Below are 126,685 nucleotides of genomic sequence, written 5' to 3' on the forward strand. Positions count from 1 at the left end.
ATATATATATATATGTGAATGCACGTATATATGTACGACGTATATATTTGAAGAAAAGAAAAAGGGGAAAGAAAGAAAAGATACATTTGTTCTGATAAAAATTTCTCACCATTCCAACGATACCGAGCATGTTTCCACATAGTTTTACTTATTTGCGAACGATTAAAAATACGTTGATGATATTTTCGTTTTTAATTTTAACGCCCGAGGGTAAACATATATACGTGGTTGAGATTTTGTTCGAATTTTCTTTTTTTTTTTTTGAATAGGTTTTACAATAAAAAAAAAAAGAAAAAAATATAATATATCATGTATTATACATAGCGTACACATTTGTCTGAAAAAAAAAAAAATCTCAAACGGTATATCTCACGAGAATACTTTGATCGTTTGTTAAATCGATTTATCGATGAGATATACGTGTTATTCTTTTGTACTTTAAATACCCTTTTTTTTTATTTGTATATTTGCTGTTTTGTTTTGGTAGTGAATGAGTGAAGAAGTGTGGAGGGGCGGCTTAGGACGGTGGCTTTTTTTTGTTTTTCTTTTTTTTTTTTTAGTTTATTTTTTTTTCTATTACCTTTATTTTTATAACACATACACGGTACAACTGATTCAAAAACTCTGCGATCCTTATCGAATAAACGCGTACCACTTTAAACGAAACTGGAAATATTTTTTTTTTCACTTCTCTTTCTCTCTTTCAATGATATAAAAGAGAATAAAAGTAGTTCGAGTTAAACGGTTCGTCGGATCATTTATGTGTGTTCATATATATAAAATGAAAAAAAAAAACAGAGAAAATAACGAAATACCCGATATCATTCCTACCTACCGTTCATAAAATAAAAGAAAGTAAATAAAAAAATTAGTATTAACCGGTCAAGTTTTTCAACGATTTTCCAACCCAAAAATACACTTGACATTTTATTCCATGATAATATCCGTAGGTTCAATTATTCGGTATATCAAATATCCGATAATTTTAACATATATTCCCAATATGTGGTTTTTCAATACTTATTGAATTAGTTTCTTTCAAGATTAAAATTAAAAGAAATAAATACAAAAATTATATTTAAAAAGAAGAAATTATTGAAAATGTTCTAACACAAATTGACTATCCGATAATTCAGATCAGTTATTCTCAAAATAATTTTCAACTTAATCGAACGAGATTAGAATTTGTAGAAATTTGTGATTTGGAAAATGGAAAGATGGTTCAGGTTCAGTTCTCTCTAACACCTTCCAATATAATTTTCAAGTTGGTGGCATTAAAACGATTGGATGCAATTTTACACTCGTGTTACAACTTTGTAGGTAAAACTGAAAAGGAAAGCGATAGACGAAATCCTCTACCCTTCGTTCGATCCTACCACTTCTCCCAAACTCACCACCCCCTTTTCCCACGCACACGTAGACACACGTATAAAGGAAACGTAAGTGAAGAGAGAAAGAGAGAGAGGATGCCATGCCAAAGTGAGTTCGTGTGTAAACCCAAGGGACTCTGAAAGAGGCACTCAAAGTGTCCAAGCCCCACTAATGCGTCATGACAGCAAGAAATAAGGTTGGCCTGGCACATTAGTCACGCTCTGACAATCGATTTTATATACAGACCGACGATCGAAAACGCGATTAAGGTGATCCATCAGACACAACCGTGATTCGTTTCGTTGTCCCTCTCGTCATCGTCATCGTTCTCGTCATGGTTGTCATCTTCTTCGCGAAGCAATGAAAGCCAAACTTTTATGTCTTCCTTTTTATGCCAAATGACAAATGTTTTTTACTCTGATGTTTTACTCTAAAGTTTTCACCCAACTTTATCTTTCTTTCTTTCCATATATTTTTTTTTTTCATTTATTTATTTAGTTTTCATTTGTGATTTTTACGATTTTTATTTTTGTTTTCTTTTATGATATTTTTATGGTTCTTCCTGTTCTTAAGAGTTCACCAGTCAAAACGATTTAGTAAAGCAACGGGTTATTATGTTTCAATTATTTTGGTAAAAGAATTTTTTGCATTTTACTGAAGAAAACCCTCTCTCCTATCATTCCTACCGTATCTTTCCTCTTATGAGATTCTGAAGAATGATAAAATAGAGAAGAGAAAGAAAAAAAGAGAGAGGAAGAGAAAGAATTCTTTTCTTATCGCATTTCTCGTTCACATCGTCGTTATAGTAGCAGCACAACGTAGGATACTTGAAGAATACTCTCTCTCTCTCTCTCTTTCTCTCTTTTTTTCTTTCTTCCTCTTACGATCGATGCAAATCTGTCTCTAAGAATATAGAATGGGAATGAAATTATTTCCTATCAAGATGTTCCATCTTCTCGAGAATATGTGTATATGCGTGTACACCTACATTAAAAAACCCGCGTGTACCACGTATATAACGTAAGAAGTACACGGGAATGATAAAGAAAGAAAAAAATAGAAAAAAAAATAAACAACCGCGTCACATCTCAACTTCCACCATCTCCTCTTTTTCTTCCTCCTTCCTTTAAACCTCCCCCAACCCCCATTCCACCCTTCTTCCATGAAGTTCTTTCGACGTTGAAGCATATTGCTAACGTGCCGATGGAGGACGAAGAAAGCATGGATAAAATAATTTAAAAAGGTACAAAAGTAGCGCTCGCACACGCCTATGGGGGTATCTATACTACTAGCCGGTAAATATGAATGATTTTAATATTCCGTAAGCACGATGGCGCCACTTTTTAAAGTTCATGCATATCCCAAACGTGAGTGGGAAATATTACTACGTGGTGTCATGCGAGAAGCCCTGGGAATGAGTAGGAAAAAAGAAGAAAAAAAAAGAAAAAGAAACGAATGATGGGGTTGGTGGGAGGGAGTGAAGGAAAGGAAGAAGAGACAGGACGAAAAAGAAAAGAGAAGAAAGGATCCTACGTGTAATACGAGTTGAAAAAAGAAATGAAGGAATAAAAAAAATAAAAAGGAAAGAAAGGAAAGAAGGTAGGGAACTCGCGATGGGAGGGGGTGATAGAAAGAAAAAATGAAAGAAAATGAGAAAGAAGAAGAAAGAGAGAGAGAGAAAAGTATGCATTGAAAAGAACCCCTCATCCTTTCTTTCCGGTACAACCCATTCTCGTTGCACGTCATTACCAATCGTAATTGACAAGACGATTCGCGAAGGTTCAATTACATCGAATAGAGGATCGGTATATCAATTCGAACGAAATGGAGAGGGAAAGGGAGAGAAAAGAAAGTAGGTAGAGAATAATTCAAACCCGTTTTAAAAATACCGATGGAAATCGGTATCGAGAATCGCATGAAGAGATGATCCATCTTTTAAACAAAAAGAAAGAAAAAATATTTTTAAAAAAAGGAAAATGAAAAAGAGGAAAAAAAGAAAAATGTTTCGTTAAAAAGCAGAACATCAATTTTTATCTCGACAAAATTTTTTTTACTACGACATGAAAAAAAAATCGTTGGCAATTTACCTATATTTCATACGTATTTCTGTATTTATTTTTATTATATATGTGTGTGCATAATATACTTATACATATCTCTATGATCATTTAAAAGATGTATTGAAGACGACCAATGAGAAAAAAGATGAAAATGGATAGATAAATAAATATATACATAGATAGATAGATAGATAGATAAAGAAAGAAAGAAAGAGATAGAGAAAGAGAGAAAGATTGCAAAGAAATATAAAGGGAAAGGTGAATTAAATGAATTACCCACTTCCAAATTCTGTGACTGATTAAAGCTTTAAAAAGGTAGCGCGAAAACGTATCCGCCAGGCAGAAACTCCCATGCATTCTCATTTGCACCTCTATGCAAATCCGTTCCACTATTATGCACTCTCTCTTTCTCTCTTTCTTTTTCTATTTCCCTTTATCTACCTATTTATCTCCTCCTTTTCTCTCACTCACTATCACTCCCACAATTCATTTTCTACTCACATATGTACGATCAATGAATACTTCAACACAACAAAGAGTTTTTCATTATATTCTGATCGAGTTACCTACCTATAACGAGCTTAAAATTAGATTCCATAATTAGATGAACGTGAGGTTTATAAGGGTAACGAGCAGTTATCCATTGGTTGAAGAATAATTGCTAGTTATTTTCTTTTTTTTTCTTTTCTTTTCTTTTCTCTTCTTTCATCCTCGTATTCTCTTAAAATAAAGAATTTTGCCTATTATTATTATTATTATTATTTATTAAATACTTCACATCATTTTAATTAATATTAATTTATTCTAAACCCATTATAGAATGTTTGAAAATTTCAATTAAGTCCCATAGAATTTATTGATTTATTTTAATATGTATTTAAAAGAAGTGATTTTTGTTTTTTAATTTTTTAATCGATGACTCGTACCTTTAACATCCTATAACTATTAAAAAGAAATAAATTAGTTTAGATGATCATTCATTCGAGAATCTTATACGATTCAACAACCATTTAAATATTAGATTGATGGTGAATGAATTCGCGAAAAAGAAAAAAGAAAAACATGAAATAAAAGTAATTAATTGGAGTAGAATTTTCGTACTAATATTCGCGTACCGATACACATTAATACACGCATATAAACGTAATATACAATACGTAAGTAAATATTGTTCGTTCATAGCTATTCGTAAATGTGTATACGCAAAAGTTTCGATAGGAATGAAAGCGTTGCTATGCGACAAATCAAATTGTTCGACGTGCATGGAGCACGACCGCTATCCATACATTACTTTTTAATATCGCGTGAATGATGACCATCGAGAATCGACGTATGTAAAGGTGAAACATGTGCGAATTGAACGAGCAAACGAGCCGTATACCATGTAATGTCGTCTACGATGCTATAAATGCATATATATATATGTATGTGTATATGTGTTACATCCCCATTTTATCGATAGAGAAACGAACGTTGAAATTTCGAAACTAATAACTCAAAATCGTCGAAGAATAGAAAAGGAAATCTGAAATGCAATGTAAAACGTATAAAACATTGAAATGATTATTTTTGCCATGATAACCTAGCTAATCGTCAGAAACGAAACTGATTTTTTTTTCTCTCTTTCCTGATTGGCATTTCATTATTCACAAAAAACAGTGATATATCTCTCCTCATCGTAAATACCATCTCGTATCTGTTGTTTTTTCATTTACATTCTCAGTATACTTTTTTTTATCGATCTATACGTTTAGTGAATTAAAAAAAGATACGCGTGTCCTTGATTTAGTCAACAATTTTTTAAATAATACAAGAATAGGTATTAATAATTTTTAAAGAAAATACATTCAATAAAATTCAACGGTCAATTAAAAAAAAAAAAAAAAAAAAGAAAAAGACAAAACACAATTCATACTTGTAAAATTAAATTTCATTTGGTGGTAAGTGATGAATGATAATACCGAATGTCTCACACAGATATTTTTTTTAAGTTGAAAACCAACGATATATTCTCAGGAAGAATAATTAATCGAGATGCATTAAGTAAGGATGCATATATTGCCCAAAGCAAGCAAACACGAACTACTTACTTACTTACTTACTTGACTTACTTACACACGCACCCGAGAACCAAGCACGTATTATTTAAAGCATACGAGAAAGTGTTGTGTTATCTATAAAAGTAAAATAAAAAGAAAAATTTAAATATCCATTACTCATCCATCTTATAGCATCGCTTTCAATTTACAAGTTAATTTTTCACTAACATAAAATACATGTATAATCGATAAGACGTTTCGTATATATACACTGTTTGCATAGTTATTACATGAAATAATAATTTTTCATATCCGGTATAATACGAAACTCATGATACAATTTTTATACGATGAAATAAAATAAATAAAAGAAAGAAAGAGAGAGAGAGAGAGAGAAAAAAAGAGAGATGAATATAGAAAGACTCGATGAAATTCGTATTTTGTGACACGAAGAACAATTTGTTCGTTTAATAAATCGGCCGATTATCGCGTGTTAACCGAGCAAGCTGGACAGCAGGGATCGAAGAATGAAATGAAGGGTAAAAGGGGTTGGAGAAATACCAACTAGGACGATTAGCCGAACGGTCCAGTTTGCTCGTTTGCTCGCTCTGGTGAGAAGGGAACACTTTTTCATTTAATTAAAACCACCCCCTCTTCTCTCTCTCTCTCTCTCTCTCTCTCTCTCTCTTTGTCTCTTACTTTTACATACAATATACACACTCACAATCTCTTTCTCAATTGTATATGCTGTGTGGAAAAACGTTGGTATACGTATAATCTATGTATTTATATATTTAATAGTAGCCGTGACCGTTCCTCCCTCTGTGCCTTAATTTAAACTAATTTACATTTCACATGTTCACACCCCGTGGGTGCCCGATGAGGAAGGCTACCGCATGCGAGTATGAGAATGAGAAAGAGTATGAGAATGAGAGAGAATGAGAGAGAATGAGAAAGAGAGAGAGTAGTAGTAGATGCTCTGGCTTAGCGGCGCCATTTATCTTGGTTGAATTTAATTTCACCTCGCCTAGAGAGAGAGTAAAGTGCCACTTATTCTTACGAACGCCACCAACGAACGGTCGAGTACCTTCCACGAAGCGTGGCTTTGCGTTTCAGCTGTGTTGTCGCACGCGTTTCTTCCTTCCTTCCTTCCTTCCCTTTCTACCTTCCTTCCTTCCTTCCTTCCTTCCTTCCTTTTTCGTTCCTTTATACTTACATATACTCCTTTAAATCCTCTCCCCACCACTTTCTCTTCTTATTCCTCCATTTTCCTAGCCACCACTTAAAACGTGCTGGTGGTGTTATGTTTTGTGACTTCTAAAACTGTGACTAAAGCCAGAATCCTTTTTCCGGTTTCGTTTTCAGACGGCACATTGTTTCTCCTTTTTTCTTTCATTATTTATTTCTTGGCTTTTTCTATTTTGTCTTTTTATTTATTTGCGTTGACGCTAAAGGTGAAAAAAAATTCATGGCAAGGAACGTATTTTTTAAGAAAATAAAGATATATCTTTTTGTTCTTTCTCTTTCCTCCTTTTGCTTTTTAATTTTCTTGATTTTCGTATGGAAAATAGAATAAATAAAAAAAAAATTACAAGATATACATATTTTAATGAAATACACATTTCTTTTTTTTTAATGTATCGAACGATAAAACGCCCCTAACTTCGAAACACTATTTGATTATCATTTTAAATCTTGGCAAAACTTTAGAATATTCTTGGTTACAATTTGAGGTTACAAATTTTGATTAAAAACTTTCTTTGAAACAATTTGCATGAATAATTCTCATATTTACTTCTGAGAAAAGAGTAGAATCATGCTTAAGGTAACACCACCAGTCAGTCCTTCGATTTAATTTAATTTATACAATGGTTACATTGTTTATGCAATACACCGAAACTTTAGAAAAACATATCTTTAACAAATGAAAAAAAAAACAAATTATTCAAATATATAATTAAACCAAATTATTCCAAACTTTATGCACCACCAGGTAACTCAACAATTCATCTAATTCGAGTCTAACTACACTACGTGTATATCTGAATAATATTAATTTATATATAAATAAGAGAGATATTGAATAAAAATAGAAGGTGAAATGGATGATGGGGGTGGGGAGAATTGATTGTAACGAGAAAAAAAAATAAAAAAAAAATAAGAACATAAAAGAAAGAAACTATTAACCGGATATATATATAAATTTTCGTCGAAATCGAGAGAATATAATAACAAAAGTATATATATATATATAACTACTGTGATTCGTGCAGCCGTCAGTGGCAGCTGTTTTACATAGCTGCCTTGCTAGCTCCATTACCTATTTTATTTTCCCACAAAACTGCCCCATTTTCCTAACTACCACGCCAACTTCGCCACATACTACCCCTTTCCCTCTTCACCCCTTCATCAACCCAACCATCCCTTCTTCCCCGTCCATACTTCTCTGTGTACAATCTCTGCAATTCGCCACATTTTCCTGTTTATAGTTTACATCGGTGGTTCAGGTTTTATAGAGTGCTCCCCAACTACTACTACTCCCCCTTTCCCACCCCCAACCCCACCCTCCAACCTCATCTCTCTCTCTTTCTCTCGATTAAAACGTACGTCGTTTACAAATTGGAAATGTGTGTAATGAACGGAAACATAAACATTTGCTGTCTTTTACTTGTACTCTTTGACATATCAAATTGAAGTTCTTGGTATTAAAAAGTTATAACAGTAATAATAATAGTAATAGTAATAGGAATAATATTGTAAAACGAGTTAAATTGCAAGAGTTTTGGAAAGATTTATTTGATGTTTTAGTTCGATTTTCATTTTATTTTCTTTTTTTTTTTTTTTTTTTAATATTTACGACAACCGGTTGACAGGTGAATGATCCAAATTGTCGAAGAGCATCGGAATGCCATCATTTTAACTAATATTTTTTTACAAATATTCGTTCATCGGGGAAAAAAAAGAAAAAGAAAAAAGAGAGATAGAGAGAAAAAGGAAATAAATAAAAAGAATTTATAAATCGATAATAATTTTGTATATATTTTTTACAGAAGATAAATTATTTCGTTGAATTTGAAAAATATTAATAATAATAGTAATAATAAAAGATATACATTTATAAGTCATTTTTTATTTTTTATTTATATTAAAAGTAATATTTATTTGCCTAACACTTCCGGCTCTTTATCACTGATATTTTTTGTGTTTTTTTTTTTTTTTGTAGACGAAATATATAAATAATTAAAAACATTTTTTTTTTCTTTAGAAAGAAAATTTGAAAACAGAAAAGTCATTTAAAAAAATCAAAATAAACATATTGTTAATATTAAAAATGTTATCACAGGAATGATAAAAGTAACATTTGGACATTAAGATAAAAATTGTTTGATTAGAGGTCATTCTTTATTGTTTTGAGTACAATTACGTAAAAAAAAAAATTGGATAAGATAATTGATGTAATTATTTTTTATATCAGTATCTTAATGTTTTTTTTTTTTTTTTTTTTTAAAGAGACTATTTCTCTCCTTTTTTCTTTTTGTTTCCTCCTGTATGTGTATGTATAATTGAAAGTCAGCACGTGCAAGAAACGATAAGCTCGTGCAACGCACGTGGAATCCGCACCTGCGGTTACGAGGGATTCGATCTACCGATTTCAATAATAGCATAAAATTTACATCTACGGTTGGAAAAGCATGAAAAATGAATTACACGAATTCGAAGAGAATTTTCAAGTAAAAGTTGGATGCAATGAGGTTATATCGAAATCAGTTGTTCAGAGAATATTTCATTTATATTCGAACATGCATATATATACACAATACATGCGTTATTTTATCGTATTTTCGACAAATTTTGATAGAATTCAAAACTTACTAACTTTTCTGTTGTCCTATGTATATAATGAAATTCATACAAAATCTAATTTATCAACAAAATTTGATTACTATTACTATTTTTGATTACTATTGGTACAAAAAATAAAATATGAAATAACAAGAAATAAAGAAAATTGACGTAAAAGAAATGAATATATTTATTTGAAAAAAAAAAAAAAAACAATAAATGAAAGAAAGTACTTAAGTGAAGTGCACTTTTTGCCTCGTAATACATTAACTTTATTTGTCTTTCCTTGAAAAAGTTGAATAATTACATGATAATAATAATTACTGATATGATATAGATGATTATCATACATAGCATGACCAGAATTTATTTGCCATTTGAAATACAAATATCAGTATATGGTATCAATAATTCACATGTAAAAATACAGGAAATTTGTATATCACCAAAAAATATATATACATATGTGTATATATATGCATATGTGAAAATTGAATATGTCACTTTTCAAAATCTTTACTTTTATCTTTTATTCTCATTCATTTTGTCTAAGGCGATATATTGTCGACGAGTTTGGTTCTTGTAAAGGGTAAAAGCAAGAATATAAAAAAAAGGAAAGAGAAAATTGTGCATTTCGTAGAACAGCTAAAGAAATATGTCCTACTTTGAGTATGAATATTCTTGATGTACACACACAGATACACGCACGGACTTTGATCGTTATGAAAATTCTACTCACAACGTGTCAACAAATACATACGGAAAATATATTTCTCTTTTTAGAATCGAAATATTTCTTCGTCTCTTTTTTTTTGTTTTTTTTTTTTAATTTGATTAAAATTAATTAATTTTCTTTTCTATTAAAAATACAATTATTATTGTTGTTATTATTATTATTATTATTATTATTATTTTTATTATTATTATTGTTATTATTATTATGTTTTTGTTTTGAGATCACGACTTTTTAGCTGGTGTATTTTACCATTGGAGAAGCAATTTATTATTATTATTAAATAACCAAACGAGAGAGAGAGAGAGAGAGAGAGAGAGAGAGAGAAAGAAAATTCGAGATTATTATAATCATTATAAATGAATAATACATCAAATAATTGTTACGAATTATATGATTATTTTATTTATTTTTCTTAATGGAATAATGATTCATACGAATTTGTATTGTTTTACAAACAGAACAATTAAAATTTATCGTAAGCAAAAATATATAATTAACATAATATAGTTGAACCTTGGATTGCGAGAAACTGGTTTAAGGTTGTTACGCAAAAAAAAAAAATAAACAGAAAATTTTTGATGATTATAGCAAACATACGACTCATTCGTAATAAATAAAATGCGGAATAATTGGTTTCATTTTTTACTTATGTTAATATTTTTGTATTTTATATCATTTTCATATCATTTTCATATGTATTAATAACTGTGGAACAAATTATATCTTTTTCATAATAAATATTTTTTAGTAACAAGACTTATAGTCGTAGCAAGAAGAAAAAGAAAATATATTAATTAAAAGGTAATTTATTTTAACATACAATTGCTTTTAAGGAACAAATTATACTCGCAAATCGAGGTTCCAATGTATTCATATTTTTACGACATATAATAATACATAATTATTATACATTCTCTTGAAAACATAACAAGTCTTTCACGTGTATCAGTGACACTTAAAACCAAATAATTGAAAACAATTATATTTCGATAACATTAATCGTTAGTTTACAATATTTAATACGTCTGTTTAAAAAAATTATACATGTATAAATACGCATGTAAAAGAAAAGAAGAAAAACAGAAATAAAGATAATCCAAAAATATTCTATATTAATTATATCGAGATAAGTAAATAAAAAGGTAAATATTAAATATCTAATCATCAAACTTTGTTTTGTTCTTTTTTTTTATTTTTTATTTTTTTATTTTTTTCTTATATATGTAAGATTCGTGAATAAAAACTGGACCGCTGGACTGATTGGACCGGGACTCGAACCACGGATCTTTCGCTTTCCGGGCGACTGCTCTTTAACCAATTGAGCTATCCAGGGCCCACCGACCAGTTCCCTTCCACGAATGCTTATCAAGTTTGGCATGGAGGCGTTCGTCCCACATATATTATATTAGATAAGATTACAATGTAAAACGAAATAGAAGATTCTGTTCTTACAATTAGAGAGTGATTGTGAGAAGAGTGCGTCGTTAAAGTTAAAGACGACCAAGGTGTGTGCATGCGCACAAACATCCTATCATGTTTTACTACGTCATATTATACGTAATGTTATATTAAAGTAGGGTCCGCAGTATTCGTTCATAGCAATGCATCTAGTTTTACCGTGCCGTTGGGTCTCGTTCACTGGTTTCGAATTCGTTGACTTCTCTACCTGACGCATCCCATCTCAACTAGGATTGTACAGTGAGAGAGAAAGAGAAAGAAAATGAGAAAGAGGTAAAACATAATGACAAATATGATCGATCGGTACAATTCCCCTATTTAGTATCATATACAAGAAATGAATAATTAATATTAATTTCTAACGAATTAATATACAACATTAGTTGAATAGATTCATCAATTATTATTATTCTCTTGTTAAATGTTACTACGATTAATTATTAATATTTATTATAGATAGTTATTTTTAATAATAGTTAGATATTTGTTGTTTTTGTTTATATTTGATCTTGCTTAATACTTGTAATTTTTGAAATTTAAGTAATTGTTCTTTTTTCTTTTTACTTTTGATTGTTATAATATTATTTTTTCTTATTCGTATTTCTTTCGATATGATATGTATCAAGGTACAGTTTTTGTTATAATAATGATCTTTATGTAAATGTGTTTTTTTTTTTTTTTTTTTTAGTATTTTTTTTATCTAAAATATGTAATTTTGTATAAAGAAAAATTTGAAAAGAAATCAATTTTTAAGTTGTGCATTTTAATAAATATCTTTTATAAAATCGTTAATAAATATTAGTATTTTTTTTTTCGTATATTAAATGAAAACAGTCGTATTATAAAATTTAGTGATAAATTGTATTTGAGGACGTATATGTAAAATATCTTTATTATATTTTTTAAAATAATTGTATATTATTTTTATTGATTCTTTATCAGCTACTATTATTGTTATATATATAAAACAAGGTTTAAATGGAAAAATTGAAATAATTCATCTAGGACACTAATCCTTCGCAGTCGTATTAAAAAGTATCATGCCGATTGGAATTAATTTTTATTTAACGAACAATAAAACATATTATGTTATAAGATTATAAGGAAAAAAACAAAATTTAGTAATTCTTTTTTAAACTTTAAATATATATGGTTACGCAATAATATTTTTTAATGTAATGTATTTATGTAAAAATTGTAATTTTTAATCTTTCTTTAGAATAGTTTCCAACATAAAGCCGTGGTTATTTAAAATAATTATCATAAAAATAATTAGTTTAGTGTTTTAGTGCCTTACAATTAGATATTTTTCTGTTTCAATATAAAGAGAATAATTTTTACTATTTTACATCTTCACACACAATATCGCAATATATGTATCATTATTTTCATTTTGATTATTTTCTTCTGCTTCATTGTCATTGAAAATTTCTAATCTCATCAGTCGTTGCTTTGATGGGAATATGTCAATATTAAAATCACTATTAACTGTTATCATTTTCTATATCAAATCCAAAGTTCACAAAATCAAAATTGAAAGTCCTAGCGTACTTTCAATTTCATGATAAAACTTTCCTCGATAATTTTATTTGTACTACTTATCGCATAACAAGATTTAAATTTAAGTACATTTTTTATTTAACAACGATTAACAAATAATTATATATACAATATTTTTCTCTTTTATTTTATAGATCGTTATACGACTACTCTATTTACAAAAAGAGTCTTCTTTTTGTCGTATTTTTCATTTGGCAAGGTAAAACTTTGATCGTAAAATTATTCGTCATATAAATCTTATTCTATATATATTTCTGCTTAAATTTATTTTATTTTAGCCAGTGCAAATGATTGCATATCACGTAAATTCGATTACGATAGTATCGTGTGCGTTTGTAATTCAACTTACTGCGATTCGACACCGGATATCGGGGAACCGGAAAAGGAAGCTACCATGTATATATTTCCAGTTTAGATGGTCATAGATTGAGTTATTCCAAAGGAAATTTGCAACAATCTATTAATATGTCATATTACGACTGGAAAAATAACTTAAATGTTATGAAATATAGTATAGATATTAATAGAGATAAGAAATTTCAGACAATAAAAGGTTTTGGCGGAGCATTGACTGATGTTGTAGGATATCATTGGAAAAAATTGAGCGAACAAACTCAGGAGATACTGCTGCAGTGAGTAATCAATAAATATTCTTTTATTTTTATTTTAACAAATTATATAAAAAAATATGTTCTCTCTTATTTGACTGTAAAAGGAAAATGATTTGAAAAAAAATTATACAATTGATTATAAAAATAATATTAATAATGCAAATACGGGTATCTCTGTTTAGATCATATTTCGGTCGTAATGGCAGCAGATATAGTTTTATTCGTGTACCAATCGGTGGTACCGATTTTTCTTTAAGAAAATATTCGTTGGACGATACAACAGAACCGGATAAAAATCTCGAGCATTTTAAATTAGCCGAAGAAGATATTGATTTAAAAATACCATTTATCAAAAGAGCTGTCAAAATATCCCCTAATCTAAAATTAACTGCAGCTGTTTGGAGTCCACCGACTTGGATGAAAACTAATCACAAATTTAGTGGCCTAAGTAAATATTATAATTATTTATTATGGCAATGATTTTGTTTTTGTTCCTTTCAAGGAATTCTTTCGATAACGTCATCACGTAATTGCAGGTGTACTTATAAAAAAATATTATCAAACGTATGCCAATTATTTATTGAAATTTTTACAATCATATAAAAGTCATGGCATTGACATATGGTCTATTTCAACGGGAAATGAACCTACCAGTTCGTTCATACCTAATTTTCAACTAAATGATATGGGATGGACACCATTTAGTTTAGGAGAATGGATAGCTGATTATCTAGGACCAACTTTAGCTCGTTCGGAATTCAATCAAACGGCCATCTTAGCTTTAGATGATCAAAGATATACTTTAATACATTTTTTCGATTTACTTGCATCTAATGAAAAGGCACTGGATTATATTAGTGGCATTGCTTTACACTGGTATTGGGACGAATACTTTTCCCCAACATTATTAGACGCGACTCATTACAAGTATCCAAATAAATATATGCTTATAACTGAAGCATGCAATGGTAAGTTGTGTTTTTTTTTTTTTTTTTTGAATAGATTTAAAATAAATTAAATTTCCTTGAAATCTTTTTATCATCTTATTCTTTTATATTTTAATTCTATTATTAGGTTTTAAAACGAACGATAATCCAAAAGTACAACTTGGATCTTGGAAAAGAGCAGAGAGATATATTCTAGACATAATTCAGGTATTGTTTGAATTTTCTTTTTTTTTTTATAGATTTAACTAATAGGAAATTTTGTTAAATAGTTTTTTATATATATATTTATTTCTTTACTTCCAATCAATTGTTTAGAATTTAAGACATTGGGTAGAAGGATGGATTGATTGGAATCTCGTCTTGAATGAACATGGTGGTCCAAATAATATTTTCAATTTTGTTGATGCATCTATCATAGTAAATACTACAAATGATGAATTTTACAAACAACCGATGTACTATGCGATCAAACATTTCAGTAGATTTGTAGAACCATATTCTGTAAGGATTGATAGCACGATAACTAAAAATATCCAAACTATCGCTTTCGAAACTCCCTCGAAAAGTATCGTAGTTGTTTTATACAATAGGTATTGTACATCTTCATATTTTCTATCAAAATTGCATATCTTTTGCAATCCTTAATTTGATTATATTTTTTCTTTTTTCTTTTAGGAGCTCCGAAGATAAGAATACCACAATTATAGATTCTAAGAGCGGTATCATTACAATTACAGTAAATGCGTATTCAATTTATACTATAATATATAAATAAGTAAATATATATTTCGTTGATCTCATATAAGGATTACTAAATATATATGAAGGGAACAGGATTATATAAATGATATTTTATTGGAATATTTAGAAATTTATATTTGTACTGCATGAAATAAAACTATTAAATATTAAAAGTTGTACTATATTATGAAATATTTATATGAACACAAATCTTAAAGTGAAATATTATTTACATCTTAAGGTAAAAGAAAAAGACAACACGTTATTTCAACTTTATGGGTAATAGGTGTGTTCGTAATTACCAAACTTCTTGGTTGGAATTGGTCTAAAACGTCTTGGTATCCATTTTTTAGCATGATCATCCAATCTACGCCGTGTAACAGCAATTCCAAATTGAAACGGATGTCTCTTTTTCATCAGAGGACACATTTTATTATCAATAAGATAAATTTTTTGCCAATCGTATATCTCTGGTGCATGTCTGTGAAGAAAAGAAAAGATATGATTAAATTTGATTGTGTAATATCGTTTTTAATGTCTAAACCTTCGACTTATACGTTAAAAAAAAAAAAAAGATTAAAATAAATGATTACGTTGTATTATTAAATTGTAACTTTACCTATGACGTGGTCTATTCGTTACAAGATGTTTATAATATCTTTCCAACCAATCTCTTCGTATGTCAGATTTAATGTCAGCTATTTTTTGAACATATTGTCCCAAATATGGTTTCATGTTAATATTTCTTTTCATCGGAGTGTTAGCATAAAATTTAATTAAAGATTTAAGAACATCAGTGTTCAAGCCATGAACTTTTTCACCTTCAACTTTATCAAATAATTTAACAGAATCTTTAGCCCAACATATATTACGTCTTGGATTTTCATCGGAATTCTCTGAATGCAGTAGAGTAGTATTAAGTTGATAAACATACAATGACCAGTATTGGCCATTCGTTATAGCCATTTGATTGACTAATGGATATGTAAGATCATGAAATGTTGAAAAACCTATGAAATGAATAGAATTAAAATCAAGAGATAATTTAATAATAAACAATAAAATATTTTTAATAATTTACCTTGATAACAAGCTTGTGATAATAACCAACTATATGAAGCAAAGATAGCTTGTGTAAGAAGAGTATCATCTTTATCGTCAAATTTTCTTTCAGCTAAATATGCACAATTATGGTAAGATAAAAGACCAAATTCACATGGATCACCAGGCCAAAATCCTGGTATATTTGTAGCATGCTTATACTTAAAAACGTATCCTAGTGACCTAGGATCTAACTTGTATTGTGGAACAGTGAAAGAAGAATCTTCGCATTCTTTCAAAGACATAATTTCATTCAGAGGAAAATCATGTCGCAAGTGAAGAACAGATTTACCATAATACTGTACAGTATTATGTACTGGATCATTGACAGTATGTTTAAACCAACCTCTTCTTCTTGAACTCATTGTTAATCCTGATGGTTCTATTCCACCAACAAACCAAAATGCTTCAACGCGAGGATCAAAATCTGTTTGAGCTTCCAACAAATGCGGTCTAATAGTAACAATATTTGATTGTAATATTCTATTTATTTGATATACCACAGAGTTTGCTACAACTTCTTCCATCTTTACTTTACTGTCTAATTCTTCTTCCTTTAATTCGTGTTTCCTTCTGAAATGCGATAACAATTTTTATTAAAGTTAACTTACAATCTAATCGCATATAAATTATATTACAAGATATATGATACACGCGCGATAAGTATTATTATTAAAAATTAAATTAAATTATTACATGTTATTATCATAAATGAATTTAAAATCTTACTTTTAATACTTACTTTCTACTAGAGTATTCAAATGCAATAGTGTCTTCGATAGTACTTTTAATATTATTCAAAATAGATTCAAGTTCTTCATTAGTTATGACATTATTATAAAAATCTGGTAATCCTCGTTCTGGAATAACATAAGTTCTTGTAATATATTGAGCGTGATCCAAAGAATTATACGGTATGAAATGTTCATCCAAAAGTAATGATTTCCAGCCATAATAACGTGGCATATTGATTTTAAAGAGTTTTTCCTCAACAGTCGGTAGTCTTTTAATTTCATCATACCATTTTTGCCACCCTCTCCTTTTTCTACCTTCTCTAGACATATCCAATATTTCTGGATAATGCACAGTTTGTGCAATTTGACTTTCATTGGATACAGTTGTCAAATACTTCTTCGAACCATGTTTTAAAACAGACACGGTATTTTTGAACAGTCGTAAATGTAAATGAACAAACATTTTATCCTTTTAAATAAATTTATCAACAATAAATTTGAAAATTATATCAAATGTATATGCATATACAAAATTATAACCTCACTTTTCTTTTCATTATTAGTAATCAATTTACCTAAACAATTAAATATTATTTTTCATAAATATAATGTTATCTTAAATTGACAACAAACACTATATGTTATTGTTAAAGATAAAATAAATTGAATATGTTTATCATTCAATTTTAGATGAAAATAGATTAAGGTTAAATCACGGCATAGGAAACGTGATTCTGTGATAGGTTAAATACCTAGAAACAAAATTTCAGATGCATCAGAATTACATGTAAATTAAAAATAAAAATAGAACATATTTTGAATATATTGAAATTATTTATAATACATATTTATCAAATATATTCATATATACTGTAAATAAATTTAATATCTTATTGTTTTTTGTTTTAATTTTAAACAAATCAAATTTAGAAATAGATTTGGACAAATATGAATTAGAATTTGTACTGTTGGCGACTCTGTCATTGGAATATTATGGATTCTTGGCAAGTACAGCTGGCTGTCAAAAGTTTTGAAAAATAGCGTGTTACTTGAAAAAAGAAAACTACAAAACATTTCATTTAATAAATTATATCAATACGATCAATCGGAAGATCGAGTCATCATGTTAACTGCTGCAGCAAATACTTTATCAAACAATGGTGGATCATACAGTAGTGATAGGCCATCAAGTGCAGGAGATCCGGAGCTTGCAGCTGATCCTGCATCTGGTGGATTTTTCCATTCAGATTATAAAAAGTAATTTAAATTAATTAATCTAATCGAATACTATATAATCATTATTTTATAATATTATGTATATTTATATTTTGTACGCGTATGCATTTATATATGTATAAAAATTAGTATGAATAATATTTTCAGACATGAAGATTTGAAGCAAATGTTAGATAGTAACAAAGATGGTTTAAAGTTAGAAGCTATGAAACGTATAATAGGGGTAATTAAATGATGTCTCACAATTGATTATTAAACTTTATCATAAACAAAAAAAAAACTGATAAAATCATCAAGATGTATAAATAATTTGTAGATGGTGGCTAAAGGAAGAGATGCATCAGAACTTTTTCCAGCTGTAGTAAAAAATGTTGTATCGAAGAACATTGAAGTTAAAAAATTGGTATATGTATATTTAGTACGTTACGCAGAAGACCAACAAGATCTTGCACTGTTGTCGATATCAACATTCCAAAGAGCTTTGAAAGATCCCAATCAATTGATAAGAGCCAGTGCATTAAGAGTTTTGTCTAGCATCAGAGTTTCTATGATTGTACCAATTGTGATGCTTGCCATTAAAGATTCTGCTAGTGATATGTCACCATATGTACGTAAAACAGCAGCACATGCTATTCCTAAACTGTATTCTTTAGATCCTGAACAAAAAGAGGAATTGATTGGAGTTTTAGAAAAACTTTTGTCAGACAAGACAACTCTTGTTGTTGGTTCTGCAGTAATGGCTTTTGAAGAAGTCTGTCCAGAGAGAATAGATTTGATTCATAAAAATTATAGAAAATTATGTAATCTATTAGTCGATGTTGACGAGTGGGGTCAAGTAGTCATAGTTAACATGCTCACAAGATATGCCAGAGCGCAGTTTATTAATCCTAATATAGATGTAAGTATACTGCGTAAGACACTTGATGTCAAATTGATTGATTTCTTATTACAAATGATTCTGAGAAATATAATTATTTTTAGAGCTTGGAAGAAGATGACAATCGTCCATTTTACGATTCAGATTCGGATTCTTCTAATACAAAAAAACCTAAATTTTCTATAGATCCTGATCATCGTTTGTTATTACGAAATACAAAACCGCTTTTACAAAGTCGTAATGCTTCGGTTGTAATGGCGGTATCACAATTGTATCATCATACAGCAGCACGTAGTGAAGTTATAATCGCGGCTAAAGCATTAATAAGATTATTAAGAGGTCATAGAGAAGTTCAAAGCATTGTACTACATTGCATTGCGAGCATGTCAATTACAAGAAAGGTAATGTAAGTATAATGTTAAAGTATACTGTACATTATTTGTAATATCTTATTTAAACTATTTAATTACGTATATATATATATATAATCTAATCAATTATTATATAATATAGAATAGATTATTAATTTTAGTATTATTTTTATACAGGGCATGTTTGAACCCTTCTTAAAATCATTTTTTGTAAGGACTTCAGATCCCACGCATATAAAACTATTAAAATTAGATATATTAACAAATTTAGCTACTGAAACTAGCATTGGGGTAATACTGAGAGAATTCCAAACATATATTTCAAGTAGCGATAAAGAATTTGTTGGAGCTAGCATTCAAGCTATCGGTAGATGCGCCAGTAATATAAAAGAAGTTACAGATACATGTTTAAATGGTTTAGTTTCTTTGCTAAGTAACAGGGATGGTAAGAATTTTCATTGGTTTAAAATCATTAACTTTTAATATTTTTCTACACCTGTATTATTTCCTTTGTTTCTTTAGAAGCTGTTGTGGCAGAAAGTGTTGTTGTGATAAAAAAATTATTACAAACCCAACCAAATGAACACAAAGATATAATCGCTCACATGGCTAAATTAATGGATTTTATAACAATACCACAAGCAAGAGCGTCTATTTTATGGTTGTTAGGCGAATACTCAGATCGCGTACCAAAAATTGCACCTGATGTTTTAAGAAAAATGGCTAAAAATTTTATCAACGAACAAGACATCGTTAAATTACAAACTCTCAATTTAGCTGTGAAATTGTATTTGAACAATCCGATACAAACTAAACCATTTTGTCAATACGTCTTCCAACTTGCAAAATATGATCAAAATTATGACATCAGGGACCGTGCACGTTTCTTGAAACATTTTATTTTTTCGGAAGATAACGAAGCAAAAAAGAAACTTCCTGAATTTGCTAAAAGAATTTTCTTAGCTCCAAAACCAGCACCTACATTAACTTCAAGGTTCAAAGATTCCGAATTTCAATTAGGTACTTTGTCTCATTATCTAAATATGCCATGTGCAGGATATCGTCCATTGCCACCTTTCCCTGAAGTAGCACCAGATCCATCTGTTAGAAATGTAGAACCGATTAATGTGCAAGATACAAAAGAACAATATAAATATACTCGTAAGGAAAGAAAAGAAAAGAAACAAAAAGCTAAAGAGAAGCCTTTTTATAGCGATGAAGAAAGTACTGCTGATGAGGGTAAGTTGTTGTTAATATTGTAAATGAATAATTTTTAAAAGTCAAACGTGTTAAATCTTGTTAACAGCAGAGGAAAATGAATCTTCTGAAACATCAACAAGCGAGAGTTCTGGTGAAGGAAGTGATTCCTCTGAATACTCAGATGAAACAGATAAGTCTGAAAATAATGACAAAAAGAAAATAATAAAACAATCAGAAGAATCTGATAGTATGACAGATAGTGAGGAAGAGTCAGATTCAGAAGAAGACAGCGATTCTCAAGATAGCGAAGAAGAGGAAGAAGAAGAGGAAGAAACTATTAAACCAGAACAAAAAGAGAAACCAAAAAGCAACTTAGATTTACTTTTAGATTTAGATGATGGTAAAATTATATACATATATAAAAAAAAAAACATTACTCATGCATGAAGCTAAAACATAGAAACTAAATAAACTTTGTATTTTATAGTTGTACCAATGACACCAATAATGACGCCAAGTTTAGGTGGATTTTTAACGCCTATCAATCCAATTGCCTCAGATGGCATCAGAGAAGTGTCTACCTCTTTTATACCTATTAAAAAATATGAAATGTTGAATAGTATTACAGGTCATGGTTTGAAAGTGGAATACAGATTTACAAGATCACAACATTTAGTTAGCCCACATTTGATTAGCATTGAATTAACATTTACAAACGAAGGAAATAAACAAATCAAAGATATACAAATTGGAAATAAGGTGAAATATTTTGTTTGAATTAAGCATGAATATGTTAATTTTAAATAATCATAGTAGGATGTGATATATATATATATATTATTTTATTATATATTTATTTTTCAGAATCTTCAAAAAGGAATGCAAATTCACGACTTTATGAAAATATCATTGCTAGAAATAAACTCGACTTTATCTTCTACGTTAGGTGTTAATTTTAATGACTCTATGCAACCGGCAAATTTTAATATTGATTTTACAATCGACGAAGAAAAATATTCCTGTCCTGTGATTATCAAAGCTCCTATCGGAGAATTAATTAGATCTGTGTTGCTACCAGAAACAATGTTTAACAACGAAAAAGCTAAATTAAAAGGTATGAACGAAAACTCAGCAAAAATAACATTTTCGGGTAATAGGAAACGTCTGTCTGAAAAAATTTTCGAAACTGCAAACGTCGCGATGATATCAAGCGAAAATGAAATAATCAGGTAAATTATTTTAAAAAGATATTCACATTTAAAAAAAAAAAAAAAAGTATATTCTATAAATTGTATAATTTATTTTTGAAATTTCCAGATATGCTGCTCATACTTTAGCATCTAAATCATTGGTATTAATAACAATCAAAATCATTGACACAGAACATTTGGAAATTTGTGTAAATTGTGAAAAAATGGTCATAGGTTCAATCTTATTAAATGAATTAAAGAGTAACTTAAAATGAATGAAACATTTCTTATATTCACACGTGATAGGAAGATTTATCGATAAAACAAAATATATCATATATTAATCAAATATTATAATCATTCAATTTATGTTACCATAAAATTATTAAACATATATATTATATAATATATAATATTATAGAGGTAATGTATATTATATAATATACATAGTAATTATTATGTTCAATTTATTTTATTTCAGATCTATGTACAATAACAACATATATTTTCCTTTAGAAAATATATTCATATTTTATTATAATACTCAAAAGAGCTTTGCATTTTGAATAAAATCAAAATATTCTTCGTTAAGGTAATTTATCTTTTACGCCAAACCATATCAATTTTTGTGAATCATAAATATCCCAATCAGCTATTTCCCAAAATCGTAATCTATATTCCTTGTAATTTCTTAAAAATTTTTTTAATACTGTAAAAAAAAAATAATCACAGTTTACATTTTTTTACTTCTTACATTACATGAAAATCAATAGAACATAGAAATATTATTTTTTGTTTTGTTTACCTTTCAACATATTATTAGAAATAGGTTTAGAAAATCCAATATCCTCGTTTGGAAAACGTTTGATCATATCAAATAAAATTTCAGTACCAAATCCTTTATTTCTGTATTTAGATCGAATATATGCCGTATCTAATACTGGCATCGGATATATTTCATTTGTTGAATAAACTTCAGTTCCTAAAAATATAATTTATTTATAAATGTAAAAAAAATTTTTAATTTAAATTGAAAAAAATTCAAATTGTTAATTACCTTTAGGTTTAACTGTATAAAAACCAATAGGTATACCATTTTCCCATCTAATCAAAACAATATCAAAATTATCAGCATAATCAAATGGGGTCTCCAATTTTTCCGCTTTAGGAGTATCAAATTCAAGGTAAATAATTTGACATAGTATATAATAAATTAATCTCTCTTGATTGGTCTTTACCTAAAAAAAAAAAAAAAAAAAAAAAAAAATCGTACTTCATACAGTAACCACATTAATCAAATCACATGTATTATCGTACTACGTTAATCAAAAAAAATCATTTTATAAACGTTACCTCGCACCAATTATTTTCGTATTTATCTTGAAAACTATTATTTATATCTAAAATATCATCGTTCACTTTTACAGCTATAAATTTATTACATTTTTTACAATCGAGTCTATGTATTGTTCCTTGTATATTGTATTGTTTTAAATCCAATTGAGTTTGAATTACCCTCGGTAATTCTGTTTTCTGCTCGTAATTAGTACACCTGAATAATAATGCATTCATTATTTATAAATATATTCATTTTGTTGAAGTAAACAACAAACAAATTCATTATTAATATTACAGTTAATAAAAATGTACATTATAGATAATTAACAAGCAATTATTGAACGATATTACCTCGTACATATCATTTTGTACAAAAATTTAAACAAAGTGGTTACAATAAGACTAACGTAATGGCCATCATACGGATGATTTGGTAAAAAAAAAAATCAATCTATCGATCGATCGAAAAAAAATATCGATCAAAATAAACTTGTATGAACATAAGCGATATAATCTTATTCGATAATAACTTTAGTAACCGATAAATATGATAACCAATAAAATCACGATTCCATTTTATAGATAAATCTAAACTAACTATCTAATGTTGGCAATTTAAAAATCTTTAAAAAAAAATTCTTTAAATGGCGGCCTTTTTATTGCATTTTAATTAACTTGTATTCTACAAGTTCAAAAATAAAATGACTAATATAAACAAAAACAAAAACAAAAAAAAATACAATTAAATATTTTACGAGATAAAATGAACAATAATGAAATAGAATATGTTTAAATGATTAATTCAATTTTCTTAGAAGAAACTCATTATGGTTTATTAATGTATCGTGAAAGTACTTACACTGTACGCATACTAATTCGATTGAAAAGCTAATACTAATTAGAATGGTAAGTACTAACGATAAATAGAAAACTCGAATAATTTATGACGTTAGATCAAAAATATTTCAATTAAAAATAATCTAGAAATATGTATTCCTTTTAGTTATCCTTAGAAAAGAAGAGTTTACGTACAAAAAGTGATAATTGCATCACATTGATAAAAAAAATTAACAAATCATTGATGAGTCGGTATATTTGTTACCGAATTGAAATGTTTGTTTGATATCATAAGCAGTTATTATATAAAATGAAAAGAATTCTAATAAATGAGGAGAAATTTCTCCCCACCTATTGTTTGTTATCTCAACAAACTCTTATAGAAGTTTCTCCACGTCATGATAATTTGTTTCTATGTATGTATACGCATACATATTTACAGTTCTACGTAATATGCTATATATTTATATATATATATATATATATATATGTTATGTAGTTGTATGGAATATGCGCAGAAGTCTTTACACACGAAGATACCAAGCCGGCGTTTGTGAATATACATATACACAAGTTACACCTCATTTTAAATATTAGTAGTATGAACGATCGTGAAAGCATCGACTTCTTAGTATAGTCTAATATCAGCCAACAGTTCAGAGCTTATCAAGAATTAATAATTAAATATTTGAAAAATGATGATTAAAGAATCATTACCGGTAGTAATTAGCGTGGTACATCCAAATATCGGTGGATGGCTAGGTAGTTATTATGTACGAAAAAATCTAAATCCATGGTATGCGGTAAGTTGAAGAATTTTTTTTCTTTCTTCTCTTTTTTTTCTACTCTTATCGATCATTCTTCTTTAGTCACGCAATAGACGCTAAGCGATTGACAAAGAAAATTGAAAAAATAAAAAAGAAATAGAAAAAAAAACAAGGACAAAAATTTGGACTATGAGCATTATGTCATTCCGGAAGGAAATGCATATTATAATAGATTTTGTAATTTAAAAATTAATGGCGGGAAATATTGATAAAAGACCCGCCTAGTTTTTGAACTCATTTGTTAACATTACTGTACTGTCACATGTTACTCAAATGATTAGAATTATTTTTGTTTTTTTGTACAGATTTATGTAGATGTATGCTTAAGTTAAATTTCTCGATAAATGAGGATAATTTTTTGTTTAAGCATAATTTTTATTATATATAATGCGAATTTATATTTAAAATAATCTTTTTTAACATCTATTATCTTAGTCTTTGAAGAAACCATCGTGGACACCACCAAATTGGGTATTTGGGCCAGTATGGACAACTCTTTACAGTTCAATAGGTTACTCTTCGTACTTAGTATGGCGAGATGGTGGAGGATATAAAGAAGCAGCCTTACCACTTTCAATATATGGTGCTAATTTAGCTTTGAATTGGGCTTGGACGCCTATCTTTTTTGGAGGACACAAAATTAAATTGGTAATTTAGTTGTCATCAAGTAATATAATTCAATAATTTGGAATAATATTATTTGTCATCAGATAGATTTTATTTTGTTTTGAAATATTCATTTTTTAGGCTTTGTATGATATTCTACTAGTATGGGGAACATCAGCAGCAATGGCAGTAACCTTTTATAAAGTTAATCCATTAGCTGGATTATTAATTATTCCCTACTTTGCATGGTGTACCCTTGCGTCGACATTAAATTATGTAATATATAGGGATAATCCACAAAAAGCAATAGAAGATAAGAAGGAATAAGAAAAACAATAAAGAACTTATTGAATTAAAAAATAACAATGAAAAGAAAAAAAGACAAGAATGTAGTAATATTGGTTTAAAGGACGCCGCATATAGCATTCTATTTTTTTACAGTTGTTATAATATCACTGCTTTTTAGTAAATAATATGTGCCTTGCATTAAAACGCACAAATAATTGTTGTTAGTATACACATGTTTATTAATTGATATGAAATAAAGATTAGTTAATCAACCATACGTACATTATACAGTATATAGACATAATTCATTATTGGTATTGGTTGATAAATTATATATAAACTAATTTAAGAGGAATCACTTTCATAAATCTTGATTCGTTCAAGTCTACTCTATTCTGCATAAGTTTCTAACAATTCGTACTATGTTTGAAAACTAAATCGCATATTTATATATTTATCTTTTCTAAACAATCTCAAAAGTAAATTAATGTATTATTTTATACAGAATAGAGTAAACGATCTTACACAACAGAGGTATCAAATGTAGTATTGGCCTGAGTGCAAAATAGCACACAGTTGATGATTTTCACGAACGTTACGTAGGATCAGTTGCATAGATATAACCTTGCTGCTGAAGTACGTATAATCTTTTTTCAACTGCATCTTTGTCTAAAGGAAAGAAAAGAAAGAATCAAAATATAAAGGTAAGACATTAAAAATGATATATAAATATAATATATTATTTAATAATTGTGATTATTTGAAACTTTTAATAAATACCAAAAAGAACACTTACATTTAATAAGTAATGCTTTGTCTTGACTGTGACTGATGTGTTGTGATAATGAATGTAACAATATTTGCGCCGTATGGTAACGTTGAAAACACTCAGCAGGATTTCCAAATAATTCATCGAGTGCTGCAGACTGACACTAAAAGGAAAAAAATAAAAATTGATAATTATTACAATGATGAGATGTTATTATAAAATAATTGAATGTGTGTATTAACTTTTTTATTACCATTTGTATTGCATGATTATACAAAATTTTATCTGCCGTAGCTCCTGGTTGTCGAAGTAATCCTACACTGTTAAGTTGTTTACATTCTGTCAGGCAAGATTTAAACTTTTCATTCATTGTACTGACAACTACAAAATTAAAAAAGAAAAATATATTTATTAATAATATCTTATATTTATCCATTAACTCGTTAACTTATTTTTTAGTTTTTTTTTAATGAAATTTAGTACCTTCTTTTACACTTGCGGTAGGTTGCAATCTACCAGCTTTGAGTTGCTGAGTTGCAAGATTTAGCCCAGAACTCAACCATTGAAGAGCTCTCACTAATAAAATAACTTGTTCTGCTCTTCTTCTTGTGGCTGCATTGTTGGCTTGTTCCATACCACCCAAAGGTGCACCTAATGGTCCAGCTCTATTTCTAGCAACTTCGCATACACATTCACATAATGCCACAACGAAGTTTAATTTTGCTAAGATCTCTGAATGTTCTCGTTCCAAAAGCGTTTCTTCTGGGAGTTCTGGGGCTATAAATGTCAATGAATGATCTTCTGTTGAAGTTGGATTATCCGGAAAAAGATTTTGAAAACTACCCGCTTCTGTAAATAGAAAAAAAGTTATAAGAGAATAATAATAATAATAATGAAATAGTAATAATTAATTAAAAATAATAATAAACCTGATATTTCTGGAAGAGTAACAGCTCTTGTACCAAAGGGAATAACAGGCGAATGCCTAAGTGTGTTATTATTATCTTGAAAAGCTTTTAAAGTAGGGGACCCTAAAACTGCCAATGGGCCTGAAAGCAACGGTGAAGATGCACTATTGTTTCCCGTTGATCTGCGTAATGGCGATGTTCCACTGTGTGAATGTCGTGCCACTGGACTAACTTGCCAAGTACTAGGAGGTGGTGGTGTTTCACTCAATCTAGAAATAATTCTACGAATATGGAAGATATAGTGATATTTATAAATTAATATTAAGAATATTATTCCCATACCTTCTACCAGGTGGTGTACCTATTGCATATTGCACACTAGGTGGACTAAGAGAGCCAATATCAATAACATGACTTCTGTGAGAGTCTACACTTCGCTTCATACTGATCGGCTGAGAACGAGGAACGACGCTACTTCCAGATCTTACATTACCAGAAGGTGATGATGGATGTGCTGTGCTTCTTTGCGTGGGAACTGGGATTGGTTCAGATATGGGTAAAAAGCTTGGACGTGGTGGACTAATTGCCTCTCTGGTAGTAACTTTCGTGAACCTGTAACGTTGATTACAACACCTATAACTAAATAGAGATATTTATCAAATGTGCGTATTTGTTAAACAAAAATTATTTACTTGAATTGCGTGTTAGTATTATTGTCTGTATCACTATTAAGATCACTTGGCACAACAAGCACAAAGTCATCATCTGGACTGGAACATGGACTACTTGGTTCCGGTTCAGATCTTACAGCAATTCCTGCTTCCGGAACAGCTAAACATGTTGCAGGTGAAGCTGGTAATTCTGCAGGAACTGGACTGGGACTTTCCCTAGCTCCTTGAAGAAAAGGGTGACCAAAAAATTCATCGAAGGCCATTCGATCTCTCGCATTGCGTCTCAACAAGCCCAATAACAAATTAGTTAATGCTGGTGAAGTTCCAGGAGGAATACTATAATAATAATAATATAGAAACCCATTATAGTTTTGTTTAATGTATATACTTTATCTTTTCATTTTGAAGGTAAATTTGTCTAATCTTATATACACAAAGTAGATCCATAAAATTTTAAAAATGATTTTAAAAGACATACATTGGACCGAGATTAGCGTTTTTCTCATAATACGTTTTAAGGGCATGTGGAGTAGAAGCATGAAATGGAGCCTTTCCAGTAAGACATTGAAACACTATTGTTCCAAGAGACCACAAATCTGCTTTCGCATCGTATTGAAGTGACATGATTACTTCAGGTGCCATATACATTGGTGAACCACACAACGTAGCAGCCATTACTCCATCTTGTAAAAAGCGTGCGAAACCAAAGTCCGCTGTAATATAGAATTGTTATTTTATTAAATAATATTTAATATAATTTTATTCGTATGCATCTTACCTATTTTTAACGTTATTTGATGTGGTTGTGGACATGCTTTGCCACAGTTATGACTGAGTAAAATATTTTGCGGTTTAAGATCTCTATGAACAATACCTTTGGCATGTAACGCTCTCATTGCACCTGCTAATTGCTTGAGAAATACTCTAATAGTATCCTCTGACAAAGTTCCTTTCGCTATCGAACAAAATGAAAAAAATATAAATGATATTACTTCTTAATAGAATGATAAATATAATAATATATACCTCCTAAGTAATCAGCTAAATCTCCACCATTACAATACTCCATAACCAGGAAGACATTAAGACTAGATTCCTGAAATGATGAAATAACATTGTTAACTCTAAGAAGAAAAGCTTGTTTGACTATATAACTTAATTAAAAATATCCCTACCTTACAATCTAGCAAAGCAACTACATTCTCATGATGTAGTTCCGTTAACTCCTACAAGATAAAACAAATAATAAATAAATGCTAAATTTTCTTTCATTCTTTATATAAACCAATATAACAACAACATACCTTCAAAATCTTAATCTCCTTGCCAAGAAGGTTCTGCGATTTGGCTAAACTCTTCTTTGTTATACTTTTGATGGCCACTACGTAATTAGGTTCCTACAAACGTAACAAGTGTATCACTATAATGCATTAGGTTTAGCTAAATGTCAAATATACGTCACGACAATTGGTTACCACGTGTGACAAGGTAAGCAAAATAAGAAAAAAACAAACTAGAAGAAAAATAATTACATCACGTAATCTGCCTCGGTAAACCACAGCAAATGCACCGTGACCTATCAGGTCCTTGGTGTTATACTCGTAATCACCGATGACCTCCATTCCAAAGAAATAATTATCTCCAGTTTCGTATCGGTGACATATAAGAAGGAAAAGGTACAAATAAATGGGGGGATAAGGGATGGAGGTGGATTAGTGATTCACCGATCTTTTGCGGACAAGGTCAGTAGTTTACAAACACATTCAGATTGACAAATGAAAAGATGCATCGCCCGTGGTAATGGGATCGATATGAGCGTGAAGAATCTTCCGCCTTGTTGTATCGTTCACAAATTTTCATATCCTTGTTTTTCCCCTCATTAACGTATTAACGTACCACCATGATATCGTAATCGTATCCAATTATTATTATTATTTGGCATTAGGAACTCGAAAGTTCATTGCCGGAAATATCAAATCCCGCCAGTGTTTCCGTCCCTGAGTGCAACTCCTCCATTCGCTGTCTTCGTAGCCTATTTCTTTAAGATCTCGAAATAATATTGTCCTCCCATCTATATCTCGATCTACCTAGTGATCTTTTTCCGTTCGGTATACCGATGAGTATTTTATGCGCCGTAATCGTATCCAATTAATTTTACAAATCGTCAACAGAAAACATTACACACTGTTCACTGTTACACTGCCAGAGGTGAGGGGGCACGTTCGAAAACACCAAACAATGCGAATCATGAACAGAGTGATATCCGTGGAAAATGTCAGATACCCAGAACTTATTCATTTAGCGATTTTACTACATTTACTACAGAGGTCACTACGTAACGCTTTCAGTGTGGAGAACCAGAATAGTAGATAAAGGCTATCTGAAGAGTTTATTTTTTTTTTCTGAATTTACCAACGAGAAAATATAAAATTTATTATTATTAATAACAAGTACACTCTTGAACATCATATATAAAGCCATATCTCTCGAACGTTACATTATACTAGAATTTAATTGACGTGGTTCCCGTATAGGGAGAAGTGGCACTAGTGTACCACGTCGGTACACTAGACGCGTACATTCAGGGACGTATCACGCTTGACCATTCCTTTTTTCTTCTTTCTTATTTTTATTTCTTTGTTAAATAAATTTTTTTATGTACTTATATTTTTTTTTCTACAAATTTCATTAAGAAATTTAATTTGGAACGTTCTTGCGTCAATTATTTATGATCTTTGATTTTTAGGTTTGAAATTTTTCAATAGTATGTGAATTATTTATTTATTTATAATGAAATGTTTTTCTTTTATTAATATTTATTTATTAAATTTAATGATAACTTAAAAAATTATTTTGTATTTTTTATATAGTAATATATGGTCAATCTACGAAGGAAAAAATTTCATATTTTTGTTATATATTTGTAAACATTGATTTCGATCAGCTGTTAACCATAGAGATCATTTTCAGTTCATGTTGTATACACATTGTGAGAAAGTAGTTCCACCGTAAATTTGCACGCGTTTCATTGAGAAAACATTTTAATTGTGTTATTAATAAATATTTATCCTTTTATAAAAAGTAAACATATTCTAATGAAAAAATAAATTAGTAAAAATCATAACCTATAATAATAATTCATCAACTAACCTTTTTTCTTTGTAGTACAAGTACCTGTGATTTATCCTTTATTATAGTTCTGATTGATATTGTTACAAATTATTATTAAAGAATTTATATTTTTATAAATTTTGTTGTTTTTTTTCAGTCAAGATATCATAAACAAAAAACACGAATTACCATTCATATATAATTTATTATTTTACAAAAGACAAATTATTTTTCTTATAAGATGGAAGTGTAAGTAGTAACATTGTTATTAACATTATATTTATATGTATATGTGTATTGCGAGGATAAAAAAAATGAAATTATTAATGATTATTTACAGATTAAACTCTTGTTCAGCCCTTTTAAGTAATTATGAAGTTTTGGATATGCTTCAAAGTATGAAATCGAATAAAAAACAAAAAATGACTCAAAATCAATTAGCAACTATTACTTATCAAACAATAAGATATTTGGAAGATACCCCTTGTAAAAAGCAGACTCCTGAGAAAATCAGAAAGTATTTAGAAGCTATGAAATCTTTCAATCTAACTAAATCAGAGAAGTTAACATTGTTAAACATTTGTCCTAAAACAGCTCTCGAAATCCAATTGGTATTAATTTTTTCATTTTTTTTATGATTTACAATATGATAAACAAATAAATAACAAAATAATCAATATTATAATTCTGTAGATTATAGAAGACAGCGAAGAACGTTTAAGCAATGAAGAAGTAGAATCGTTATTGGAAATCATTCAAAATTGTTTCGAAGAACCATTAGAGGAACAAGAAGAAGAAGAGGGATGCTAGAGAGCTGTGAGATTTTTAAGAATAGTAAATAAAATTTTTGTTTGTCGCTAATAATCCCTGTTGATTGATGCAACATTAAATAAAGCTACATAAACAAAAAATGTTATTATTTATATACATTTTATTTATAATAAACATCCATGTAAATAGCATATTAAATATGTATTTGTGCGAGTCACAAATTTAATCAATAGATTACCTCTTCTGGTCACCTAAATCATCTATAGAGTCTTCATCAATCTAAAATTAAATAAAAAAACATATATATAGATATAAAGTTGATTTTATAAAAATCTATATAATATATACCTGAGGCCATTTTTCTGGAATCACTTCAAATAAATCATCTTTGACATCACCCTGTATAACAATTTCATCGTCTCCTGTTACACTAGATCCGCAAGCAAATTTGCTACCAAAGAATTTAGCAGCAACTTTCAAATCTATATCTGTAAAATGATAATGTATTGATAAAGAGATAATTACAAATTAATATCTATCATACGATAAGGGTTAAACATGACTGAACGAATGAATTAACTAAAATATATCTTCTTCCACAAGCTAAGTTTATTATAGAAATATCAAATACATTTATAGAAAAGTTAATAATACAAATTATAATAAGTAATTAGTTTATAGAAATAGAACAAAATAAATTCCATATATGATACTTACCAAATGTACTAAGGCCAGAGACAACCGTTACAGATTTTTTCTTTCCTCTTGGAGCTCTTGATACGGTAACTAATTTAGGAACGTCTTCCTTTTTCTTTGTTTTCAGCATACCTTTACCACCACGTTTCTGCCTTTTCTTTTCATCTTCTCCTCCACCAGTTTCCGTACTTCCATCTTCTACTATTCGCATGCAAATTGCAAAGGTATTATACGCAATATACTACTGAATAAATATGTTTCATATAAATAGATTGTTACTGTATGAATTGTATACGATAATTTTATTAATCATTCGTTGAATAATTTACCTAGTTTAACCTTTTCAAATTCAGTTGGCAAATTTCTTTCTAACCAGAGTTTACACTTTTCATATTCCGGGTAATATTCACAATACTGTTAAAAAGAAAAACATTATTTTAGCAAGGGAGTACAGGATAATTATTAAATATAAAAGACATCTGAGAAAAAAGGAATTTATCTAACATTGACAGTTTATTGACAGTTCATCATCTTACCTCAATAGGAAGAGTACAATTTCCGCAATATTGTACTTGAATCGGATAATTAACGTTAGGATTAGGTCCTAATCGTAAATCTGGTAGTTCAGTTGCCGACATATTTCTACGAATTAAATAGTAAATATCACGAATAAAATCTACTACGTAAGTTCACTGAGAAAAATCGTTAAAATTTATGAAATATCAAAAATCTTGTATTGACGTTAACAAAAAAAAAGTAGATTAATATAGATAATGATTAGATTTGAAATTTGTGTCAGAAAATAATTACAAATCGCCGCAAGGTTAGGACGTTGGTCTTATGCGGATGATCGTAAATTCTTTTCTTCGATATGTAATACAAATGTTCACACGCGCCTTTGCCGACCAATTAGATGGGAGTATTCGAAGTTGATCCAATGAAAAAACAAAGTCGGGTGGGGCGTAACCGTATCAATAAGCCAATAAGGAAGTAGTTGAAGTTCGACGTATCAGTGATCGTGCGAGTTGCATTCGAGCGATCGAAGTGTCGCGTGCGTAAGGTTTGGTTCGATCAATTTGGTTGGTTAGACTTTGTACTCCGTTCGAAACACACGTGCGGGTAGAGAAAAGCGGCTCGGTACAGCACGGAGCCGAGTAGTGTGCCGCCCCGTGAAAAAGTTGCTTCGTCTATCGTGTCTATCCGTGCTCTCTTTTCTCTCTCTTTCTCTCTTTCTCTATTTATCTATCTTTCTGTCTGTCTATCTATCTATCTATCTATCTATCAATCATCAATCAATCTATTTAATCTGTCTTTATTGTAACATTTCGAAAATTAACAAAAAGAAAGAAAGAAAGAAAGAAAAAAAGAAATAAAGAAAAAAAAAAGTAAGTGGCGCGATCTCAGACAATCGAGTGGATTTATCCGTTAAAATTTAACAGTCGAGATTGGTGTTAATTTTGAAATATCGGTTTAAAAATTTAAATTAACTTTAACGTTAATTTGTCATCGACGAGGAATGGCACTGGGCGCTCAGATCGAGGCATCCGGGGAAAACGGGAGCGTGAAAATACCATTGCTGAACGGCACCGAGGATCAGAACGAAACCGGTTAGTGAAACTAGGAATTATATTTCATCGAGATAAGAGATAGACATGTGCCCGCCGGTAATATCTTAATACTTTAACTCTATTTAATTTTTATTTCGAGGTTAAACCTGTAATCATAGTGTGTCTCTTCTATAAAGGGCCTTGTTACGTAATATAACACGAATAGGACGATCATTTGGAATCGTTCGATTTATTATCACGAGTTTTCTGTCGACCTTTCGTAATATGTTTTTTAACTAAGCCGCATCTTCTTTCTCTTTCTTTCTTTCTTTCTGTCTCTTTCTCTCTCTTTCTTCTTCATTCTATCCTTCTTGCCGGGTCCTAGAGTTAAGTTATATAATCTCTCAAATTGCGCGAATCTCGCTCGTTCTGGAGTCATGTGAGCACCATGTAGAAAGAAAGAGAAGGAGAATAAGAGAATGAAAGAGAGAGAGAGAGAGAGAAAGAAAAAGAGAGAGAAGGAATCTAGCAGAAGACGCACCGAAACGCTACCTAGCAGACGAATTTACGCTTACTTAGTTTTTTTTTTCTATTTCTATTCTTTTCTTTTCTTTTCTTTAATTTTCCTTTTAGTCTATCATTATATTTTGGAACGTTAAAAAACACTTTCTTATTCATATTTACTATTTTTGTCTTACTGTTATTTACGTATAGATATATATATGTATATATATGCGTGTCTATAAATATATATGTAGAATATCCATCATAGTTGAAAACGATCTAATTTTCAACGTACGACGAATTCTCTTCTATGCGCCGCATTTATGCATCAGTTTGCAAATCTTTTAGAATCGATGCATCCATAATAAAGATATTTAATTATTTTACTTGAGATAATAATTAAATTTTCAATGAAAATATTTGAATATAACATTTAATGTTCTATATGATAATACTGACATGTTTTATTAACAACGATCATATATTAATATTATTATGCATTTTTTGTACAGTACAGAAGATTTAATTATTTTTCAGATTATTGTTAAAATATACATTTCTTTATTTATATATATATATAAATATAAATAATAAAATAAAAAATAATAATAATAATAATAATTAAATGATAATTATTTCTGTTATTTTATTCGTCCATTTTTATTATCCCCGCGAAAAATTGTTTAACCGCGCATTCGTTTAAAATTTCAAACGCACGATTAACGATACGATAAATAAAATATCGATAGTCTGTTTTTGATAGTTTGATGGAATTCGATTTGTTGTAGCAGCGATTCATCGAACGAGGGGATTCTTTTATGCTGACCCTTCACCTTTTTAACGCTCCTCATAGCTTGCAAGGAAAATACTCGTCGTCGTCGTTGGCCTGATAGTCGTGTCGACTCCTAGTAGAGTTAAGTTATAGAGTTCGTTTTTGTGATGGTAATAGCTTAGAGAATATAACGGCCATTGGTGGGTAAAGCCTTTGGTAGAAGAGACACACTGCGTGTATTTTAACTTTGAAAAAGTTGAATTTTTTACTTGTAGAAGTTGAAATACGGTGTCCCATAAATAAATAACAAAATTTGTTTTTAAATTAATTTCTACGTTTATTTATTACTTTCGTTATTAATTAATTCCATTTTTTACTTCATTATTTACATGAGAATATTTAAAAAAACGAAATATCAAATAAAACACTAGAAGAAGAACAAAAAAAAAAAAGAAAAGAATTTAAAATGCTCACTTTGTTGTTCTATTTAAATCATGATTCATTTTACAATAAAATATGTTTATTATCTTTCTTTATTTCTTTTTTTTGTTTTATTTTGTTTTAAATGCTTATAATTACTAAAGCATTTTTTTTTATTTTACTTTATTATCCATTGATCGTCGAGGTTATGCCATTTTTGCGAGCGCAACTGGTTATTTAAATAGTTTTATCGTTTAATACATGACAGGGAGATTTTCAAGCGTATAAATTACATTACGCAATTGAGGAGTTATCAAATCTAATAAGATTATAAAAGCAACGCACATTACTTCATTTTCCTTGAACATAACAACATGTGCAATCAAGAACATTATATATATATATATATATATATATATATATATATGTATTCTTGTTCATTTCTTTCTTTTGTTTTTTTGTTTTTCTGTTTTTTTTTTTTTCTATTCTTTTATATTTCTTTTTTCTCTTAGAAAATACATATGTATTTAGTTTCTTCTGTTAGAGGAAAAAAAGAGCAGACAGGAAAAGAGACACGTGCGAGTTAACGAACTACACACATACTACACATTGTTACTTTAAAAGATGGAACTACTACTACTACGTCAGTCAAACGACATAAGTGAAAATTCATATTTCTTTCTGTTTGATATTATTTTGTGTACGTAATATCAACGTATGTGCATTACTACTTTACTTCTTTTATTATCCTCTCTCTACACAATTGGAATTTTTTTATCTTAATTATGTACACGTATTATACGTCCAAATTATACGTACAATGTGCAAATAAGACAACTGATTATTCAAACGATAAAGGAAAAAAATATTTTTGAATTTTGATCAATTTCCAAAAATGCAAGCTATTTCCCGCTTTCCGTTAAAATTTAAAAAATAAAATAAAATATGTTTTTTATTTTATTTTATTTTATTTTATTTTATGTTATTTTTTTTTTTATTTAAGAAATATAAAGAATTAAAATTACAATACGTGCGTCACAATGTGAATTAATTTTTCTTTCGTTCATATGTTTCAAAAATACAATGGCGGATAATATAGAAAAAAAAAAAAATATTGATAAGAAGAGGTTATCGGTCTTGTCTTCTCTATTGAGCCATTAAAACAACGATTGTACTGTTTTCCCTCCGATATCTTCAATAATGTTTCTTTACCTTTCATTCGTTACACAAGCCCTTCTAATTAATTTTTATTCCGTTCTTTTTTTTTTTTTTTTATCTTTGGAAACAATCAATTTTTGTAGAACGCATGATGCAATAATGCTTAACATTTCGAATTGGTCACAGATGTCTTTTTTAACTTTTCGTCAAATGTTTTAGATTAAATCTAAATAAATTCGATTGTTGATTATGAAATTAGAAAATTTAAAAAATTAAAAAAAAAAGAAAAAAGAAAAGAAATTATTAATAATACAGCAAATATTGCAATTACGCAATATTATTGCATTTATGCGAGCTAAGAAAAACAAAGTAATAATTTTTGTTTTTAAATTATACGAAATGACTACGTTGCTCAAATCCGTTTAATTATTTTTTGTTGTTGTTCTTCTTCTTCGTCTTTTCTCTTCATTTCAATTATATCTTCATCCCTCTATGATTTTATTTATTTTTTTCTCCTTTCGCTTATCTTTTAGCGATAAAGTCAAAATTATACCTATGAATTAAAGATTTATTACCTGAGAAAATAAATAAAAATAATAAAGAATTGTAATCGCTTAGATAAGATGATTTTCTTTAGCGATAAAGTCGAAAAGTTTTGTCGAAGAATTTTATTTTTTGTTGAATTTATTTGGAATATTTCTAACTTTCGATATTTTTCGAAAGATAAAATATTCCAAATATATTTTTTGTTTGTTTGATGCGTTAAATATTCATAATAAAAATGTAAGATCGATGTCCGCTGTATAATCTATACAGATAGATATATTGCAAACATGGGATCGATAAAAATAGTACGACATTTGAGTGCGTACTATTTACATTGGTGTTTATTTATAAGCGCATTGGTAAATGCAAGTTGTGGTGGTACCAAGAAAACATCTACATGTTCATAACGAAATAATCAAAATATTTAATGACAGTAACATTTTGAAAATTAATGAAAGATCTAATGACTGATGGTAATTTCATCTTTTTATTATTATTATTATTATTATTATTTTTTTGTATTTCAGAAGTGAAGCAGAACGGTGAAGAAAGTGGTAGCACCAGTACAATTGCAGAAAATGTTGTAGAAAAGGGCGAGGTTGAAGCTACGAAGGAAGGGGAAAAAGAAAAGGATAAGAAGGAAGAAAAAGTTGATAAAGAGCAAGACAAGGATAAAGAACAAGACAAGGATAAAGAAAAAGATGGGGCAAATGAACAGGAAGTTGTTTATATCCAAGATATGGGATTTACTGTTAAAATCGTTAGCCCTGGCGCCGAGCCATTTGATATTCAGGTGTCTAGCATGGAATTGGTACAGGTATGATCATCATTTAATAACAAACAAACAAAAAAAAAACAATAATCACAAATTTATTTCCTATGTACAAAATCATTCATATATTTTAATAAATTTGTAGGAAATCCATCAATTACTTATGGATCGTGAGGACACTTGTCATCGTACCTGTTTTTCCCTTCAACTCGATGGTAACACGTTGGACAATTTTGCCGAGTTGAAAAATATTGAGGGCCTAAAAGAAGGTTCCGTTATTAAGGTCGTAGAAGAACCTTACACGATGCGAGAAGCTCGTATACATGTTCGACATGTTCGAGATTTATTGAAATCTGTAGATCCTACGGACGCTTACAATGGCGTTGAATGTAGTAGTCTATCGTTCCTAAACGTCGTTACCAATGGTGATATTCTTGAGAAAAAGAAAACTCGTGCGGATTCGGTCGATTGCACTCCACCGGATTACATTATACCTGGCTGTAAAGACAGGCCATTATTACCTTTGCAACCTCAAGCTAAAGAACAAAAATGTCCGCCGTGCCTAAAAGTGAGATCAATTTTTTAATATTATAGAATATTATTGTTAATCAATAATAATAATATTATTATTATTATTTAAATACAATGTATTATATCAATTACAAGGTGTTAACTACGTCCGGATGGAATCCACCTCCAGGTCACAGAAAATTACACGGTGATCTTCTATATTTACATGTTATAACTCTGGAAGACAAGCAGTATTATTTAACGGCCTGTGCTAGGGGTTTCTTTGTTAATCAATCAACAAAGGAGGTATTTAATCCAAAACCAGCAACGCCGAGTCATTTGTGCCATAGCTTGATAGAGTTGTTGAACCAATTAAGTCCAGCTTTTAAACGAGGCTTCGCTGCCATGCAAAGACGAAGAACCCAGAGACATCCTTTCGAAAGAGTCGCCACGCCCTATCAACTTTATGCATGGAGTGCTCCACAAACTGAGCACACTATTGACGCTATACGTGCCGAAGATAGTAAGTTCTAATCATAAATATGCAAATAGCTTTTAGAGTAATAATTATGATAAAATTAATTACAGTTTTTTATTACTGTATTTCTTTTTTTTTTTTTGTAACACTCTTTTATTACTTATTTATAGCTTTCTCATCCAAATTGGGTTACGAGGAACACATTCCAGGACAAACGCGAGATTGGAATGAAGAGTTGCAAACTACCAGAGAATTGCCTCGTAAAAATTTACCCGAGAGATTGTTAAGAGAACGTGCCATTTTTAAGGTTTATTTTTTGATTTGTTTAAATATTTTTTCTTTGAATATATCGTCGTATTATTTGATGGTATTATTAAATAAGTGTCTCTCTTTAGGTTCACAGTGATTTTGTCGCAGCAGCGACTCGAGGCGCGGTAGCCGTAATCGATGGCAACGTCATGGCCATAAATCCGGGCGAGGAAGCTAAGATGCAAATGTTTATTTGGAACAATATTTTTTTCTCTTTAGGCTTCGATGTACGAGATCATTACAAGGAACTTGGTGGTGATGCTGCCGCATTCGTTGCTCCTCGTAATGATTTGCAAGGGGTTAGAGTTTATGCTGCTGTTGATTTACTTGGACTCTATACTCTTGGCACTGTTGTTATAGATTATAGGTATGTTTTTAGAAATGAAAAGATTTTATATAAAAAGAATGTTTCATTTTGAGTCATTCTATTATTAATATTTGCAGAGGTTATCGTGTTACTGCTCAATCTATTATCCCAGGAATCTTAGAACGTGAACAAGAACAATCTGTTGTATATGGTTCTATAGATTTTGGGAAAACTGTTCTTACACACCCTAAATATATTGAATTGGTAGGCGTGACTGATAAATAAATCAAAATAAATTTTAATATCATTGTTTTATAAATAATACGTTTATTTTTACAGTTAAACAAAGCTGGACAGCAATTAAAAATATTGCCTCACAAAGTAATTAATGATACTGGAGAGGAAGTTGAGCTTTGTAGTAGCGTAGAATGTAAGGGTATCATTGGAAATGATTCTCGTCATTACGTTCTAGATTTACTCAGGACTTTCCCACCCGATGTTAATTTCTTAAAACGTAAGTTAACACTTACAAAGAGTACACTTATGTTATTAAGCAATTGCATATATTTTCTAAATATTACTTTATTTTTTTTTAGTGGAAGGAGTTGAGTTAAGTAAGGAAGCAAGAGCATTAGGTTTTCCGATTGAACATAAACATAAATTAGCTTGTCTTCGTCAAGAATTAATCGATTCCTTCGTCGAAGCTAGATACGTTCAATTTATTAGACATGCTGCCATTCATCTTCAACAACTCACGTCTGCACGAAAATCTCAGAAGGAAAAAGAATCTTCTTCAAAGGTAATACTATTTTCTAATTTTAGGTGTAACATTATGTAAATTATTCAATATATATCTAATCTAACAGAATGATCGATCATTTTAGGAAAATAAAAAAGATGAAACAACCGTTGTAGCTGTCGATAGTAACAAAGAAGTCTCAACCCAATCTTTGATGGAGGCCGATGAAGCGAAAAAAATTGTTGAAAGCATTACTGATTCTATAACAGGAGGTGAAAAACAAGAACGTATGTTCTTATTTAATTACCATCGATATTTTGAATATTACTCAAATTTTATTGTTTACTTTTTTCTTGTTTTTCTTTAAGTAGTTGAAGAAAGTACTAAGGAAATAGTTCGTAGAGCCGCAGCAGCTGTTGGAAGTTTACGAGATGCAGAATTTGATGTAAGATTTAACCCAGATGTTTTCTCACCTGGTGTACGCCATCCAGATCCTAATGGAGCTACTTTGAAGAAACAAAAGCAATTGGTCAAGGATGCTGCAGATTTTCTTTTAACCGTACAACTTCCAACTTTCGTGAGTTTATTTGGATATAATAGCAAAATTACAGTTTCGCATTTCCTACTCGTTAGTTTATTACAAATGAATTTTTTAAATTCTAGATTCGAGAATGTTTAGATCATACAGCTGCTGCCATGGATGGTAGCACTTTGATAGAAGCTTTGCATGGTAGAGGTATTAACGTTCGTTATCTTGGAAAATTAGCGGTTATGTTAGCTGCTGTACCACAGTTAAGATATCTCAATCGTATCGCTGTTTCCGAACTTATTTTACGATCGGCTAAACATATTTTTACATCTTATATGCAGGTGAATTGTCAAAATATTATTGATAGCAAAAACAATGTTTTTAATCTACTAACATTATTTTATTTTTTTTTATATTTCAGGGTACTGAATTAATGAGCCTTTCGGCAGCTATTAGTCATTTTTTAAATTGTTTACTATCTTCAGCACAAATCATACATCCTCAACAAAATCTTGAAGAAGTAAGTTACTGTAAAATATTTACACGATAAAAAATAAATTCTTCTGACGACAATAATTATTTTTATTTTCAGTTGCAAAGCAAAACGGCAAAAAGACGTAATAAAAGAAAGGGTAGAAATAATGGTCCACAACAGTCAGAAGTAGAATGGGCATCTTTGACGCCTAAATCACTTTGGCAACAAATTAAAGCAGATCTGAAGGGTTATTACGATTGGGAAACACCAACTCCGGAATCACTGGATTCTACGATCGAACATTTCCATTTGCAAAAGATATCCTTGCTTCGTGGTTTTTGTATAAAAACGGGTATTCAAATCTTACTTCGCGAATATAATTTTGAAAATAGAAATAGAGCCACTTTCTTTGAGGAAGATATTTTGAATATTTTCCCTGTTGTTAAACATATCAATCCTAGAGTGAGTACACGAATTAAAATTGACAAATTATCAAATGAATTATTTCAAGATAAATGAATACAAATAAATTGTTTCATATTTTTAATAGGCTAGCGATGCTTACAATTTTTATACAACTGGACAAAGTAAAATTCAGCAAGGTTATTTGAAAGATGGTTATGAATTAATTAGTGAAGCATTAAATTTGTTGAATAATGTTTATGGTGCTATGCATCCTGAAATTGCACAATGTCTTAGAATGCTTGCAAGGTTGAATTATATAATGGGTGATCATGGAGAGGCGTTAGCAACTCAACAAAAAGCTGTGCTCATGTCGGAAAGAGTTAATGGTATTGATCATCCATACACTATCACGGAATATGTAAGTATTTGAAATTGAATGAATATCTTTCTATAACAATATATTACTTAAGGATTGTTAGAAACTTATCTTTTATTTCTTTTTTTGTACTAGATTCATTTAGCTTTATATTCTTTCGCAAATGGTCAAGTATCAGTATCGTTACGACTATTGTATAGAGCACGTTATCTCGCATTATTAGTTTGCGGAGAAGATCATCCGGAAGTAGCTCTTCTCGATGTAAGTTTAAAATTATAATTATCTCTTAAGATAAAATATTATAGAATATAATTAAAATTTCACATAATAATTATATATATATATATATATTTTTTAATATACTTATAGAGCAACATTTCTTTAATATTACACGCCGTCGGGGAGTACGAATTATCGCTTAGATTTTTGGAGCATGCGTTGGATTTAAATCTTCGTTATCATGGTCCACGTTCATTAAAAGTAGCAGTGTCCTATCATCTCGTAGCAAGGACCCAATCATGTATGGGTGATTTCCGTGCAGCTTTAAATAATGAAAAAGAAACTTATGCAATTTACAAACAACAATTGGGTGAAGATCATGAAAAGACAAAAGAAAGTAGCGACTGTTTGAGACACCTCACTCAACAAGCTGTTGTTTTGCAAAAGAAGATGAACGAAATTTACACGGGAAAATCTGGTGTTACATTACCACCTATTCAAGTTCAACCACCTAGTATGGGTTCAGTTCTCGACATGTTGAACGTTATCAATGGAATTCTTTTTGTACAAATCAGTCAACAGGATATTGAAAATTTCAAAGCGGAAATAGAAAAACGACAGAAGGAACAAACACCAGACAATGAAAACAAAGCGATTGAACCCGCTGAAAGTAAGAAAAATGATAAAGAAAATCGAAAAGTTGAACAACCAAAGTCCGAAGGTAAAAAGTTAGAAGAGAATAAAACGGCAACGTTGGAACCAGTAATAACAGAAAGCTGAACTTTTTATGCACATGCACAGAGATAGAAAGATGAGTTAAGTAGTACCATTTTCAAATCCTAGTCTCTCTCTCTGATCATGCCAGCGTTTAATCCTTTGAATAAAAGGATAACGCTTATACGAACACACATATACGATTGGGATTAAAGTCGGAGTGGTGGGGCGCAGTGTCTTTGTAATAGGATTGTCAAATAGTGCATTATATTTGTTTATAGTGCTATAATAATGTTGGAACTTTTGCAGTGCAGTGTTTTAAAGTCGTAATTCAATAATGTGGAAAAGGAACGACGCATTTGGAAAAAAATAAAAATACAAAAATGAGAGATAAAAGGAAAAACAAACAAAAAAACAGAATAATTTTCATCGAGATCAAATCTGTGACGTTTGCTCTTTAAAAAAAGAAAAAAAAATAATAATAATAAAAATAAAAATGTTGCGGATTTTACTTATAATAATCCTTTAATGATATCATAATCACATACAATAAACGAATTGAATTGTTGTTTAAATGTAAATAACGTTCAAAAGATATCTTGTTCTCTTATATATATAAAAAAAGAAGAAAAAAAAAAGAAGAGAATTTATCGGTGTGGTTTGATATAAATATTAAAAAGAAGAAAAATTTCAAACGCGTAATCGAACCAAAAAATTCATTTTTGATTGAAGAGCAAGAAAAGAATTTTTCATAATAATTGCAAAACATTTTTCTAAGGCCTCGAATATTTATACTTTCATTATGGCAAAAACTTATATAGTAACATATTACATTATATTCACATACATACATACATACATACACCATAAACACGCTCGCGCACACGACTCGCAACTGCGTTAGATTTTGATCATTGTTGTTGATTTAATTTTGTCAAACTTTTAGTGTTATATTTGCGCATATACGAGAAGAGATCTTAAGACGACATTTGTTTCCTCTTTTTTTTTTTTTTTTTTTTTTTTTTTTTTTTTAAATGGACTGTGAACGTTTATCGACACTTTATTATTACATTGAAATTCTTTGTTTTCTCTTTTCTTTTTTTTTTTTTTATAGTTATAGATAGGATACATTATTAGTAACACATATATTTTAAAAAGTGATCATTTTGTGTCATAAAAATACACTTATATTGTTCATTATTCTTGTTACCAATGATAGAGAGAAATGTATAATGCCATTTTATGCTCATTAATCATGAAATGTTACTTTTTATTATTTAGATTTTCATGAAATTCACTTTAAGGGGCTTCCTGATCTTCGTTCCTTTTTTTATAAATCATTTATTTACAAAAAAAATATCGATCATTATAAATAATGCATTTGCCTTTTATTATGCATAGAAATAAATAATAATGGGGTGGGGGGGATGGATCTGGCATAATGGCACACTTAAAAATACATTATTACATTTGTAATCATCCACACATACACGCAGATGCAACTCATTAGTCAAATTACTGCTAGAGTAGCATTAGTTTAATGTAATCATTAATTATATCATAAGAGTAATACTAAGATATCAGTGATTAATACAAAGATGTTAATATTTTTTTTCTTCTTCTTCTTCTTCTTATTCTTCTGTATCACATTGATCGAAAATATTTGAATTTTAAAAAAGAAAAACAAAAATATATATCATATTTCAGCTTTGTTTTTAGAATTATTACGATTGAATCGGATTAGCTTCAACAATATTTAGAAATTAAATAATAAACCAAAACTGACTGTTTTAAATGCAATATAAATGATAAATATAAAAAATAGCCTTTTAGATGCATAAAGTGTTATGTTTATTATTAACAGTAGTGAAAGAACTGAATGATGAGTGATTTATTATTATAATCATGCCATAAGTTGTTTAAAAAAAAAAAAAAAAAAAAAAAACAAGAACACACAAGTTCATACACTTTACCTTTTTCCCCTCACCTGTCCGCCTACAAAATGTATAACACTGATTAAACGGAAACTGTATGATAAAGAAACATTAGTCTGTAAGTATTTGATTATATAAATAAAGTTAAATACTTGATTTAGACATATTTTTTGTATGCGCTGATAAAATTATTGTGTGAAATACGTTGTCTCTCATTGTTATATATACATAATAGTAAACAAATAATTTAACCGTTCTCGGTTACACTGTTTTCAGGTGCACCATTCTCAACTGACGAAATATCAACTTTCTTTTCTTCTTCTACTTCTTCTTCTTCTTCTTCTTCTCCATGTGCATTATTTAATTCACAGGAAGGATTTTTCTTTGTCTTTTTATATTTTCTGTTTCTCTTTTTATTCCCTTTAGTAGAACAAAATTGTTCAAAGTGTACTCGTACGTTTAATTTATTAATCAAGTATTGTCTCAATCTTTCCAATGCATTTTTCCCGCCAGTTCCACTTTCGAAAAATAAACAAATGTTAACATTGTTTTTATCAGGATTATTCGTATCTTTTAATACATGAAGAAACAAAACTGAAACCAAAAACGGATCTTCTTTATGATCGGATATTTCCGTATCTTTTTTAAAGACTGATTGCAGCATATCTTCATCTTTTATATCGGAAGATTGTATCGTTTCAACTTCAGATTCTGTATTATTAGTTTGTTCTGTAACTACAGTACTTTCTAGTTTGATTTTCTTGCAATCTTTATTAAGCCTTTCAGCTAAACGGCGTTTTCTGCGTGCATGGGTCCATGTGTCATTCCTTGCTGTGAGTTGACATACCCATTTAGCAGATTCCTTTTCTTTTATTCGATTCTTTTCTAGTTCTATTATATTCATCTATTTAAAAAGAAAAAAAAAAGAAAGGGAACTAAGTACAATCGTGTAACTAAAAATTGTATAATATTATATTACCTGTAATTCAGCTATTATCCTCTTTAACTCTGAAATAACGTCGTCGATAAGCTCATATTTATCTTCCATGGGAAATTGAATTTCTAAAGGATGACATTTTGTAAACATGTCTGTGATGTTGCTTTCTCTTATAACAGGTGCTCTTTTCAGATTGCATGTGTCCATTGACAAAAAAGACCACGCTAAACCCCACCTAAATAAATCAATTTGATAATACATCATTTATTTAATAGAATTCAAATAAAATATATTGTTTACCGTTTAGTATATCCTTGACAAAATTCTGTCAATGTAAAATTATTTATCCCATGTCTTTTTAAAAACTTAGGAAAGTAAAAAGAATTTTTTCTTTTTCCTAGCATAGTAGTATATATTTTAATCTTGTCACCTATCTGTATACTTTCTTCAATCATTCTTGTTACAAATAATGTCTCACCTCCCTCAACACTGAGTTCCTCGTTATTGCCAGTAGGAGCATTTCTTGGTGGTTGCTGTTTTATTACTTTATCCAAGTTACCTTGAGTCTCAAAGAATGGAGGATTACACATTGAGAAATGAAAATGTTCATTTTCATTTATCACCTTTTTGAAAATATTTTCTTTATCCACTTTGATAACTAAATCAATGAAAAGTTTGTTTGTAATATATGTTTCTATACTTCATCTTTTAAAACAATTAAAGGTATACCTTTTATCAGATTTTCTAAAGAATTATTCTTTACATTTTCTATTGCTGATTCTATACTCGTTTCATCAATATCTGTTCCAAACATAGAACAACCGTACATCTTTGCGAGTAACAAGGAATATATACAAACTGCTCCAGTTCCTATATGCAACATACTTTTCTATTAGTATTATTACAAAATTCATTAATTGTAATTATATTAATTATTTGTATTCTTTATACCGATATCAATCCCCTTAACATTGTTCATTTCTGTAAAAGAGGCATACGTCATCAAATCTTCAATCCATAAAACATAATTTAAACGTAAAGGTACTGTTGGTACTAATTTATTTGGTGGTATCTCTACGGTCAGATTAAAATCATGTTTTAATAATATTTTCGTTAGAACACGCAAAGTATCTTCATTTTTAAAATCAATATGCACTTTTCCTCGGAGATCCTAAAAACAAAATATACATAAGTATAATTGATTAATTACAATTAGATCATTTTAATATTCTTTTCTTACCGTAGTTGCAACTTTGCGAAATTCTGGATACAATAAAGCAAGTTGTTTAAAATCAGGATTCTCTTTATATATATTTCTAGGATGCATAACTTTATGCAATGCCATTATAAATATTTACTATTTCAACACGTGTGTAGAGTTTCTTAATTCCTGAAGATAACACAAATGATTCATTTGTAGAAACATGTACACAATGGGTGTGTACAATGTTTTAACTAAAAAACAACATAATTCATTATAAACATTGCATTATTTCTATTCAGTAAGATATAATAAGATTTTATCAAATTTTATCAATGAACATAGAATAACATAGAACATAAGATGTCAACTTTTCGTGTAAATGTACAAATGATGTACAATTTGATGTTATGTATCTAGACAAAAATAGATCAATGATATTGAAGTAGTATCTACGTCAAAAGTTGGTCAATGACGAAGATGCAAATGTGTTTTTAATGTGCACGTAAACGTGCGTACCGCGTGATATTTAATTCTTGCAGCGTGAACAACCCCGTGAACTTTTTTTATATAGATGCATATTGGTGTAATGCGCATGCGCGGGATTAAAGTACACCGCGCTTACAAGACCTCCTCTTGACGCATGCAACTGATGAAGACAATAATAATCACGCTTTAGTTGATAAATTTAATCGAGACATGAAACATCATTTAACGTCATTACGGTGATTCGATCCAAAATATGTATTGCACATTGGCAAGATGGTAATATTATTAAAATATTCGTTCTTTAAATATTCATCGTTTAAATGAAGTTGTTAATTGAACAAATTGTGATATATTAAAAAAAATGGTATTGACAGTTTTTGTAGGATAGATGCAGTGAGAGCTTTAAGTATGGGCGAAGTGTCCACTGCACTTCGACCCTTTTATTTTACTGTTCATCCAGACCTTTTTGGCCAATATCCCACACAAAGAGTAAGTTGAGAACAATGGATCCATTTATTCCTTTTATGTGTCACTCATATCTTCAAATAACGAAGATTGAATTTTCGAAAATTTATATAACACACTAATTTTAGATTGTACTGTGCATAATTTTATATAATATTTTTCTAAAATCTCATTAATATTATGTAAATGTTTCTTTCTTTTTTTTTTTTTTTTCAATTTAGACCGTAAATGAAAATTCTCTGAAACAATTAAGTTCGATCTTAGAAACTCTGCAACAACAAAGACCTATAAGACCAACGACATTGCCATTTTATTTACGTTCTAAGGATGAAAAAGATCTGAAAGCTGGAAAATTTACTTTAGTTAAAATAGAACTTAATGAAAAGGATTTAAAAAAGACTATACGTTCTATCTTAAAGACGTGTGATTTGCCAACGACATTTGTGGATAAAATAAAAGAGAAACCATCTAATAATCAATCACAAAATATGAAATATTGGCAGAGAAGAAATAGATCAGGAGAAACGATTGATTTTTCAGAATTGGAAGATGATCCTATTTATGCTTCGATCATAATGAAAAGAAAAATAAATATTGAGCCGGATACATTAAAGTAAGAAATAATAATTTATTAAAATCATTCAATACATTTCTATCAAAAACGTTAATTGAATATATTTTAATTAGAGCGTATCTTGAAAAACACATTAACGAAGTACATGTAAAGTTAGAAGCATGTAAATCGGTAAGAGAAGAGGTCAGAAAATTGGAGAAGACCTTATGTTCAGATTTAGGTTTGAAAAATATAATGTGGGATTGTGGTTGGAATATTGCTCATTATAGAGGTTGTTTATTAGCTTTTCGAGCATTAGTGGAACATCATCCAGAACCAATGGAGATTTTGCAAGACAGAACATTGATATTTGCCAATGACACCGGAATAAATTTGGAAGGAAACGTAATGTTAAATTCTGGTGAAGTTAGACATAATTGGCTCGACGTAAGAATTGTTGTTGTTGTTTATATTGTATATGTAACTTTTCATTATTACTTATATTATTATTATTATTATTTTTGTAGTTAATCAAAAATGTTCAGAAGTATGATACCATATTACAAAGATTGCCAGCTTTTGAAAAGGCGGTATCAACGGTTCTGCTTGATATTAAAGTTGGAAGACGGTGCGTAATACATCACATTTATTGAGTGACGGTAAGGCTCAGGGTACTCTATATGTGCAGGAAATTCATGCCTAAAGTAATGGCTGGTCAGTACGAACGTCAACTTCGACAACTTACTACAACACTGTCCGATTATCGAGGAAGGAGACGTTATCCGAATGCTTGGCCAGCAAATTTGTCTGCTTATGAAATAGTAATAGAAGCGTTAGTAATTCAAAAATTAATAGTATCTAAAAAAATAATGAAACAATTAATAACATAGTAGTTACTTATCATTTTTAGTGAAGCAGGTCCCTTAATGCTTTCTCCAACTGGACAATTTATCGTACCATCATCTTGTCCAAGTTTCCTGTTGGTCAGTTTTATTACAGAAAATTTAACAGAAGCTACCAAGAGATTACATCATTATAACAAGTAAGATAAACATATTATTCTGTCTTTTTATTATTATTATTCATTTATTCAATGAATTAATTATTTAAATTACAAGCATGCATAATTGTTTTCTAGCATAAAACACATTGAACGAGAACTTCATGAAACAGTAATTAAAGAATTAGGCTTGGTTACTTTTAATAAAGATGATAGTATTACACCAGATCTGATGATACAATGCTGCGAACGATTATTGACGCACAAAATAACATTAGCTCCTTTATTGGACGGAGTTATGCTTTGGGTGACTCATTATTATTCTATTATGAGCGATGGTGTATTATGTATACCGTGGGATTGGAAACTTTAATTGAATTTAAAAAAAATAATAGAAAATAATGTCAATTTATATTAATGTAATTTTTAGCTGCATTGATTCAACTTTGTACTCAAATCTATATACTAGGCAGGCTTCGTAGATTAAAAATATCTGTACATATATTGTAATTATTTAAATAAGAATATGCGCGAATCTCTTTTCTTTAGTATATATATATATAATTATTAATCAGAAATTTTTCATAATCTTTATGTTAAAGTAATAGCACAATATTAAAATTATACATTTTTATATTTAAATAATTAAAATATTATTTGTAATACTTCACACATTATATTTGTATTATTGTATCGATCAATCGTTTTGTTGACTTATCGTAAGTATATGAGGGCGCCACAAGACTGATGATACATAACCTTAAATTTAAAAATTATTTAACATAATATGTAACCGATAACTTGATCTATCAGTGTAAGTGTATGTTTGTTCTGGAAATGTTTATTTTTTATTGTCATTGATATATTTACGTAATGACGATGATGATGGAGAATTTAGAAAATATTAATCCAAAATTATATAAAAAAGTAGAGGATAGACAAATCACGGCTGCTGAGAAAGACGAAGATATCGTTGATGCATTTGATGAAAGAGAAGTTTTTGGTTATTATTATTATTATTATTATTATTATTATTATTATTATTATTATTATTATTATTATTTGTTATATGAAAAGTTTATTGACAATTTAGTTTAATTAAGTTCTATTGTAGATATTATCAGAAATATCAATGATCCTGAACATCCTTTAACGTTAGAAGAATTACACGTTGTTGAAGAAAATCTTATAAAGGTAAGTCAATAATTATACACTGTTATTATTTATTTTTCTGAAATAATTGTAAGATCATAATTTTGTAGGTTAACGATGCAGAAAATACAATTGATGTTAAATTTACACCAACGATACCTCATTGTAGTATGGCAACTATAATTGGCCTTACGATAAGAGTACAATTATTAAGAGCCTTACCGCCTAGATTTAAAGTTTCTGTACAGATAACTCCTGGTACTCATGTATCAGAAGAATCACTTAATAAACAATTAGCGGATAAGGAACGAGTAGCTGCTGCACTTGAAAATTCACATATAGTTGAAGTTATTAATCAATGTGTTTCCGATCTTAAATATTAAAAATAATAGTACGTTTTGAGATTATATTTTTTGAGATATTAAATAAATAAGTTAGCGTTAATTGAGAATGTATAAATAAAATGAATACTTGGATTTTTAATGACTATTTATAAATAAGATTATATATATATAAATAATACTCAAGTTTTTCTAAATTTTTACAACAATTATTTCAATAAGTGAAATATTATTTATTTATTTATTTACTTTTAGTCATTATTTTAGGTTGTAACTTTTGCTTAGTTGGATCATATGAATATGTTTTAATTATGGGACCCCTTCCAGCTCTGTTAAATTGGACCGCATCTGCGTTGTCTCTGTCAGCAATCTGCTTTGTTATACTCATATTTTGCCAAGCTGATAGAACATATACAAAATATAGTTAAAATTAAATTTCAATAGATGATATATATTACTAACTAGTAAAACACATTACTACTTACATTCTTTAACTCCTTTAATAAATCCTTTCCTTGCAATTATATCATTAGGTTTGTGTTTTACTATCTCTGGCAAATTAAACACTTTCCTCATATATTTAGTTCTTAACATAGAAGTTTGAATTAAAGAATAAAAGTTGGACATCACCCAGTAAACTAATACAGCCTGCAATTAGATACCAATTAAATGGATTGTTATTTATAAAATGATTAAAAAAAGTATTTGATAAAGTATATAATATTAGAAAATACTTACAGAAGAAAATTGTGTTGCAAAAGGTAATGAAATTAATGGTATAGCACGCAAAACATATCTCAATGATCCCATTGACGAAGCTGCTGCTGTATCTGTTCCAACTTCAATGGTAATGGCTAATGTAACGGATGTTATTATAGGTAATATATAATAAGGATCTACTGCAGTCAAGTCTGTAAACCACCACAGACCACCAGTTTGAAGACTTTGGACTGGTAAATCGGCCATTCTTCTTAAGCCCAAGACAAAACAGAGAAATAAAGGACCCTAGGAAATATCATCATAAATTAAAGTAAGTTTGTTTCATTTTCTAATTTTTATCTCATTGAAAAGAATAAATATTATTACATATATAAAATCTTGTAATTTGAATGATACTAGAATAACTTTTTACAATTATCAACTATATTATACCTGTACAAGCATAGGACCCATAGATTTCCAAGGACCCAATCCTTTATCTTTCATGTATTGATATAATTCATTCGCATATAAAGCACCTAAAAAAAGGAAAAATACAAAATTATTTCTATAATTATTTTTTCAATCTAATTAATTAATTATTAATTTCAGTTCGCGTACTATTATAGTGATCTCCGCTCAGTCTTGCCTCTGACAATTTTTCTTGCAATTTGGTAATTTGAGGATAATATATACTCATTAGGGCTGCATATCTTTGTGATTTTATTACCAAAGGAAACATGCATGTTCTAACAATTACAGTTCCTGAAAATATTAATTTTTTTTGGTTTTAATTTCAAAGAAAATTAAGTATAGAAGAAGAGAGTGGAGAATGATTTGTTAATTTACCTAAAACTATTGTACCCCACCAAGGTAAATCCAAATGAATATGCATCCATTCTAATGAACTTTGAAGAAGACCAATAGGACTGTATCCACCTAATCCTAAACTTGAAAATGCTATTTCGCCATTAGGATGTATTTTTTGAACAACTTCAACAACCTCTTCTACAGGCATAGGTGGTATATCTAAAAATGAATGAATGAATGAATGTATGAAGATATAAATCAAGTTTGAAATCATTTATATAATATATTATCAATTACCTGGTATTTCAAATAATTCATCCACTTTAGTGTTGTTGTTAGTCGCATGATTCGTCCAATCAATTCGAATTAATTCTGGTTCTTGTTTCACATTATTTACAACTGTTTCGTTTGTACTTGCATAACGTACAAAAAAGGCATTTAAAATGTGAGATTTAGAACGATTCGAATCAAAATGACATACATCTTTTGAAATTGTATGTCTAGTTCTTCGTACAAGGTGAATTGATCTGCATGTAGTATTATACTGTAAGAACAAAGTTTAACAATGAAATAATTATCATTCTTAACCTATAATATTTTGATAAAAAAAGTACAGATCTTTACCTGTACAGTGTTTAACTTTAATATCGATCTGCAACAATTATTCACAGAGATTCGCAACATTTTTTTTTTAGTTTATTTTATATTAATTCAATTTGGTATAGTTAAAAAAAAGAATACTTTTTTTCATACTTTTTTATCCTATCAAATACAAATCATGTATTTGTATTTTCATCATTCATGTGTTATTAGCGGTAGCGTGTTTGAGAACGTGATACCAAGTTTCGTCGTTGGATGACGCCACTTGTTCATTTTTTTTGGATATCTTACCATTCTACCGTGATACGATATTTCGTCGTTGGATGACGCCACTTGTGCATTTTTTTGATATCTTACCGTTTTACCGTAAGAGGAAATTCTATGATTTTATTTGTTAATTAACATTTAAATTAATATAAACTTTTTTTTTTTAACGGTATTCAACTATTTAGAGTATAATTAATTTGTATAATTTAAAAAAAAAAAAGTAGAAAAATATATAGGGGGTTGTTGTGTACATCATTTCAAAATCTTTAGTTGAATGTTAATGACATAATTTTACATCAATGAATATTACATTTTAATCTTTCATTTGTTAATTTAATTTTACTTAATTGCTAAATGTTTAGTTTTATTAAAATTATTTATATTAAACTTGTTAAATTGTTATATTATAAAAAAAACAAGTATAACTATATTAATATGTATATTAGTTCTTTTTAATCAAATCTAATATAATTTGTAATTAAATATAAAATATAAAATATTTATAAAATAAATTATTAAAAATATTGTAATATTTAATTATATTTAAATATTTTATAAATGTAAAATATTATAATTATAAAAAATAATAATATAAAAAAACGGAATATCTCGTAAAACGTGTATTGCATAATATAATAAATATAAAATATTTATAACATAAAATATTAAAAATATTGTAATATTTAATTACATTTAAATATTTTATAAATATAAAATATTTTCAATATAAAAAATAATACATAATATATAAAGAAAAACGAAATATCTCGTAAAACGTGTATTGCATAATACAATGTGTTAAAAAAAGAATAAAATATGTATTAAATATTTCACAGAGAGACAAAAATTGAATTGAAAATTGATGAAGATTACGCCATTGGTGGTAGTAGTAGTAGTTTGTAATTGGGCGAAGAAGAGTCACGTGATCGAATCTACTGCAATGACATTCAGTTTAGGCTTTGGGACGTGGGTCATTAAGCGAGACCTACTATTAAAGTACCCTCTCGTACCTTCTTTTCTGCTTCTACAGTTTCTCTCTCTTCTTTTCCTGAACGTGTAACTCCCCCTCACTCTTTTCTCACTCCCTTTATTCTCTTATATTTTTTTTCTCTTTCCATCCCTCTCTATCTCTATCTCTATCTCTCTCTCTCTCTTTTTCACCTTTACTCTCATTCTTTCTCTTTTACTCTTATTAGAGAAGCGGCGTTGTTGATTTAAGGTGATAATACCTGCCTGCAAGAGATTTTACAATGAAAAAAAAAAAAAAAGAAAAAAAAAGAAAAAGAAAAAAAAACGTATAAAAAGGAAAATCAGAAGACGGGCCGCTTATAATTACAGATTCGCATTGTCCGAAAACCCTCCTTCTCCCTCCCCTCCTCTTTTCCTCCTCCTCCTTCTCCAATTTCCCTTCATCTCAGCCCTTTTAACCACTGTGCTTCGGTAATGCCTGTCAGTCAGTCAGTCAGTCTCGGTCTTCTTCTTTATTTATTTATTTTTTTATTATTATTATTATTATTATTATTATTTCTTTTTCTTTCTTTTTCTTTCTCTTTCGGTTTTGTTCCTTTTTTTTTTTCATCGTCTCGATATAATTCGATAACTGGACGCTTCTTTTTCTTCTTCTTCTTCTTCTTCTTTGGTCCTCTGCGCTAACACGACAAGGTGAATTAATACCTAACCTCGAAAACAAGCTTAAAGTTATTCTTAAAAATTATTTAATGCTTTGTTAGGTTGTTTTTTTTTTTTTTTAATTTATTCTTGATCCTTGTTTGATCGGTTGCGGTAATAGGATTTTATTATTATTTTTTTTTAATCGTCATGTTTTATTTTAAGAAGACTCTAAATCGTTGACAAATCTTATCGTAGACATATCACACATGTCGTTGATGAATATTATTGTATTAAATCATTGAATGATTTTATTTTAAGAAGATTTTAAATCGTTGAACAATTTTATAATAGAAAATCATTGAATGATTTTATTTTATGATACGCACATTAGAAAAATCATTGATCAAATGTTTCGTAGATATTTTCGAAATGATTTTGAGTTACCGTTTTATTCATAAATCACCTATTATTGATTTTCAATTAAATCTTAAATAAGATCGAATGTGAATTATTTTGATTATTAATAAAATTAACTCCGCCTAGTTATTATCTAGATACCTAGATAATATCTAGCTGGTCCCAAGCCCAGATAAAGGAGGAGGGTTCGAGGGAAAGGTTAGCAATCTACCCTCGGTAAAAAAAAGAAAATTATCGCTTTCAGAACTTTTTCATTGATATTTTGAAATAATTGTACAAATTTTACATTCATTCATTTTTTTTTTCAATACAAATTGAATAAGAAATCAATGATTTATATAACTAGTAACAAAGTATTAAATGTTACGTTCTATCGATAGTAAAATAAATATGAACGTTCAATGAATAATAAATTTGATGATTGATTTGTATTGAAATGAACGTTCATGTTTCAACTGCTCGTATAACAGCAGGTATACTCACCGACAATATATTGGCATAGGTGAAAGGGTTGAGGTAACTACACAATTCAATTTCTCTTATTTATTAAAATAATTAATAAATCCTAGATAATAATCCTAGATAATACTTTTAATTACTGAATCAATATAATTGTAGATGTGCATTCATCATTCGAATCATTTTAATCTTATTATTATGTAATATATATATATATATATATATATATATATATATATATATATATATATATATGTATATAATTTAATTTAATTATATTAATAATAATAATTAATATATTATATATTATATAATATATTATTATATTAAATATAATATATTATATTATATTTAATATATTATATAATATTAATATAATATTTTATATTTTATTATAATATATTATTTATTATAATTACTAATACTAATTTGTATAATTACTAAAATATTATTTATTATAATTATAATATTATATAATAATAATATAAATATTGTATAATATTATATATTAATATTATAATAATATTAATATATAATAGAAGAAGAAGTTTATTTTTCAGGTATACCCCTTTAGGGTGTTTACCCCGAAGGCCCTCCCTACATGTTCGTTCCCCTTGATAATATACTTAATTCTAATATTAATATATAATATATTAAATTAATATTTTATGTTATATTAATTTATATATTATTATTATATAATAATTAATATATATATTCATTATGAAATATTTCAATCGTTATCATTATCGTTTAGTAAAAATATAACCCAACACTTTGACTTGATGTCCTTGTCACTCTAATTCGGTGACAATCAACGTAAGTCTTGCTGTCAAACGCATATGCGCTTTTCGCACATCAAACCAATTCATGGTCATTTATTTACAAGAATACAAAGAGATCCCAGTGGAAGTAATGTTTACATATACCTTTTCCTCTTGTTTGTCGTTTCTACGATAGGGTGAAAGTAAAAATACAGGAAGTACTTTTAGAAATACTAGTATTTTATTATTATCAACGTTACCAGAAACATTATATTCAATCCTGATACATTACTTTCTCTCATTATTTGTATTTTTATAAGAAAAATATATTTTGTACAAAAGAATAATGTGCAATGAAACTTGTGTGACATTGTGTGTCACTTGTGTGTGAAAAGAAGTCAAGAAATAATATCAATGACGAATGACGCGAAATGCGATGATATATTCGAACTCACTAACTGTATATGCTCATCGTCAGCATAAACCTAGCTATTTCTATTGTATATAGGAAATAGCGAGAACTATAGGAGGGTGTTCACGCGATTCCGAGACTATTATAAGCGCGAGGTTTAGATCGACACGTGTCACGATGGGTAATAAATTGGCATCATTTGACATTACGAACGTGGCCCTTTTCATGAAGTCCCTTTTAGAAGTACATAATCCTCTCATCGATTTGTCCACAATTTGTAGTTAGTGAGTTCTTAAGTAATACCCTGTATATATACTAAAGTCATTAAAATTTTGTATCCCTTTCTTGTAAAAATATTTTAATTATATTAATCAAACTTACAACATTTTCGAAAGATCTTAGTTAATAAAATGAAAATAAAATGTGCAAATATATTTGTAATCCTATATTACGACAAATAGCGTAAAAAGTTTTTTTTTTTTGATAGAAAAACAGGGTGGTACCAACTTGAAAGGTATAGTAAAAAACAAAAAACAAAAGAAAAAAATCCTATTCCTGGTCGCATTAGCGGTAGGTTTGTAAGTTACCCCGCTAACTGGTGTAAGACACGAGGACGTAACGCGTGGCTTCTCTCTATGGGGGGGCTACACGCACCGTTGGGGGTGTTCGTTATGTTCGCGAGTCCTTTGAAGGGGTCACGTGGCCGCGGCATGCCACCGGCTTGTACCCCCTTACCCCACCCTTATACCCGATATCGTATTTGTACAACACGCACTCCGTACTGGGGGCATCCATTATTGCAATACGCCTGTTTGTGTGTTTAGCGAATGGCTTTGTACAAATGTTGGTACGCATATATATATATATAGGAACCGATTTTTTCAGTTGGTGTTTCCACCCTCTCCTGTTTCTATCTACCCTACCCCCACCACTCATCGAAAGTCCTCTTCTTGTCGAGTTTTTTCACACACTTGTCCTGGTATAGTTCGAATTGTCGGGAGTAGTATTATTGTACTTCGAAACAATGAGAAATGAGAACTCAACTCGCCTTCCGTGGATGGGATTTTTTTTATTTCTTTCTTCTTTTCAAGAGAGAAAGAGAGAAAGAGAATAATAAGTAGAAGGTGGGGGTGGAGTTCTAGGAGGAAGAGAGGTGATAGGTAGGTTGGTAGAAGCAGCAGCAGCAGCAGCAGCAGCAGCAGTAGTAGTTTTGTTTCGTTTCGATGGATCACGTGGGAAACGTCATGATTTTTTTTTTTTCTCTCGATTCTCTTAATAGAACAAGAGAATAAATCTAAAGCCGATGATCACTATATTGTTGTGGGATACAATCTTTTTCAACCTTTTCAACCAAGAGTCTCGATCTCGACTACTGTTCTTTTAATTGACTCGTAAATTTATCCTTCTATTGTTTAGATGCATATATAAAACAATGTTTATGGGTGTCATACTTCTTTTTCAAAGATTTCATTTGTTAATACAATCATGTATGACAACTTTATCATAGAATCTTATGGATTATCAAGGTCAGAATTTTTGTTAAACGTTGTCAGTCAAAATTCGTTTATTTTGAAAGTTGTGCTACAAGTGTAAAACAAGAATACAACAAAAAATGAGATATCACGTAATTTATGCTTAAACTTAGTGTCAACTTTTGATTTATAATAACTCGTTAGTATTTTAACCCTTATCAGGAATCAGGCACAGGTCTCCAATGACAATGATATTTCGGTGTATTGCACGTCAGTCACGTGAAATGACAATTAACACATTCGTGGCTGGCATATTTTTTCCTTTTTTAATACTGGATGGGTACAGGCAAAAATAACGAATTAATTAAATTTATATTTAAATAATAAAATATAATTATTTTTAAATATTATATTGAAATAATTAAATATAAATTTGTACAATTTAAAATGACGTGAATCACGTCAGCGGCAACTAGGAATAGAACTTGAAAAGACGTGAATTCCCGTCAGCGGTCGCGAATGTGTTAACATATGTATAATTGCATAGAAAATGATTATAATATAAAAATTGACATGCATAATAACGACATTACTTTCCGGTCATCCTAATATTATAATCCGAAAAGAGAATATGGTATAATTAATCAGAAACGTCCGATCAAGTTATAAGAGATTGAAAATAAAGAGGAATGAAGAAGAATAAGCAGCTAGGAAAGATTACCTTTAAAGAAAAAGAAGGAAGAAGAAGAAGAAGAGGTGAAAAAAGGTGAAGGAGAGGGGGGAAGAAGAAGGTACTTTAAGACAAGAGAGAGAGAGTCAATTCGCGCATCAGATAGGAACTCGAGAGGACTTCCGAGGACAGCAGCACGAACCTCAGAGACTGAACGCGTCCTCTATCTCTCTCTCTTTCTGACTCTCGTTCTCTTCATGGGTGGCTGAAGGGCATGCCGTGGCTTGGATCCATCCTTCGAAAGAACGGAACATTATCCTATCTCGGAGGATCCTCTGTTAGGATAGTACATACTCTCCTCTCCTCTCCCTCACCTGAGTTCTCCTTACCACTCAACTGCTCTCTTTGCCAGAGTCATACGGGTGAACGAGTAAGCAAGCAAACCAACAACAAGCGACAAGATTATTCTCTTTCTCTTTCTCTTTTATTTTGTTTGAATCTTGTTGTCTTTCTCATTCTATCAGAATGAACTCTCGCGCTCGTGTCCGAAGGCTCGAACGAAGAGATGATGGGATGACGAACCGCGGGCGTGTCCGAGTAGCCGATACCGGACACGTGATCGGGGAGACCTCCCGGGGCCGACCACCCTCGAGGGGCCACAGGGTCGACTTGTTAGCCGGACGCGAGCGGACCGGCTAACGGACCTCAGAGATTTTCTCTCTCTCCTTTTTTTCTTTCTTTTCTCTTTTTGTGTTCTTTTTTTTCTCTCTGTTTTACTTCTTACCTTCATATACGTAGTACTTGTCTTCCTTATTTGATACCAAAACGATGACTTTAGGTAGATTGTAGACAAATATTATATGATGTGTGTGTGTGTGTGTGTGTGTGAAGATGAAACTTAGGTCAGTGATAAGAATCTTATTTGCTTTTCTTGTAAGGTTTAATTTTTTGTTTTTGTTTCTATCTCTGTTTTAATTATTACCTTCATATACTTAGTACACTGTTTATTTAATACTAAAACAATGATGTTAGGTAGATAGTAGAAAAATATTATACAAAGATTTAATATGATGTGTGTGAAGATGAAACTTAGGTCAGTGATGTGAATCTTATTTGTTCTTTCGTAAAGTTTAATTATTTGTTTTTGTTTCTATCTCTGTTTTAATTTTTATCTTCATATATTTAGTACACTGTTTCCTTATTTGATATCAAAACGATGACATTAGTTAGATCAAAGAATAGTATTGCCAAGATTTAATATGATTTAATATGATAACGATGATTTAGTATGGAGATGAAACTTAGGTCAGTGATAAGAATCTTATTTGTTTTTTTGTAAAGTTTAATTTTTTGTTTTTGTTTCTATCTCTGTTTTAATTTTTATCTTCATATATTTAGTACACTGTTTCCTTATTTGATAATAAAATCGATGACATTAGTTAGATCAAAGAATAATATTGCAAAGATTTAATGATGATTTAGTATGAAGATGAAACTTAGGTCAGTGATAAGAATTTTATTTCTTTTTGAAAAGTTTATTATAATATTATTATTATTATTTTGGAAGTTATGATTACGATTGTGATGATGATTATTATTAATATTATTAATATTATTATTATTATTATTATTATTATATGAATATGGTCATGTTTAAATACCTTATCTCGAAACGTCATTCCTCTTTTTTGTGAACGTTTTCATTTAAAACTCGACGAAACCTGTCCTCACATTTTCAACGTGGTATATCCTAAATTAAGACGTAATAATCGGCCGCCGGTGCAGCAGTTGGTTCTTTTACTTTGCCCCTTGTCGGACGTCGAACGTCGAATACAAGACACAACGATATCGTTGCTCGCAATAATTTTATATAGTTACGTTCGAATGGGAACCGGTTATCTCTTTCTCCTACGGTCAGATATTCGAATAATAAGAAATAAAAAAAAAAAAATAAAAACAAAACAAAAAAAAAGAAATTATGCAAAATATATATATATAAATAAATAAAAATAAAAATAAAAATAAAAAAAATAACATTATCTACTCAAATTCCATGCATAAGAGAGCAAAGAAGTGATAAACTGCATAAAACGAGAGGACTCCACGCGAGACACCAGAATCTTTTGTATGTATGTTTGTTTGTATGTGTGTTTGTGTTTGTGCTTCGGCTTTTAAACGATTCCAACTCGGAAAAACAAACGTCGGTATATTAAACGCGTTCATTAAGATCCGTTCAAACTTATCGACTAAATCGAAATTCTCTCTTACAGTTGGAACGTAAGTAAATAAATTTATCTATACATCGGTAAACTTGAAAATTGATAATCAATTATAATACGTATTTACGATATTTCTTAATTTAACGTTTTTTTATATATATATATTTTTTTATCATTCTCAGATCAATGACCTTAAATTCGTAGTAGAAAATAAATATTAATAATTTATCTAAATGTTAATATAATTAACGAGCACTACGAGATAATATCTCGTAGTGTGTGCTGCAATTGTGGATTAATTACAAATGGTTATTTGCCTTAAGAATTATTTAAAAAGTTGAATCAAATATTTATATGGTGTAAAAAACATTAATTATCAATTACTGTAAATACCATTACAATATTATATCAGTAACTTCATATTATTATATTTTAAAATAATATTATAATATTTAAATACCTAATAATAAATACTTAAATACTTAATAATATTATATTTTTAAAGATTTAAGGTAACACGCTCTAAATATGTGGATGCCAGTCAATGAGTTAATCGATAATAATAATTATTATTATTAAAAATTACATTTATTTCGTTTAAATATTAATATGATTAGATCAAATGATCGTTTATCAATCGATCCTAACTAATAATAATAATAATTATTATTATTTCACGAGGATTGAATGAGATTACATAATCCGATTAAGTTGGTGGTGAATCCTGTGAAGGTTTCGTTAAAGTTTTTAACGTTTTCGAGTTATTTTAGTATAGGGCCCCCTCGTGGGGCCCTCGTAGATTTCGAGGAAAAAATTTGATTATTGGACGGTTTGGAGCGAAAGCGAAACCGTGTTCGTCGAACCCACCTTAATGAAGGTACATTCTTCGCTCGCCCTCCGATCAAGATATCCCCGTATAAATTGAATGCTTTTCACCGAAGCTCAATCAAGCCGTACGGTAGTATAAAAAAATACTCGCCAACAGGATCTCGATTAGAATCGTGAACGCGTCCGCTTTTACCTGCGTCGTCTTAGTCCTCGTCCTCGTCCTCGTCCTCGTCGTTGTTATTGTTATTGTTATTGTTATTGTATTGGTATTGGATAACTTTTTCATTTCAATACTTTTTGGTTTACCAATACTGGTTTATCTAAAAATAAAAAAAAACAATCATTTTCACATGACTTTTTCTTGAATTCTTTGATCAAATTATTAGTTCATTCAATTTCAGTTTGTTAAAAGGGGCCTTTCAATTTTCTTTACTCATCACATAAATCAAATGACTATTAGTTAAAGTGTGATTAACTTTTTCACCACTTAGAAAACATACTAAAATATAATAACACGTTTTATGTTGTATCGTTTAATAGAAATCCCACAACCCCTATGGTTCTAAGTTATTTCTTGTAGGTTAGAGTAAACGATTGAAATTAATTTGCTTGATTGTTAAAATGTAATTAAATTATATACCTACTTAAAAAGATAATCCATTCATTTATCAATGATACATCTAACATTTGACAACCGTGACGATTTTCTTTCGTTGCATGAACAAAAATTACCCCCCCCCCCCTCCGAAAAAATAAATGAAAATGAAATGATACGAAAAAAAAAAAAGGAAAGGAAGAATGTTCTCACACGAACGTGGGGAGAAGAAAAAGAAAAGAAAAGAATTCGTCGATGATCTTTTACGAGTTAAAAAACAAATCGATGTTTCCTTAAAAAGCATGACTCTATTTCGGGCGTGATAGGTAATAATTCTTGAAAGGTCGGAAGAGAAAGAAAAATTCTTCTTAGCATAAGTCGTTCGTTGGGACCATTGGGTCCGAATGTTCAGAAAAGTTTGCTGCTGTTGGTATGGAGAATAAGTCTTTTTGGAACTCGTCTTAGGACACCGCCCACGGGGCATGTTAACGAAGCCAAAAGGTCGTTATCCTCGTCTTAATTAATGGCCACTCTCATCTTCTTCCGCTCTCAAGAATCTTCTTTTTTTCTCTCTCTCTCTTTCTCTTTTCTTTTTTTATTTTCTCTTTCTTACTGTTACTTTCAATAAGGATCGCAGCTTCGAAAAGCAAAAAGTATTTACAAAAACGTATATTCTCACTTTTGTATCTGACGTTTAAAGTTTGGTAATCGTTGGTAGCACGCAAATGAAAACTTGCTCGAGACCACGGGTAGTAGTGGTTGGTTGATTGGTTGGTTGGTTGGTTGGTTGGTTGGTTTGGTTAGTGGTGCATTCATGTCCTACTGACCTGATTTCTTTAACTCGCGAGAAAAAAAGGAAGTAAATGAGAAACGAAAACAAGGGAATAAGAAAGAAAGTAAGAATGAGTGAGTGAGATAGAAAAGGAGTAGGTCGGTTGGTAGGTCGATTGGTTGGTTGTTAGCTTGGATTGGTAGTCCCTGTGTGATATGTACGTTAGTGAGAAGAGGATGCACAAGCGAGGATGAAGAAGAAGAAGGGAGAAAAAGGGAGGAACACTTGAACATCGTAGAACGAAGACGAGAAGGACAACAACGACGAGAAGGACGACGAGGGTGAAGAATAAGAAGAAGAAGAAGAAGAAGAAGTAAAAGAAGAAGAAGAAGAGGAAGAATAACAGAAGAAGGACCGATGAGAATGAAGGGAAGAGAGAGAGAGAGAAAGAGAGATGCAGACAGACGCGGGGGAAGAGAAAGAGAGAAAGAGGGAAAAAAGGGTCAAACTCGTTTTCGTTTTCGTCGCTAATTAGACTCGTTAACCGCCTCTCTTCTGGCGTAGCCATAACCGGGCGACTTCTCTTCGGCTTGGAGAGCCGGCCGAGAAGCGAACTGAACGCGCGGCCACCAATGCTCGGAGGCTAGTTTGTTCTCGTCGCCCAGTCCTCCAGGGTGCGTTTGCCTTGATCGCCCCTCTTGGCTATTCGACATGCGTGCAGCACGCGAAATTGCAGCTGCGCCCGGCTCTCCTCTCTCACTCTCTTTCTCTTTGTCACACGCATACTCTCATCTTACTCGCTCTCTTATTCTTTCTTTCTTTCTTTCTTTCTCCTAGTGGATCTTCTCTCTCTCTCTCTCTCTCTCTCTTATATTCAATTTTTCAAGAAGAGTTCTTTGTCTCACCCTTCTTCTCTTTCTATTCCTCCCTCTCTCACCTTCTCACTCTATCTCTCTCTCTCTCTTTCTTATTCTCTTTCCTTATTCATTTTGTTGATCTTGATACTTTAACTCTTCGTGACCGATACTCGAATGGATTCAATCGTGTACACGTATTATGTGTTAACAAAAATAAAAGGAATGAAAAATAAACTTGAGAGAGGTATATTGTTGAAATGATCAGTGGTGCCGCTCCAATGGTGAGAGGAAGAAAATAGCTGCTGCTCATCGTTGTTCATCGTCATACTCGTGACTACCGGATAATGAACTGTCTGCCTACTCTCCACTACTAAGATGATGAACACTCTCGATGACAGTTCGACCTGTCTCGAGACTTCCTCGAATGGGAAAGAAGATTTGAAACGGAGTTTGATGCTTTTGCCAGTAATCACTTGGGGAATATCATCAGCACGTTGTTCGCGTGCTTCATTCATGAGAAGAAATGTTGTTGTTGTTTCATCGCTACCGGTAGTAGACATTTAAAAGTATTCACCCTGTCGAGAGGATGAGTGTTCGTCGAAAGGAGTAAGTGCTTTTCGATTATTACTCGAACTTGTTTATGTGTATGTGTGTGTGTGTATAGATAAACATGTACTTTGAAAGAAATAACCAATCAGATTGATATATGATTTTTGTTTTATTAGTGTTGTTCAGCACGTGATAAATATTTGTGTGTGTGTGTTTGTTTGTTGAAAATAAATTTGATTAAACGAGAGTAACATATGAATAAAAATTTCTAACAAAATTGTTTCACTTTCGTCTGTCGTCAAATGTAATTTGTCTGCGCACGAGTCTTATGAATATTCGAAGATAATATCAGAAATCCTCGACAGGTTATGGAAATGTATACGGGAAGGATATATTAAAACGTTCGAATAAGAGGAAACGAACGAGTGTAAGAAAATAGCGATAATGTTATAATCGTGATTAATTAATCATGCGAATGATAAGGATGTCGTAGATGGTGACACGTAGTCGTCGTCGTCGTAGTCATCTACCAAAAGGAAAATGCTTACGTCGGATCACCATCTGGAATATGCGAGACTAATGGTTGCTACCTGTGTGAACAGAGGGATGGGTAAAGGGCGAGGACGAAGAAGGGAGGATCGGTGCTACCGATCGGGAAAAGTAACGGGTCCTGTTAACGCGCATGCGCGCAACTACTTCCAACGAAAAGACGGTCAAAGAAGAAACTCGTTAACTTGTTCATGTCTTTCTCTCTCTCTCTTTCTCTCTTTCTTTCTTTCTTTTTTTCTTTCTCTCTTTCCTTTGGGACACACCGACTTCGATTGAGACACTCGCTACACCAACAGATGTCCGATAGTGAAAGAAATGTAAAATGAATAACGTGCTACGAGAGAGCCAGCCGAAAGAGATAAGAATCATTTTTCAACGCTTTATCGGTGGAAGAGAGAAAGATGAGTCTCGTTCGAGTGATAAATGAAAAACGGAAGCTGTGCTACCTACTCTCAGAATTCGATAGACTCGCGAGACGTCCTTGTCAGAAATAAAAAAACATTAAAAAAAAAATAAAAAAATAAAAAGAAAGAAAGATGCAAAAAGAACGTCGAAATATATTCGAAAATAGCAGGTACAAAAATTCAACAGAAAAAGTATTATAAATAATTTCTACGATTTATAAAAATACGGGGAGGAAAAATAAATGCACGATAAAGTAGGAAAAATTTGTTCATAGATATTATTTTCTAGTGACAGTATGACAGGTGTTGGTCACATCACCCTACTCGTGTCCTTGGATAAATATGAAGGGCGATGTATGATAAGTGAATAGCATGAAGTATTTCTACCATAAAACGGCCGTCGACGTGAACCGCGCGCTATAGGGTCTAATACTCGCAGTGGGCGGCCATATTGGATCGTGATACGGGCCCGCAATTAAGGCCGAGTAGGCCACCCGGACGAAGGGAGACCGCGATAAGGGAGAACCTCGCCGTGCTCGCCACTAAGTCTCAGGGCTAAGCTTGACCTTCCCGAGACCCTTTTTCCTCTCTTTTACTCTCTACCTTTACACGTATGTATGTTATACTACCTTTACCTTGGTTCGTAGCGCGCGCGCTCGAGGTTAGGTCACGATTAAGCGCTGATTGGGTGGGCCTAATAACCGGGGACCGTGTATATGCAGAACTTTCACCGAGGGAACGCCGAACTCGCACCGCTACCATCACTGTTCTTAAAACAATAACTTTTTCATTCGGTTCAATGTATATACCCCTCCTAGGTACTTTTATCAACGTTCTCTATCAAAGTTGAACGTACTTTGGTATTTCATTTTATAGAAATTATTCTTATGATATTACCATGAGTGGAGGCATGCAATTATGATATAATGTTATCGTTGTTTAAATATCAAATGGCTTTATTATAGAAATAAATTTTGTTATCTAATATTACACAAGTATATATAGATATAGTATAATATTATTCTACCAATAAAAATACCTTAAAGACAAGTTAGTAGATTAATATTTTTGACAGACTCACTAAATCGGGATTAGGGATCAAAGATAATATAATAACAGCTATAGGGACTTTGGACACAAAGCTCACGATCCTTCAACCGTTGTCGCGAGATACGATCAGATTAAAAGAAACGAGCCACTGGTATGCAAATCTTAAACGAACTAATGAAGATTAAGAATGGGCCGTTGGTAAAAGAAAGTTCGAATAGTTTAGAAAACATCCGCTGGTGCGTTCCAGTCGTAAGAATATACAACCGATTCTTAACGGGGGTTCCCCCCGATTCTTAACGACGAGTCATCCAATTCCGAAGATTCCTGAGAAAAATTTTTACTAACTTTTACCACCGATGTGATAACGGTATTGTCCAATCGTTTTCAAAACTAATGATTTTGAAAAAAAAAAAGAAAAAAAGAGGGATTTGCCGACGGGGAAGACCTCCTATCGTGAATTTCACTTTGGCAAAGTTTACTCACGGTCCGTCATCGCCTTCGGTCCTCTCACTCCCTAATCTTCGAAGAAAGAAAAAAGATAGATATATAAACGGATAGAGAGAAAGAGAAAAAGGGTCGAGGTACGGTAGCCGAGAGAAGCAAAGATTAAATCTTCCACGGTAGCACCGCCATGAGAGATTCTTTTTAATAGCTTCTTGAATTTTTCGGTCCTCCTTCTGAAGGCACGTCTATTTCTCTCTCTCTCTCTCTCTCTCTCTCTTTCTCTCTCACTCTTATTCTCTCTCAATCACATATGTTTCCTTCCTCCCCAATTCCCTTTCGCAGAAACCACGTGAAGGGAGAATTTTGAAGGTGATATTTCACCAGCTTCTTCCGATCTACTTTTAAAGTTCTTCATTCAAAGATGAAAGAATCTTTCGAAAGATTTTTCGACTAATGAGCATCGATCGCAAAAATCACTTCCTCTCTTTCCTTTTTCACATTATTTCACCAGGTAGGAATAATAAAGAATGTCGACTATTTCAATTCTTCTTGGGATTTTTAAACTCATTTATTTATTAATTTTTTTTTATTTAAAGAAAGAATTCGTAAGTACTTAATTATCATCGTTGTTTTTTGGTAAATAAAAAAATATAAAAAAAATATTAAATAAAAAATAAAAATTGAAATCTTATAAAAAAACATACACACATATTGTATACACTTTTTAAAAAATTTTTATTAATAGTTATTAAAGAACGTAATTATTTTCAATGCAGCTATGAACTTTCGAGTTCCTCATAATGCCATAATAATAATGATTTAATTATTAAAATAAATTATTAATAATAATTATTTTCGATAGAAGTTAAAGAGAGTAATTCGGTAACACGTGAAACGCATCGCTCGCGAGTTTCGATTCCAAGTTGTTTCTCGCGATTCAATGGTAAAGAGCCAATCAGTGGTGGAAAGGTAATAGATTGTCGGAACCTGATCAGATGACATATAAATACTCGTTTATCTATCTCTCTCTTTCTTTCTGTGTCTCGTTCAACGTCATTATCTCCAAAGATATTTTATGCAAATATTCGAAAAGCTCGAGTTCCTGAATATATTAGTTACCATCTTCGTTTAAATGCATCTTTCGATCATTCCAAAAAAAAAACACACACACACACACACAAATGTAAAAAGAAAAAGAAAAAAAGTACTATGAAAATTTCATCCAATCCGATTTCTTCTTATCCCTTTATCATGTCTCCCTAATTTTTTTTTGTTTTCCCTTAAGCAATAAATAATCATAAAATGAGAGAGAAAATTGATTTACGATAGAAGTCGAATATATTCGCAAAAAAAAAAAGGAAGAAGAAAATAAACTTAAAAGATGAACGTTGGTTCGTCGTGTCTTCGGAATCGTTTAAATAATAAAGCGATTTCATTATCGCGCCGGTTTAATTTATTCGCGACGTTCGATGAGAATGAAAGAAGGTTTAGTAAAGAAAAGGGTGGTTGTAGTGAGATGATTGTAGTGGTGGGGTAGTTGTAGTGGTATTGTTAGTGTTAGTATTAGTGTGATGGTAAATCCTGAACAAGAAAGAAAGAAAGAAAGAAAGAAAGAAAGAAAGAAAGAAAGAAAGAAAGAAAAGAAACGATCCAAAGGAAGAAGAAGATGAAGAAGAGAATGAGAAGAAGAAGAAGAAGAAGAAGAAGAAGGTGGTGGCTGAAAGATTTTGCTTTTCTTCCTTCTAAGCGGCGCTAAAACGTGGCGCGTTGAAAGGGTCCCTAAGGGCAGGACCCCGTGACTCTATCCTTCTCACACCAAAACTAACCACAACCGAACTTATTTTCAACTCGTCTCATTCCCTCAACTGATTTTTTATTCTTCATCTTTTTTAGTTCTTCTTCTCTATATCCCTTCGATGAGTTTGTATAAGTGTGTGTGTGTGTTTCGTGTATGAGCGGGCGCGCGTTCGCGCGCGCGCGAGGTGATAAATCACCGCGCCATAAACAACCAATATTTCTCCTCGAATGTTTACCGAGTACGCTTTAAATGCCTTGTTAAAACAAACCTACGCCCGTGCGAGCCTGAGCCCTTTTTGCCCCTCTCCCTTTTCCACCCTTTCTTTCTCTCTCTCTTTCTTTCTTTCTTTTATTCTGTCTTTTTCTGTCTTTCTTTTCTAACAGACCAATACTCGCGTTCATTCTCTTTCTTTTTTTCTTTCTCTTTCTTCTTCCTCTTCTTCTTCCTCTTCTTCTTCTTCTTCTTCTTCTTCTTCTTCTTCTTCGTTTCATCCTTCTCATGGTCCTTTTCTCTTTCGCATTTGCGGCTACACCGACCGACGGGTATATATCACGATGCGGCATCGAAGTAAACTCCCTGACCCTTTCGCGAAAGCTTTCGATACGGTAGAAAGAAGAAGAAGAAGAAGAAGAAAGAGAGGAGAAGGAGGAGGAGGAGAAGAAGGAAGAGAAGGAGGTGGAGGAGGTTTCGATACTCTCGACGTTTGGTGGGTGGAAGAGAAGGTGAGACCCTACTCGACTTTATGGCTCACACTCGATTTCTCTCTCGTATTTCCTTATCTGTTTATTATAATACTTCCCGAAGATATTTTAAGAAGAATATCATAAGAGAATATTGATCTATATTAATTAATATTATTATTATTTTATGGTAGATAAAAAATATAAAGTTGAAGTATCGAGTAGATAATTTTAATTTGTTATGACACACTATGGTGTGTTGTAAAGGATGATAGGAAATTTGATATTAATGTAAGAACAAGAATAAAAATATTATAAATATATAAAATAATAATATATATATAATATAATAATATTATATAATTATTATTATATAAAATTAATGTACAATATAATATAATATTACAATATTATATATAATATATTAGTATAAAATATTATTATTTAATTTATTATTAATTATATATATAATATAAATATATAATATATTAGTAAAAGATAATTCGAAGAAAAATATACTACGAAAATTGATTTATTATTATTACTATTACTATTTTTAGATTATTTATTTCTCATATATTATTATATCAAAAATATAATTGAATTAAAGTTTCAATTATTTCGTAGTTATTGTTAGTTGTAAAATAAACTATGAATAAATCAATTCAATGTTCTTTTAGAAACAATGAGAAATTTGTTGAAAACTATGAAAAATTGTTCAAGTTCGTATTAAGTTCACATCCTAGGAGAAACAACGTTGTTCTATGATTCATGGAGAGCCCGTATCGCGTTCTTCTTAGTAACGTGCAACGCACGAGTGCCTCCGTCAGAATGTAGCGACGTAAGTTATGACTAACTTGAAATATCTCCACTCATAAAGTAAGTTTTAGAATGACGTGACATTTTTTTTTCTTGTGCCAATGTTCGAAATTAACGCAATCGTAAAGCCATAACGAAGTCTATGATTGAAGTCGTTGAGAACGAAGAAAGTTCACAAATAAGAAAGAAACAAAGGCAGAAAGATAAAAAAGAAAGACAGAGAGAGAGAGAGAGAGAGAAAGAAATAGTTTAAGGATATATGGCTAATTCAAAGTTTCTATTCTCGAGAGTACTACAACATTCTTATTGTAATAGTATGTTTGTTCTATTATACAGACGACACAATTTAAAGTATAAATGAAATTAGTATCGTTCGCGTAAAAGGAAGCTTCAAATTTTGGTTAATCTTAGTCTAAGTTTAAAAAAAAAGAAAAAAAAGAAAAAATAAGAAAAAAATAAGAAAAAATAAAGAGATATGAAACTTATGGCGCGGAATTTAAATTGGATTTTTATTTTCGTTTTTTGATGGGCTGGCAAGAATTTCTCTCTCTCTCTCTCTCTTTTTCACTATCATCATTTCTTTTGATAGATAAACGACATCGTACAGGTGGCTCTTAGAACGTGTCCTACAAAGTTTCAAAATATATTGGATCGTTTATTTATTTTTTATTTTTTTCTTTTCTCAAAAAATATACTAGAACGTTGGGATACTTACTATCATCTATCGAGTCTCGTAACTTTCGAATTCTATGTGTCCAATGTATTCTCGATTTTTCTTATAAAACCTACTAAAAAAAAAAAAGAAAAAAAAAACAAAAAAAAACCATGTATATTTTCTTATTTTCATTTTGTTTCTTTTTTTATTTTCTCTCTTCCTTTTCCTTTTATTTCGGCATCCTCTAAGGGAAAGTCTTAAAGTTATAGGAAAAGGCGTGTTGTGGGCGTGGCTCGTAGCTCATCGTACGATTGAGTTATAGCGCGTTTAAGAGGACCCAAAACTTTTGGGCCCAAGACAACTCGTAGCTACACCGGCAGTCTACAACGAATCTTCCCTCAGCCCCACTCCTCTCCTTTTTTTTTTTGCTCTCTCCCTCTTATTACCTACTGTTCTCCTTTCTAAACATCGCCAAGGAAAGGGATAAAGGGTCGGAGGCGGGATGAAATTAGCGATGGGACCGGCTACTACTCGTCGTTGTTTCTGACCTCCAACCCTCTCTCTCTTCCCTCCTAATATTTAAACGTGGATAAAATTAATTCGCGAAACACACATGATAATACCATAATTAGAATAAAATTACATAAAATAATAATACAGGAAAAAAATATAAAAAGTAAGGTTAGTTATGTCATATGTAAATCTGAAATAATTAAATTGTAATACAGGGCCATCTATTGAAAACTTATAGAACTTAGATACCTATATATAATAAATCTTTAAATTAGCAATACAAAATACAAAATAATCGCGATAAAAACTATCCCGTATTCTAAGTATGTTTATTAGATAAATAGATAAATAAATTAAATGGATAATTATATTAGATAATAGATATATATATAAAAATAAGTATTAAATGATTTATCAACTCCAAACGATACAGAATTAGAAAGAAAATGAATTGGTATATTTAATTTATCCTTTTAAAGATTAAAAATCTATTTGATAAATCAAAAATGAAAAAGTGAAAATTTACAAGTATTGTGACAATAATTTAGTTAGAAAAATGAGATAAGAAACATTTAATATGAGAAACTATGTATATTTTGATGTTTTATACTAGTAACTTTCTCAGCATCATTCTCTTACATTCGTGAGACGCGTGTGAGAGTAAAAGGAGAAGGTGGAGGAGTAGGAGCTCGGTTGAAGTTGAACTTGGCGTTGGTTGAAAAACACCCTGTAGACACGGGGGACACGGTCACTGCCGTCTTATCAACCGATCGGAAGTAAATCTCTCGAGTGCTGTCAGGGAACGTTCGACAGGCGCGATAGCGAATTAACTTGAAGGTAAATGGTGCCTCCTACGAGAAGATTCCAATTGACGAAATTTCTTTCAGGACATTCCGGATTTAGCGATAGTAAGCTCGTTCGTCCCTTTCTGTCCTTCTTTTCTTTTTTATTTATTTCTTTCTCTCTCTCTCTCTCTCTCTTTATTCTGTAAAAAAGTCGAAAGAAAGATTTCGTCTCTCGCGAGAATCGTCTTACATTCTTTCTTCTTCTTTTCCTTTACCGTCTGTTAGATCCAAATGGTAAGGATCGTACGAACGAAAAATCTTTACTCGGCCTAAATTCTCTCTCTCTTTTTCTTTTATATAAAGGGCAATTATATAGAGGGTTGAAAAAGAGACTGTTCTACCTTTTTCTTCTTAGCCACGTAAGTAAGTCTCTACTTTGACGCTTTTCCCTGTACACTGTGAAAGCGATCGCGAAATAAGCGCACGAGAAAGATAAAGAGAAAAAGAAAGAGAAAGGGAGAGAAAGAGAGAGAGAGAGAGAGAGAGAAGGAATAATGTCGCGAGAGAGGGTAAAAGAAAAGAAATTCAATTTGCATCGGCCGCCATTCTTTAGGTCCTTTGAATTCCCGTCGCTATAGCGACCTTTGTCCGGATCGTGCCACAATGGCTACTATCCTCTCTCTCTCTCTAACCCTTGACTCCCTTTCCCTCTCTTTCTCTCTTCCTGGAGAGAAACCGTCGCAAACAAAGAATCCTCCCTGCGCCCCCAGTGAGAAAAGGGCCAAAACGACGAAAAAGGTCGATACACGAATAAGCGATGCGCTGCTCGGATAATCCAAGAAAAAAGACCGCGAAACGTGAACTCGCACTGCACACCACCTTCTCCTCCCCCTCTTCTTCTTTCTTCCCATCCTCTGAACCTCCTACCTCTCGACGTGCCTACGGTTAGGAAGATAGGAAACTCTCGTATATGTACAGGGTGGATCCGCCAAAAAGCTCCTCTCGTTCATGGTTGGTATCTCTTGGAAATCGAATTCGTGCTGGTATGTTAAATAAAATTGCATTCTATGCAATTCAAGATGTTATGCTATGCTATGCTATGCTATGCTATGCTATGGCTATGGCTATGTCTATGCAGTAATGCATTCGAACTCGTTGAATTTTTTTCAATCATGGTGAATCCTATTTCGAATTGGATTCTTGGACCCTGATGTAGATTCATTGAAAAATTTGTACCGCAGTGGGGTTGTTTGCTTATATGAAAGTCGATGGGCAGCCGTGGTGGCTGCGAGTAACTCGTTCAAAAAAAAAGGGGGAGAGAATTCGTGAGTTTGATATATATCGCAAACTTGTGGCAAATCCTATCGATAACTCACCGACAAGTTTCTTTCCTCTCTTTCCCTGTGTCCGATTATCGCAGTTCCACGTTAGGATTTACGTTCCCCACAAACCGATGCCACGCAACTATTGCGAAATATTCGACGGGTGGAGAGAAAAAGGAAAAGAGGGAGGAGGATGAGGGGGAGAAGAAAGAAAGAAGAAGAAGAAGAAACGACGGTCGTGGATGGCGAAGGGTGGATTCGTGGGGACAAAGGAAACAAAGCGAGCGGCGTGACTCTGATAGCCAATGGGAGTTCCGTGCGAGGGGACATCGGGTTCCGAATCAGTTTATGCGCGACAGGTTCTCTGGAAAGAGGAGAAAAAGAGATGGAAATCGGGAGAACGAAAAAGGTAGAAAACAAGTGAATAAGAAGAGTGGATAAGAGAAAGAGAGGTAAGGGCCAACCAGACCGTCGTCGTACACTTTGCCAACTCTCTCTCTCCAACCTTCTGCTAAAGCCGCCATGGAGGAGAGACATTATTTACAACGGAGTCCGTGGTAGACAATGCCGTGGTACCCGCGGCCATCTTTCCTTCCTTTTCTGTTCTCCATATGCAACAGCATCTGCTCCGAGCCATCCCGTCGACCCTTTTCTCTCGTACCAAGGAGTAGTAGCACAACCAAGAAGTACAACAACTACTACTACTACTACTACACTTCTTTCCCTTTTCTTCAAGAACCCTATCGCAATGTCGAGACATCGAAGATACCCGCGAACGGCTACTCTACCTACGTAGCTACTCGCGCAAAGACTACTATCATTATCATAAACTCGCGAACTGGCATCGGAACTAAGCCATAGAAAGGGATGCATGCCATCGTATAATATGCATCTACATAGGCCGTTTTATACCGGGTGTCAAGATTCTTCTCGTAACTCTCCTTGAAACGACTCGTGAAGAAACTCCTACAGCGAAGAAACCTAACCCAAATTCCATGGATACCGAACCCTCTCTTCCTCCCTCCTATCATTCTCTTCGATTTCCGACGGATCAATCGAGCCCCTTTCGATAAAACTATAATACTCTCGCGTATATCTACTTACTACTACTACTACAACCTACTCTTACCAATACCGTCTACTCAACCTGCCATCTTTCGCTTTCTCGTTTTTATAGATATCGTTTTTATATCGACCGACATCGTTTTGCTAACCATCATCTCTCTCTCTCTCTCTCTCTCTCTCTAGGGACGCCATCTTAGTTTCCTAAAGGAGACACAACCGGTGACAGGACGGCCCGATCTTAGCGCCTCCATTCACAGCAGATGTTTCCATCTTTTCGACATTTTTTTTTTCTTTTTCTTTTCCTTTTTTATTTTCCACCAGTGAAAGTCGCGAAAGCCAACAACGACTACGATACTACCTTTAACGTCTTTTCCCTCATTTCTTTTGGTTTTGTTTTAATTCTCATAAAAAGTATATCGATATTCCTGATGAAAATTCATTGGCGGTTATATAAAAGATTCATGAATATATTCTGAGAATATAATATTGTCTCATGGTTAAGATCGATCAAAATAGAAAGGTTTATAAAAGTACTCTCTTTCCCAAGTCTCTTTGAAATTCCGGCCATTTTAAAATCGTTCGATAAAATGGGCGAATCGTCGAGGACCGCAAGCAAGACAGTCGTGGTTCTTTATTTTTATTTTACCAAACCACAACGACGAGGACGAAAACGTCGAGGACAGAAGTTTCTTGGAATGGGAGAGGTGTATGAAATAAGAAATAAAAAAAAATAGATACAACGACGAATAGGATTATACGTAAGATGATACGTATAGAAAGTAGAAACAAATGTTCGATAACATTTCATTTGATAAATTGAACTTATCAATTCGAATCAATAGCATTTCAAACCGTATAAATTAAACGTTTAACAAATAAAAAAAATGTCAAAAGTATTTGATCGAGTGCAAAATTTGGGCATTAATTAATGTTATCTCTTGTAGAATCCAACAATATCAACGAATTTGGAATAATAATCGTATCGTTTAATTAACAATCAATGTAAAAAAGCAAAAACAACCATCTAAATTTTCGATCTTAAAGTAAACGTCGAATAAAATTGTCGAGTCATGGAAATGGAAAGAGTTAGTTGGTTTTAAAACCGGTGGTAGGTCCACCGGTTGGACTCGTAGTTTAAAGAAAAAGTGCACGGTGTAGGTTTTCTTGCCCAATGGAATATACACGAATAACGCGTGCCTCTGTCACCCTTTTCTTGGCAGCCATCTGCCGTTGGTGCCGAGGTCGTGGTGGTGGTGGTAGTGGTAGTGGTAGTGGTGATGGTTGTGGTGTCCGGCAGCTTCCGCTGGGGCAAACAGCGCAATCGAATCGAACGAGGAGTCTTATCTTAAGCGTCAAGGGCGACCAGGAGAGAAGGGAGAAAAGAGAGAAAGAAGGAGGCCCTTTACTTGGTTATATCGGCGGAAGCATTGCGTTCATCCGTGCAATGGCGGTGAAGTGAAGTGCGCCGCGGTAGCAGCTGGTTGTTCGTTTCTGCCCTTCTTCCTTTTCTTCTTCTTCTTCTTCTTCTTCTTCTTCTTCGCTCTTTCTTTCTCTCTCAAACGTAGGACGTGCGTATTTACTTGTCTCTTTTCTCTGTGTACTTTTGTACACACACAGATATGTATATATATATATATACATAGGTAGAATCGCGACAAGGTGCGTGCGTATCCAGTTGGCAGAAGACGATCGGCAGAAGCTTCTTGGTCAGCCAAGAGCAGCCGCCCCAATAAAAACTCCTCTTCGAATCTTCTTCTTCTTCTTCTTCGTTGTGTCTTCCTCCTCGTATTTCTTCTTCTTCTCTTCTTCTTCTTCTTCTTCTTCGTTATCGTTGTAGGTCGCGTCGCGTAGCATTTAAAAGGAGTAACAGAGAAGGTAAAAATACGACTCTCTCTTGCTCCCTTTAACTCGAGTATATACCTATATCTCTCTCTCCCTTTCTGTCGTTCTCTTACCCTTTAAAAGAAAAAGAAGAAAAGAAGGAGTCGGGCGCGGTCCACGTTCCACGACGTTTGACAGAACAAAAGACTATCGACCGAACCCCGTTGAAGAAGAAGAGGAGGAGGAGGAAGAAGAGGAAGAGGAGGAGTTGTTCTTCCTCTTCCCTCGAAAATAGCCTTCTACGACGACCCACCACCGTCACCGGCACCCTTCTTCAACTATCATCCTTTTTCTCTCTTTGTCTTTCTCTTTCTTTTTAGACGAGAACAGCAGCAGCAAAAGGAGTGGGATACGCGTGGAAAGAGAAGGCGGATCCCAAACTACGAGAATCCGCCATACGTGCGCGAGCGCGCACTCCATCGCGTACAAATTACCGAAAATTGGTCCAGTTTTTTAAACTTGAACTCGATTTCAACACCGGTGTCCCGCTACCGAAAAATCTTTCACGTCTTCTTTTTTTCTAGTTACTCTCTCTCTCTCTCTCTCTCTTTCTCTCTTTCTCTGTTTCTCTTTCTTTTTTGTCTTCTTTATATCTTTTACCGTATACTTACACCCCCATAATTCGTTGACTACCGGTATTAGAGGGTACCGAAGGGAGGGACCTTTGAAATTGGATAACCTGGCCCTTGTAACAATTTCGCAAGTTCCGATCATCTTAAATGAAATTCGAAAGAAACCACATTTTTCGTAAGAACGAAACCGTAAACGCATAACGGTCCACCTCCACCTCCACCTCCTCTTTCTTACTCCTACTCCTTCTCTTACTCTTCCTCCACGATCTTAGGAAGAAAGAATTCAAGCTCGTGTCAATAATCCGTTTATTAGCGCAAAAAAAGTTTATAACGAAAAGGGGACGACTGTCTCGTTCACATGAAAGGAAAGATTTACTCTGTTCCCAAAAAAAAGTATAGAAACGGAGAAACGAGAGGAAAAAGAGAGAAAGAGAAAGGAAAAGATCCGGTACTACCGTTAATTATTATCGGTATGAGAAAAAGTTAGAGAACCGATATCGAAGGGCGAATCGTTTAACGACCGCGAACAACGTCAAGAGAGCCGTAAACCTGACGATGATACTTGCAAGAAATACACACACACATAAATAAACTAAACCTAAAACTGAGACACATATATATATATATAGAATGAGATAAGAGTTTAACTTTTGGCTAACTCTATTTAACTAATATTCAACCCTTAACAGTTGCGTCCACTTTTTACATTGATGATTCTCACTAAGTAAGTAATAAGTGATTTTGGTAAATATGCAACAAAATTGTTTAGACATTCTAAGAATAACTTATTATTTATTAGAAATTAATTTATCTTTTTGAAGGAGTACTATAAATAGATGAAATTATTAATTATTTAACTATTAACACATTTTGCTTAAGTACTTTGCCGCTAAAGTTATTTTAATAATATTTATTAAATTTTTATAACATAAATATTTTATTTTACTTATTAATTTTTATATTTACTTATAATAATTTTTATAAATATATAAACACAATTTATAAAAAATTTATAATATTTTATTATAAAATAAAAATCTTAATATAAATATAAAAGGGATCTTAAAGAAATAGACTACGAAGACCACGAATGGAGGGGTCCTTTTTTGAGAGGAAAACATTGGCGGGATTTGGTATTTGCAGCAATGAACTTTCCAGTTCCTAATACCAATTAATAATAATAATAATAATAAAAATATAAAAATAATATTTAATAAATAAAAAAACGCCTATTCTCTTCCTACTAAAGATGTATTAATAAAATATTTTTATTTATAAGTCACTTTCCATGTAACTTACGACCCTATAAGGGGTTAAGTATCTAAATACTCTAAAGTTTCGTTTCAAATCTGATCAACGTAAGTTAGGTTGAATTTCTCTGTAGATTTGAAAGCCTTTCGTTATCCTGGACAATTTGGCACCCTCGCGTGCGATTTAACGATGCTTACCTAATTAACTTAAAATTCAATCGGTCATGCAGTACACCTAACCTCTCTTCCTTTTTCAATTTGCTCAAAGGGGGGAAGAACTCCTTTTCTTCTTTATCTTCTTCTTTTCCAATAAAAAAATCTAGAAATAACAGAAGTAACCTACTAGATATCAGTTAACTTATCTCACCGATGTAGTTATCCCTTTTGGCAAAGGTCGGCCGATTTCCACGGACAAATGAAGTTGATTCTAGCAAAGCGTGCTTGAACTATCAGCTGTAAACACCCATGTAACCATTTGAAAATGGCCAGTGAAACGCCCCCGCACGATCGTACCTATCTCTACCTAAATAAAGTACTTAGATACATACACATATATAACATATATGTTTTAAAGCAGAGTCTACGAAACGATTCTCACGATCGGCCAATGAGAAGGTGGATAGAAAGGGAGAGCCGGAGGGCGCGAGCGCAATCTTCAAACAAACCACCTGCTTCTTTCTCATTCTCTCTTTACACCCATTTATATACATACACAAATACATATACATATAAATATATATACAAACGTTCACTTTTCCCGAGAGACTAAAAGAAAATACAAAAGATAAGAAATAAGTTATCTTAGTCTCATATTATGCGCTAAATAACGGAGAAAGGAAGGTGGAAGAAAAGGTGGAGGTGGAGGAGGAGGGAAGGTGTGTAATGGTGTAAGTGTTACACACCGACTAGATGATATTTCGAGGCCTCGGGAGGACCAACAAGCAACCAACGGCCATTGTGTATCTCCGTTCGCGCTCATTAAATATTAACGAGAGTCTCAATTTCTTCATTCGTTGATGAGTCGCCGCGCGCCACTCGAACCCGCATATAGATTGAAAATTAACTTATATGAGCCTCGACAAAATATATACCTTTAGGTATGCGCGCGCGGCCCTGCCAGTAACAGAACCCTTAGAAACAGCGCGTGCGCAACAAACAAACCTACAACCTCTCTCTCAACAACTAACTTTTGCACTTACATATATGTATAACTTTCTGATTTACACGAATATTCTAATACTTGTAGTTTTATTTTTTTTTCTTATTATGTTGGTATAAGCTTCTCTAACATAAGTAGAAAAATATGTGGGTGCTTTTCTGTATGTGTATGTGTTCTTTCTTTTTCTATTTTTTTTTCTATTTCTTTTTCTTTTATTTCTATTCCATTTTCTGTTTGGATTTTTTCTGTTTTAAAGTTTTTATTTTTATTCTACTCTCAACTTCAATTTTTTTTCTTAAATTCTTTCCCCTGTAGGAGGATGTGTGTTGTGTGTGTGTGTGTTTTTTTTATTTTCCCTTTCTTTTTCTATTTCTTTTTCTACTTCTTTTTTCTTTTCTTTTTCTTTTATTTCAATTCCTTTTACTGATTTATTTTCTTTTCATAAATTTTTTATTTTTATTCCAATTTCAACTTGTTTTTTTCTTTAAATTCTTTCTCCCTCTTTTTCTAAATGTCTTCTCCAATTCACACACTGACCACACAATTCTCTTCTTTCCCACCCGTTTCGTTAACGTGAAATCCTTAAATACCTAATTTGATGCTAATTAGAACCAAAGCTGTTGTAGTTGCTAACCCTTTTTCGAGCACGCGGTCACGCTTATGAGTTTTATTTTTTATTCTTTTTTTTTGTTTTTGTTTTGAAAATAATCTGAAATCCGATACATCCTCCGGATATTATTTTTTTTCTCTTTTATTAAATAATGTTTGGTTTGTAATCATCAGGGGAGGAAAATATCAAAAATGGGTTAAAGTTAGGAAAATAATATGAGTCAGGGTTTGAGTGTATTTATATATGTAACTATTTATTATTATTATTGTTATTATTATTATTATTATTAATGTTATTATTATTATATTAATGTTATTATTATTATTAATATTATTATTATACGATAATAGTTGCACTCGAAGGTAGCACATTAATTTGTCTATATTATAATTTTTGTTTTTTTCTTTCTTTAAATTTACTTTCGTTAAATCATATCGTAAATTAGTTCATCTTGTGTCTCTTTTTATTTTTCAAAATGTTTTTTTTTTTTTTACGAAGTGTTTAGACGCACATTTAAATCGTCGCTAAATACTACGCGCAAATTATTACCTAAAAACGCACGACTTAAATTCGGTTCCATTTCTATTCGATGCAAGACGTTTTTTTATTTATTTATTTATCTGTTAGTTTTTTTTCTCGTTTCTATAGGAAGTGAGTCGTCGAATAACGAATAAAAAAATCGCTCAATCAATATATATACATGTATATATATATATATATAACGATTTTTACGATTTTATTTTAAACTTATTTGTTTCCTTCGTTGATACAAAACGTCGGATTAATATTAATTATCTAAATTTATATATTTTTTTTCCTGTGTGTCTCATTTATATGTGTCATTTCTTTTTCTAAAAAGTTTGCATCAAATTTTGTTTATATTTTGATTTTACAATATACAACATCAACCGTTTGAGCAGTGGTCAGAGCCGTATTTTACGTTCGGATTCAAAGAGACATACCTGGAATGTGAACGCTTCCTCGAAACGTCGATCGATTTAGTATATCGATAAATCGAAGTCGTCGATTTATTTCTGATAACATCGAGAAATTTCTCTTCTTCTTCCTTTTCTTTATATTATTTATTTTCTCGCTTATTCCAATGCGATTTGAAAAGCCGGAAGAAGAACGAATGAAAACAAACGTACGAACGAACGTACGAACGAACGTACGAACGTACGAATGAACGAATGAAAACGAACGATCGTACACGATCGACGATCGGGAAGTGTCTGATTGGTTGTTTGCCGACGACTTTCTTGAAAAAATATATCGCTTATAATCTGTTGAATTCGAACGGCTCGTGAAATTCTCCCTAAATCTTAGCAGCTACACTTTGGCACGAGGAGAGGAACGCTGTTAAGACATTATTTTTATTTATTTATTTTTTTTTTGTTCTCTTTTCTTTTTTATTTTTTTATTTCTTTTTTTTATTCTTCTTTCTTTCCCTAAGTTTAACCGCGTCGATCGTTAGTTTTATCAAAAGGTTTATCTTTTTTTTTTTTTAATTTTTTACTTTTTTTTTCTTCTATCTCCGTTTAAATCACATCTCTTCTATAATAATAATAATAATAATATTACACTTTTTGTTTATTTATTTATTTACTTTTCGCAAAAAAAAACTTCCTTTTTTTTCTTATCCTTTACTTTCTTATGGAATTTTTTTGTTTTGTTTTTTTTTTCTTTTCACCACACTTTTTTTTGTCAACTATAGCACGTTAAAGTTACATTCGATTTTTACACGTAACCATCTTTTTTTACACAACTTCTCCGATGTCTCTCGAATAATTCTATTTTTTTTTTACAAAGAAAAGTTAATAAAAAAAAATAATAATAGAATAAATGACAAAAGGACAATTTGATATCAGAAAAAAAAATTCAAAATTATTTTACGTTGTCCTCCAATTCGTAAATGTACGAAAGAAACAAAATTCAATTTGATTTACCCCATTCTACAAGAAAAGAACATTTTTTTTTTTTTAATCATGATTCCATGATGTATTAGTTAGTATTATTTTAAACAATTAAAATAATTAATATATCAAGATTTTATTTGAACAAATGAAAATATTAGTCGACGATCGTCGTGTTTTAATGTCGTTTCTCTTTCTCACACACACATTTAAAAGTACTTAAACGATTAAGTACAAGAGTAAGTTTTTTTTTCACGAGAGAGAGAGAGAGAAAGATAGATAGAGAGAAAGAGAGAGAGAGAAAGAGAGAGAGAGATTGACTATCGTTTAGAAACCCTTTGGTAATTAGTATGTGCATGGAACTATGGTTATTATCACTTATCATTTAAAGCTAATCTCTCGTCACTTATCCCTTTTTTTTTTCTATAAGAATTTTTTTTTCTCGAGTCAACGATTAGACTTTTCTATGTTCTTTTTTTTTTTTTTGAACAAAAATTCAAAAGTTCTTTTAATTTTATCGTCCTTTCGAATTTTTTTGTTTTACATTCGAATTAGTTGATGAAAAATATGATAAATAATAAAAGGATTTTCACGAATAATCCTTGATGATGATGATGATAATCGTTATCGTCAAGAGTTTTCACTAATTTGACATGAATGTCCTTCGATGTTAAATAAAAAAAAAAATGAAGTAAAAAATAGAAGTCCTTTTCTTCTTCTTCTTTTTTTTTCTCTTTCTTCTTCCTTGGCGTTTTCTCATCCAAGATGGCTGGAGAGGGTACTATAACCGTCTTCCTCCATCTCAAGCCGTCGTCAGTAAAGATCGGAAAATGAGACCTGAGATGATACACCGGAATGCAAATGATGAAGGGCGTGCAACTCTTCCATCGAGGTCGAGGGCATGCTGTTACTGTCACCTAGGATGCTAACGGGAGGTGCGACGTTAGGTGAACCTGCCGTACTCGATGACACAGGAGTACCAGGACAACCAACGTTACTGCTAGCACCGCTACCCTCTTGTCGCATCATATTCCGCCGCCATTTTGCGCGTGCGTTTTGGAACCATACCTAAGTACAAATTTATTAATATCTTACTAAAAATGTCCATCCTTTTTTTTTGTTATTTTATTTTTTTTATTTTATTTTCTTCAAGGAATGACATTTAAACTAAATTATAATTTTCAAACACCTTTTTTGTTTTTTTAAATTTGATTATTGAATTAGTAAATTTGATAACAAATAAATTTGATAACTGATTATATTGAATATTTTTTTCTTTTTTAATTTTGTTGTTTTTATTTCGAGCAGTCAACGATACACGCACCCCCGTACGATAAAATGAAATTACGGACGTACCGCAATTCGCGATCGTCCCCTTCTCACCTGAAGCACCCTCTTCGAAAGACCCGTCTTCTGTGCCAATTGTTTCAGATCTTTAGCATCTGGATTTTGATTTATGGCGAAGTAGTTCTTCATAGTTCTCAGCTGATGATGTTTGAAGCTCGTACGCATGCGTTTAGTTCTTTGGCTCTGATGTACGGGTCCAGGTGAGCCTACGGATGCGTCGTACGCTGCTAGCGATTCCATCGACGATGATAATTCGGTCGGATGTAGTAATTCTGAAACAACGAGACGGACAACAAGATGCTTTCCATATCTATCATTTTCCATATTATATTTATATATATAATATGATATAAATATTTAATATTTAAATTTTAATATTTATATAAATATATATACATTATACAATTTTATAATTATAATATTATATAATTATAATTGTAATTAACTACTAATAAATAGTAATTTTATAATATATATAGCGAGAGAGAGAGAGAGAGAGAGAGATATTAATTTATCTATGCTTTACTGATCAATTTATTAAATAAAATAAAACACCTATTATCTTACACAACTTACTCTCTAATTCTATTTAACAAATATACGGTAAAGAATCCATATTTCAAACGACAAATCATATAACCATTATTCCATTTAATATACGAATGAATTTAGATTTTTTTGAAAAACATGTAATTTCTTGCAGACCAGTTCGTTCCATTTTATCGGTTATTGCTCAACGCTATTCAACTATCATTTTATTAAATCAATTTGATCGAGAGGAAGGAAGGTGGGAATTGACCGGTGAGTAGAAATCTGGAACATGCCGATTGTAAGTCTTATAAATCCGTTGGATGGAATTGAAACCGGTCGGGACGCAGAAATCGCGAAACCGTATTTTCTCGTTTCGCCAACTAAAGAAAGACCTTCGGCCGATCGAACGAATTCATTTTTCCGTCGAACGTGCTTGCACTCAGTCGTCGAACGGGACAAGGCAAAAAGTATGTAGGTATCGAGGGAGCAACCAACCTAAAAGGGGGAAGAAAAGGGAGGAGGAGGAGGAGGAGGAGGGAACGGTGAAAAGGAGTAAGAAGAAGAAGAAGAAGAAGAAGAAAAGGAAGATGGGGCAAGGAGGAGGAGGAGAAGGAGGAGGAGGAGGAGGAGGAGGAGGAGGAGGAGGAGGAGGAGGAAGATACTCGCGTTCTGTGCCGTAGAAGAGAGTCGCGATTGTTGCTCGCCGGCGGAGCGAAGAAACGCATCCAATAAATAAGACGACGAGGGTAACCATTGAATTCGATCGAGAGAAAGAACGGGTTCCAACGACGAGGAAAGATAGCTCGTGGTGGTGCCTGCCAATGCTGCAATGGTGTTGGTGGTGGTTGTGGTCTCGGGCACGAAGGGCTAGGTTCGGTGGAGGGTTCGGTAGAGAGGGGGAGGGAAGGCTATCCCAGAAGTAAATCCCCGAGCACGTATCCGCCATTACTGTTTATTGTTCCGAACTTCCATTCCCTCGCGTTCGACGATCTCTGAGCATCGCGAAAGGGAAAGAGAAAGAAATAAAATGAAATAAAGAGAGGGGAAGAACGAGATAGAAGAATTCTCACCGCGAATATAGTTTTTCTTAAGCGAGAATGAAAAAGGGATAGAAAGATAGATGATAAAGGTGAACGATCTTCCATCCTTTTCTCCGTTCTCCATATAGGAATCAAACGCAATACTTCCGAAAGTTAAAATGTTCATATTCTTCTCATGTTCTACTCACGATCGTACGTGAGAGAAAAGGGAAGTTGTTGAAAGGATTCGAAGATTTCACGGTTCGAGAATGAGATTACAATTTGTCAAGAGTGAGGTTAGAAGGGCGCAAAAGAGAAAGCGGTAAATGGGTAGATACGAATGAGAGAAAGAGAAACCAGATAGAAAGATGAACAGGGTAAAAGAGTTAGAGAGAAAGAGAAGTAGAAGAAGAAGAATAAGAATAAGAATAAGACAGAAGAACGGTAGAGGGTATAAAAAAAAAGTTGAACGAGCCGGCATTGTGGACGGCCGGCCATTCTGCTGGCAGTGGCCACGTATTGGCCGCGACAGCATTCTTTCCGGGCAGATCGGCCAATCGATGCATCTCCGTGCCGATACCCATCTGTCACTGTCCGCGTATGCCCCCTAGCCATTTTCTCTCTCTCTTTCTCTTTCTGTCTTTCTTCTCTTCTTCTTCTTCTTTTTTTTATTTTTCTTTTCTTCTTTCGTCGAGCGTAACCGCGTGCAATCGGTCGCAGGACGTATGCGAGCGAAATCTGTTTAGATCGACGATGTGCTCGTTCAAAGATAGAGAAAGAACTATACTATATATATATATATATACTAAGCTGGTATGCGAGAAAGAAAGAAGGAAAAAAGTATCGTGAATCGTCGTAGATTCGCGATTAAGGAGACGAGACTCGATCTGCCGATAAATCCTTCTCTTTCTATCTCTTTCTCTCTCTTTCTATATCTAGGAAGAGTGCACAAGGTTTCTGATCGATCGATCGATCGATCAGATCGATGGTGAACTTCCTCTAATCCAATATTATTTTTTTTTTCCTCTTTCTACGCATTTTTGGCAAAATTTTTCGTCCACGTGGTTCTTGAAAAAACAAAAAACAAAAACGTCATCCATCCATCCAACGTATTGTAAAGACGCGTTGTCGTTAACGACGTTAATGGTTTACCTGGACTCGATGATTTTTATCGTAAACGCGAATGGATTTACTCTCTCTCTCTCTCTCTCTTTCTTTTTCTTTTTCTCTTTTCAACTTGAATCGCCAAGAATGGCAGAGGACGAAGACGTAGAGAAAAACGAAAGCGTTCGTCGCGAGTTTGTCGGGACGCGTTGCGTAAGACCGCGACGTTCCATGACCGATCAAGTAGAAAATCTTTACCAAACAAGTTTTAACGTCGTGTGTGAGATTTCTTTCTATTTCTTTCTATTTTTTTTTTCTTTTCTTAATCCTACTACCTTCTCGTCTTTCCTACGTGTTTTTTTTTTAATCTTTCCTAACTTAAGAAGATGATGACTATGATGACGATGACGATGGCGATGATTATGATGACGATGATTACGGTATATACGGAATATTAGGTTGTTCGGAAAGTAATTTGGTTTTTCTTTTGTGAAAATGAAGACAATGTTTGCTTCGTGGCTAAACCTAGGCCTTTCAAGTGGACATGGAAAGTTAAATTTGATAAATTTAACCACTCACTGATCTCACGTGTTGTTATTTGCCGGTTTGCATCAACGAATGCCAAAATTGAGTCAGGAAAAAATGAAATTACTTTCTCGAACAACGATGAAACAACGATAATCCCATCGATTGTTTTTATTTCTTTTCGATTATTTCTATCTGTCGCGGGAACGTCGACGCGTTTTCAAGGATTTGCCGACCGTCCGAAGAATCAGGGGAGAGACATCCAGACGGGATAATTCGAAATCTCTCGAACGAGGCAAAAAGTGTCCCAATTATATATAAGGACAATAAAACGCAGGGAGAGCAGAGGTCCTGACGGGGAACCAGTCGGCTGGTTCCCACCACCCTATCTTTCTCTCTCTCTCTTTTTTCTTTTTCTTTTATTCTTTCTCTTTCTCTTCAAGCCGCAACAGGGAGAACTTCATGGACGATTTTATGGCTGTTGGTCGTAAATTCCAACCGGTAGTCCGAGAGCTATCCTCCTTTGCTCTGATCGCACGTCGATTATAAAATAACTGAGAATTACGCGTATGTATATACAGTATATATATATATATATATGTATATATGTACATGTACTATATAAACGTATCTTCTCACGAACGAGACTCCTAAACTCGAGCAAAGTCAAGTTTGCTTTCGCCGTTTCGTGAAATCGTAAAGACGAACGAGAAAGTGGCATTTGAATGAACGAAATCAGAACAGGATATTTTTCAAAATGGAATAAATTATTAGAGCTTTCGTATTCTTGAAATCATTTTTGTATGCTTAACACATCTTGCGCGGGAGTAGACTAAAAAGTCGTTTTTTATTTATTAAATATTATTTTTATATTTATATTGAAAGGGACGGGAACACTGGCAGGATTTGGTATTTGTGGCAATGAATTTTCGAGTTCCTAATTCCAATTAATAATAATAATAATAATAATAATAATAATAATAATAATAATAATAATAATAATAATAATAATAATAAATTATATAAAATTTTTATTTTATAATAAAATATTATAAATTTTTTATAAATTATATTTATATATGTGTATATTTATAATATATAAATAAAAAGTATTTTAAATTGTATATAAAAAATAAAATAAAATATTTATATTATAAAAAATTAATAAATATTGTTAAATATTTATTAAATTTTATAATATATAAATATAATTTTAATAAAATTTACTTTGGCGGCAAAGTACCTTGGCAAGATGTGCTAATTTATTGTTTCATCGTTAAGAGAAGTTAACTTAACAAATCGGCGTATGCAACGTAACTTAACTGAAAGTAACAAAAATAAAAAAAAATCTACAACGAAATAATGTAGAATAGCGTGGGATCTTACAGTTCGCGTGAGACTGTAAAATGTAACGAAAAAAAAGAATAAAAAGAAATATACATTGTAACGCATGTCGGCTTTTAGTTAGAAAACTTCATTCGAGACTCGTTCACATGCATGCATTTGAAAGACGAAATATATATATGTATACATATATGTTTATAAAGAATTAAAAATGCGATTCATTCGTTGCAACGAGATTAAAGGGAATATCGAATGAGTGGAATCGTAGAAAACAGCTGCGTAGCGTGCGAGAATTTATTAAAGAATTCCCAGTGTGTTGAAGAGAGAAAGAAAACAAATAAAAAAAGGAAGAGAGAGAGAGAGAGAGTTAGAGGGTGATGGTGAGGAGGGGTAAGGTTGGAATAAAGAACTGCGTACGGTTGTTAACGAGGCAAGTGCGAACGAATCTCGCGATTCGTACTTGCCGATCCTCGAAAGCTCGTGCAAATGTTTGCAAGCCTAAGGAACGAGCCATTATGCTCATTGCTCGGCAAATAATGCAACTCCCTCGACTAACCTGCTCGAATACGCTTACGAACGAACGAATGAGAGTATATGTAGGATATTAAAGAGAGAGAGAGAGAGTGAGAGAGAGAGTAAGGAAGGGGGTAGGGAGAGAAGAAGGAAACTCAACGTGGATATAGAGTGAGTATCTACACCACGTGTTTCTATGGTTTTAAGGCCGACATTTGAAAGCACAACCCCCCGTTTACCATCCGGTCCAATTAGGGTATATCCCTCTCTCTAACATCGACATTTACGATTAGGTCGTCGCGAAGCTTTCATCGGTTAGTCTCGTTACATGATCTCTCGACGATTATACAATGTATATATATATATATGTATGTATTTGTATGAATTGTTTATCATAATTGTCTCGTTAAATGGAAGGAATGGTCCATTTGATTTCACTTTCATGGATTAGTAATATGTATGCATTTATTGTTACGTTTCAAGATTAAAAATCGGAATGAGTAAGAGTAGATTGTTTTCAAGTGTCTAGATTTGTTTTTTTATAGATAATAACATATAAATCTTATCGTTTGATGAGAAGTTAAATAGAAAGATATTGTCGTAATTTAAACGATTGAGTTATGTTTAAAACTAAATTCTATATGTTACTTTTGTTATATTATTTAGTAATGAAATTTGAGTTATGTTAACCCTTTTGCTACGAATGGTGACTATAAGTGCAGTTGTTTTGCACTTTATGTTATTGCACATTATGAAATAAGGGTTAACATTATATTTTCTTTTTTTGTAATAATGCAACGTATGTGTGTATGTTAGAGTTAAATTAGATTTTCTTATATATCTTTTATATATTAGGCCTTATATATAACCTACATACATAGGTTATAGGTTAGGGTTAAATTAGATGTTTTTTGAATTAATGCAACATATGTATGTATTATGTGTATCCAGGAGCGATTTGGGGTGGGATTAGGCGAATGATAGAAGAATGGTCAAAGATATTCGCTCACCCAGCGCTCCGGCGGCCAGCCTCATCGTTACAGGAAGCTCGGATCCGGTGACTTCGGAAAGTTTCCTCTTCCTTGGTCTTCCCTTTTGTACAGTTCCGGAGGACGCAATTGGACTCTGTTCGGCAGTGCTGTAATAAGCCGGAAGCGGTGATACTCCAGGCGAACCGATGTCTTCTATGCTGCCAGTGCCACTTCCGTAATCCCCGGCGCAGCAAAGCAACTCGTAGTGCGGTCTTGGGATCGACGAGCTCGTCATTCGTGAACCTTGCTGTCGAGTATTCGATTCGCGAGCCTTCGTTATCTTACCGAGTTCGTTCGACGAGACGATCGCCAAACTTTTTATTAATTCATCAAGTCCTACATTTTGGTTTTTCTTTTATCATATACACTATTGATAATAATCACGAACATAATCATTGGAATAAATAAATGATCGACCAAACGAATATCGATATCTCATCATAATCGAATTTATGAAAATAATCGATTCGTTAAGACGATCTGAAAAAAAAACCACCATCCTACACCTACACCACCTACACCAACAGCACGTTAGAGTATCATGTGTGTGAGATGATCGTCACACTTGTCAACGATCGGGGCCGTTTCTCCGATCTACGATCTCGGTCTCGTCGGTCGAACTCGTTAATAACAAAGAGACGGCCTTTGGATAACGCTAATCATCGGGCACGTATTTATCTCACCTACAATATACCAAGCCGTCTCTCTGGCCAAAATGATCGCCTTTGTTCAATGGTATACCGCAGGAAGCGCAAGTAAAGCAGGCAACATGGTAGACCAGGTCCCGTGCTCTCATCACCAGTTCCGATGGAAAGATCCCAGCACGGCATCGGGAACATCTCGATACCGCAAATAATCTGTAATAATTATTTAATAATTAACAACATATTTAATTTATTTATTAATTTTTTATATTATTAAAATTCTTTTATATTTATTTAATTTTATATATTTATTAATAATTTAATAATATATAATTTATTATTTATTAGAAATTATTAATTATTTAACCCTTTAAGGAACAATTCTGGTTTAACGTGATACAACGCCGCTCGAGTTAACTCAAGCGTGCAACTTAAGGAGTTAATTTATTATTTATTTAATTAATAAATAATATAAATTAAATAGAAATATAAATAAAAAAATAATTATTTAATATATTTAATTTAATATTTAATTTAAATTACCGGTGGTGTGGTACACGTGTGTAATGGAACGTGTTAAAGTTTGATATTTAAGATAAATTATTATTAAGATTTTTTAGGGAATCATTTCTACAATCGTAAGCAATGAATTGATGAACGAATGAAAAAGAAGATGTCACTTGTCTAAAGAAATATATTTATGTATTTATACAATGGTTAATATTTCATACGTTCTGGAAAGATATATGAGATCATAGTTTAGCCTATCTGCATTGTGCTCGTCCCTGTTATGCAGTCGTGCGTTAAACATCGTTCGATAATATCACGGTATAGGTCTGTGACAACTTGATGAACTACTACATTGAAATCAAACAAAAATTCAATTATACAAATAATAATAATAATAATAATAATAATAATAATAATAATAATAATAAATATAACGTTGTAATAATATATTGATCGTTTATTAAAAAAAACTATTGATCCAATAAAATATAACAATCGTATTTAAACTTTCGATGATAAAATCAACTAAAAATTTCTATTCGATTGAAAAATATTAATAATTCTTTGTATGAGTAGAACGTTTAATGAGTTTTTACAAAAATTTCCAATTTGTCACGTACACGTTCGAAATAATAGTTACAAAATTGTGCATACTTGTTTTTTGGAATTTTTTAAAATCGTATTTTTTCTTGTTTTATTCGTCATAAAATAAATGACCTCGAGCATTTGAAATGACAAACCAAAATTGGCATACAACTAACGTGTACCTAAACGCTTACTACTGTGTCCTCGTAAATAGAAAAAATAAGGCTAGACCTAGATAAAGAAAAAAGATCAGCTGATTCTTGGCAATGCCCATATTTCACGTAGCAACTATCGAAACGTATAAGAAGGAAGGAGGCACGCGTTATAGTTTACGAAGCGCGAAAAATAGAAAGAGAAGAAGAACGAACGAGAATAAGAACAAAAGAAAAGGAAAAAAGTAGAAAGAGAAACGAAGAAGAAACAGCAAAGAGGAAGAAGAGGGTGAGGGAGGAAGGGAGGGAGAAACAAAGGGGGTGGCCTGGATCTGGATCGTTGCATATTGCATGGGAGGCCCGTTCTGTTCTTCCCTAACGAAGCAGAAACTACCGGAGAGATATCGGACGTTCTTCTTCCTCCCTTGCATGGAATTCTGGATATATTATCGCGTAAGTACAACTTTACTATAGCATAACAACAATAATAACAACTATAATAATAATAACAACGATACAACAATCTAGTAAGCGATTTCATTTGATAAAACACACCTATTCTTATTTAAGACTTCAAAAAATACTAGGATTCTTTGCATTACAATTTGGTAATATAACATTTAAATATAGTAATTATATAACTAATATAAATATAATAAATATTTATTAATATAATATTAAAATATATATATATATATATATATATATATATATATATACTATACATTATATAATATTATATATAATATAAATATATAAATAAAATAAAATAATTATATTAGGTTGCCCCTGAATTTTTTTTTTTGTAATTCTACAGGCACAATATTTTTTATGTTAAATAATTTAAAGTGTGTTGAAAGAAAGAAATTTTTGGGACGACCTAATATAATAATTATATTATAATTTTGTATAAAAAGTATGAAAATGTTAGATCCAATCGTAGGATTCCCCGTTAACACAAAACACTAGTACAGATGATACGTTTATTCTGAATTTATTTGACCAAAGTGGTAGGGAGAAGATTATATTCACTTTCTTCACAAATAGAAGCAAAAAAGCAACGTGGATTGTTGCTCATGGAAACATTATACGGGGAATTATCGTGGATAATGGTTCGCGAAAGGCGATGCAAGGATTTGGTTTCGGTCCCCCCATTCTTCTTATTCTTTCTCTCTGTTTCCATTGGCCCGGTTCCTGTTTTCTACGTATGCTTTCGCATTTCAGTATTTATTGGGGTAGAGTCGAATTTGCATAGGAGCGTCACTTCTGTCCCACACCCGTATGTCCCCTCTACCCTTTCCTCCTCCCAAAACTTAGCCAAACCTCCCAACCTTCCCCCCTGGTTCCCGTGTTCCCCTATCATCTCTTCCTACCCGACTTCGAACTTCCTTTGGACCACACAAAATCTATACTAATGGGTGTCTCTAGGGTGCGGTGAATATCCAAGTCCGAACCTTAAATTCCGCGCGCGCGTTCTGTGATATACTCTTCGATAAAGTTAAGCTGGTCTATTCGGTTACTTTGTTTTCATCTTAAATCCATATTAAATCGATGGATAATATCTTTCGAAGAGAATCAAACATGTTCCTGCTGCTGCTGCTGCTGCTGCTGCTAGAGAACTAACTAAATAAGTACCTGTTCATCGAACAAACGTATCACGTTTACTGAGTTATTTCTACGATTATAAGAATCTTCTTTTAATTCTTATAAATAAAATCAAATAAAAAAGAATATCTATCCAGAAGGAATGTATTATATTTCTATATAAGCGCAAGCCCTTAGGGATATACTTCTTTCTTTCAAGTTTAACTTTGGATGGACTTTAGGAATAAGGACAGCGACGTAATCTTCTTAGTCAAGGGAATAAAGCTAACCTGTAGTAATCCTCTTTGCAGTAAATGTTGCCGTCCCTAGCGAAACAAGTGCGTTCGCCGGCTAGAGGCATCCGGCAGTGACAGCAACGAAGACAACCGCAGTGCCAGGCACGATCGGCAGCCTTTAGGTACCAACGTTCAGCTATCTCCCTTCCGCACCCACCGCAGCCAAGGGTGCTTTCTGAATTGTTGCTCTCCGCCGTGCCAACCGGACGGTTGCTGTTCACGGCACCATCCCCAGCAGGGGGAGTACTACTTCCGCAACCGACTTCCTTCAGCATCTCGCCATGACCCAGCGTTGTCTCCACCAATACATTCTGCAAACACCATCAACGACATCGCCCCGATCCATTTTTGTTTTTTTTTCTCTACCTCTATTTCTCTTTTTTCTATTTTCTTTTGTTATATTTATTTTGATTTTGATTTTTATTTCTTTCTCTCTCTTTTTCTTTTTTTCTTTTTTTTCTCATCCATCATTCAATTTGATCATCCGGTTCCGACTCTATCGTTTCCCGATACACACTCGTCAAAGAAGACTAACACACTGCAGTATTTCATTTTATTTATTTTCACGTGCATTCCCGAGCTTTTAAACTTTCTCTCTCTCTTTTTCTATGCGGATTCGCGACCGATATCGATTATACCTGGAAAAACCGATAAAACGTAGGAAAGAGATATTACGATAGGCTCTATGTATTACAAATCTCAGATATTATTGCACCCGACGATTAAATATATCTACATATTTGTATAACATATATTAAATGCAAATTATTATTATATGGAATTTGAACGTTTTGGTGATATCAATTTTTCCCTTAAAAATTGTCAGTCGTGTCAAGGACTCTGAACCCTCGGAGAAACTGCTGAACGACTACGGTTCATTCAGGACACACTTCTTAGTAGCACACGCAAGAACCAATGAATGAAAACAATTCGTGACTGCTGTCCCGTTAATGAATGACTCCCGGGGTAGAGGTTTCTCTTTCTCTCTCTCTTTCTCTTACTGTACACTCACTCACTCGCTCGTTCGTTCGTTCGTTCGTTCGTTCGTTCGTTCGTTTGCTCACTTGCTCGTTCGCTCGTTCAGTTTCGAATCGGCCGCGAGCTAATTAGTAGAACCTTGCGGATCGCCACAATAACTCAACGTCCTTTACGAGCGCCGGCTGCACGTGATTTCCGCGAGTTAAATGGAAGGTGACATTGCTTGGAATCACTGTGTACACCTTGTTACGAAGCTGACGCCTTCCGCCGGGAAATAAAAAGGACTTCTCTCGTTGCTGCTACTTTTTTCTTTTCTTTTCTTGTTAATTCCTTTCTTTTTCTTTTTTTTTTCCTTACGTTTTTATTGTTTTTTGTATTGTTTTTTTTTCTTTTTGCATTGACAGGTGTTGTTCGATATAAAGTGAAACGATACAAGTGAAAGAAAGAAAGAGAGAGAGAGAGAGAGAGAGAGAGAGTGAGTTAAAGTAAGATAGAAAGACAAATGATTCCTTGTTGTTTCTAACGAAAAGAAAAGAAAAGAAAAGAAATGGAAGGGTTCGATGACGAGTAACTTTTGATCAGATATATTTTAAACTAAACTTCATCGTCACACACACACATACATAAAGAATAAACTTAACGATAGATAAATCTAATCGATAATCCTGTAATTTTGTTTGTATCGGATTAATCACCGTTAATACACGTGTAAGAAAAAAAGAAGGATTAAATAATAAAACATAGAAAATGAAAATCTTCTAAACACAAAATTGTCAAGGACTCTTAAGCAAAAGGGTTAGTTAGAGGAGGAGTCTTCTATCTATCTTTCAAGGGGTTCTGGGAAAAGTAGGACGAGTGTAAGTTTCGTGCCTTCGTTCCGTGTCACACTTCGTCCTGGATTCTCTCTGTCATTCCCCGGCGTAAAAGCAGCCCCCTTTCTTCGGTCTTTGAGAAATTTTAATGATCGTCGGCTTCTCTTCCGATGCGTTCTTACCTACCTGAGCTCGGTTAACCAGCTGGAAACGCGACGACGGTGGATTCCGCCGGTTCTGTTGCCGTGCCGTTGATGCTGTTGTCCGACGCGCTCCGATCGTGTGTCGTCGTCGTTGCAAAGAGAGAGAGAGAGAGAGAGAGAGAGAAAGAGAGAAAGAAAAGACAGAAAGACAGAAACAGAAGAAGAACTACTATACGTGAACCGATCGACGCGAATTTATCCTTTCGATAAATCACCAAGAGAAACTCTCCAAGTAAAAGAAGAAGAACTTTAGCCTTTCCGGTTTGAGTTCAAAGACTGACTTCAAACTACGAACACTTTGTAATGAAAAATTGGTCTCTTAATTTGTAAAAAGAAACAAAAAATCGACAATTCAACGAATGTCTAAAATTGTGAACACTTTTTGAGAATAATTTGTTTTTAATTTATAAAAAGAAAAAAGAAAATGCGAAAATTCATTTGTTTAGTTCAAAGATTGTCTCTCAAACTTATGAACACTTTATCGGAAAACATTGATCTTTAATTTGTAAAAAGAAAAAAACATGGCGAAAACTCTTTAGTTTGTTTAGTTAAATTTGTATTTTGATTTTTGAGTAAAACTTTAACTGAAGATCACTGTTCTGACAGATTGGCAAGATAAACTTAAACGAATTTCTTTCCGTCGGTATCACGTTGAACAGATTGATAGCATCTTTAAGCGTAAATTCGTAGCACAAGATTCTTAGTGATATCACCAAAAGTATTAAAACAAACCCCCCCGTTCGTTCTTGGTACGAGTAAGAAGAAAAGCAAAAAAACAACGCACTGTGTCCACACCAGAAAAAATGATGGGGTGTATGAAAGAGAAATCGTGACACGAGAAGATCGTAGTAGCAGAATTGTAGTAATTTTCTTCTTTGGTGCCGAACAGGATCCTTACGTTGGTTCACACGATCCTTTTTTTTTGTTCTTTCTTTCTTGTTTTCCAAAAAAAGAAAAAAAATTAACAGAAAATCGTCAGGAAAAAGAACAGAAAACAAAACGGGATCACTCGGGAATCGAACTGCAATATTACCGAAAGGGTGGGGGGTGACGAAGTAGGGTTTTAGTTTGTTCGAAGAGTAGTATGGAACGGAAGTAAAGAACTGAAAGGCGTATAGGACAAAGAATAGTCGCGTCTGTACAAGAAGAAGGAGGAGGAGTAAGAGTAGGAGTTGGAGGATGAGGACGAGGAAAAGAAAGAATAGCGCGAAATGAGAGTAAAGTCAGTGTTCAGGGTTGAAGGGGGGTTGCGATCAAGCAGCGAACGAACGAACGAACGAACAAACGTGCGAACAAACGAATGAACGAGTGAACGAACGAACGAACGAACGAACGAACGAACGAACGAACTGAACAAGAGAAACAAGTGAACAAACAGGAACTGACGAATGCGCGTGAGCGCGCGCGCGCGCGCGCGCGTTCTTACGAAAAATATAGAAAAAGTGTAACAGAATTGAAACAACACACAACTGGTGGTGCCAGAGTTTGCTGGTGGTCGTTCGCGCACGCGAGGGAAACCGCTATGTGCCGTCGCTTTCGTTAAATATTGCGGATCCCTTGGCCCTGTGGAGGCCGCGGCGTCGTGGCCCAGGGCCGGACGTCAAGAGGAGAGAAAAGAGGGCTTGACGTTCCCGACGCTCTGCCACCGGTCTTGAATATACCTAAAGTTCAGGGGTGGGGTTCGCCGGACGACCATTCGGAGGGGGTGCGGAGACGCTTTAGGAAACAGCTTCGCGTTTGCGCCCTACAATTTATTTCCCTCGCGTTTGCGCGTCCCCAGTCTCTTCCACTCTGCATATATCTTTCTCCTTTTCTCTCATTCTCTCTCTTTTCATCTCCCTCAAACATCGAGCAGCTACGACGGCAGCCAGCTCTACGACGTCGACCGTCGTAGTAACGTCGAATTCCTCTTCTACACGTTTTCACATCCTTGATTCATTTTCAGCCTAACGAAAGAAAGATCCTCATCAATCATCGTTATCGATCGTGAAGATGATCATCGTCAGTCTTGTCATTAGTCGTATTCAATAAGAAAGATATAATTCTATGTTGAGTTAAACAAAATATGTATATGTTCAAAATGATTTTAGGTAGTTAGTTTGGTTGACAAGATTCAATCGAATTTTAATATTAGAAGGTATATATAATATATGTTCGATAGAAGCGATGGATCCCTTTTCGATGAGAGGAAGGAGGAAGAGGGAATATTTAAGAAACAATTTGTAAACGTGTATGCGTGACTGACACGCGACAAACCCATTCGCGTGTCACGTCATTTCTCTTTACAAGCACGAGTACTCTCCTCTCTTACTCTCTCTCTCTCTCTCTATCTATCTATCTCTTTCTCTTCCCATTGAGATCCCCCGATTGCAAATTAATTGAGAGTGAAATGTGAACGCACGGTAAACGCTTTGAGAGAACGATGTCGACACGCTGGAGGCGCTAATCATGAATAATGAATGCTCGGCCGCGACCGTGGCTTAGAACGTTTTATGAAACAACTCTTGCGTTGGCAAGGCTCGTTTATCCCGAGAATATACCTAGAGAGATCATCCCAATGAAAATCGCTAGATTCGCTTTTCTCAGGAATAACGAACCTTCATCTTCATCTTCATCTTCATCTTTTTCTTTACTTTAAAGTAGTACCTAGGATTCTCAACCTAACGATGAGTCCCTTTTATCAATGTTTTTGTGTTTGAATGATTCCCTAAGCAATTTGAAATATTTCATAAAATAGAATTATTGTTTTTTATTCAAGTAAACTACCCTTAATAACACATTCGTTTTGTAAGTTACATTTTGTTGAATTTGAAATGAAAGAAAGTAAGAAATGAACATGTTTGGGGGTTGATTAATGTTAATTAATCGAATCTTTAAGGGATAGGAGGATAAATATAAAAAAATATTCGATTTAAATAATATTTTAGTCGAATTGGTAAGTTCGGGATGGGAGTTAGGGGGAAAACGTTAGCACGATCATTCTTGTTTGCAACATCTTGTCTCGAGTGTCTCTTAATTGCGAAGGAAGTAAACGAAGAGTACGGTAGTCGAGCGTATTGTTCCTTCACGAGCGCTTCTTCCAGATTTGCTTTTCTCTTAAACGTACTAACGTAAGTATTAGTATTCCCCAGTAATAGTAGTAGTAGTAGTAGTAGTAGTGGTAATTGTAGTCGCGACTATATTTGGAGGGTCTCATGTTTCTTTAAGAAAGCACGTTTATATTCCTTCTGCTACTTTTTAACGTTTTCTTTCTTTCACTTTCTTGATTGTCATGAAACTAGTGTAGAAGTAGAAATAAAATAGAAAGAAGAATAAAGAAGAAGAAGAAGAAGAAGAAAGAAGACATCTAGTTTTCACGATGATAAAAAAAAAGAAAAGAAAAGAAAAGAAAAGAAAAGAAGTCGTTGTCGTACCTTTGACATGCCGTTAGGTTCGTTGAACGATCAAGAAAGGCGTGGCTAGAAAGGAGCATGGGAAAAATGTCATTTACGGGTTTTCTAACTATTTTCTTCAAGAATCTATATATTCTATATTTCTTCTACCCATATAGATACTTCCATCCAATCGATAATATTATTCCGCCAATACTGAAAAAGGGATAGAACATAAAGGGGAATATAGAGGAATAATAGAAAGCAAGAGAGAGAGAGAGAGAGAGAGAGAGAGAGAGAGAGAGTAAAAAATAGAAGTAAAGTACACAAAAAAGAAAAAAAAGAAAAGGAATCAGCAAAGAGAGAGAAAGAGAGAAGAGAACCAAAGGCTTTCGAAAGGGAGCCTTTTTAATTTCGAGGAAAAAGAAAATCGTGCGCTCTCTGGGCCTCGAGGCGAATCCTCTTACGCGTTCCACCGCCTCGAAGATTCCCGAGTTTTCATTGAAGTAAGAGATGAGATGAGATGATGAAAATAAAAGAAGGAAACGTCTTGGATCGGGGGGCTCTCGCGTGCTATCTTAAGTAGAAGAAGAAGAAGGAAAAAAAAATGAAGAAAAAGAATAAAGAAGAAGATGAAGAAGAAGCTCTTGCTTGGGGATGCCGAGAAACCGTCAGATCGATCAAAAGAGAAACTTTATCAAAGTTGCTGCTACGTTACAACACAAGAGAAAAAGAGAGATGCGTTTTATTAGCGAGTAAGACAAGAACGAAAAAATCAATGTATCAAAGTAAGGAAAGAGATAAGAAATAATACAAGAGATAAGAAGAAAGAATAAAAGGAAAGAAGAAAGAAGATAAAAATAAAAAGAAGAAGCGGGGTGATGGTGGTAGAAGAAGAAAGTTGATTCTGAATTCAGAAGACTGCTCTATCTATCTATCTCTCTTTCTCTAACCATCTTTATCAATCTACAACAGCCCTCTCACTCACAACTGTCTCTTTCTATTCTTTCCTATCGAGGTTTGACTAGCAGTAGTGGTGGTGGTGGTGGTGGTGGTGGTGGTTCAACGGGGATGGTACGAGAAAGGGTACCCTAACCCCCTTCAAGATAGATAGAGAAGAAAAGATAGAAAATAAAAGAGATAGAATGAATGATAGAATGAGAAAGATAGAAAATGTAAAAAAAGAAAAAAAAAGGATAGAATCAGAGAGAGAGAGAGAAAGAACAAGCTGCTGAAGGTCCGCAAGGCGCGGCCTTTCGAGCAGACTCGACGCCCGCTCGATAGAGACCGGCCCGTTCCGGCCAATAGCGGTGGCGGACGATGATAAAGCCGTAGTCCGATTGGTCGACGTGGAATCCGTGGCTGACACGTACCCGACGTTACGCAGAAGAGAAGGAGAGAATACTATGGAGAGAGATGGTACTGGTCCCACCAGATGCTGGCAACAACCCAGCATCCCAACTTTCCTTCATACCGGCCAACCGAGAATGGGAGTCATCTGGCGGTCTCTCATCGAATCTACTCTTCTCTTTCTCTATCTTTCATTCTTACTATTCTCTAACGCTTACGCATGATCTTCCTTTTTATTTTTTGTAATCTTCTTTCTTTACAATATCCACCCCGTTTTCTGTATTTTTTTTTTCTTCACTTTGATTCCCAAAGGAAATTTTTCAAAAATAACCAAATATAACCAGAGTTTTTCTTTTCCTTTCTTTTCTTTTCTATCTCTGTTGTATTATATTTTAAGTTCGTTGAAATGTTTTTTTGATATCCTTGAGGGAAATTTTGCATGTTTGTTTAATGTATATTACCACTTTTTTAATCTTGTAATTAGGTAATAATAGATTAATTAACTTTTTATGATACTTTGAAGATAAGATTAAGAGTTCATTTAAATTCGATGCTTCAAAACTTTTTATTTAAAAGTTCAACGCAAAACGAGTATTGTTAGTTTAAGTATTCGTAATTATTACATGATACATTTATCATTCTAAAAAAAAATAAAAAAAATATTCATATTTGCTAAATTATCTTCTAACTTAAAAATATTATTAATAAAATTACAACAAGTACAAAATTTCAATTTCAAAACCCCTCTAGTAGGTGTACAAAATCAGATCGATTATTTATCGCAAATACTTCGATAGTTTTCCACTATCTTTTTTTAATCTAAACAGATCAGATAGAATTCTCATGAAAAATTATTCGAATTCCACTAATAGTTTTATCAAATCAATGAAAATGCAATTAATGTCAAACATCATTTTAAACCAACCAACCAACCAACCCCCCTCCTTCCTCCCCATGTATTTTCTATTCATTCGAACTTAGCGTAGGCCGATTGCATTATGTAAAATACGTTTTGCACGCCTCGCTAGATTATCTCCTTGTGTAAGAGTAAATAAGTGCAAAGATATAACGGTTAATTTCCGTGTTAACCGCGTTTTATCGCGACGTCTATCCGCAACCAGCCGCCCAAGCAGCAGGATGCCAGAGCCAGGGTCTTTCAATGTGAATCTGCCGTGTGGTACTAAAAGACTGCCCCTTCCTTCCTCTTCTCCCTTTCCATCGTACAAATACCAACTAACACACAAATTCAAACACAACTAACAGAAACAACGACGACAGGGAAAGAAATAAAGAAAGAAAGAATGAGAGAGAGAGAAAGAGAGAGAGAGAGAGAGAGAGAGAGAGAGAAAAGGTTCGCACCGTTGCTTCCGTATGCGTTTTCTACCTCGTATTCGTTACGTTGAAAGATCTCTCCTGCGTCGACTCCGTACATGTCGTCGTCTAACGTAAGAAAAAGAAATATGAAAGAGATTGAGAGAGAAAGAGAGAGAAAGAGAGAGAGAGAGAGAGAGAGAGAGAGGATACTCTATTTGAAGTTAGAATAAAATATAATACGAGTTTGAGATTAAATGTAAGAGTAATGAGATCTCGTTATAACAGATTACAGCTTTTACGTGGATCAATTATTAATGAATATTATTATTTTTTTTTTGGTCTACCTAGGTTCCTTTTTTTTTGTACAACCAATGGTCTATTTACTTATATTTGTTATATTAGTATAGTTATAATAGTAATAATATTTGTAGGTTATTAATGTAGGAATAGTTTTGTTCTTGAAATATATTGGATCATACGAGTTATAGGAAGCTAATAAAATTAAAAGTTAATAAAATGAAACTTTTATAATATATCTTAACCCTCTTGTAATACGGTATACTGAAAATTAATATATTAAAATAAAAATTATAACTGTTTTCTATAAGATAATTAAATAAATTTATATAATCTTTAGAGTGTACATATTGTACAAAATTATATTCCCTTAATTTGCATTATTTTCAAATAACAATATTTAAATTTTTATAATACATCTTAACTACCCTCTTGCAATACAACTGTACTGAAAACTAATATAATAAAATAAAAATTGTAATTATTCTCTAGTATAATATAATGAAATAAAATTAAATAACCTTTAGAGTATGCATATTGTAGAAAATTATATTCCCTTAATTTGCATTATTTCCAAATAACAATATTTACATTTTTATAATACACCCTAACTACCATCTTGTAATACAACTATACTGAAAATTAATATAATAAAATAAATTTATATAATCGTAGTATAGTATACATATTGTACTAATATAACAAATAATAAATACAAATAAAAGAAAATTAAAAAAGAGACGCTAAAAAACTTAAAACAAATAAATACAAATAAAACAAACTAAAACAACCCTAAAAGAAAACCTTCAAAGATAATACAAATATAATACACTTCATTATTATTTTGAATCTGAAGAAATAACAAAATAAAGAATTAAAATAAGAAGAAAAAAAAAAGTGAAAAAAACCCTTTAAAAAAAATGGAGAAGGAAGAGGTTAAAAGGATCGTATATACACGCACGTATGTATATTTATGCAAGACAACGTCACGCGAGTAAACGGGGTTCCCCTTCGTTGGAAGCAGGACGCGTCGTCCTGCTTGTCCTTCTCCTCGTCGTAGTCGTCGTCGTTGTCGTTGTCGTTGTCGTCGTGTTTCGCGGCTGGGCTCGACGAAAGAACGGCGTGTTGGTGAACGAACCTGACGTGGATAAATGTTAGGTTTCCCCGCGGGAGACGCTTACTCGCTGATCTTCCGGGGGCCCCCGTTCTCTTTTCAACCTCACACAGCTGATCCCCTTGACTATATCAAGAAGAAACTCTCTTTACTAAAACGAACATACGTTATAAGACATATCTAGGATAATATTTATAAGTTTACTTTAACGATCATTTTATTTTCCTTATTTCGATTAGGTTTTTTAGTGTATGGTAAGTAAATAAGTATTTATATAAATATTTTTTAATATATAAATAATTTTTAAACGTTTTATTTGTAGAAAGGATTTGATTGAAACAAAGGGGATTCTTAAATTTTTATTTTTTTATTTTATTAATATTATTTATATTAATTTTTGAATTAGGTTATACCTTTTGTAATGCGAAAAAGGTGAAGGGGATTTATTTGAACCTTGTTTTATAACACAATACTTAATTGTAATAAAAGTAATAAATAATTATTACTTTTTTTCTAAGTTCTTTTTTTTAAATATTATATCTGCTTCGTTTATTAATACAAATAAATATTAATTTTGGTGTAATTTGAAAAAAAAAAGAAATAAAATCTTTTTATTTTCTAAAATTTCCCGATTTAAAACTTACAAATAAGAATTCAAGAAAATATATTTAACGAAGTAAAAAATAATATTTTTCTCTCTCGTTAATAAATCAATTACATTTTAAATGTCGTAGTATTTATTTATACTCTTAAATAAAATTCTATAATAATATAGATTTATGTGAACATTTATTCCAATATCATATGTCAATGTTTAAATGTTCTTACAATTTTAAAAATATTCATTTATCTGAACAATTTATTCCAATATCATACATCAAAAGTAATATCACCAAACAAATAATTCTTTAAAATGTTTAAATGTTCTTAAAACATGAAAATTGTTCCTTTATCCAAACAATTTATTCCAATATCAAAAATATCAAAATTGATACCACCAAATATAAATTAATATACCATAAAATTAAAGATACCACAAATTAGAGATGATTATAGAATACCTTTTTTTTTTTAATCGGATAATAATTAAATAATACTCAATCGTATTGAAAAAAACACACACACACACATGATAGAGAAAGTTTATTCGAAAGAAAATAAAAAGAAGATGACTTAACACAATGAAATCCGTTCATACAGATGATTTGGAATCCTTTTTTTTTTTTTAATTTTATTTATTCTTTCTCACTCTATCCTGATCTGTCTTTCTTTTTTTTTTCTTCTTCTTCTTTCAAAACGAGAAGGCAATAATTAATTCGTCGAAAATGCACGCTTGCTCTACGGACAACTAAGGTGAATATGAAATTGGATGACGAAGCTATAACGATCCGTCGTTTCTTTTCTCTTCAACATTTACGCGGAAGCCACACGTTTCTTCTTCTTCGTTCATTCATTCGTTCATTCGTTCATTCGTATAAGTTAGTTTCCATTGTAAACCCCTTTGCACATCGGTAAGGTCGTGTCAGTCTTTTGCGGAGGAGGCGTACCGAAAGAGACGAATAAAAAAAAAATAAAATAGAAAAAAAAGAAACGTACAAGATGGAATAAGAGAAACGTGGCAGGTCAGGCAGAAGAAGGTAGCACAGAAAAGTTTTATCTGATCAACGAGCGCGCGAATATCCTTCCAACTTCCGGCGGCCAACCTGTGATTACCACGTCGATTGTCTGCAAATGGAAGCTGAAAAATGCATCTCAGATTTCTTTAAGAAAGAACGTGTACTCGTATACACATACTTGTACAAAATATATAAAGAATAACATTAACGAGTAGAATTCAAACGGAAGGGGGTGGTGCCGATTAGTTTAAACGAGATATTTCCGATTTATCAACGATTTCATGAAAAATGCATGACAGGTTCGACATATAAAGAAATGCATGGAAAAAAAATTGATAAAGGATTATAATTAAGAAGTAGAATTAAAATGGGAAAGGATGGTAATTTGATTTCATTTGCAAGATTTTGTGATGTCTGCAAATGAAAACTGAAAAATGCATCTCGAATTTCTTTAAGAAACAACGTGTGCTCGTACATATACTAACACATCTATAAAATATATAAAAAATAAGATTAACGAGTAGAATTCAAACGGAAGGGGGTGGTGCCGATTAGTTTAAACGAGATATTTCCGATTTATCAACGATTTCATGAAAAATGCATGACAGGTTCGACATATAAAGAAATGCATGGAAAAAAAAATAACAAATAGATAAAGGAATATAATTAAGAAGTAGAATTAAAATGGGAAAGGATGGTAATTTGATTTCACTTGCAAGATTTTGTGATGTCTGCAAATGAAAACTGAAAAATGCATCTCGAATTTCTTTAAAAAACAACGTGTGTTCGTACATACACTAACACATCTATAAAATATATAAGAAATAAGATTAACGAGTAGAATTCAAACGGAAGGGGGTGGTGTCGATTAGTTTAAACAAGATATTTCTGATTTTTCAACGATTTCATGAAAAATGCATTACCAGATGCATAAATAAACATATTGAAACAAAAACATGAGAATTAAATGAAGAATATGATTCTGAAAGTAGAATGAAGAAGAAAATGGGGGTAGTTTGATTTCGTTTGCAAGAATTCACTTAATTTTCAAGGACGAGAGATAATACTTTCCCTTCAACTGCATCAAAATGCATTCTGATAGTTAAATTATTCCAAATAAGGAGAGAACACAATAATAAAATGGAACAGTAAAAGAAGAGTAGGATAAGGATGATGATAATAATAATGATAATAATAATAAAAGAGAAGAAGAAGAAGTAAAAAAAAAAAAAAAAGAACAATCGGTGACCCTGTTCTAACGGAGCGGTACGCTTCGGCGAAGCGCAATTAAAATTGCTATTCTCTCGCAATTAGCGTTAATCTCGTCTGATTACGGAAGTAAGTACTCGGAAATTCAAGCTCAGTACAACGCTTTTTTATCCTTAATAAAGGATGCGCACGCGGCTATGGATTTCTTCCGTGAAAAAAAAATAAAAGATAGAAAAATAGAGAGAGAGAGAGAGAAAGAGAGAGAGAGAGAGAGAAAGGGAGGGGGAAGAATTAAAAATTACAAAAAATATCAAATAATTATAAATTCAATAAAATCCTTAAATAGAATCGAGCTTTACTCAAAATTCAAGCTTATTGTTAAATAAATAAGGAAGAACCAATGTGTTCGTTATTTTTTCGATATTTAACCCTATTAAAAATTACAAAAAATATTTTTTTTTTACATTTTTAAATATAACATTAAATAAAATCTTTAAATTGACTTGAGCTTTACTCAAAATTAGAGCTTATTGTTAAAAAAGGAAGAACTAGAAAGCGTTCGTTATTTTTACGATATTTAACCCTTTGCACTCGGGGGCTCAGTTAAAGTAAAATCGGCCAAGATTTGTTCTACAAGGACGAATGAGGAGAAAGGGGAGTTAATGGATAGGAGGAACAAGGGTGGCGGGTGTTGGGAAAAAACGAGAGAATATTTTCTTTCATTGTATTTTAAAAATGTTAATTTCATGATTTCTTATTGTATTATGCTAAGTAAAGCATCGCACGTGACGTTCACACGAAATGAAAAAAAGCAAAGCATAGGGAAAGCAAAAAAGAAACAACAACAACAACAACATAAAAAAAAAAGGAGGGGAAAAAGAAAAATGCGAGATAGAGAAAGAGAAATTCTGAATACACATTACAAACATACACACATACACACACATATTATACATAAACGTACATACAGAGAGACAGAGGTAAGAGAACGCGTGGCTCTCTCGTTTTCTCCCTTCTCATAAATTCGTGTCCCTTTTTCCCTCGACTTTCCGTGATATTTACGATCCTGAAAATGCGATCCAGACACCTAAGGCGGTTGTAACGCGAAGAAATGAAATCCTCATTACTCTTTCGGCCGTTCCGCGTTCGGTGCTAGCTCGCATCCGGTCTCTCTCTCTCTCTCTCTCTCTCTTTATTTCTTTATTTCTTTCTTTTACTCTCTGGCGACGCAGCGATTTATTTGAGCTTCCGTCTTTATCGTAACCAGGATCACCGTGAACGAGTATATAGACCATAACCGCTTTACACTATACCTATTTAGCGTAAACGAGCAATTCCTTGGTTTTAACTATCGCCTACGCGAAATGATCAAAATTCTTCTTACCATTTTAAGAAATAATTTTTTAAATATTAGAGTGAAGGTACCAGTTTGTCTTTCCATGTGCCAGAAATTGTCTATTTTTCACTAAAACGTGATTGGCCTTTCTAAATAAATGCGGTTGATGAACTACACTTCATTTACCAATTCAATGCTATTATATTTTTGCTTGGATACGATCCTTCAACTTTTTTTATATCACATAGTACAAAAATAGTAAAGAGAATAATTTTTATTTTCTAAAAAGAACAACATAATCGATATTTTTCAGCTCGTAGGTGGAAAGAAATAATAATAATAATAATAGTAATAAAACAAAAAAAAATAGAATAAATGTTAAAAATAGATGGGATGTGTTTGCGATCGATCTGAAAGAAGAAGAAGAAGAAGAAAAAGAAAAAGAAAAATGGAGACACTTGAAAAATATGTCGTTTGTCGTATTGTTTGCGTAGGTGTTAGGTAGAAGCGAGAAAGGTGGCTTGTTAAACGAGACGAGACAACATCAGAGGGATGCCGCCGTCGAGTTGAAGAAACGTTTCATCTTTCTCTTTCATACTAATCGAAAAGGTGGGAGATCGAAAGAGAGAGAGAGAGAGAGAGAGAGAGAGAGAGAGATAGAGAGAGAGGGCTCGTAGAAAAGCTTGGAGCTTTGTGTTTATCCAGACGGAAGCAAGCCAGGAGGTGTCTCCTCCCTATGTCCTCCCTCCAACCCCACCCCACCTTCCTATTTTTCTGGTCGATTCGCACCTCCGATGGCTGTCACACGCACCCTCTCTTTTCCCGTGGATGCCTAGCACCCTTAACGGCGATTATTATTACGTCGGACACACAAACGAAGACTCGATGACGAGTAAAGTACGATAAGAAACATCTTGTACGATAAATAAGGATAAGATAACGATCGTACAGTCTATCACGAAAATATTTCTAAATAAATATATAGATTTGATATTTATACTCAATTTTATCTTATCACAACACTTTAAAAACATTATTTATGCGATTCAAAAGATTTTTTAACTAAATATTGTAAATCCAGCTATATACGCATGTGTATATTATATGTAATACAGATAAAACTTAAGATTAGAACGTTTTAATTTTAGCATTTTGTTAATGCAAACGTAATTATTTTATCGCTTTTATGCAGTAATGATTTTGGAAGTGAAATTGTCCTGTAATGTAAGTAGAGTGTATTAGAATATGAAAATAATTATTAATTTATCTGTGGAAGTGTTTATTATCTTCCGATAGTATGTTTATATAATAAATAAATATATATATAAAAAATATAAAAATATAATTTTATAAAAATTTATATATAAAATATATTATATAAATTAATTCCGACTACGATACCCACATCCAAATTAAATACGTCTAAAAAAGGGTTAATATTTATAGTAATGATAGGAGATTGAGAGTGTGAAAAAATACAATAAATATAATAAATATCAAATCTATATTAGTATCCTAATATTTTTGTGATCGACTGTAGAAGACCATATCAAAAGAAAACTATTATTACGAAGACGAGCTCTTTATTTTCTTTCCCCTCTTATCATTCTCCCTCTCTCTCTCTCTCTCTCTCTTTCTCTCTCTTTATATTTTTATTGTGTTTCTTATTTTGATTAAAAAAAAAAAAGAGGACAAGAATAATCAGCTACCTTTTCCTCTTGTCCCTTTCGTAGTAGTTGTATGATAGTTGTCATCGTCAAAGGTACACAATTTCTTCGACGTTCAGATTCCTACCAGTAAAAAAAAAAAAGAAAAATGGTTAAAGTTTTCTTCAATAATCTCGGTATATAACATCCCATGAGAGAATCTTAGCGAGTGTCTGGCACCACTCTTCGGCACCATTAAAGTACCGACAATCTTAATCCCACGTATGGTACAAGTTGTGGCAACTTTCAGCTACGATTTCAGCATAAAGCATAAGACTTTATGGTTATTCGACGTACGACCCGCCGACGGTCCTGACTTTGCAAAGACGATGAAGAAGAAGAACAAGAAGAAGAAGAAGAAGAGGAGGAGGATGAAGAAAAAGAAGAAGAAGAAGAAGAAGAAGAAGAGGAGAATCATGAAGGGAAAGGAAAAAGAGGAAAAAGGAAGAACCTGACAACGGTGCAAGGATGTTTTTGCTACCTGAACAATCTTTTCTTCGATCCTTTCACAATTTTTTTTTATCTCTTTCTTTCTATATATGTATATATTATATATGTATATCTTTATATAGAAAAATTCAATGTTATTTTGTTGGTTTTCAATGAAGTTTGAAACTACTGAACTGATCTTAATAACATTTTCTTTTATTTTCATATGATTTGTTTCAATTTTAAGGATAATTTCTATCGCGATTATTTGGTATTTTTTTTTATTGCTAATTTAAGGATTTATTATTTAGAAGTTATCTGGGTTGTTAGGTATTGTTATTTTCAATAAATGGTCCTGTATTATAATTCAATTGTTTTAGATTTATATATGAAATAATTAATCTTGCTTTTTATATTTTTTCCTGTATTATTATTTTATGTGATTCTATCGTAATTTGTGGTATTAGTTTGTGGTTTGTTGTTATAATTTACTAAATATAATAAGTATAATTTGTAATAATAAATTTATAAAAATTATAAATATAAATTTATATAAAATATATAAAATATTATAAAATTATTTTTATTTTAATAATAAATATATATATTATTATAATTATAAATTATATAAATTTATAATTTAATTTAAATTATATTATATATATATATATATATATATATATATATATATATATATATATATATATATATATATATATATATATACATATATATAAATAAAATATAAATAAATATAATATAAATAATATATTATTATATTATAAAATATAAATTTATACAAATTTATATATATATAAAATTATAAATAATAATTAATAAAAATAATAGTTTAGAATTATATTAAATGAACATGTTATAACAAAGCAATAGCAATTCGTAGCTAGAGTATCCTAGTACATATGTATATTTATTTATTAATATATATATTAAATATAAATATTATAATTAATATGCATTAATATAATATATATCGAATACTTTAAATTAAAATAAAATTATATATAATTATATAATATAAATTTAAATTATATATAATAAATACCGTATAAAATTAAAGAATAAACAAAAATAAATTTGATCAATTATAAAACCTGTTAAATTGTTTTATAGAGGAGGACAAAAAATAGAATAATAAAAGTATAAATTGTTATAAAAGTTTGATTTAAAAACGAAACTCGGGGGGTGGTCGATATACTCACTACCATCTATCTCTCTCTCTCTCTCTCTCTCTCTCTTCTCGTTATTTTTAGTTTCCAAATTTAGAATACTATGTTTCTTTTGAAGCAACGACTCGTTCCTATCTACCATAGAATTTACCCCAAAACTCGACATCGAAATCGAACGATTTGCGAAATTGTTGGTGTGTTGTAATATATAAATAGTAAATATTCGAATTTTTGTTAGAATATATGATCAATTTATTTACAATAGTATTTCGACAAGTTCAAACCAAGTTCAATACGTAAATATTGATGAGTGCGCAGATGAGTGTGTGAGAGAGAGGTAAACATCTAAGAATCACCTCTTTTGGTGTGTGTGTGTGTGTGTGTGTGTGTGTGTAGTATCACGTGACCGCAAGACTGCTTAAGCTATGAAATACTCTTGCGTCTCTCTCTTTCTTCTATAAGACTCCGATGTGAGCGTACGTGTTGCCAACGTTATATAAAATATCTTAGTAATTAATTTCAAGCTTCACTAAAATGATTTTATTTATCTATCACTGTTAATAGTTTGATTAAAATCAAACGAAATAATTGCTGTCCTATTTTCTAATGCAATTTTTCATTCTAATATTCAATTATATAATAATTTTTCGATTAGATTAAGTTTCTCGTACATATACTTAGTCAAAATTTTTGTAGGTTGATTTCTGTGTAAGTTCGATTAGAATAATAAAAAGAAAAGAAGAAACTTTTTAAACGTCAATTATCATGGGGTGTGTGTACTCGAAAGTAGAAAAGAAAAAAAAAAGTTCATAAAATTTTTGTTGGAGGGGGTGGAAAGTTTCGAATGGCGCGAGAAAAAGCATCGAATGTGCTTTTTTTTTTTTTCTCCCCTTCGTTTATTCTACCTTTACTTTAATTGCTGACTTCGCGAATAAAAAAGAAACAAAAAGAAAAAAAAGAAAAAAGAATGGAACGGGTGCCTATTCGGTAAGCCGAAAAAGAGACTCGTCGACTTTTCCTTGCTCATCATTCGCACCAGCTTTTTATTTTTTTTATTTTTTAAAACCTGCACGAGATGATAAAGATCGAGTTGATACTTTCTTCTATCCTACCACTCGAGTACCCTTCCTTATTTCTTTTTTTTTTCTTTTCTACTCTCGAAGAATCGAGTCTGGGGATGCTCGAGGAACGGGACTTTATAACTTTAAAGAGTTACGTGTTAAACGCTGAGATCTTATCGACAGCAACTGGAAAAGATCTTTTTTTCTTTCGTTTTTGTCTTCGTCTTCGTCTTCGTTTTCATCTTCGTCTTAGTTGTCCGATTTTAGAAAGCACGAAAACTCGAGAATACGAGAGTTCTCACCGAATCAAGAACACACAGTTGTTGAAGCTTTATCTCGAACTAAAGAGTACTTCGCACTTTTATCCTTTTTTCTTTTCCTTAAAGGTTTATTCATTTATTAAGTTATTAAGACGAATTTATAAATCGAAAAATAAAAACTAAAATGATATATATATATTTAAGTTATTATATATTATTATATATTAATAATATATAATTATATAATAATATATTAAGTTATAAATATATAATTATATATTATTAATATATAATAGTATATTAAGTTATTATTATATATATATTATTAAGTTATTAAGACGAATTTATAAATCGAAAAATAAAAACTAGAATGATATGATTATATGATATATATATAATATAATATAATATTCGCTTTATATATTATATATAATATAATATTATTATTATTATAAATTGGCATTAGAAACTCGAAAGTTCATTGTCGCAAATACCAAATCCCGCCATTGTTCCCATCCCTGAGCGCGATTCTTCCATTCACGATCTTCGTATCCTATTTCTTTCAGGTCCCTTCTAATATTATCCTCATATATAACATACATATTAATATATTATTATAATTATTTTAGATAATTTATTCAAACGACTATTTGAGTTCATTTTCATTGCACTTCCGTTTAATCTCGTTTTTTTTTCGAGTTACCTTCGTTATAAAAGTGAACATAGGAATGATACTTGACTATGGGGAAAAATAATAGAAAAATTCTAAAGGGGTTTGTTTCTTTGATGATCGCGATAAGGAAAAAAAAACGAAAAATACAATCATTGGTCCTGAGTTACTTTTCGTGAGATGAAAAGAAAAAGAAGAAGAAGAAAAACAAAAAATGTGGAGACTTTGGACGTCTTGCGTTAACTTAGACCCAGTCCGTGGGTTATGGTAGGAGAATAGGTAGACATTATCATAAAGCTAAGAATTTTACGAGAATTATGCTCGACGTCCGAATCACGGTTAACTCTGCAGGAGACGTCCCATGGTGTATCCTGTCGTTATCAAAAATTCCGTCACAATGGCCGAACATTAACTTTTTCACTCTCTCAGCATCTTCTTTCTTTATCTATTTATCTATATTATTATTATTATTATTATTTTTAGTTTTTTATTTGTTCTTTCTTCTTTTCTCCACCTTTATACGATACACTCACATACATATATACATATATACATATATATTAATTGGTGTATATTATATTAATATATATTGTTTATATTTAATATATTATTATTTATATATATATATAATGAGTAGTTTGAATTTAGTTTAAATAAGATGTATACATGTATATTTACATGTAACACGAACAGTTACACTCTTTTTATATCTATATATCTTTCTTCTTCTTCTTCTTCTTCTTCTTCCTCGTTATTTTTCTTATTTTCATTTACTCTCTCTTTTTCTTTTTTTTCTGTCTATTTTCAATGAGACTTCGACTTCGACGATGCCGATAATTAAAATACATTCGACGAGTTATAAAGCCTTAACGACGTGTGCTCTTCTCTCGTTTTTTGCTACATATCCTTCGTTTTACGATACTATTTATTGCTTATTTCGTTGGAGCCTTTCCATTTCATTGGTTTTGGTTCGTCTACTGGCAGAGCAACACCCGCGGCGCCTTCATTTTTTGTTTTATTTTTTGTTTTTTTTTTCTTTTCAAACCCTCCGACGGCTCTTAAAAATCTTTTCGTAAAGTAAAAAGAGTTGGGGTAAAATAGTACGAGAAAACACAAGTACATTTATTATAAATATATGTCTTTATCTAGGAACATTTATTGTGTTTATTTTTTCATCCAAATTCTTATTCAATTTCTTTCTTTCTTTCTTTCTTCATTTACCTTTTGTGTATGTGTGTGTGTGTGTTTTTTTTTCAAATAAAACAAACTTTCATTAAGATTTCAAAAGATTGGTACCATTTAAAGTTGCAACTAAAACTCGATCAGGTTCGATTAGATTCGAACGAGATTTAAAATCCTTGCTACGTTAAGAATGTGTTCGAATGTACCTACCTATCTCGGAAGCGTTAAAACGTTAGGCTTGTTTTCAATAACGTTGCAAAAGCCTAGGGACATATTCTCGTTTGGCCAGTCATTTCTTGTAAATGTCTTTCTCTTTCTCTTTCTCTTTCTGTTTCTGTTTCTGTCTATTTCATTTCTTTTCTTTTTCTTTCCCTGTGTGTGTGCAGAGGAGAACCTTCTCCCTGTCGTTTCTACTCTCGAACGGATTTTCTTACAAACGCGATCTCGAGGAAACGATAAATCATCTCGTTTCTCGTCGAACGCTTACCGCAGTTTGGCCGGTATTTTTATTTGACGGCTGCCGCATGTAACGACTTTCCAAACGCTACGTGCTCTGTAACTCAAGTATCACCCGTTCTAACTATCCTCTCTTCCTTCTCTTTCTTTCTCTTTTTCTTTCTTTCTTTCTTTATCTTTGTTTTCTCTTTAATCACGGTACGGACACACAACATCCGGAAACGTATAAATTCCATTTGAAAAGCAACTACTCTCCTCTGTCTCCTCCTGTTGCATCTTTCCAACTTTACATTTGTATATGAGAAACTAATCAATTTAAAGAACATGTTAGGTTACAATGTTGATAGATTAGGGTGAAGGCAACAGACCATGTGTCAGAAATTGACCACAAGCAAGATAGAAGTGAAATTCGTATTAATCTTTTGAAAATAATCGATTGATACTGTGAGTGTTATTTTAAAATCGTACACCGTTAGGTTTGTTGAATTTTTATCTTGACAATTATTTATAATACAAAATGTAAATTTACAATTTTCTTTTTTTTTTATTTCATATAATTTTATTAAATTATATATTAATTATATTATAATATATATTATTAAATTATTTAATTTCCGAATAGCACTAACGTGGAGTCACCGGACGTCATAGTGTTAATATAATATTTACATAAAATCAATATAAAAGAGAAATAAATTAAATTATTACGATTACTTGTAATCCAAAGAGTACAGGTGTTTACGTATTCTGATTCCCGTTCTAGTTCTCGCGATTTAATTAGAAATAAAAGAGGGTTGGTTGATTCTAACATGTGTTAGTCGAGAAAGAGAAAAATATGAAAAGAAAAAAAAAAAAAATTAGAAAAAGAAAAAAACAACAAAGAGAAAGGGAAAAATGCTCGAGGGTGGATAGAAGAGCAGAAAGAAAGATGAGAGAAAGAAGAAGAAGAAGAAGAAGAAGAAGAAGAAGAAGAAGAAGAAGAAGAAGAAGAAGAAAGGAACGTGAGAGAGGAAGAATGAGGTTGAAGGGTGAAGTGAAGGGTGAGGAGGAATAATTACTACTGGGCTCACTCTCTCACAGTTTCCAGGTCCAATGCCGGCGAGCAGTGATGCAAAAAATTCAACGCCACCCACACACCAAGGAAAGGGAAGCTCGTTCCGGAGGGCAGAGGTTAGTTATTCATGCGTCATGGCGCCACCGCCAGCACGTCACCGTCACAGCACGGCAAGTTATTCGAAACAGACCGTGCGTTTCTAATGTCTAGATACCAAATTCTAAGGGCTAACCACCATATTTAAAATGCAAACAAATTAAATGAACTTTTACATTTATTTTATTTTATTTTATTTCATTTCATTTATTTATTCGAGTAAGTTAACACTAATTATATCTTGTGGAGTATCATTTATTCTGATTTAAATTATTATAAATGGACAGAGTGTGTTTTTCATGTTTAGGGATGAGATTTTAAAGTATCAACCACCATATCTAAGTTGAAACGAGTTTTATATATGAACTTTTACAATTATTTTATTCCATTTATTTATTTCACTAAGTTAACACACAAAATGTATACAGTATAAAATATCATTTATCCTAATGATTTAAAATTATATATATATATATATATATATATATATATATATTATAACATGTTATATTAAATTATATTAAATTATTAATATTACTATATTATATTGTATATTATATATATATATTATAAAATAATATTATTTTAAAGTATATTATATTATATTATTATACATATTCTAACTTTTAATATCTTTTAAAATATTTAAAAAAAAGAACTCAATTAATATCATAAATCATATTTCATAACGGTAAAGATAAAGATAGTTTAGATTTATCATTAAATATATAAATAAAAGAAACTAAAGGGCGTATCGATCTTACGAAAAGTAAGAAAATGAAAAATCTAAAAACCTTTCTCGATAAATCAGCCTTCCTATTCGCATATACCAAAAAAAAAAAAAAAAAATAAAGTCACTAAAGAAAGAAAGAAAGAAAGAAAGAAAAAGATGAAACGAGCTAAGAGTAAATCCATCGAAGAAGAAGAAGAAGAAGAAGGTGAGATACGAGTATGGAATAGGAAGGGCGGTGGATGGGGGGGGATAGTGGAGAGAGGGGGAGGGGGAGAGGGGGTAAAATGCTAAATTGAAATAATTCTTCGCGTTGAATAGCCGTCGGCCGGTTCGCGAGAAGCAAACCCGTCGTCGTCTACTTCGTCGTCGTCCTTCTCCTCCTCCTCCCCCTCCTCCCCCTTCTTCTCCTCATCGTCCTCTTCGAAAAAGGGATAGAAAGAGAGAAGAAGCTACACGTAGAAAGGGCTTCGAAAGGAACGAATAGAAGCCGTGACGATGTAGCCGTAAATCGAGCCGACTTGATGGCGCATTGATTGCCTCGCATCTCATCACGGATGCTCACGCTAACTTCCATTTCTCTCTTTCTATATATATATTCTCTCTCTCTCTCTCTCTCTCTTTTACTCTCTTCTACTCGTTTATGCGAAGTGAAATAAAAAAAAAAAAAAAAAAAAAAATTTCATCTCTGACCGAGTCGGCATCGCGAGTCCGAACAGAACGTCCTAACTTTTTATTTACCTATCCTTTTATTTTGTTCAAAGCCGTGAGAAGGAATATTTGTCTGGAATATGATTTTTTATTTTTATTTATTTTATTTTATTTAAACAAAATGTTATTTCAATAAATTTCTTCCTTTTTTTTTTATCCTTTTATAAACGTTTCTATATATTTTGTTGTCTTTTATTAACCAATTAACTATGACGCATCGTTGTGTGTCGCTAAAATCAACCGATGACAAGTTTTGAAGTTAAAATTGCTAATCTCTGAGAATGAAATGAACTAAAAAATAAAAAACAAAATATGTATCTACAAATCTTGAATTTTTTCTCTTACTCATCTTGAAATTTGAGAATATATTTCGTTTTTCATGAAAAAATACAATTTCAATATCTAATGGTTACTATTTTTTTAAGCTTGATGAGTATACTCGTGTCAAACTCATTTAACTGGTTAAAAAAAAAAAAAAAAAAGAAATTAATTAAAATAACACGTACAACGAATAAGAAAATCGTATCATTTAAATTTTGAAACTCTTTTATACATTTTATTCGATTTATACTAAAAAAGAAATAAATAGAAATGATCGATTTTACGATATTATGATAAATATCGGTCTAGTAAAGCCACAACGAAATAGAATCAATTTTGCATTAGATTTATAAATAATTTGAACGTTATTCCGTCATGATTAACTAAAATTACAAGGCGGTAATGTGTTAAAATCGTATATGCATTTTGAAATGAATTCTTTATCGAGGTCTCTTACAATGAAACGCGTAATTACGCTTGGATCAGAGTTGAAAGTGAAGAATATAATTGGAAAGTAATTACCCGGACTCTCGTTCGTGTAATTAAATATAATTTAATCGATAGCCCGATAAAAAGTAGTTTTGTATGTTACATACGATACACATATATACATATACCTATACATATACATATTAATCCACGTATGTAAAATCTAACAAGAATATCGCGTTTAAAGTTAGAAATCACTAATAGAAAGTCTACGTAACAGTGTCTCAACCATGTGTACGATGATACGTGGTGTTTCATTTGAAAAAAAATAAAATAAAATAAAAAATAAAAATAATTTTCTCGATCAAAGTAACTTCCGGTTAAAAAGTTATCGAAAAGTCGTACGTCGATCGATGTTTAGCAAAGATTATCACGTTGTATTTCAAATAGGAATGTATCGGCAGTAAAGCTTTGACACTTTGACTTTACGCGCCAATATCCATAAAATTAATAGACGCATATTTTATCTGTTCCGATATGAAATCTTATAGGATGCTTGTCGATAAACGTAGAAACGACCCGTTTGAAAACCGAATTAAACCACGTATATGCCATTTTTCAATATGTATTTTATCCCCCTAAAAGATATAAAAACTTTATCTAGCTAAATCTTTATTGAACAAAAAAAAACATATATGTATTATATATATATAATTATATTAGTATGTTCTGGCAACGTGTTGCACAATGGTTTTGTTATAAAATAGTGGATTCAATATAATTCTAAACTATTTAGTAAATTATAGTAACACACAAAATAATAGCACAATTAGAATGAAATACATAAAATAATAATATTTGAAAAAATAGAGAACGTAAAATTAGTTATTTATATATTATTACAATATAATTAAGTTATATTATTATAGTTAAGTTATGATTAGGATGTTCTGACAACAGGTTGTTGCGGTTTTGTTATAAAATGATGATTTAATATAATTTTAAACTATTATTTTTATAAATTATTATTTATAAATTTATATTTATAATTTTTTATAAATTTATTATTATAAATTATATTTATTATATTTAGTAAATTATAACAACACACAATACGCACAAAATACCACAATTAAAATGAAATACATAAAATAATAATATTTGAAGAAATAGAAAAAGTTAACTTAGTTATTTATATATTATTACAATATAATTAAGTTATATTATTATAGTTAAATTATTATTACAATATAGCTAAGTTAGTTACAATAATTGAATTGTAATACCGCGTTATTTATTGAAAACTTACAGAACCTAGATACTTAGATAAATTCTAAATAATAAATTTCTTAAATTAGCAATAAAAAAATAGAACAAAATATCAAAAATTTCATTAAGATCAATTCAGTAGTTTCGAACTTCATTTCAAAACCAATAATGTGACATTAAATTTTGACATATAAAGACGTATGCATAGAACATTGCGACAAGTTATAACTTTATGTGTTTTTCCTAGCTTTTATTTTTTACTTCCTTCCCCATACCATTTCCGTTGTATTTGTTCTAACATTATTATATCTACGATTCAAATGAGGATGTTACTAGGATTTCAAATTAACGTTAAATGGTAGAGTGTGTTGTAGAAAAGTAGTAGTCATCTATAATTTTTTTGACTGTATCATGTTGAAAAGTTTCTTTTTTTCTTTCTCTCTCTCTCTCTTCATCCTTTTCTCTTTTTCTCAGCTTTATTACTCGTAGCCATTAGCTCTCAACCGTAATTTACGTATTTGTTCTTTGCCTTGTAAATCTTGGTCGAAGCAAAGCGGCTATTTCATTCTCTTACTCTTTTGCTCCCCCGCAGGACTAGGGTTACCACCATCACCATCACCACCATCAACAGAGTTAGTTCGAACGAGAAGAAGTAGTATCCTTTATCTTTCTTTTCTTTTATCTTATTGTTGTTGTTGTTGTTGTTTTTTATTTTTATTTATTTTTCTCGTGCTTTCTTTCATCTTCTCTTTTTCTCTTGAAGTAGAAGATAGGCGCCAAGAGAACGAACCGAGCCAATATGGATAGGAATGCGTGACGTTACCATAATATTAATAGTTTATTTACCGAGGCCCATACGTCACTATGTCCCACAAGCTTGAGCATGTATTAGTTAACGTCGTCCGTTGCTCCTGCCTTCAGGCGACTATCACTAAATATTCCTCTTTGCGAAGATGCTGACAGTGGGGATAGTATAGGGTGGTTATGGTGGTGGTGGTGGTGGTGGTAGTGGTCAGAACCTTAGAGAAAAGTCATACATATACCTACTCGTATATATGTATATATGTATATACACCTTTATATTCATTTGTATAAGTATTACCTATTATACACGAATACATAAACGTATATGCATACGCATAAATCGAAATACTACGTGCATTCGAGAGCAATGTGGGGGAATACAATATCTGCAAAAAGCTTTCAATTCTTTATGTAAATTCAAAGGAAATGGAATATTTATAATTAATAAAATAAAAAAACAATATAAAATGAAAATAATGAATATCTTTTGAAGAATTTTAATTTAAGTAGATTTATTTTGATGTGAAATATACTAATGAATAATATTTCCTCATACATATTTTGTCCTATTATTTTTATAGAAGAAAATATGTATGCTTTTTTCAAAATTATTATTTCATTTAAAAATAATATCTTTACTTCTATAATCTGAAATATTTTTTTAGCAACTTTGTAATCATTATATTTAATCATTTTTTTTCCAAAGAATGTTCCACTAGGGAAATTTTATTCCGAGAACGTTGTCTTTAATTAGGTGTAAAAACTATGTAAGTATAAATGTTGAATATAAAGATTGAACATTTAATGATCTTAGTATAAAATATTGATAATCCTTTGAATAAATTGAACCCGTTAAATGTTGAATGTAATAACGTGATGAATTATTTTCTAAATTTATCGGTTTATTCGATTTCCTTTTTTTTTCTGAAAATCGTCAAGTGATTCCAAACTCTTGACCGATGGTGTACACACACATACATATATATCGTTTACCTTTTCTCTCTTCGTTTCTCTCATCTAACTCACTCTCGAGGCTAGGTATTCGACGGTTAATATTGATGGCAGGATGAGAGAATGGCCATGGCTAAACGATTCGTTGGTGCATATCGCTATGGTAAATAACGCGCTCGCGTTTTACCATATGATTTACGTCTTTGTACTATAATAAGTCACAATCAAATTTACCTACCCCAATCCCGTTTATAAAAAGTATTTCTTATTATTGAAATATTATATATGTATATTATATTATATTATATATTATTATTTATTGTATTATTATTATATATATATATATTTTAATTTTTATTATATTATAATTATATTATAATTATTATAGAATATATATTTTTATTTATATATTATATTATATTATATTATATATATTATATATTATTTATATATTTATTATTATATTATTATTATATCTTTATTTTTATTATAGTATAATTTTATTATAATTATTATAATATAATTATTTATATATATATATTATATTATATATATTATATATTATTTATATATTTATTATTATATTATATATTTATATTATTAAATTATATTATAATTATTATAATATAATTATTTATATATATTATATTGTATTATATTTATATTATTATTTTATATTTATATTATTATATTATATTATATATTATATTCTATATTATATTATATATTATATTATATATTATATTATATATTATATTATATATTATATTATATATTATATTATATATTATATTATATATTATATTATATTGTATATTATATTATTTTGTATATTATATTATATACATAGTTTTAATTTATATATATATATATATATATATATATATATATATTTTATATTTATTAATGGTGATAAAAAACAATAATAATTCATTTATAAAAATATCCAAATTACATTGTTCTTTCCTGTTAGTAAAATTATTCGAAAACACGAAAAGAATATTTTTGGACTAAAATTAGGCACAGACGCGATCGATTTTCAGTAACTAAAATATAACAAAAAAAAAAAAAAAGAAGAAAACGTTCTAACCATTCTCCAATCACGCATCCCTCCTCAATTATTTCGACAGTGTAGCAAACCTGTCTTTAACTTTTGCCGACTGACTTTGTTGCGAGCAATCGAATGAAATTGTGTTCGTCTGCTGCTTTTTTCTGAATGAGAGACAGACAAACAAACATAACAAAGTAGAGCAAAGCAATGTAAAGCAGAGCAAAGCAGACAGTGCGAATGAGATGAGAATTGGCAGTTTTTCTTTGAAAATTTTTTAAAAGTTTACCGTTTCTTTCTCATTCTCTCTTTCTCTCCTTTATTATTTCACTCTTTTCTATACGTAATCGTAAGGTTTAGAAGAAGATAAAAGATTCGAACACCTTTCCCTACCTTCTGGGTTTGTTTACCCATTGTAATGGTAAATAATCCTGAAGAGCGGTTTCTCGAACCAAAAAAAAAAAAAGAAAAAAGAGGAAATGAGTAAAAAAGAGTAAGAGAGTAAGAGAGAGAGAGAGAGAGAGAGAATCTTCGCTAAATCGTCGTTGCGTGTTTGAAATAAACAAAAAAAAAAAAAAAAAAATGACGGGAACGTGGGGAAAGGATCTTTTTCCCCCAAAATACAGTAATGCCGACTGTCATTCCATTCTCGTACGTTTTCCCGGAACGAGAACACGATCGGTAATTTTGCGTTGATCTCTGAAACTAAACGATGATCGGTAGGAGGGTTAAACAAAAATCAGAAGAAAAAAGAAAGAAAAAAAAACATAGGGAAGGAAGTTTCTTCGTTTTGGTATCTTTGTCTCTCTCTCTCTCTCTCTCTCTCTCTCTCTCTCTCATTGACTATTTTTCTCTCTTACTATCTCTCTTATAATGATACACGAAGATACACGTTCGATTATAGTGCGGTGCATCGCGTGTGTTCGCAGTATCTAATGTGTCGCTAGTTATACTATATTTGCCCCTTTCCGACGAACTTCAACGCGTGACTTTGTCCCTTGGCAAAACCATTTTTCTCATTTGTTGGATTTGCCCAACACACATCGAAAGATATACTAAATATCAACTTAAAAAAGAAACTTTTATTTTTATAATTTTCTTTTTTTTTTTAAAGTAAAATTATCGTATACGAAGTAAATGAATCGAAATATATTATTTGACTATAATTATAATTAATATAATATTTATAATATTTATATATAATATTATTTTATTTAATTTTTTTTTATAATTATATTAATTTATTTTTATAATATTACTTTTTTTTTTTTAATTAGAATTATCTTATACGAAGTAAATGCATCGAAATATATTATTTGACTATAATTATAATTAATATAATATTTATATAATATTATTTTATTTAATTTTTTTTTAATAATTATATTAATTTATTTTTATAATATTAAGATACTAATATTTTTTATACAACACAAAAATATTAGTGTATGTATTTATTTTATTTTTCTTATTAACAATTATCGACAATAATTTTTGTGTTGTATAAATGTATCCATAATCGTTAATTTAATATTTTAGACAAAAAGGGTAACCCCCTCCCCCTCCCCGTATAACAAAAGTCACTTATTACATTCTTGTTTATTAAATATTCGTCAAATATTCGTCATTTTCGATTAATAAAAATTCTATGGGTTGTCCTAAATCCTAACATTCCTATCAACCTAATACTCTCACAAAAAAAAGGCAGTAACTATATAACAAAAATCATGTTATCTCTCTCAATTCCACACTTACCCTTATTACTAAATATATTCGTCAAATATTCATCATCGATCTACGATCAACGAAATCATGGTCTCGATCATTTTCAATTCGTACAAACGTAACCGATGATGAATCGAAAAGAATCGGCCAGTGGCAGGACGGTAGGACATAGCAGTGAACCGATCGGTACTTGGATGATGCACCATGAAAGATAGATAAAGAATGATAAAGAAAAAGATACACAGATAGAAAGAGAGAGAGAGAGAAAAAGAAGGAGAAAGAGGGGGGAGGAGGTTGAGGTGAAAGAGGAGGAGGATCAGGAAAGAATTCGCCGAGTAATAGCTTCCTCGCCTCCGATTCTATCCGATGATTTCCTCTTCCCTCTTCTCCTCAGCCTGTTCCACCTTCTTTTTCTCATGAAGGTACACCTTCCCCGACTACCAGCATCCCTTCACTTCCCCCCCATACCCCTTACAGTTCTGTCTGGCGCACAGGTAGTCGTTGGAAGATCAGCGGCTCTGCTGCTGCTGCTGCTTCTGCTGGTGATGGTAGTGGTGGTGAAGGTGGTGGTGGTGGTGGTGGTGGTGGTGGTGTCCTCTCACCTTCCTTCGTGTCACCACGAAGCTGCAGCCGAGATATTAAAAGGCAGTTTAAGGATGACTCGAGACGATGACTCATGACGCTTCTGCCATTGGAAGGACGACTCCACCTATCTTTTTCTTTTTCTTCTTCTCTTTCTATCTTTCTTGTTCTCTCGATTATCCCGACCCGTTGACATCGAGATTTGCCAGTCACCCTTCGACCAAGACGTCCAGACCTGGACGATGACGCGGCGATAACGATCCCGAACAAGTTTTCATCGGCGTGGGAGAGAAATCTTCAACCTGGGGATTTACATACGGAAGCTATGTGACTGAAAAAGATTGTAGGAACTACTACTACTACTACTACTACTACTACTACTACTACTACTATTACTACTACTATACCCTTCACGATTGAATTCCGATCTTTCAATTGACTTTTCTCTTTTTCTTTTTATTATTAATTATATATTAATATATATTGTATTATATTAAAAAGGGTTATCAATAATTGAATATTTTTATTTTTTTTTACGTTGCTATTATCATATATAATATATAATAAATATATAAATATATAATAAATAAAATTATATATAATAAAATATATAATATATAATATATAATTTATATTATATATAATATATTTTTTATTTATAATATAAAAGAGTATCTTAAATAATTTTATATCGAATTTTTATTTATTAAATATTAGGTAAATTTTATTTAAACTCAAATACAATTTAAATTTTTTATTTTATTTTGTATTATTTTTTGTTTCTTAATTCGATTAATTTTAATTCGACAATTTTGATTATAACAAACAAAATAAATTAAAGAAACAGAATGGGATCGTATTAGACGAGAAATTATTTTTAAATTAGAAAAATGTTCATACGAATGCATAGCATATATTTGATTAGTATTTTTCAACTTAAACAACAAATTATTATTATTATTATAAATTTATTTAGATAAGATCTAATGTGTTAGATAATTTGATAAAATGTTTGTTTTGAATTGGTTAAACGTTACAATTGAATATCTTCGAATGCAGACAAGTTAGAAGATCGAACGTGGGGGGTTCGTACTTTCTTTCTTTTTCTCTCTTTAGCGAATGTATGAGAAGAATCAAAGAGTGCCGACTCTTATCTCTCTGCGGGGTCGAAACGTCCTGGGTAGGTACTTAAACGAGCTCCCAGAGACGGAACAATGACGGACTATACGTGCAGGCCACCGTACACCATTGTTCTTTGTTGCCCCATGAAGAAAAACGAAGGGAACAAACACAGTTGTATGAGAAAAGAAGATAGAAATTTAAGAGAACAAAATTTCGGACATTTCCGATAATGTCCCACCTACGTTTTAATCTCATTTTTTCTTTTTCTTTTTTTTTTTACACGTTTACGTCTCGATTAGGCTACTAAAAATAAATTCGATAATGTTTTTACAAATGTAAATACTACAGATCAACGTGTTAACGTTTTAATAATAATCATTAAAACGATACAACAAAAGTTTAATCGGAGATAATATTTTACAAATAATATATTTCAATTATTACGTTTAATTATAATTATAATAGTATATCATATTTTTTTGTTATTTTTATTTTGAAATATCAAATAGTATCAAAATAAATGTATAAATATCGATAAATGTTAAATTAGTGAAATAATGATTAGTAATATATATTGTTCGAATAAATTACAATTTTACGAATAATATTTCAATTATTACATTTAATTATAATTATAATAGTATATCATATTTTTTTGTTATTTTTATTTTGAAATATCAAATAGTATCAAAATAAATGTATAAATAACGATAAATGTTAAATTAGTGAAATAATGATTAGTAATATATATTGTTCGAATAAATTACAATTTTACGAATAATATTTCAATTATTACATTTAATTATAATTATAATAGTATATCATATTTTTTTGTTATTTTTATTTTGAAATATCAAATAGTATATCGAAAAAAATATATAAATAACG

At 31.4% G+C, this 126,685-nt stretch overlaps 14 protein-coding genes and 2 long non-coding RNA genes across 33 annotated transcripts; 8 read left to right on the forward strand and 8 right to left on the reverse strand.

Moving 5' to 3' along the window:
• The first annotated feature begins 11,086 nt into the window (after positions 1-11,086).
• On the forward strand, positions 11,087-15,539 carry LOC107074469 (lysosomal acid glucosylceramidase). The gene is given in 9 exon segments (XM_015335943.2): positions 11,087-11,780; positions 13,202-13,266; positions 13,346-13,447; positions 13,450-13,699; positions 13,861-14,126; positions 14,215-14,646; positions 14,753-14,832; positions 14,941-15,215; positions 15,301-15,539. Coding segments are annotated over 9 exon segments (1,581 nt in total). The 5' UTR covers positions 11,087-11,769; the 3' UTR covers positions 15,401-15,539.
• mRpS30 (mitochondrial ribosomal protein S30) lies at positions 15,527-17,926 on the reverse strand. Its single transcript, XM_015335942.2, has 4 exons — positions 17,210-17,926; positions 16,448-17,040; positions 15,986-16,376; positions 15,527-15,847 (listed from the first exon to the last, which is right to left on the reverse strand). The coding sequence occupies exons 1-4, from the start codon at positions 17,662-17,664 to the stop codon at positions 15,640-15,642; spliced, it is 1,647 nt and encodes a 548-aa protein (XP_015191428.1). The 5' UTR covers positions 17,665-17,926; the 3' UTR covers positions 15,527-15,639.
• A 246-nt stretch (positions 17,927-18,172) lies between these two features.
• On the forward strand, positions 18,173-22,666 carry rb (adaptor related protein complex 3 subunit ruby). Of its 2 annotated transcripts, none has more exons than XM_015335940.2 (10): positions 18,173-18,458; positions 18,585-18,660; positions 18,754-19,335; positions 19,419-19,715; positions 19,863-20,130; positions 20,208-20,924; positions 20,992-21,285; positions 21,373-21,644; positions 21,750-22,114; positions 22,203-22,666. In XM_015335940.2, the coding sequence occupies exons 1-10, from the start codon at positions 18,325-18,327 to the stop codon at positions 22,348-22,350; spliced, it is 3,153 nt and encodes a 1,050-aa protein (XP_015191426.1). In that variant the 5' UTR covers positions 18,173-18,324; the 3' UTR covers positions 22,351-22,666. The 2 variants fall into 2 exon arrangements, with proteins under 2 accessions (XP_015191426.1, XP_015191427.1); XM_015335941.2 differs by having other exon boundaries at positions 20,995-21,285.
• On the reverse strand, positions 22,529-24,412 carry LOC107074362 (soluble lamin-associated protein of 75 kDa-like). Of its 2 annotated transcripts, none has more exons than XM_015335726.2 (5): positions 24,273-24,412; positions 23,429-23,627; positions 23,133-23,313; positions 22,881-23,057; positions 22,529-22,784 (listed from the first exon to the last, which is right to left on the reverse strand). In XM_015335726.2, the coding sequence occupies exons 1-5, from the start codon at positions 24,281-24,283 to the stop codon at positions 22,663-22,665; spliced, it is 690 nt and encodes a 229-aa protein (XP_015191212.1). In that variant the 5' UTR covers positions 24,284-24,412; the 3' UTR covers positions 22,529-22,662. The 2 variants fall into 2 exon arrangements, with proteins under 2 accessions (XP_015191212.1, XP_015191211.1); XM_015335725.2 differs by lacking the exon at positions 24,273-24,412 and adding an exon at positions 23,765-23,995.
• A 389-nt stretch (positions 24,413-24,801) lies between these two features.
• Tspo (Translocator protein) lies at positions 24,802-26,248 on the forward strand. Its single transcript, XM_015335730.2, has 3 exons — positions 24,802-25,053; positions 25,513-25,725; positions 25,825-26,248. The coding sequence occupies exons 1-3, from the start codon at positions 24,946-24,948 to the stop codon at positions 26,008-26,010; spliced, it is 507 nt and encodes a 168-aa protein (XP_015191216.2). The 5' UTR covers positions 24,802-24,945; the 3' UTR covers positions 26,011-26,248.
• On the reverse strand, positions 26,187-29,986 carry Atg1 (serine/threonine-protein kinase unc-51-like protein Atg1). 2 transcript variants are annotated; one of them, XM_015335723.2, is made up of 13 exons: positions 29,852-29,986; positions 29,624-29,716; positions 29,495-29,545; positions 29,346-29,415; positions 29,098-29,274; positions 28,798-29,032; positions 28,341-28,655; positions 27,991-28,260; positions 27,670-27,917; positions 27,224-27,589; positions 26,994-27,121; positions 26,768-26,903; positions 26,187-26,640 (listed from the first exon to the last, which is right to left on the reverse strand). In XM_015335723.2, the coding sequence occupies exons 1-13, from the start codon at positions 29,939-29,941 to the stop codon at positions 26,567-26,569; spliced, it is 2,253 nt and encodes a 750-aa protein (XP_015191209.1). In that variant the 5' UTR covers positions 29,942-29,986; the 3' UTR covers positions 26,187-26,566. The 2 variants fall into 2 exon arrangements, with proteins under 2 accessions (XP_015191209.1, XP_015191205.1); XM_015335719.2 differs by having other exon boundaries at positions 27,670-27,929; positions 27,991-28,281.
• crcp (CGRP receptor component) lies at positions 29,921-32,427 on the forward strand. 5 transcript variants are annotated; one of them, XM_089170792.1, is made up of 4 exons: positions 29,921-30,061; positions 31,588-31,679; positions 31,771-32,041; positions 32,124-32,427. In XM_089170792.1, exons 2-4 carry the CDS (start codon positions 31,672-31,674, stop codon positions 32,238-32,240), a joined length of 396 nt encoding a protein of 131 aa, XP_089026918.1. In that variant the 5' UTR covers positions 29,921-30,061; positions 31,588-31,671; the 3' UTR covers positions 32,241-32,427. The 5 variants fall into 5 exon arrangements, with proteins under 5 accessions (XP_089026918.1, XP_015191218.1, XP_089026920.1 ...); XM_015335732.2 differs by lacking the exon at positions 29,921-30,061 and adding an exon at positions 30,388-30,527; XM_089170794.1 differs by lacking the exon at positions 29,921-30,061 and adding an exon at positions 30,912-31,065.
• Positions 32,344-33,846, reverse strand: DENR (density-regulated protein). 3 transcript variants are annotated; one of them, XM_015335728.2, is made up of 6 exons: positions 33,708-33,846; positions 33,434-33,539; positions 33,227-33,311; positions 32,919-33,098; positions 32,550-32,689; positions 32,344-32,480 (listed from the first exon to the last, which is right to left on the reverse strand). In XM_015335728.2, exons 2-6 carry the CDS (start codon positions 33,533-33,535, stop codon positions 32,436-32,438), a joined length of 552 nt encoding a protein of 183 aa, XP_015191214.1. In that variant the 5' UTR covers positions 33,536-33,539; positions 33,708-33,846; the 3' UTR covers positions 32,344-32,435. The 3 variants fall into 3 exon arrangements, with proteins under 3 accessions (XP_015191214.1, XP_015191213.1, XP_015191215.1); XM_015335727.2 differs by lacking the exon at positions 33,708-33,846 and having other exon boundaries at positions 33,434-33,701; XM_015335729.2 differs by lacking the exon at positions 33,708-33,846 and having other exon boundaries at positions 32,919-33,095.
• A 152-nt stretch (positions 33,847-33,998) lies between these two features.
• On the forward strand, positions 33,999-45,635 carry clu (clustered mitochondria protein homolog). The gene is made up of 17 exons (XM_015335718.2): positions 33,999-34,504; positions 38,372-38,661; positions 38,762-39,184; positions 39,283-39,649; positions 39,775-39,911; positions 40,000-40,280; positions 40,358-40,484; positions 40,560-40,734; positions 40,817-41,019; positions 41,105-41,246; positions 41,331-41,536; positions 41,623-41,829; positions 41,910-42,008; positions 42,081-42,425; positions 42,514-42,786; positions 42,880-43,005; positions 43,114-45,635. Exons 1-17 carry the CDS (start codon positions 34,414-34,416, stop codon positions 43,741-43,743), a joined length of 4,122 nt encoding a protein of 1,373 aa, XP_015191204.1. The 5' UTR covers positions 33,999-34,413; the 3' UTR covers positions 43,744-45,635.
• Positions 44,446-48,405, reverse strand: LOC107074358 (uncharacterized). 3 transcript variants are annotated; one of them, XM_089170789.1, is made up of 7 exons: positions 48,269-48,405; positions 47,789-48,003; positions 47,500-47,719; positions 47,278-47,418; positions 46,849-47,206; positions 46,591-46,783; positions 44,446-46,515 (listed from the first exon to the last, which is right to left on the reverse strand). In XM_089170789.1, exons 2-7 carry the CDS (start codon positions 47,891-47,893, stop codon positions 45,859-45,861), a joined length of 1,674 nt encoding a protein of 557 aa, XP_089026915.1. In that variant the 5' UTR covers positions 47,894-48,003; positions 48,269-48,405; the 3' UTR covers positions 44,446-45,858. The 3 variants fall into 3 exon arrangements, with proteins under 3 accessions (XP_089026915.1, XP_089026916.1, XP_015191202.2); XM_089170790.1 differs by lacking the exon at positions 48,269-48,405 and having other exon boundaries at positions 46,849-46,945; positions 47,027-47,206; positions 47,789-48,262; XM_015335716.2 differs by lacking the exon at positions 48,269-48,405 and having other exon boundaries at positions 47,789-48,262.
• Positions 48,377-50,928, forward strand: LOC107074355 (T-cell activation inhibitor, mitochondrial). Of its 2 annotated transcripts, none has more exons than XM_015335710.2 (8): positions 48,377-48,514; positions 48,613-48,727; positions 48,925-49,316; positions 49,391-49,703; positions 49,784-49,884; positions 49,927-50,088; positions 50,167-50,298; positions 50,395-50,928. In XM_015335710.2, exons 1-8 carry the CDS (start codon positions 48,492-48,494, stop codon positions 50,627-50,629), a joined length of 1,473 nt encoding a protein of 490 aa, XP_015191196.1. In that variant the 5' UTR covers positions 48,377-48,491; the 3' UTR covers positions 50,630-50,928. The 2 variants fall into 2 exon arrangements, with proteins under 2 accessions (XP_015191196.1, XP_015191197.1); XM_015335711.2 differs by having other exon boundaries at positions 49,945-50,088.
• Positions 50,929-50,981: 53 nt separating this feature from the next.
• galla-2 (MIP18 family protein galla-2) lies at positions 50,982-52,219 on the forward strand. Of its 2 annotated transcripts, XM_015335715.2 has the most exons (4): positions 50,982-51,259; positions 51,371-51,450; positions 51,519-51,799; positions 52,017-52,219. In XM_015335715.2, the coding sequence occupies exons 1-3, from the start codon at positions 51,130-51,132 to the stop codon at positions 51,789-51,791; spliced, it is 483 nt and encodes a 160-aa protein (XP_015191201.1). In that variant the 5' UTR covers positions 50,982-51,129; the 3' UTR covers positions 51,792-51,799; positions 52,017-52,219. The 2 variants fall into 2 exon arrangements, with proteins under 2 accessions (XP_015191201.1, XP_015191200.1); XM_015335714.2 differs by lacking the exon at positions 52,017-52,219 and having other exon boundaries at positions 51,519-51,884.
• On the reverse strand, positions 51,880-54,050 carry OXA1L (OXA1L mitochondrial inner membrane protein). The gene is made up of 8 exons (XM_015335712.2): positions 53,883-54,050; positions 53,556-53,802; positions 53,298-53,477; positions 53,070-53,213; positions 52,902-52,987; positions 52,488-52,754; positions 52,235-52,397; positions 51,880-52,148 (listed from the first exon to the last, which is right to left on the reverse strand). The coding sequence occupies exons 1-8, from the start codon at positions 53,940-53,942 to the stop codon at positions 51,991-51,993; spliced, it is 1,305 nt and encodes a 434-aa protein (XP_015191198.1). The 5' UTR covers positions 53,943-54,050; the 3' UTR covers positions 51,880-51,990.
• A 6,953-nt stretch (positions 54,051-61,003) lies between these two features.
• Positions 61,004-63,737, reverse strand: LOC149033076 (uncharacterized). The gene is made up of 3 exons (XR_016176067.1): positions 63,622-63,737; positions 63,171-63,297; positions 61,004-61,838 (listed from the first exon to the last, which is right to left on the reverse strand). It is a non-coding gene; the product is annotated as an uncharacterized LOC149033076 (long non-coding RNA).
• A 15,440-nt stretch (positions 63,738-79,177) lies between these two features.
• On the forward strand, positions 79,178-83,704 carry LOC149033077 (uncharacterized). The gene is made up of 2 exons (XR_016176066.1): positions 79,178-83,310; positions 83,353-83,704. It is a non-coding gene; the product is annotated as an uncharacterized LOC149033077 (long non-coding RNA).
• On the reverse strand, positions 81,539-98,062 carry LOC107074490 (LIM/homeobox protein Lhx9). Of its 5 annotated transcripts, none has more exons than XM_015335979.2 (6): positions 97,868-98,062; positions 94,399-94,715; positions 91,317-91,490; positions 90,613-90,845; positions 84,576-84,838; positions 81,539-84,287 (listed from the first exon to the last, which is right to left on the reverse strand). In XM_015335979.2, exons 2-6 carry the CDS (start codon positions 94,677-94,679, stop codon positions 84,033-84,035), a joined length of 1,206 nt encoding a protein of 401 aa, XP_015191465.1. In that variant the 5' UTR covers positions 94,680-94,715; positions 97,868-98,062; the 3' UTR covers positions 81,539-84,032. The 5 variants fall into 5 exon arrangements, with proteins under 5 accessions (XP_015191465.1, XP_015191464.1, XP_015191462.1 ...); XM_015335978.2 differs by having other exon boundaries at positions 97,182-98,061; XM_015335976.2 differs by having other exon boundaries at positions 96,381-98,060.
• Positions 98,063-126,685: the final 28,623 nt, after the last annotated feature.

Source organism: Polistes dominula, unplaced genomic scaffold (genome assembly GCF_049000335.1).
Source record: "Polistes dominula isolate Pdom_NZ unplaced genomic scaffold, Pdom_raw_medaka contig_79, whole genome shotgun sequence".
Taxonomy (NCBI): domain Eukaryota; kingdom Metazoa; phylum Arthropoda; class Insecta; order Hymenoptera; family Vespidae; genus Polistes; species Polistes dominula.

Bases quoted from the DNA above. Each gene is read 5' to 3' on its own strand.
- OXA1L (XM_015335712.2), bottom strand. From the start codon at position 53,942: ATGTTGCGAATCTCTGTGAATAATTGTTGCAGATCGATATTAAAGTTA. The intron at 53,478-53,555 runs GTAATTGATAAT...ATTCATTTTTAG, and splicing joins TGAATTATTTGAAATACCAG to ATATACCACCTATGCCTGTA. The intron at 52,149-52,234 runs GTAAGTAGTAAT...ATGTTCTATCAG, and splicing joins TATTAAAGGAGTTAAAGAAT to CTTGGCAAAATATGAGTATA.
- Tspo (XM_015335730.2), top strand. From the start codon at position 24,946: ATGATGATTAAAGAATCATTACCGGTAGTAATTAGCGTGGTACATCCA. The intron at 25,054-25,512 runs GTAAGTTGAAGA...CTATTATCTTAG, and splicing joins ATCTAAATCCATGGTATGCG to TCTTTGAAGAAACCATCGTG. The intron at 25,726-25,824 runs GTAATTTAGTTG...TTCATTTTTTAG, and splicing joins GAGGACACAAAATTAAATTG to GCTTTGTATGATATTCTACT.
- DENR (XM_015335728.2), bottom strand. From the start codon at position 33,535: ATGTCGGCAACTGAACTACCAGATTTACGATTAGGACCTAATCCTAAC. The intron at 33,312-33,433 runs GTAAGATGATGA...TCTTTTTAACAG, and splicing joins ATTGTACTCTTCCTATTGAG to TATTGTGAATATTACCCGGA. The intron at 32,690-32,918 runs GTAAGTATCATA...ATCATTTTACAG, and splicing joins CTCTGGCCTTAGTACATTTG to ATATAGATTTGAAAGTTGCT.
- clu (XM_015335718.2), top strand. From the start codon at position 34,414: ATGGCACTGGGCGCTCAGATCGAGGCATCCGGGGAAAACGGGAGCGTG. The intron at 38,662-38,761 runs GTATGATCATCA...ATAAATTTGTAG, and splicing joins CTAGCATGGAATTGGTACAG to GAAATCCATCAATTACTTAT. The intron at 42,426-42,513 runs GTGAGTACACGA...TATTTTTAATAG, and splicing joins TTAAACATATCAATCCTAGA to GCTAGCGATGCTTACAATTT.
- galla-2 (XM_015335715.2), top strand. From the start codon at position 51,130: ATGACGATGATGATGGAGAATTTAGAAAATATTAATCCAAAATTATAT. The intron at 51,260-51,370 runs GTTATTATTATT...GTTCTATTGTAG, and splicing joins TGATGAAAGAGAAGTTTTTG to ATATTATCAGAAATATCAAT. The intron at 51,451-51,518 runs GTAAGTCAATAA...ATAATTTTGTAG, and splicing joins TTGAAGAAAATCTTATAAAG to GTTAACGATGCAGAAAATAC.
- LOC107074362 (XM_015335725.2), bottom strand. The intron at 23,314-23,428 runs GTAACGTTTATA...TTTTTTTTTTAG, and splicing joins ACGAAAATAATTGGTGCGAG to GTAAAGACCAATCAAGAGAG. The intron at 22,785-22,880 runs GTAAACAAAACA...TTTTTTTTACAG, and splicing joins TTCTAATAATATGTTGAAAG to TATTAAAAAAATTTTTAAGA.
- crcp (XM_089170792.1), top strand. The intron at 32,042-32,123 runs GTATTAATTTTT...ATAATTCTGTAG, and splicing joins CAGCTCTCGAAATCCAATTG to ATTATAGAAGACAGCGAAGA.
- rb (XM_015335940.2), top strand. From the start codon at position 18,325: ATGTTAACTGCTGCAGCAAATACTTTATCAAACAATGGTGGATCATAC. The intron at 18,661-18,753 runs GTAATTAAATGA...AATAATTTGTAG, and splicing joins CTATGAAACGTATAATAGGG to ATGGTGGCTAAAGGAAGAGA. The intron at 21,645-21,749 runs GTGAAATATTTT...TTTATTTTTCAG, and splicing joins ATATACAAATTGGAAATAAG to AATCTTCAAAAAGGAATGCA.
- mRpS30 (XM_015335942.2), bottom strand. From the start codon at position 17,664: ATGTTTGTTCATTTACATTTACGACTGTTCAAAAATACCGTGTCTGTT. The intron at 17,041-17,209 runs GTAAGTATTAAA...ATCGCATTTCAG, and splicing joins TTTGAATACTCTAGTAGAAA to AAGGAAACACGAATTAAAGG. The intron at 15,848-15,985 runs GTAAAGTTACAA...TTTTCTTCACAG, and splicing joins ACGAATAGACCACGTCATAG to ACATGCACCAGAGATATACG.
- LOC107074358 (XM_089170789.1), bottom strand. From the start codon at position 47,893: ATGGCATTGCATAAAGTTATGCATCCTAGAAATATATATAAAGAGAAT. The intron at 46,784-46,848 runs GTAAACAATATA...TGATTTATTTAG, and splicing joins TGTCAAGGATATACTAAACG to GTGGGGTTTAGCGTGGTCTT. The intron at 46,516-46,590 runs GTAATATAATAT...CTTTTTAAATAG, and splicing joins GGATAATAGCTGAATTACAG to ATGAATATAATAGAACTAGA.
- LOC107074490 (XM_015335979.2), bottom strand. From the start codon at position 94,679: ATGCTGAAGGAAGTCGGTTGCGGAAGTAGTACTCCCCCTGCTGGGGAT. The intron at 90,846-91,316 runs GTGAGATAAATA...GTCGATCCCAAG, and splicing joins GACGGCTTGGTATATTGTAG to ACCGCACTACGAGTTGCTTT. The intron at 84,288-84,575 runs GTACGTCCGTAA...ATTTGTACTTAG, and splicing joins GGGGACGATCGCGAATTGCG to GTATGGTTCCAAAACGCACG.
- Atg1 (XM_015335719.2), bottom strand. From the start codon at position 29,941: ATGGAGGTCATCGGTGATTACGAGTATAACACCAAGGACCTGATAGGT. The intron at 28,656-28,797 runs GTATGTCTTTTA...TTATTATTATAG, and splicing joins AACGCTAATCTCGGTCCAAT to TATTCCTCCTGGAACTTCAC. The intron at 27,930-27,990 runs GTATGGGAATAA...CCATATTCGTAG, and splicing joins GGTACACCACCTGGTAGAAG to AATTATTTCTAGATTGAGTG.
- LOC107074355 (XM_015335710.2), top strand. From the start codon at position 48,492: ATGTATTGCACATTGGCAAGATG. The intron at 49,317-49,390 runs GTAAGAAATAAT...TATTTTAATTAG, and splicing joins ATTGAGCCGGATACATTAAA to AGCGTATCTTGAAAAACACA. The intron at 49,885-49,926 runs GTGCGTAATACA...GGTAAGGCTCAG, and splicing joins GATATTAAAGTTGGAAGACG to GGTACTCTATATGTGCAGGA.